The sequence below is a fragment of the Camellia sinensis genome, chromosome 13 (assembly GCF_055761805.1).
Source record: "Camellia sinensis isolate YWXY chromosome 13, ASM5576180v1, whole genome shotgun sequence".
NCBI lineage: Eukaryota > Viridiplantae > Streptophyta > Magnoliopsida > Ericales > Theaceae > Camellia > Camellia sinensis.
In genome coordinates this window covers 4,501,880-4,636,147 of record NC_138973.1, presented here as the reverse complement: position 1 = coordinate 4,636,147, position 134,268 = coordinate 4,501,880, and the positions used below count along the sequence as shown (strand labels likewise).

At 40.2% G+C, this 134,268-nt stretch overlaps 3 protein-coding genes across 7 annotated transcripts; all 3 read right to left on the bottom strand.

Annotated features, from left to right (window-relative positions):
* Positions 1-44,562: 44,562 nt before the first annotated feature.
* On the bottom strand, positions 44,563-85,739 carry LOC145805896 (uncharacterized). 4 transcript variants are annotated; one of them, XM_082901276.1, is made up of 8 exons: positions 85,619-85,739; positions 84,777-84,942; positions 51,295-51,352; positions 50,430-50,480; positions 50,034-50,127; positions 48,914-49,067; positions 47,047-47,486; positions 44,563-45,836 (listed from the first exon to the last, which is right to left on the bottom strand). In XM_082901276.1, exons 7-8 carry the CDS (start codon positions 47,473-47,475, stop codon positions 44,886-44,888), a joined length of 1,380 nt encoding a protein of 459 aa, XP_082757402.1. In that variant the 5' UTR covers positions 47,476-47,486; positions 48,914-49,067; positions 50,034-50,127; positions 50,430-50,480; positions 51,295-51,352; positions 84,777-84,942; positions 85,619-85,739; the 3' UTR covers positions 44,563-44,885. The 4 variants fall into 4 exon arrangements, with proteins under 4 accessions (XP_082757402.1, XP_082757404.1, XP_082757403.1 ...); XM_082901278.1 differs by lacking the exon at positions 84,777-84,942 and having other exon boundaries at positions 85,619-85,715; XM_082901277.1 differs by lacking the exon at positions 85,619-85,739 and having other exon boundaries at positions 84,835-84,948.
* On the bottom strand, positions 80,364-83,006 carry LOC114304142 (uncharacterized). 2 transcript variants are annotated; one of them, XM_028249303.2, is made up of 3 exons: positions 82,326-83,006; positions 81,435-82,241; positions 80,364-81,353 (listed from the first exon to the last, which is right to left on the bottom strand). In XM_028249303.2, exons 1-3 carry the CDS (start codon positions 82,858-82,860, stop codon positions 81,313-81,315), a joined length of 1,383 nt encoding a protein of 460 aa, XP_028105104.2. In that variant the 5' UTR covers positions 82,861-83,006; the 3' UTR covers positions 80,364-81,312. The 2 variants fall into 2 exon arrangements, with proteins under 2 accessions (XP_028105104.2, XP_082757401.1); XM_082901275.1 differs by having other exon boundaries at positions 81,269-82,241.
* LOC114308431 (uncharacterized) lies at positions 85,510-119,580 on the bottom strand. Its single transcript, XM_082900238.1, has 8 exons — positions 118,693-119,580; positions 117,951-118,609; positions 117,519-117,874; positions 91,419-91,476; positions 87,395-87,466; positions 86,010-86,039; positions 85,677-85,739; positions 85,510-85,551 (listed from the first exon to the last, which is right to left on the bottom strand). The coding sequence occupies exons 1-8, from the start codon at positions 119,207-119,209 to the stop codon at positions 85,510-85,512; spliced, it is 1,797 nt and encodes a 598-aa protein (XP_082756364.1). The 5' UTR covers positions 119,210-119,580.
* Between the last annotated feature and the right edge of the window lie 14,688 nt (positions 119,581-134,268).

Below are 134,268 nucleotides of genomic sequence, written 5' to 3'. Positions count from 1 at the left end.
GGTTCTTCGTGCCAGTTAATGGGGGGATGGGGGTGCGTACCATCTGGAAGGTGCCAACCCGGTCGATGGAGTCGAGACTGGGGGCGGTGGCGGAAGAGAGGGTGAAGAGAGTGAAGGAGTGGAAAGAGAAAGAGAAGGCCAAATGGGATGATCTTGTCCAGCCGTCTGCACTGTTTGAGGCGGGGCTGGGACCGCAGCCGAATGGTGGAGACCTCGGCCGGGCGGAGTTGGAGGAGAGGAGAAGAGCACAGGAGGTAGAGGATCGAGCCGTGATGGCCAAGGCCGCGAAGTTGATAGAGGCGCAGAAGGACCGACCGCCTCAACCAATCTCGCGGGAGAGGATCCGACCGCGCCCCAGGCCGTTGGGGGAAAAAGACTCAAGCAGCTTTGAGCCGCGGCCGCCGCCTGTAGACCCTGTAAAAGAGAAGGCCAGAGAGGTGGTGGCGGCTCTGAAAAAAAAGAAGGAGAAGAAGAAGAGAGGTGCCCCAGAGGAAGCTGTGGAGGAGTCTGGGGCCAAGAGGGCGAAGGTGGCCCCAACGGAGGTGGAGGTCCCTGCGGCAAAGGACGCCTCAGAGGTGGTGGAGATCATCCCAACGGTGGAGGTTGTAGAGATTGCTCCACCAGTACAAGTGGAGGCTAGGGTGGGTGAGGCGGCGCCGAGCGGGAGGGAACAGGTCCAGAGGAGGCCTGACCCCCAGGAAGGAGGGGTTCGTGTGGCTACGGCGATTTATCATGCGCGCGCGGTAGCTGGAAGGTTGAAGGGAGAAGAAGGCCTAGCTAGGGCGGGGGCAGACCGCCTAGTGAAGATTGTGGATGAGGGAGCTCTGCGCGCGGCATCTGGGTATAGTGAGGCCGACCTGCTGAGGGGGTTATGCTTCGCCCAAATGGAGGTAACTACCTTAGCGGGGGCCCTTCTCAGGAAGGCTGGGGCTGCCAAGTTGAAGGCTGAGGAGGCCAGGGCCCAGTTGGCCAAATTAAGCAAGGACAGTGCCAACTGGAAGACTGCTCATGCCGATCTGCCAGCAGTCAAGTTGGAACTAGAGGACGCACGCCGTAAGGTTGTGTCGCTCGAGTTCCAACTGGCTGGTGAACAGAAAAAGTTGGAAGAGTCTGAGAGGGCCTGCGCTGTGGCAATCGAGCGGTATGAAGAGGCCATGACCAGCAATGAAGAGCTGGTCAGGCAAAAGGATGAGGCGGACTCCAGAATTGGAGATCTGCTGAAGGAGTTGGGGGAGGAGCGCGCCAGGGCAGAGGAGGAGAGGGGGAGGCTTCTGAGGGAGTGGGAGATGGAGAAGACGAAGGCGGCGGCGGAGCTGGAGAATCTGAGGAAGGGGGTGGAAGAGGAGAGGGCGGCGGCGGCGGCGGCGGCTGGAAGGGGGGCCCTGCAAATGGAGCTGGACGAGGAGAGGGCGAAGGCGGCGTCTGAAAAGGCGGCCTACCCTGACCTATGCGTCGCAGCAGTGGAGTAATATAAAGGGTCCCCCGAATTCCAGATGGTGGTGGACGCTGCTGTCGCCAGGAGTCTGGCTGGTCAAGAGTCTGGGGGGGTGGGCCCATCAAGGAAGACTGCTGGAGGCAGGACAGAGGCAGAGGTGATTGAAAGCTTCCAGCGGTCAGACTTCTATAAGCACGAAATGGCTGAGTTCTGGGACAGTGGTTGGAAAATGTTCAAGCGCAGAGCTGAAGAGCTGTTCCCACACTTGGACCTTAGTAGTGTGACAATAGGCGAAGATGATGTGGCCCAGACCCCCCTGGACGAAGGCGTTGAAGAAGAGGATCTAGCATCTAGCGAGGAGGAGTAGCCAGTGAGGAGAAAAACTGGGCGTGCTCTGTGTGTTTTTTTTTTTTTTTTTTTTTTAAAAAAAAAAACTTGTAAACACATTGTAAAGGAATGAGTAAATGAATGAAGGTATGGAGAGTTTTAACTGTAATGAAGTTGTGTACAAAGATTATTTAATTGTAATAGATGAATGTATAGCCAGTTGAATTTTGTTTATTTTGCTTATGTTGCCAGCATGGGTGAAATGTTGTGGTTAAGACTGGCCAGAAAGATTGGGTCAATAGAAATATCGTGTAATGTGAAAGTTAAACATCACGAATGAAATGTTTATTTTGCGGAGTGCGATCGGAGTTGTATGAAAATTGAAAAGATAATGGAAAAAGTGAAGTAGGAGGCAGGTTGTAAATTGTAACTAAATAGTTGGCAAATAATCTGATCATTAGATGAAATACGTGAGAGTATGTGGAGAATTTAACTAGGTAAAGACGTGATCCTGGAACTGTGAAGAAGCTTCAGAATGTGACTAAGTGTTGAAAATATGGTTCTGCTGGGCATTGAAGTGTTCAGTCAGGCTGAGGCTTTTGAGGTGCTCAGTCTGGCAGGGGCCTTCGAAGTGCTGGGTCTGGCCGAGGCTCTGAAGTGCTCGGTCTGGCCGAGGCTTTTGAAGTGCTCAGTCTGGCTGAGGCTTTTGAAGTGCTCAGTCTGGCTGAGGCTTTTGAAGTGCTCAGTCTGGCTGAGGCTTTTGAAGTGCTCGGTCTGGCCGAGGCTTTTGAAGTGCTCGGTCTGGCCGAGGCTTTTGAGGTGCTCGGTCTGGCCGAGGCTTTTGAAGTGCTCGGTCTGGCCGAGGCTTTTGAAGTGCTTGGTCTGGCAGAGGCCTTCGAAGTGCTCAGTCTGGTTGAGGTTTTTGAAGTGCTCAGTCTGGCTGAGGCTTTTGAAGTGCTCGGTCTGGCTGAGGCTTTTGAAGTGCTCGGTCTGGCCGAGGCTTTTGAGGTGCTCGGTCTAGCCGAGGCTTTTGAAGTGCTCCGTCTGGCCGAGGCTTTTGAAGTGCTCGGTCTGGCCGAGGCTTTTGAAGTGCTCGGTCTGGCAGAGGCCTTCGAAGTGCTCAGTCTGGCTGAGGCTTTTGAAGTGCTCAGTCTGGCTGAGACTTTTGAAGTGCTCAGTCTGGCAGAGGCCTTCGAAGTGCTCTGTCTGGCTGAGGCTTTTGAAGTGCTCAGTCTGGCTGAGGCTTTTGAAGTGCTGCAAGTGGAAAAGTGATTGGGGCCACATAGAAACAATTGAATTTCGAAAACCGAGGCCATCAGTCGGGATTTATATTATGTATGGAAAGGGGAATACAACAGTGTTGACAATACAAAAATATGAACTTATTGGTAGTAACGCTTCAAATGTTCTGCATTCCAGGGATGGGGCAGGTCTCGGCCTTCCATGTCTTGAAGTCGGTAAGTGCCTGGTCGTGGTCGGGCTTTCACAACGTAGGGCCCCTCCCATTTGGCTGCCAGTTTGCCCTCGGTTGGATTCTTTGTGGCAAGAGTCACTTCGCGCAAGACAAGGTCCCCCACGGAGAACTCTCGTGGTCGAACTCGGCGGTTGTAGTGTGTTCGCATTTTCTGCTGGTACGAAGCCAATCTGATAGCAGCGGTCTCTCTGAGCTCTTCGACGAGGTCCAAGTCTGTTCGGTGGAGTTCGTCGGCTGCGGCCAGATCTGGATGTAACGTCCTGGGAGTGGGCAAACCGACTTCTACTGGAATAACCGCCTCAGCGCCATATGTTAAGCGAAAAGGGGTTTCACCAGTGGGAGTGCGGGCAGTGGTTCGGTAAGCCCAGAGTACATTTGGCAGTTCCTTAGCCCAAAGGCCTTTAGCAGCTTCGAGCTTGGTTTTGATGATTTTCAGAAGGGAGCGGTTGGTGACCTCAACTTGGCCGTTTGCTTAGGGGTGACCGGGGGAGGAGAAGCACGGTTGGATCTGGAGATCTGCACAAAATTTTCTGTACTTCGCGTTATCGAATTGTTTGCCATTGTCAGAGATGATGGCTTGAGGGATGCCAAATCGGCAAATGATCGATTGCCAGATAAACCTGGTGGTGTTCCGCTCGGTGATTGTGGCAAGGGGTTCAGCCTCGACCCATTTGGTGAAGTAATCAATGGCAACGATCGTGAACTTGGTCTGACCTCGACCGGTGGGAAGCGGACCGACCAGGTCGATCCCCCACTTGGCAAACGGATAAGGGTTGTAGAGTGTGATCAACTCTGTAGGAGGAGCATGAGGGATGTTGGCGAAGCGTTGACATTTATCGCATTTGAGCACGAAGTCGGTCGCATCCTGATTGAGAGTTGGCCAAAAGTACCCAGTACGGAGTATCTTCTGGGCAAGGGACCTGCCTCCTGAGTGATTACCACAAATCCCCTCATGGATCTCCTGCATTACGTAAGTTGCTTGGGCTGGATTGAGGCACCGTAGATATGGCCGGGAGAAGCCGCGTTTGTACAATATATCGTCGATAATGACGTAATTGGACGCGCAGGATCGGACTTTGGAAGCCTGCAGCTGGTCATCTGGGAGTGCTCATGTGGTCAAGAATAGGAGGATATCGGACGCCCAAGGGATAGGTTCATTTTGAATGCACTGTATCGCTTGTAGATCGGGTGAAACGGCCGGGTGGTGCAGATATTCAACGCGGACATCGTGGCTGAGGGTGGGGTGGTCAGCAGAAGCCAATTGAGCCATCTCATCTGCTTTGGAGTTTTCTGCCCGAGGAATATGCCTGATGTGAAAGGTATTGAAGAGGCGAGCAAGGGGGAGTGCCAGGTCTCTGTAAGCTCGCATCGTATCGTCCTTGGCGTCAAAGTCCCCCGTCATCTGACCGACGACGAGTTGGGAGTCGCTGAAAACTCGGAGGTGGCTGACCCCTATGTCCTTGGCGAGGTGGAGTCCTGCTATCAATGCCTCGTACTCGGCTTCATTGTTGGTTGCTTCAAACAAGAAACGGAGGGCACATTTGAAGTGGCTGCCCTCAGGAGAGGTGAGGATGAGGCCGGCACCGCTTCCTTCTCTTCGGGATGACCCGTCAACATTGAGAGTCCAAGAATGAGGATCTTCTGGCTCTGTTGGAGTTGGTAGGGGCGGGGGTGTGGTGGTCGGGGTCGGCTTAGTGAACTCCATGATGAAATCAGCTATAGCTTGCCCTTTGATTGCTGTCCGAGGACAGTAAGAGATGTCAAACTGGCTGAGTTCTATGGACCACTGCATCAGTCTACCTGAGAGTTCTGGTTGCTGCATGACCTTCTTCAGGGGCTGGTCGGTGAGGACCACTATGGAGTGGGCTTGGAAGTATGGGCGGAGTCGTCTGGAGGCAATGACCAGGGCTAGGGACAGTTTTTCCAACAGGGGGTAGTTCTGCTCCGCGCCCCTGAGAGCCCGACTGATGTAATAGACCGGCCGTTGGATTGAGCCATCTTCTCTGAGGAGAGCTGCGCTGACTGCGGTTCCCGACACTGCTAGGTAGAGGAAGAGGGGTTCGCCCGTGATAGCTTGGGAGAGAAGGGGGGGTTTGGCCATGCATTGCTTTAACTGTTGGAAGGCCTCTTCAGATTCAGTTGTCCATTCAAAAGTCTGCCGAAGAACTTTGAAGAAGGGCAAGCACTTATCTGTCGCACGGGAGATGAAGCGGTTGAGGGCCGCCACCCGACCGGTGAGTCTCTGAACCTCTTTGACCGTCCGAGGCGACTGCATCTCAACCAAGGCTTTGATCTTCTCAGGGTTAGCTTCGATGCCGCGCTGGCTGACCATAAAGCCCAAAAATTTGCCAGACCCTACACCGAAGGCGCACTTCTCTGGGTTGAGCTTCATCTGGTACTTGCGCAAGGTGGCGAAGGTCTCTCGTAAATCAGTAAGGTGATCGGAGGAGTATTTGCTTTTGACTAGCATGTCGTCGACGTAAACTTCCATATTGCAGCCTATTTGGTGATGGAAAACGGTGTTAACCAGCCGCTGATAAGTGGCCCCAGCATTCTTCAATCCGAACAGCATTACACATTAGTGGTAGGTACCTCGGTCGGTAATAAATGATGTGTGCTCCTGGTCAGATGTGTGCATTAGGATTTGGTTGTACCCAGAGAAGGCATCCATGAAGCTGAGCATTTGATGACCGGCGGTGGCGTCGACCAGCAGATCTATGCGAGAAAGGGGGTAGCTGTCTTTGGGACAGGCTCGGTTCAAGTCAGAGTAGTCGACACAGAGCCGCCATTTGCCATTGTGTTTTCGGACGAGGACCACATTGGACATCCACCTAGGATAGTCCACATTTTTGATGAATTGGGCCTCTAGGAGTTTGTTAACTTCAGCGGCTATAAGGGTGTTGCGCTCCGGATGGAAAATGCGTTGCTTCTGGCGGTGGGGTCGAAAATGGGGTTCGATGCTGAGGCGATGGGTTATGAAGGAGGGGCCGATGCCTGGCATGTCAGAGTGGGTCCAGGCGAATACATCTCTGTGCTCGGTTAGGAGAGCAGTAAGGTCGGCCTTGGCTTGGGCAGGTAATTGACTGCCGATCTTGGCGGTTCTGATTGGGTTGGTGGGATCGATGTTGACTTCAACAAGTTCCTCTACAGGTTCACCTCTGACCAGCTCGTCCTCGTCTCGGACGTCGAGCCCGTCGATGATCATGGCCTCTTTTAGCTTGACTTCCTTGAGTGAGGCGACATAACACTCCCTTGCCACGGTTTGTTCTCCTTTGACAGTTCCGACACCGAGATCGGTAGGGAACTTTATGGCCAGATGATATGTGGATGTGATGGCTTGGAAGGCATTTAGGGCTGTGCAGCCAAGGATAATGTTGTAAGCGGAGGGGCAGTCGACCACAAGGAAGGTGAGCAACTTAGTGGTCTGCCGCGGGTGCTCGCCGATGGTGATAGGCAGATCGATGGAGTCGATGGAGGTCACTCGGTCGCCGGTGAAGCCGACCAGAGGGGTTTGGAGAGGGGACAAGCTCTCCTCCCCGATCTTGAGTTGGCGGAAGCAATTGAGGAAAGTGATGTCTGAGGAGCTGCCGTTGTCTATGAGGACTCGTCTGACTTTGTAGTTGGAGAGGATGGCGGAAATGACAAGGGGGTCATCATGTGGGTAACGGACTCCTGCACAGTCGGTGTCAGTGAAGGTGATGGGTTCGATCCATTGTTTTGACTGTTTGGGAGGTCGGTCCACCGTCGCCACAGCTTTGTCTGAGCCTTGCCTGATTTTTCTGAGTTCTGCCCTCTAAGCCGAGCGGGATGGCCCCCCGCAAGCAAGGCCCCCCGAAATGACTCTGATTTCTCCGACTGGTGGAGGGGGATTGCCCGGAGGCCGAGGCTGTGGTGGGGGGCGATCGTGGCCTTCGTTTGGTGGGGCTTGATGGCGGGGTAGTGTGCGTCGGCGATTGTTCCTGGGAAGGTCAGTTTTTTGCCTCTGTGGGGGGCGGGGGTCTGTGAATCGGCTGAGACGGCCTTGGCGTATGAAGGTCTCGATCTGGTCTTTGAGGTTAATGCACTCGTCGGTGGTATGACCATGGTCTTGGTGGAAGCGGCAGTATTTGGACTGATCTTTCCGGGTGGAAGGGTTTCGGGACGGTAGGGGCCATTTGAGGGGGTAGTCCCGCTGGATTTGATTGAGGACGTGCTCCATGGGGGAGTTGAGAGGGGTGTACCGCTCGAACCGACCGGGCGGTCGGGTCGGAGTCGACCGGTCAGTTCGGGGGGGGGCGGTCATTATAGTGGGGTGTTTGGCTATTATACTGGGCGGTTCTGGGCTCGGAGTCTTTCCTCTTTTCTCTGGGAGTCGGATTTTTAAGAGTCGGCTCTTGCCGAGCGGCCAGGGAATCTTCAGCATTCATGTATTTCTGGGCTTTGGACAGTAGAGCTGCCATGGTGGTCGGAGGGTTTTTGGAGAGGGAGAAAAGGAAGTCAGACGACTGCAGGCCGGCCATAAAGGCAGTGAGGATGACCTTGTCGTCATTCTCCGCTACTTGAAGGGCTTCGGTGTTGAAGCGGGTGACAAAGCTGCGGAGCGACTCCCCCTCGGTCTGACGAATATTAAGGAGCTGGGTGGCTGGGCGCCTCTGACGCTGGGCTCCAATAAAATGGCTCAGGAAGGAGTCACTGAGGTGTTGAAAGGTGGAGACGGAGTCTGCCGGTAGCTGGCTAAACCACAGCCGAGCTGATCCCTTTAGTGTCACTGGAAAAGCTCGGCACATGATCTCGTCAGGGAAGGCATGGAGGATCATGAGGGTGCGGTAGGCTTCCAGATGGTCGACTGGATCCGTCGTGCCGTCGAAGGAGTCTACGGCAGGCATCTTGAACTTGGCAGGCAATGGTTTGTCGCGGATAGAAGCAACAAAAGGCGAGTTGGTGGTGACTGAGGGCTTGTGCTGAATGTTCTGCATGACCCCTTGTAGTTGGAGTTTCATTGCTCGGATTTCAGCGTCCCAGAGGGGAATGTTGTCACCATGGTCGGTCAATGGGGGCTGGACACTGCTAGCTTCCCCCTCAGGAGCCAGTGCTGCGACTGGCGGGCGTGGAGGTGGAGGTGGTAGGTTTTCGTGTTGGGGGGGAAGGGGCTGCGAACCTTCTGGGTTAGGCGGAGGGGGTTGTGGAGCTGTATGGCCTGGGGTTGTTCCTTGGTTGGGTGGGGTATTTGGAGGTGGAACGGGGGGGTTTCTTTGGAGTAACGCATTGATCAGGGCCTGGTTTTGTTCGGCCATGCGGTTGATGCTGTTGGTGAGTTTGATGATGTATTGTGGTGGGTTGGTTGGGTGGGAAGGATCTGTTTGGTGATCGGCGGCGTTGTGGTGAGAAGCCATGGACCTAGTCGTGACCATACACCTGGACGGGCAAGAGGGGAAGGTGATGGTGAGAAGGGAGGGCTCCGGCGGTAGTGAACACAACTAGCGCACGAATAAACCACTACGTTCCCACAGACGACGCCAACTGATAAGGTTCTGCCTCCCAGGTGGATGGGTCGGACTGGTCCAGGCTCTTCGGACTCTGACTCAGGGTGATGACTCCGTCAAATGACCTTATTCTTGTCCTTCTATCCTTGCTTATATTCTTTGGTTATCATTTTTCCTGTCTCTTGTGACGTGCTTCCTTTCGCCGAAAGCCTGTGCCGTAGCTTACCTTGTTCAGGGTGATGGGGGCTCTATTCCGGCGGGGGGTGCTGTCGTAATAAATGTTGTGATGGGATGCATTAATGGTGATGTGTTGTGATAATAACTTTGTAGATCTTTGTCTGCTGATGTGGCCCGTGTCCCACCTGCCATGTGCCCAAATGCCATTGGCCCTCCATGTCTAGATGGCCTCCAGCTGTCCTGGGCTTTGCCAACCGGGTTATGTCATTGGTCCCAAGCGATGGGTTTGGGGTGGTTTACTGTGGGCCGTATGCCTTGTGGGCCTATCTATGTCAAACATTTTTGAAAAAGTATAAAAGCTAAGTTAGTGGGGAAAAAATAAGAATAAATAAGATAATAAAAAAAATAAGAATAATATTACTACTAAAAATTACAGTACATGCTAAAAAAATCAAATTAATATTAAAGCACCTATGTGCATGCTACCCTTCGAGCTAATATAATACGCAAGACTAAGCGTGAGGCGACGAGGCGAGATGATGGCTTACTAAAAAAGAAGGTTATATATTTTGAGATTTGATATTGTACCCGTCTATAAAACAAAGCCCAAATGTGTCTGAGACATGCCAAGAGCATCAGACGAGTGTAGGTGTCAAACAAATGTGTCACAATCACGATCATGCTACTTGAGGATAGTTGTGACTTAATTGCATAAGTGTACATATTAGGGAAATGAAATTTCACATACGGGATTATGAAACAATTCTGCAGTACAATATAATCACTGCAGATGTCTCATGACATTTTTATTTTGATGAAAATTATTGTAGATATCTCAAATAGTGAAAGGGTAGTTTATCACAATTTAATCACTAACTGTTTGGGCAAATTAATGAGACCCTCCCCCTTCTATAACCTTATATATAATGAATAATCTAAAAGGTTAAGAAAGGATGTAGAATATTTTAGATATTTTCCCCACCTCCTTAATTTAGGAGTGGTTGCCTGAGGTGGACTCGTTCCGTTTAGGCCCGTTTGGACTCAGGTCTGAGTCTAGCCCGAGCTCTTGAGCTATCATTTTGAAACCTAGCCCGACTTGTAGCCCAGTCCATCGGCCCGTTTATGGCCCATTCAAGGCCCGGCTCGACTAAGGCCCAGTGTTTTTTTTTAGTGGAAAAAAATAAAATTTTAGTAGAAAAAAAATTAAAAAAACAAAAAAAAAAATGGTTAAACCCGCCCAAGCCCGAGGCCAAGCCCAGCTCACCAGCCCGCCCAAGGCCTGAATACCCTTAGGCCTGGGCCTATGTTTTGGCTCGTGGCCCGACCCGATCCAAATTTTGGCGGGAGCCCATGAGGCCTAACAAGGGCCCGGGCTAGGCCAGATTTACACCCTTAAATTAGACTATTCTAGAATATATAAGAACCACTAAGACCTTCAAGTATTTTTTATAGTCTTTCAGCAAAGGGACGATACCCAAATTTGCAAGACATGATATAGTTGAATGTTTAATTTGATAAAATTTTTATAATATTTATATAATTTATAATTTATTTATTTATTTATTTTTCAATTTGTTTTTGTCTCAAATATCATAATAGGTCATAATTACGACATATGGTATACCTCTAAAACTTTCAAGTATTTTTTAGAGTCTTCCAGGGAGGGGACAACACCCAAATTTGACATGATATAGTTGAATGTTTGATTTGATAAAATTTATATAATTTATGTTTTATTGATTTATTTATTTTTCAACTTGTTTTCCGCTCAAATATCATAATAGATCATAATTAGGGCATATTGTACACTTTTTTTTGAAATGTGTATTATAAAATTTCCATTAACAAAAATTAATACCTTCGTTCAGTACACGCATTATGTTAAAAATGAAAAGGGTAGTAATAACTCTCACTTATCCACAATATCTGTCTCATGTTCCATTTGTTCTTTCTTTGGCCAATTTGACACACCTATGTCACTCCCAGTTCATAGACCTCATTTCCCGAAGGATGTCCTCCACAAATATTTTCAATTTATTGACAATACCCAATATAAAAAGAGTATCACGTTCAAATAGTGAGTGAAGTAATGGTTGCCCTCAGAATTATATTAACATTAGCCAAATAAATAAGAAAACAAATTGAAATCTTTTTAATTATTTATTTAAATTATTTTACTATTGAAATAGATACACTAATATAATGTGTACTACTGACAATTGCAAGCACATAGATACGATACAAGATTTGTGCATCTGTACATCAATACTAATACCAATTGGAATGGATTTTTTGTGGACGTCCAATGTACAATGCCTATGTAAAATATAATTCGACCAACAGAAGGCCAAGTATGTGAGGTACAACTTATAAGCAGAAAAAAGAAACAAAAACATACTTTGAAGTTCAACGTTTGAACGCATGAAGAACCTTGTGTGCCTTTTCGTGTTCGTCTTTTGTTGTGGTTTCTTTTCTTTTCGATTTTTTCAATTTCTTTGTCTTTTGTCCTGTTTCTGAAATTAAGTTCAAGCATCAGACAAGTTGTAGTCGTTTTTTTTTTTTATTTCGACACAACGTTGCTGCTTGTTAATTCACAATGGTTATTAGGGAAGTTGCAGTAATTCTACTAACACAGAACACAATAACCTAAAGGACATAGCAATATGAAGAGAGAGAGCGAGAGAACACCTCTTTGTGTAACTATCAACCCGCGAGAATGCCGATGAAGACATCGCAAACATCAGACATTTGTTTTTTAAATTTTGAGTATCGCACTGATCAGTTTTTGATGGTGTAGCCATCAATCCAAAAAGAAGAAACAAATTTTTTTTTTACGGTTTTACTAACAGTTCTTCGATGTATATACACAATACATGGTTGTTGCTTATCAAAAGTTGTGGCAATCTTTTTGATTTTGAAACAATCGTTGCTGGCCGTTCTTTTCGATTTCGAAACAATGTTTCTGCCCGTTATGTTACAACGGTTGTGTTATGTGAAAGGGTTTGCGGTCAAGTTGAACAGGCACATACCACCAGCAGTGGTGGTACCGTGGATAACCCCAAAGAGCAAGGCTCGAATTCCGGGGCATAAATTTCTTATGATAAATATACTAAATTTCGATTGTAATTCTGTCTCTTGTTATGGGGTGGATGAGATTCATTGTTACCCGGTAATGGTATCTTCTTATGAGTTAAGTCTGCCCATCAACTCACTAGTTGGGGACCAGGCCTACAGACACTACGATTTTCTAGGGAGTATTTTTTTTCTAGCTCGAAAAAAAAAAAGCTCAAAAGAAAAAAAAGAAAAAAAAAAGGGTTGAACAGGCATGTGGGTTTTCAGGAGATGGGCAAAACATGTCTTTCTATTGTCCAGTCAGAGGGCCGCCTTGGGGCAAAGCCCACAAAGCAGCCCTTTGGGCTCCTAAAAAATGTTTTTAAAAATGGTCCTAAAACTATAGTAAAATATTGTACCGACTCGGAAAAAAAGACCCATTTAAGTTAGAAAGATCTAAAATTTCTTATAAGAAGAGATCCAATTTGAATAAAAAGACCCAACATTTTGAGGCCCTCAATTTATATTTTAAATACATTTGAGATATAATTACAAACAAATAATAAAATCAAATAGTTTTTATCAATTGATTTTTGTCAGCAACAAGAATTAGAAGTATTCATTTAATTTTTTTTTTTTTAAACTAATTGAAGAACTATCATATTTCTTAGCTTTTTATGTATTGATTTTTTTTTTTATTTGTTCATCTATGGTGGAAAGTCTCAAATTTGTAATATAAAGTTAGGTTTCAAGCTACAAACTCTACATTAGAGATGAATTCTTATTTTTGTTTGATTAAATATTTATTTGATCATTGATTATATATATATTTTGTCTATTACGATTATATATTTTTATTATTTTTTTATGTTTTCTTTACTTTATTTTTTGATTTGTAATGATTGAGGATTAAGTTAATAATTTTTGATACTATATCAAACATGTCATTATTCCTGGAAAGTGTGATTTTGGACATGAAAAAAATAAATAAAAAAAATAAATAAAGAATATAAGACTTAATTTATTTTTTATTTGGTACTCCAAATTATATTTTAGCCTTTTTTATTATTGTAAACTTTGTTATATAATTAAATAAATTTTAATAGCCATTTTGTCAGCATTATTAAATGCAAAAATTTGATACATAATCTTTTGATCAATTTTCTTTTTTTAATATATATGAAAGATTCATTTTGCATCCTGAAAAAGTCAAAGCTGACCCTGCTAGTGAACGATCTTTTCAAAAACTAAATGTAGAAAATAATTTGGGTTCAATCTTTTTAAAGTAGTGTAGTAGATATAGTGGTTTGAATTTGCCCAAATTCTCAAACTGTTAAAAAAAAACTTTAATATAGCTTCAAAAGCCGAAGCCCGGGTTTGAGCATCCAAGGCCTATCCAAAGCCCATTCACATTCCTAATCATTAACATTCATTAATTAAGACATTTTTAACAACTTTATTAACAACATTAATTAAGAAAGAGTAATATTAGAGATCCTAAAAATTTTACCAAAATTTCTACCAAATATCTCACATGGGTGTGGGATCCGCACAATGTGAATCTCATACTTCTTGATAAAGTTTTTAGGATCTCTAACATTTTTGATTAAGAAAACTTCTTCTTTATTAACAACATTAATTAACTAACTTCTTCTTTTTTCTAGGGTGGGTGAGAGAAAATTATAAAATTATCCTAGTTCTATAAAATAAAATAAAAATCAACTCGCACTAAACTCACTTTTTTCATAATTATATACAACTCATAAATTTTAGTACACAAATCCTAAACGCTTTTTCTCAAAGAACTCCCTCTTGATCATTGATTTGACTGAGGTATTGATTTTGCGGTGTTTTGACAACTTGCTTAAAAAAAAAGAGTGCTGCTATTAGCACCTATTAAAATTCTTTGGACCCCCTATTTTATAATTTTTTTTATTACAATTATACCCTAAAGTAAAATTACATTAAACGACATTATTAAATGGAATACCCACCTATCAATAAGAACTAATACTCTATAATATTAGACACCCAGCCCCACCTCCACATCCACCTCCACCTCCACCTCCACCTCCACTTCCAACTCCAACTCCAACTATATGTATTCCATGTTTGTAAACTCTAAACCTATTTCTTTTCATAACTAACCAACATAAACCCTAAATCTATTATTTTTTATAATCATCTTAAATCCCTGAATGTGTCATCTTCATCACCATCATCAACGCTACTGAACTTGAAAGTTTTGTTTCAAGTATAACGTATACTTCATCACTTATTTCACTATGTAGAGCAATGGAGGACGAGGACAACAATTCTAGTGAGACCGGCGTTCCATTGGTAAGTTTATCTGTCTTGTATTAACATTCTTGATCGTTTTCGGTCGTTCTTGTTTCGTTCGAGTTGTTCGGTACTGGTTTGCTGACTGTTAGAATTATATTCGGTAATATAGTACTGAACATAATCCTTTCGTTCAATACATAGGTTCCGAACATTAATGCAGATAGTCAGTTATATAATTTTCTTTGTTAAACTAACTTAGAATGGAAAAGAGTGAATTGGAATGAATTTAAGTTATGTATTTTGAATGGATTTAATTTATGTTATTTTAAGTTGTGAATTGGAATGGATTCAAGTTACACAGTGATGAACAAATTTTTTTCGGACATATAGTGTTGACAGGATCATTATTGTTCGACAAAACAGTTCTGAACAAAATATATTTTTTCGGCTACACAGTGGTGAACAAATTGTTTTGGGCTACATTCAGAATTCTGATGGCGATTCAGACGATGATTCTGTTTTTCCTCATCTTACAAATGGTTATGCAAATCCCGTAGAAATTGGAGGATCTTCAATCGATCTCAGCGATGACGAAGATACAAAAAGCAACGAAGAAGATGATGATGAGAGGATGTTCGAGGTTACTGATTTGGCGATACGGAGAGCGTTCAGAGAAGATGAGAGTCGTCGGAATGCTCCATTGACGGCCGAGACGAAGGAGAGCGATGAAAAATTAAGTGGGTGTGCATTTCATTGTGAAAATATTATGAATATGGGTAGATTTGGTAATAAGTGAGATGTTCAAAAAAATATTATTAAAATTTAGGATTTAAGATTGGGGTCTAAAGAAATGGGGGGTCCAAAGAATTTTGATAGGTGCTAATAGCAGCACTAAAAAAAAAAGCAAGTCTTTTAGTTTTTTAACTTTTTTACATAAAAAAATCAATTTTTTTAGTTAAAAAAGTCATTAAATAGTTAAAAAAAATTAAAAAATCAATTTTTTACCAACTTTTTAAAGCACCACTGTGTAAGTTTCTAACACTTGCTAAAAGGCTGTAATAGGGGATTTGTATAGTCATCAATAGCCCCCACATGCAAATAATTTTAAATAGCCATTCCGTGTCATATAATGGATTGGGATTGGGATGAGAATAGGAATAGAGAATATGTATATGAATAATGCTATATGTATTAATTAATATTTTAATTAGTGTACTAATTGATAATATAATATAATTTAAGAGATTTTTAGTATTTATAATTTGTATAATGAGTGGGGTTAATAATAATATCGTAACTAGTGTTGATATACTAGTTAGTATACTAAAGCTTCGTTTGGGAAGCCAATCTTGAGATTTTTTTTTGCTATTTTAGTCACAAAAAATAAAATAGGTTTTTTAACTCAATAAGACAAAACATCACATCCAACCCATAATCATTATATTCATTCTCTCACAAAAAAGCCAAAAGTCAATCCCAAATTAGGCTTTTTAACCTCAGACTAAAATAGCTAAAAAAACGAAAAAATCAAAAAACCAACCCACTTCTCAAACGAAACCTAATTGGTGCATGTAACACCGCCATTTATATATTCATCAGTAGCCCCACATGCATATAATTTTAAATAGCCATCCCATGTCATAAAATAGATTAGGATGGAAATGGGAATGGGCATGGGATTTGAATGGGGATTTAAATGATGGTTGAAGCTAACTCAGGACGACTCCCCGATAATTCAAGGTGATATCTAATTGATGTGATATCAAATTAGGACACCCCAAATAAATTCGGCCAATATAATTTATTTCCGGAGTGATTCTTTACAAAAATACTATTTATTATTACCTCATCATTTTATTTCATTTCTATGTATATTCATACAATTAAAATTATATATATATATATATATATAACTTGTCATATTTAAAAAACAGTAATAAAATTTATCATACCACATAAAAGTAAAGAATTGTAATAAAATATTTTGAAAGATAAATACATCAACCCTCTTTTCGATGGAATATTTTTATGTGAGACTACTATTATAGTTTTAATTAATATATCGATTATTATGAATATGTGCGAGCATCTGTGCAAGTGCTGTTTTATTTATTGAACTCATGTGCAAATGCCATAGGATAGAGCAAGAGTTGTCTCGTCTCCTGACCCTGGATTTGGATTTTATGGTGCGATTTTTATTTTGTATTCATATTTTGAGTCTATCTTAATAATTTAAATAATTTATTTTGTAAAATTTATATTGAAGATTATCTATGTAATAAAATTAAAATATGATCCAATCAATTTAACTTTTACATGAACTATTCAAATTATCTAAATAAACCCACAAACTTAAATTGAATTGTCCAATCTAGTTTTATGAGCAAGAGAGAATCCTGGGTTCATAAAGTATTATGTTAAAATGATTTGAATACTATATAGATCAACAATGTTATAGGGTCACACTAGCGAGCTTTGCTCGATTCACGTGGAGGGACGTCTTGTGTAGATTACGTACCTGATCATAAAACTAAAAAAAACAAATATTATTAAAAATAATTTATCAACTTGACAATTTATCATATTATTAAGATAAATCTTGTTTCAATTCTAAATTTTAATACTACTGTTGGCTACATATTTTGTATAAGCCAGTTACAGTTCGACGCGTGGCGAGATAAGGGCAATACGGGAAGACAATTCAAATCTTCAATCATAATCACACACATGGCAGTCAACATTAGTTTATTATAAATCTGCGTAGCATTGAATCAGCAAAGAGATGCAAGATGACGTGATCTTAACGGTTACTCATATATTTAAATTCAAAATCAGGAGGGAAGCCTAACTGCAGATATTGGCATAGTGGAGCTAACTATAAGGCAACATGATCAGCGATCATGGAGGGGTGGCTCGACGGTTAGAAATGCAGTTTGACGGTTGTCATTGAGAAGTATAAATAGCAAAGAAGGCCCCAAAAAAAGCCCCAGACTCATATCAAAAAAATTAGTTTTATCTACTTTATTTTTCCTTCCAGTTTTTACATTTCTTGTTCTTTACATTTCTGTACTTCAAATTCCTGCACTGCATTTCGTTCGTAAGAGTAGTTTTCAAGTAGCTTGTTGCTGTAAACCTCTACGAGGCTGATTTGGATCTTTGTAAGTCTTTCATTTTACTTAATGAAATGCTACAATTGTTCTTCACTTAATCATTGTTTGCTTAATTCTCCTAAACAAAGCCACCAGTAAAAGTCATTTTCATTGAGGCTGAAAGAATTAAAACACAATCGTCTGATAATTGATTGGCAATTAATATTCTGTAAGGACTGATTGATCCTTGCTGGCACGCTCACAATTACAAAAATAACCTTCGAAAGCCAAAAAAGCCAACATATATTTTTGGCACGCCCAATGGGACTAATTGAAATAACTAGACGTAGGAGACAAGTAGAAAATGAACGCTTGGAAGAAGACGTGGAAGGAGAGGTATAAATGCCTAATCCAGAGGATAATGTGATAACACATCCTATGGAAGCACCTATTTTATCAGAACCTATGATCGAACAAACCAGTACTTCGGAACAAGTACCACATGTTCAAAATATTGGACGAGGCCAATGAATTAGACCATCCACTGTTGTATCTACTCAGCCAATGAATCCATGGAGTGGCCTAGTAGATGCCATGGGATAGCAGTTAAAGAACACAATGGAAAGGTGGCAACATCCTTTTTGGATCGAATGAATACTCATCAACCAACTAACGCAAGGCATATAGAAGAAAATTCAAATGTCCCTCAACAAAGATTGGTTAGAGATAAACAACCTATGCAGAGTAATGGACATACTAATGGTCAAACTAGTAACCAAAACCATGAAAGACCATCGCCTCAGTCTTGGTATGAGCCTCTTTCGAGGCCTAAGGAAAATCAAAAAGCCTCCTTACTTAACAGTGAAGCCATGCAAATTGGTGGATCTGGTCCAACATAAGAAAATAACGTAAAGATGTTCTCAAATCTCATGTTCGAGGCCATACCTGGTACGAGGGGGTTCACTAATCCTTTGTTCGAATTTATACCCGGGGGGCTGGAAGGGTTTCCTGCAACTGGAAGAGACACAACACCTGTTCCAGCATCTTTCGCAAGTCCTTTCGCAGGACAGGCTCAAAGGGGTCACCCATACCCTCAATAGCAGCCAGCACAACAGGGACAACCAGTCCCAAACATACCACCCTATGGACCAAGAGGACCCCAGGCACAAGGTTGTCCACCAAATCTTGTGTTTGTTCCTCCAGTAGTGGTTCAACAGGCACAAAATATGGTCCCTAGGGACCAAATTATTGATATTGTTAGAGAGATGTGTGGACCAATGGCTCGGGGGGTTCAGACTCTTGTGTACAGGAAACCATACCCAGAATGGGTAAATAGGGTACATGAATACCTAAGAGGTTTCAGGATACCAGACTTTACCCTTTTTTATAGGAATGGAAACCAGTCAACGGTTGAGCATATTGCTAGGTTTGCGACTCAGTGTGGTGAATTTACCAATAATGACTACATAAATTTAATATTGTTCCCAAATTCACTAACTGGGGCAGCCTTTGTATAGTATATTAACCTTACGCCTGGCTCTATCCAAACTTGACAACAAATAGAGGAGGCATTTCATGCCCAATTCTTCCAAACAGAGCCAGAAGTGTCTATGGCAGACTTGGCAAGATTGAGTCAAAGGCCTGATGAGAAGCAATGATTTTTTTTGTATTGAAAGCTAGGATTTTTCGGTTCTTAGAGATCTAATTCATTGAAATTCCATCCAATAAATTGGGTAGGTCGCTAGTATAGTTCCCTATCCACGATTATGCTATTTATATTTACTGGAATAATATAGGAGGAATCCAAGTCCACGGCCAAGTACTTATTACTTCTTGGGCTGTAATTGCTATTTTATTAGGTTCAGCCACTATAGCTGTTCGGAACCCACAAACTGTTCCGACTGGCGGTCAGAATTTCTTCGAATATGTTTACTCAGTTTATTGTCAGATTCAAAAGAGTACGAAACAAATGTAGAATCATCTTGCCAGAGCCTGAATTTATGAGGTTGGCTCAAAATGGTCTAGAGTTTAGGCTTCGAAAGAAGTTTGACTCAACTGAGTTTAGAGATTTAGTGGAACCAACCTATAAGGTGTCTAGGTATGAAGCATTACTAGAGGAAGAGCAAGATCGAAGTAATGCATCATACAAGACGTATTACAGAGATCCTAATTATGAGATTGATGCGGCAGAGATTGTGGGAAAAGAACCTGTGATCTGTGAAGCATTAATTCATAAAGACACAACAATAGACCAGAAGTTTAAAAAGAAAGACCTTCATAGAAAATACTCTTTTGATTTGACAAAGGCAGATGACATTTTTGATCATTTGCTTGTTGCGAACTTCCTGAAGTTACCAAAAGAAGTCAAAATTCCGTCTCCAGAGGAACTTAAAGGAAAAGTTTATTGTAAATGACATAATTCTTAGTCTTACTCAACTAACAACTGCATTGTTTTTCGAGACAAAATCCAAGAGCAGATTCGAAAAGGAAGTTTGAAATTCTCAGCTAAAGCAGAAAAGGCCATGGGGATTGACACTAATCCATTTCTAGAAATTGGAGAAGTGGCAGCCAATGTTATTGTGCTAGACTTCCAGAACTTGTCTATGAAAGAATTGGAAGAGGTCAATGTGCAAATGCATGTTGCCAGCTAAACTATTGTCTAGAAAGATGCTAAAAGTCTGTCAGCTAGTGGACAAGGTTTTCCAGACCAGAGGGAAGACTCTGATGAAGAAGCATTGGATGATGATTCTTTGGAGGTAGCGGTCATGCAAAGAATATGTCCCAGATGCAGGTTGAGCTACAAGCGGCTGAAAGGGCTTCCGATTGATGGGAAACAATATTATAAAGATGTGCAGAGGCGTCCTAAACTAACCAGTGCTTATAACAAAAGGCCATATCCAACCGGTATTAGGCAGCAGCCATTAATGGCTGAGCCAACAGCCACTAGAGTGCACTCTAAAGGCAAAAAACCTCTACATGAATCCAGACCACCTAATTATTACAGAATGAAGAGTAATCATCTTGAAAGGAGACCTGAAAGAGATTCAAGTTATAAGATCAAAGCCAGGGATTGGCCTCATAGACCAGCTTCTCACAGGATGAAAAGTGGCCACCTTCCTCGAAGGCCTGAATTGGGCCCAAAACAGAGAGTCAAGGCCAAGCAGTGGCCTTTACAGCCAGCTTTGAAGATGGTTTCGAAGGAAGAAAGAGACAATTCAACAACTGGGCCAGTAGGTTCGTGGGTGCCTGGAGTCCCAGATTAGTTTGTCATGCAGAACAAACCTAGAGAAATGTCTACCCAAAGAAATGTTATTAGAAACCAAGGTAGGATAGTCAAACCCCCTTTGGTAGCTCTAAATAATTGGGTGTTACTAAAACATCCAAAAACAAAGGAACCGGATATGGTTCCAGTGATCTCTAGATCCCAAAGGAGGAAGATTCAACGAAGGTACACTCAGTACCAGAATGATCAGAAAGAAAGTGGAGAAAGCTCTTCATTGGTCCAGCCAAAGGCCCAAGCAGAGGGAGAAAAAAATTTAAAGTTAGATCATAATCCAAAATCGACTCTTCAAGACAAAAGGAGTTGCAGCAGAGAGCAATTGGCCAAAGTTCATTCCGAATTGAAAGCCAAAGAGAGATCCAGTTTCGCAGGACTAGAAAAGGCTTTGATGGAAAGTGATAGTGAGACTGAGGAAGAAGTTGGCCTAGGCCAAAGGAAGGAGATGGTAGAGGAAGAAATGTTTGAAGCCTTCATGGCTGAGTAAACATTTTTGGTTAAAAAACCAATAGAAACAGATCATTCGAAGAAAGTTACTAGTACCGAAGTGCCAGAATGCAGCATGGAAGATGCTTCTGAAATAATTGAACAAGTTGGCCAGGAAGAGAAACAGGTACAGCCAGTCATCCAATTTGGCTCGTTTCCTCCAATATCAGTGAATATGGTACATATACTACCACAAGAATTCCAATCTGAAGATGAGAACCAAGAAGGTCAAGAAATTGACCCAATTCCAGTTTTTAGTGAAGACTCACAAGTGAGTATGGTGCAAGATGAATCCGAAGTGGCAATACCAATGGAAACTGGAGATGAGAGTGAGGAAGAGGTGAATATTAACCTCTTATACCCTTTTGAGTATCCCACGACATCCATGACACAACATGTCAAACCCTTGTATATCAAGGCCTTCTTCGATGAGATATAGATGAACCGAGTGTTGGTGGATAATGGGGCAGCAGTAAATCTGCTTCCGAAATCTTCTTTGAAGAAACTAGGAAAGAGGAACCCCAGACTAATCCCACCCAGTACAACCATTGCTGGTTTCGCTGAAGACAAACAGATAGTTCAAGGCATTTTGCCTATCAACCTGAGTGTGGAAACTATGGACTGTATGACTGCATTCTTCGTTATCGACAATAATGCTAAATACAATGCTCTACTTGGTAGGGATTGGATTCACACCAACAAGTGTGTGCCTTCCTCTCTACATCAGAAAATAATGATGGCCTTGGGCAGTGGAGAGACAGAGGAGATCAACGCAGATCCTCAACCCTTCATAGCTTGTGCAGATTTTGCAACGGTCAAATTGTATACTGAAGGAGTGGCACCACTCAGTGTATTAAGGAAACTTGATGGATCATCCAAAGTGACGGCTGATGAGGAATTAGCACACCTGAAGCACTTAGTCCAAGAAAGTGCTGATGAGGAATTTGTCGCCAAAGATGACAATGCTGCCTGGTTATAGGCAAAAAGATGGAACCCAGGAGGCCAGGTCTTTGGCTTTAATTAAGTTCTCAGTAGTGGACATAAAATCAATAGTCTAGAAGATGCAAGAGGAAGAGGAAGAAGCCATGGCAATTGGTTGTAAGCAGGAGCAGCAACAGGTCAGGGTTTTGGCCTTGGAAAAATACTGTGCATTGGACATTGAAACAAAAGTCCAGGAGATACAATAAGAAGAAGCCTTATAGACAAACTTTGTCTATGAGGAGGAGGGCAAAGATGTTGAATCAGTGAAACTGGGAGCAGGACAGAGCAAGGAGATTGCTTCGAAGATAAAAGAAATAAAAAAGAAGCATCAGTGAGTCCTCAAATGCAAGTGTGACAACCATCACCACTGATTACTGCTAAACTGTGACTGAACATGATAAGTAACTGATTAGGATGAAATCCTAAACTGATTACATGAATGTGTTATGTTAAATGCATTTCTATCTGTTTGTCATTGATTTATCTGTTCATGTTTTAAGTTTCGAACTGTAAATTGAAGGCCTTATCGGCGGCCGAATCCGAAACTGATTAGTGTTTTGTGTTAATTAGAATTAATGTGATTTTATGGTAAATTTAGTTGAAATTTGATTTGGTATGATTAAATTGGATTAAATAATGTTAAATTACATTAGTTGGCTTATTTACCAAATTGCCATTAAATGGACTTTGCTAGACCAATTGTTTAGTCTTGATTTATATGTGTTGGCATCACTTTTGTTCATCTCTGAGAGTCCAAAACCGACTAGAAAGAGAGAGAGCTAGGAGAGAATTGATTTCAACAAGCTTTGGCTAGGAAAATTAGAAGAATTGAAGAGTAGATTGCAAATTGAGCTTCTATTCTTGAAATTGAGGACCTAAGGTAGGAGAATCATCTTCTTGAGCTTGAATTCTAGTTTTATCTTGCATGGTCCATGAGTCTTTAGTGATCTAAGTCTAGAATTGGTTCTAACATGTTGAATTAAGGCTTAAATCATGCATGCATGTTTACATTCTTGAATTTTGAGGTTGTTTTCATAAAATCCTCACATGCATATCCATATTTGGGTTATAGTTCATGAATTCATCATGTTTTGGAAGGATTGGCTCATTTGTTCTTGTATTAAAAGCTTTGAAGTTGATTAAATTCATGCATGTTGCATGAACATCATGTTCTTGGAGTTTTGTTTGGAAATGGGTTCAATTGAACTACCTTTGGGCTTTGATTTTGCAAATTGATCTTTGAAACATGTCATATTATGAGTTTTAAAGTGTTTTCCAGAAAATTAGCCCAAAAGGATCGAATTTGGTGCTTTAAATGTTGAGTTTCATGCTTGGAGACAAATCTGGATATTTCAGATTTTGGATCCACGCTCGAGCGAGGAACTTCACGCTCGAGCGTACACTCTGAGTTCATGCAGTCCGCTCAAGCGAGTAAAGTAACGCTCGAGCGTGAAATGCGTGTATCCAGTACTTTGCATGTGTTTACAGTCCGCTCGAGCGAGGGAATGCACGCTCAAGCGAGGACTTGTGTCTCACGCTTGAGCGGGGGTCGAGCGCCCGTCGAGCGTGAATTTCCTGCATCCAGTACTTTTGCAGTCCACTCGAGCGAGGAAAGTCACGCTCGAGTGAAGCTCTTTTGTCTGCATGTTCGCTCGAGCGGAGAAAGCCACGCTCGAGCGAGACCCCTGTTTTCTGAAAATTCTGAAAAGTGTTTTAAAGTGCATCTTTGCATCCTCATTCCATCCTAGGCATTCCTAGGCCTAGTTTAAGGCATCTTAATGAGGATAATGCTATAGAACCACACCGAGTCAAGATAGGGACTAAGTTATTGTTTTCCAAACGTGTAACTTAGTGTGTATTCATCCTGTAACTGTGTAGAGTTGGCATCCGAGGACGCTCACTAGCCTATCTGTAGCCCAGAACTCTGTGAGTAATAATGTTGTAAAGATATATTCAATCATGAATATTTTCTGAATGATTACTATACTGCTCTCTTAAACGATATTTCTTACTGAATGAATGCTTGTCCTATTTGCGAACTGTATTCGTGACATCCATAGCAATTTACTGTTACTGTACTGTACTGCTACTGTCACAGAGATCTCTGTCGGTTCCCATGTTTGTAACCACTACTGTTTACTGATACGGTGGCCATCAACTGAATGCTCGGTCTGTTAAGACCTGCTGTACTGTTTTGCTATGGGATGTACCACATATGACTGCTATAACTGAATGACTGATATACTATTATAACTGACTGTTTTAAATACTGAAAGGACATTCATTCTTAACCTCTTTACGCATATGTTATTCACTGGGCTTTAGCTTACTGTTTATATATATATGTAGGTGTCCAGGCACCGGACCGGAGCTAGGAGCGTTGGGTTAAACTCTCTTTTTGTCAAGCCAACCAACGTGCCTCACTGCGAGGTTCCAAGTGTGTTCAAGCTTAGGCTTTTTGCGGTGTCTCAGTTCACCCTTTTGTCTCCGTTTTGTAATATTGTATAGACTTATACTGTACTGTTCTAATAGGGATTAGGTCCCTGTCCTGGATAATTGTATATGTATGTATATACTGTTTTGATTCTGAATGTGGATATGTATGAAAAGTATTTTTGCATACAGACTGTCACAGCTCATTGGACATCTTTTAATTACTGTTTTGGCTTCTGCCAGCCCCTATACTTTGTATTACTGACTCTACTGTTCAGCAAGCCTTCGGTAATCACAGATTACTGGCCGGTTACGGTGCTAAACCCATAGGGGCGGGTTTGGGTCGTGACAACAAGACCCTTTGAAAGAAGTGAACTTAGGGGAAGGTTCTATGCAGCATCCCACCTATATAAGTGCTTGGTTGAATGCTCTTAATAGGGACCAGTTGTTGGTGGTCTTGAAGAGATATAAAGATTGTTTTGCATGGTCTTATAATGAACTACCAGGATTGGATAGGTCATTAGTAAAACATAGGCTCCCTATGATGCCTAATTTCAAGCCCTACAAACAAAAACCAAGAAGAATAAGTCCTGAGGTGATTTAGAAGGTCAAGGAGGAAATTCTCAGGCTCCTCAAGGCAGACTTTATTAGGACAACCAGGTATGTTGAATGGCTATCAAATATTGTGCTTGTAGTTAAGAAGAATGGCAAAATAAGAGTATGCATTGATTTCAGAAATCTGAATTTAGCAACTTCAAAAGATGAGTACCCTATGCCCATAGTAGATGTATTGGTGGACAGTTCAGCAGGGCATCAAATTTTATCAATGATGGATGAGCACTCTGGTTATAACCAAATCTGTATTGCATAAGAGGATATCCAAAAAACAACATTCCGATGTCGTGGGAACATTGGCACCTTCGAATGGGTTAAAATGTCATTTGGTCTAAAGAATACTAGGGCTACATATCAAAGGGCTATGAACACTATCTTTTATGATCTCATTGGAGGATACTTAGAGTGCTACATTGATGATATTATAGTAAAATTCCAATCTATGGAGGAACATTTATTTCACTTGGAAGCAGCTTTTGAAAAAATGAGAAAGTTCAAGTTAAAACTTAATCCTCTCAAATGTGCTTTTGGTGTATCAGCTAGAAACTTCTTGGGCTATGTAGTACACAAGAAGGGAATACAGATTGATCAGAACAAAGCTAAAGCTATCATCGAAGCCAAACCTCTATCAAGTTGAAAGATGAAGAGGAATTTGTGTGGATAGCAGAGCATCAAACTGATTTTGAAGGAATCAAAGCCTATTTGGCCAACCCTCTAGTGCTGATGCCACCAAAGGGTGATAAGCCCTTGAAATTGTATATAGCTGCAGCAGAAGATTCATTAGGAGTTTTCGTAGCCCAAGACAATGAAGAAGGCAAGGAGCAATGTCACGACCCAAACCCGGCCCTATGGGTTTAGCACCGTAACCGGCCAGTAATCCGAGATTACCGAAGGCCTGCTTAACAGTAATACAGTAGAACAGAGTACAGGGCCTGGCAGAAGCCAAAACAGTAAATAAACAATGTCCGATGAGCTGTGACAGTCTGTATGCAAAAAGACTTTTATGTATATAAGTAGTCAGTAACAAACAGTATGTACAGTATTTACAATCATTCAGAACAGGGACTCAATCCCTTACAGAGTAGTACAGTACAGTGCTATCAGTCTATACAATCGAACAGAACAGATACAGAGATAGACGGGGAAATAAAAGACCCCTAAGCCATAGCATGGCAGACTCGGAACCTCGCAGTGAGGCACAGTGGTTGGCTTGACAAAACTGGAGTTAATCCCGACGCTTCTAGCCGCTGTCTGGTGCCTGAACACCTACATATATATATGAGCAGTGAGCTAAAGCCCAGTGAATAACACAATGCGTAAAGGGGTTAAGAATGAATGTCCTTACAGTAATGAAAACAGTTCATTAATTCAGTATTCCGGTCGTTCAGTCAGTACAGTCATATGTGGTACATCCATTAGCATAACAGTACAGTAAACAGTAGGTCTTAAAAGACTGAATAGTAAATGATGGCCATCAGTCAGTAATAGTGGTGGTTCCAACGAGGGAACCGACAGAGATCTCTGTAGCAGTATCAATAAACAGTAGGTGCTAAGGATGCCACAATACAGTTCAGAATATAGGACATACATTCATTCAGTTAACAGTAATCAGTTCAGAAAGCAGTACAGTTCAATTGTTCAGAAGATAATCATTTTGAACATATCTTTACACAGATGTTACTCACAGAGTTCTGGGCTACAGTAAGCTAGAGCGTCTCCTCAGAAAGCCAATCCTACACAGTTAATAGATTGAACACACACACTAAGCTACATAATCGGAAGAGATAATAACTTAATCCCTAATTGCCTCGGTGTGTTCTACATCTATATCCTCATTAAGATGCTTTAAACTAGGCCTAAGAATGCCTAGAATGAGATGAGGATGCAAAGATGCACTTTTAAAAGTATTTTCAAACTTTTCAGAAAACAGGGGTCACGCTCGAGCGTAGGTTACTCCGCTCGAGCGGACATGCAGACTAAGGTTTCCGCTCGAGCGTAGACTTACCCGCTCGAGCGTTCTGCAAAACAGTCAAAAGTGCTGGATAGGTGAAAATCACGCTCGATTGGGCGCTCGACACCCGCTTGAGCATGAGACACGATGTCCCGCTCGAGCGTCAATTATTCCGCTCGAGCGGGCTACAAAACAGAACAAAATGCTGGGAGCACGATTTCCACGCTCGAGCGCCAGTCACCCCACTCGAGCGTGAGTTCAAAATCTGGAAATTCCAGATTTGAACCTCAAGCTCGAAACCAAGTTTAAAACCAAAAATTTCGATCCTCTTGGGCCAATTTTCCAGAAAACACACTCAAAACTCATACTTAATATGATTCAAAGCTCAATTTGTAAAATCAAAGCCCAAGGGTGTTTCAAATAAATCCAATTCAAACCAATTCCATGAATAAGAAGAACATGCAAACATGCATGAATTCAATCCAATTCAAAGCTTCAATTTCATGCTCTAGTGAGCCAAATCTTTCAAAAACATGATGAGTTCATGGTCTCTTGTAAAAATATGAGCATGCATGTACAATTTTATGAAAGACAACTTCAAAACTTCAAAATAAAGGCATGCATGCATGAACTAGGCTCGAATTCAACATACATGGACCAATTCAAGGCTCAAATCACTAGAGGCTCAAGAACTAAGCATGAACAAGTTCAAATACATTACTAGAAGGTTAAATTCCCTTACCTAAGTCTTGAAAGGCAAGTCTAGAGCTACAATTATGCAAGAGTCCTTCCAATCTACTCAATTTCCAAGCAAACCAAGCCAAATGAGATGAAACTAACTCTCTCTCTTATCTCTCTCTCTCTCTCAAGTCGGCAAAGCAAGGAGAATGGACTGATGGCATGTTTGATTCAATGTGAATTCAAGTCTCAAATGTGCAAAGTAGTGGCCACTAAGTGGCCTAATTGTAAATAAGTCCAATTCATGTGATTTGGTACCATTTAATCTAATTTAATCATACCTAATCAGTTTTCAGGTAATTACGCCATAAAATCACGTAAATTACGATGATCATAAAACACTAATCGGTTTCCGGTTCGGCCGCCGATAAGGCCTTCAATTTGCAATTTAAACATCAAAACACGAACAGATAATCAAATAATTGAACAGATAGAATTACAATTGAACAGATATACTCAGTCAATTCAGTTTCAATTTCAGTCGGTCAGTTCAGTAGCTTATTCAGTTCAATTATCAGTCATAATCAGTTTCAGTTTAGCAGTAATCGGTAGCTAATCAGTAGACAGTGACGAGGGTTGTTACAAGCAAGCTGATTATTACCTTAGTAAGTTCCTAAATTCTTGTGAATGTAAATATTCAGCTGTAGAAAAGCTGTGCCTTGCATTGTATTTCGCTGCAATGAAATTAAGATACTATATGTTGCCTACAACTGTCTTGGTAATTTCAACCACAGATTTGGCTACATATATGTTATCTAGACCTATGTTGAGGGGAAGAATTGGCAAATGGATATTAGTTTTATTAGAATTTTATCTAGAATATGTCCCCCAAAAGGCAGTAAAAGGACAAGTTTTAGCTAATTTTTTGGCAGACCATCCATGTCGAACAGAAAGCCAAGAGATAATGGAACTTGGTATAGTTAGTATTGAACCATGGCAAATGTGGTTGGATAGATCAAAAGCCAATGGTCTGACTGGAATTGGTGTGCTGATTAAGTCACCACAAGGGGTAGAAACCACACATGGTTTCAGAGTGGATGAAATTACTTGTTCCAATAATCAAGCTGAATACGAAGCTTTAATATTAGGACTGGAAATACTTATTGGATTACAAGCACATGCGGTTGACATATTTGGAGATTCTCAATAGGCGATTAACCAGGTGAAAGAGATTTTCAAATGTCAAAATGTAAGCATGTTGCCATACTATGTTGTTGGATTGCATTTGCTGTCTCAATTTTAGATAGCAAATATAACTTATGTCCCCAGATTCTTGAATAATAAAGCTAATGATGTGGCTTAGAAAGCTTCGAATTTCAAGAGAAGGGGTGAGACTCAAAGGAACATAAGACAAACAACATATCAGAAGGTAATACTACCTTTAAATAAAAGGAACATGGTCTTGTAAGTCAATCATAATGACTTACAAGAACAAGATTGGAGGCATCCAATAATGCAGTATCTAGCTGGCCCATCTTCAAAAGACAGCAGAAAAATCAAATTGCAGTCTATGCAATACATAATGTATGGTAATGTTCTCTACAAAAGGGGGGCAAATGGGTTATTATTGGAATGTTTAGGTCCAAAGGAAGCATTGACAGCCATGGTTGAGGTTCATGAAGGCATTTGTGGTGCTCATCAGCCTGGTGTGAAAATGAGATGGCTGTTTTGAAGGCATTCTTACTATTGGCCAACCATCCTTAAGGATTGCATAGAATATGTTAGAGGTTGCCAGGCATGTCAGAAGCAATAAGACATGTACCTATAACTGATCTACATGCAGTTGCGAAGCCTTGGTCATTTAGAGGATGGGCTATGGACATGATAGGGAAAATACACCCACCCTCTTCAAAGCATCATTGTTTCATCCTAGTAGCCATAGATTACTTCACTAAGTGGGTTGAAGCTAAACCGTATAAGGCTGTAGACCAGATTGAAGTTATTGGATTCATTAAAGATCTGATCCACATATTTGGCATCCCACAGACCATAACTGTTGATAATGGGACTGTATTTGATGAAAATATGGTAAAGTCTTTCGTGGCAGAATTTGGAATTAGTCTTGTTAATTCCACCCCCTATTATACACAAGCCAATGGCCAGGCAGAATCATCCAATAAATCCTTGAAGAAAGGAATACAGAAAGTTGTAGAAGATAATCCCAGGGATTGGTATAACTTACTATTGGATGTATTATGGGCCTATAGGACATCTCTAAGATCAAGTACATGAGTTACTCCTTATGCGTTAGTATATGGGCATGATGCAGTGCTACCTGTAGAAATTGACATCAAGTCTTTAAGGGTTGGAGGCCAGGATCAGTTAATTCCTGCGCAGTACCATCAGAGTATGTGCTTGGAATTAGAAAGCATGGATGTAGCTAGAATTCTGGCATTAAATAGTATTCTTTTCCAAAAAAAGAAAGCAGCCAAAAACTATAATAAGAAGGTCAAGCACATTAGCTTTGATGAAGGTGATTTGGTATGGAAGACAATACTCCCAATAGGAATTAAAAGCCACAAGTTTGGCAAATGGTCACCTAACTGAGAAGGGCCATATCAAATTCATAGAGTCTTGCCTTCGGGAGCATATCATTTGAAAATTTTGAATGGGTATGTACATCCCAAGAAGATTAATGGCAGATATTTGATGCCTTATTTTCCAACCATATGGGAAACACAAGGAATAGAATAAATGATAAGTAAGAAGAACATCAGGACACTCAAATGATAAATAAAAACTTTGTTTCATAAAGAGTTTAGTACATGTAGCCATAGATTGGCCCAAAAGTCAGTACAGTGTTTCAGTTGTTCTTTTACAATAGATGTTTTATTCTTGAGAGATGGGAACAACTAAATGGCTGTGGTCATCTTCTGCTTTCGATCAGCCAGCTCTTGATTGGTAATTTACAGCTTAGTGGCAGTTTGATCTAAAGCTTGGTTGACGGCTGATAACTCTTCTTCAAGTTAAGCTTTCTTCTCCAATAGTTGAGCTCGAAATTGGGAGACAGAGGAATGTTGTTCCTTCAGCTCTGACACTTCAGTATGTACTTTGGAAACAAAGCTCTGGTCTCTCAGCAATTTTTCTTCTACAGCCTCGGCAGCATGACAGATGTTGATGTAAAAATCAATGGTGGCTGCCGCCTGGGATAAATGACTTGAGATAGTCATGCCGGATTGCTCAACAATCTTGCAACACTAGAGGAAGCCATTTTTTATTATAGGCCTTTGTAAGGCTTCGAAAGGAATCCTTGAGAAGGATGTCAGTAGCTCTAGACAGCTGTCTAAGTCTATTGAAGGCAAGAAAGTCTTACCACTGGAGGAAGAGCTCTCAAAAATTTCCAACAGAGAATCAGCTAGAACTAATGGCTCGGTCTCATTGCTAGTCATTAGAGAGGTGGAAGGTATGTCAAAGAGACTAGCTAGCCTAGTTTCGAAGATGTCCACCTCATCCATGGACATGGAAGGTGTAGAAGGAGCTCTGGTAGAAGGAAGAAATGATTGCATAGGAATAAAAGAAGAAGGTGGAGTATCCTCAGCAGTCTCTATAGTTTTAGCTACTAGTAGGTCGAAGGAAGAAGGACTGGAGCTAGGCAAAGTTAATAGACAATGAGTTGGAGAGTTACCAGTACATTCTCTATAGGAATCAACTATCATTAAAAGGGAAGTAACACAGTTGGAATGTCCTTAGGAGGGGAAGGAGAAGCAAGGCTTGAAGGGAAATCAAATTGTGTAGAATTGAAAGATAAATGAGGGAAGTATAGAGTTAAGCCAAAAGAAAGAGATGCAGGGATATTTAGCCTCAAGAAAGGCATAGAAAATATGGGACCAAGAGGTGGAAGTATTGTTTGAATTGGCTTTACAACTCGAGGTCTTTCAACTTTAACTGAGATTGAAGGAGTCTTTATTGAAGAAGGCAGAATAGTTGTTGCTACAAAAGAAGAAATACAAAGTGATGTCAAGTCTCAAGACCAAGAATTTGAGAAAAGAAAATAGAGGCACAAAGGGAATTACTAATTTCAGAAGCGGTGGCTATGATTGGGGCATTGCGAAGAGTATAATGTCCAGTGGCTTGTTGTTTTCTTGCAACTTCTCTTTGGAATGCATCAGCGGCAGCAGCTTCATCTCTAAACATTTGTTGTTGTCTCCTCTTCTCAGCCCTTTGAAATACAATAAGCTCTTTGGAATGCTCTACTTGCACTGATTTAGCAGATGCTTCGTGGATGGGATCTCCAGTGAAATCAGCAAGAGAGACAGTCATCTTCTTCCTTCTTTTTAAGGGTGTCTCTTCCTCTTGTTCTGTCTCTTCTTTTTCTGCTTCTTCTTCTTCTGCTGCATGAACCCTAGGTGCCTCATCTTTAGGATCAAGTAAAAGCTTTCTTTTCTTCTATTGATATTGTTTGCTCCTGAGAAGGTTTAAAGCTTAGACCTTTTGGGAAGAATCTCCCTGTGAGGCACCCGCACCACCTACACCAAAGAAAGAACTAAAAGTAAGGCTAAGAGCATTATAAAGAAGAAGAAGAGAAAAGCAACAAGGGTACATACCTTTCTTCAAGGCAGCTCGAGTAACTCCAGGAGGAGTTGAGGCAGCAGGAATAGGCTTTGTGATGACAGGTGCAAGAACTGTAGTAGTAGGAGCAGTGGAAGAAGTAACAATTCCAGCCCTTTTCGATTTGGTTTAAGGTACGTCCAATACCATTAATAGGTCTTGGGGAGGAATGACCAAGTGTACCTCCATATTGGTCACCCACCAGTTCTAGCACCTTTTCAATATGTTACTTTGAGGAATGAAAGGGAAGTACTCAAAGTCAATAAAGTCCTGGATGAATTTACAAGTTGCTTCTTCTGATCTGGATCTTCGAACCTTTAAGTCCCTACTGGTAAGACTAAAATTGGTCTGGTTGCAAAGAGGTATTGGGACCCCTTGTGAGAAGCCAAATTGCCTAGCAAATTGGGCAGGACCATAGGGCTCAACAATGCGTTTGTAAGCTCTGGGGTTCATAGTCCCAATGAATAACTCTTTAGGGATTCGAATAGAGGCCCATATGTTCTTGTGTTGGGGTGAAGAACAGAACCTATCACTCAGAAAGGTCCTGAACCAGGATGGGCCAATGTTGGTAGGTTCGAAGGGACGGAAACTGTGGGAAGAAAGGGAAGCTGGGAGTTAGTGGAAGAAAGAAAAGTAAAAAGTGAAGGTGGAAGGATAGAGTGAAACATTGGCTAACCTCGTGCCATGAGTAGTAGGGTTTGGCTCCAAAAACTTTAGGCATTTAGATTGTAGCTCAGTAAAATATGCAAAAAGCCAAAGCTGAAGTATCCAAAATGGACCTTCTTGATTGGCATCCAAGGGTTTCTCATAAAAAATAGAACATGCTCTATAAACATGACCTAAGACATATGGAGCTAAGGCCACCTTTCTTTGTAAGACAAGGGCTTTGGCAAGAGGGGTGAATTCAGGCATGATCCTCTGAGAAGAGGTGCAGAAAAGAAACTTGCAAAGCCAATATAATATAAAAGAAAAGAATTCCCTATTAGTCATAGGGCCCTCTCTTTTATTCTCAACCTTGACAAAGTCACTATAAGATGAGTTAAGAGAGGGGAGAGAAAAAGGGGTTTTGAGGTCAGGATAATCTGGACCAATAGGGGTTCCAGTAGGGGACAATCCTCATAGATGGCAGATATCAAGAACAGTAGGGGACATCATCCCACATCTGAATTGAAAGAAATTAAAAGCAGAATTCCAAAAGCAAAGGGCAGCAGGTATTAAGAAAGGGTCCTCCGAAATGGTGAACTTAGATAATTGGAGGGCGTCAAAAAGGCAGAGCTCTTGAAGATCTAGAGTCCTATCAGGGACAACCCGATCATACCATTCTTGCCACTCTAGTCTCACCGTGGGCTAGCAGCGATGGTAGCGGTTCATCCTCCAGCTTCCCCAATCAAGACCACCTTCGTAAAAGAGACAATGGTCCTCTAGACGTGGATGTAGAGCTGGAAGCTCAGTAGGAATCTCCCTAAAGATGGGCCCAAGCACATACTCCTGCTGCTCATGACGACGAGGAATGAAGATGCGTTCGTCAATGGCACTTTTCTCACCGTCCTTGTACTTCTCACACTCTGCATCAATAATCCTTTTCAAGGTCACAGACAAACTCGCACGCTCCACGACCGGTATTTTCAAGGAAGAAGAAGCCATTGTTAAAGAGTTTTCTTAGAAGATGAAGTCGAGAAAGAGAGTAGAGGAAAAATGAAGGTCAGTAGAGATGAAGGGTTTATGTGATAGGCAAATAGGTGAATCCAAAGCACGAAATAAAAGGGTTTTAAAACTTTTGTGTCTGAAAAATTTACCCAGTCGTGTTGCGCGGACGGAATTCACAAAGAAGTACTAAAGTTACGGATGCGAAAAATTTCTTTCTATATTGATAATTATGGAGGGAAACACATCTCAAATACTGATGTCAGCTTTGAAATAAAATATTTGACTTCGAAGCCAAATTTTGGCGCCAAAATGAAATGACAAACGGCTTCGAAAGTAGGAAGCCGACTTCGAAGCCTATTCCACACTTAAGGATGCAAGAATGCTCAGGTATTTATTTATTTCAAAAGGATTAAAGACCTGTTTTAGGTTCCTTGATAAAAGTAAAATCCTTCGAAGCCAAACTTGAAATATCTTACGACTAGAAATTGTTTGTTCTAAGTTTCAAACTAGTAGTTGGGTTGATATTATACAAAAGAAATTACTTAAAACAGTGCAGTCCGTAAGAGAGGTTTCCATATTTTGGAAAATATAGACTGTTTGTTTGAAACAAAATTAGTTGATTTGAAATCATTTGTTTGTATTAACCATACGTTGGGAAATTGAATATGATCAAATCAAGCCTCGAAGGGCAAAATTGGTGAATTCGAAGCTCTGATTCTAAAAGGAAGCCAGCAAAAGTTGTCAATTACACTCCATAAGTTGAAAAATTTCACATCGGGTTTTCGGTGTTTCATTGTGTATGATTGAATCGAGATTCGAAGGATGAAATTGTCGATTTCGACGCCCTAAGTTTGTTTGACTTTGACAAATGGGGTAAAATCAGACCATGCCAAATAAAACAAAACATCTTAGTTTGTGAAACGTAACGTGACCCATACGTAAACACTAAATACAACAACGTCATAATACAAATTGAAAGACAAATACAACCGAATGTGACACGCACAAAACATGACAACATTGCAGATGTGGGTTAACATTATAACCTAAATGTAACGTCATTAGATTCTAATGAAAGTGTGTCAATGTATGGGTGTACCATTTTTAATAAACCATCAACATTTTCACATTCAATTAAAAAAATCAAAAATCCAGTAAGTTTGCGAAACGTAACGTGACACGTACGTAAACACTGAATACAACAACATCACAATACAAAATTCAAAGACAAATACAACCGAACGTAACACGTTCAAAGCATGACAACATTGCAGATGTGGGTTAATATTACAACCTAAATGTAACGTCATTGGAGACTAATGAAAGTGTGCCAATGTATGGCTGTACCATTTTCATAAACTAGTAACATTTTCACATTCTATTAAAAGAATTAAAAACCTAGTAAGTTTGCGAAACGTAACGTGACACGTATGTAAACACTGAATATAACAACGTCACAACACAAATTCAAAGACAAATACAACCGAACGTAACACACACAAAATATGACAACATTGCAGATGTGGATTAACATTACAACTTAAATGTTACGTCATTGGAGGCTAATTGTGCCAATGTATGGATGTACCATTTTTTATAAACTAACAACATTTTCACATTCAATTAAAGAATCAGTAAGTTTGCAAAATGTAATGTGACACGTATGTAAACACTTACTACAACAACGACATAGCACAAATCCAAAAACAAACACAACCGAACGTAACACACACAATACATAACTACATTGTAGATGTGGGTTAATATTGGATGGCTGTAACAGACTGTGAAAGCCATATTAGAAGCAAAAAACCTTACCTCATTCCCTCAAACACTTGGAGTCCAAATCGGCAAAAACAAACAACACAACCCTCAACCTTGATGATAACATCTCCCATATCTAGATCCAAACCAGCAACATTTTCAAAATCCACCAGAATTCGCGATCAATGCGACATTCACTCCCACGGACGACACGTACACATTGCACTTTCCTAAAGTTTCCAAAAGCTTAATAGGCTGAATGATAGAACAATTTATAATATGGAAACATATAAAGGGTATAATAGTACACTAATATCATTTAATCACAATTGATAGGACCTTGTGGAACACCTTCCAATCTAAATAGGACTTAAAACTTTATAAAAAACTACACAGGATTTCACATTATTTTTCCTCAATTTAAATACAAAAAAGAGAAATACAAATCATCCCATCTATTCAACTACAAAAAATACAAATCATTTTTTAATTATTTTCAAAATATATATCCAAACAAGTTTTTAAATTTTGCAAACTGTTTTAAAAAATTATTTTTCAGAACTATACCCTTATATTTATGCACATCAAGTTTCAATTGTTAAATTTTAGAACAAATTACTACGTGATTCATAATTTATCTCTTGAATCAATTTGATAAGTAAGAAAGTTTAACATAATTTTAAAAACAAAATCATTAAAAAAAAATTTAAAAATGTTAACTTTTTTAATTACAAAAAATATCACATCAATGGAGTGTGAAAAAAATAATTACAAATTAAGAAGAAATTTCATATATATTAATAATTAAATTTATAATTTTTTTCTTGAATTTAAATATTTTTTCCCTTAATACTACTGTCAAGTAATAACCCCTTTTAACTAACGAATAAAGTTTCCAAACACCCAAATATTAGGAGAGTATCTAATAATTTCTCTCTCATTCTATGGCCTCTTTTGGCAAGAGGTAAACTTTTTTGGCTTTTTAACCCCCTTTTTTCCTTTTTCTTTTTCTTTTTTTTTGAATCATATCATTTTTTTATTATTTTACATATTTTTTTTAAAAAAAAAAACTAAAAAAATTAACTTTTAACTTATTTTTCAAATCAACTCTATTACAGACAAAACCACCACTATATGAACATAAATTATTGAATAATTAATGGGGAATTACATCACAGCCATACAGAAAATTGGTTTTTATACGAACATAGCCCATAACTTTTTATCCACCCTTCATCACATAATTATTTATATCTCACATATTTTTATAACAATAATGCTACAAACACTTAAAAAAACACAATCTCTACACCGCTCACTCACTTGTAATTAGTTCAAGAAGAAAAGAAAAAAATAAAAAATAAAAACAAAAATACATAATTAATTCACATCATTTTGAAAGTCATGAAGTATTTTTGTTTTCCTAATTTTTTTTGTCCCACTCTCCTGCAATGCCCATAATTAATTACTCATGATCATTAATGATGATCATAATCATCAAATAATTCAGTAATGCTACAGGCCTTAAAGGGATAATCGAATAAATGACCAAATATTTAGCTGGGCTGCCACCTAAGGTTAGTGGTTTCCACCACTAAACAACTCTCATCTCCCTTTCACCTGGTAGAAAGATATTTTTGGGAAAAAATAGAATATAAAAGAAGCAAGAAAGAGAAAAAAATATATAAAAAATAAAATAAAGGCGCCAAAACCCCTTAGCGTCTTTCAATCCATTGAAAGCGGAATAGTGATTGAGAGGGAAAAATATGGTCTGGATTGGGCCATGGTAATACCAGGCAAATTGTGGGCCGAACACATTTGGGCCGTGGTATCCCAAGTCCACCCAGAAGTGATTTTTGCTCGGCAATGGCAAGGGCATGTGGAACCGGGCTACTTCACCTTGTTGGCACGGAGGCCAGTCAAGTAAGAGTTCCACGGTTTATGCGTTGCGCGGTTGGAAAGCACGCATCCATAACTCGGCGTGAAGGCTCATGCCTGAAGCTCGGCAGGAAGGACTTTGGTTGACCGGTATGACCAATCTCAAGCTTGGCTTCGCCGGAATGCAGTTGAGCATGGCTGGAAAGGAGCTCGGTTGTTGGGGGCAACTAGGCATGAAACGCAGCATGGCCGTTGACAGCCGAGATGCTACAGCCCGGCTGCCGAGCTCCCAATGCAGTGGGCTGGCAGTCGGGTTAGGTGATGTTCAGCAAGATTTGTGCTGACAGATGGGATAGCAGAACCACGTGTCGAGAGATCACTGGGAGTAGATTTGGGGCGCAGAAGGTATATAAACAAGTCTGCGCCTCCCATGCTGGGACACGAACATTTTGGTAAGAGAAATACTTACACTCAACCCAGTCCTCTCTCTCTATCCCCGTGTGTGTGTCTAACTTGATCGTCGGAGGGGTTTTCCGGTCACACACCGCCGGGTAGCTCACTGCTGTTGTGCACGCAGGTGATCGGATAGAAACAGAGCTTGGAAGAAAGGAGTGCGGGCTTGCCTGAATATTTGCTCCCCGCACAGTGATCACTAAAGAAAAGAAAAAATCATCGCCGAAGAAAAGTAGCTTACGTTGAAAGAAGAGGGATTTCTTTTTTTTTTTGAACTGAGAAAGAAGAGGGTTGATTAAGTAAGTTTTTAATTTGTGAGATCTGATTTTTTGTATGATCTAACTTGTTAAAATTATAAATTTTAATTTATTTTTAAATTTTTGAAAAGCTTTGTTTGTTTGTTTGTTTTTTTCTAATTTTTGCAAGGAATTATATATTTTTAGGTTTATTATTTTTTGATTGAATAATGAATTTTTTATTATTATTATTGAGAAATTCATACTCCAACATTGTGTTTGGTTCATAAATTTGAGTCAGATTTGAAAAAATATATATATCCCACCTTTTTTTCCCCTAATTTTGTAAGGAATTATATATTTTTAGGTTTATTATTTTTTGATTAAACAATGATTTTTTATTTTATTTTTAATTGAGAAATTCATACTCTTTGTGTTTGGTTTATAAATTTGAGTTAGATTTGAAAAGATAAATGTGTCTTAACTTTTTATTTTTCATTTTCAAATCTCTAATGATCTGGTTGGTTCTTAAATTTAGATAAAAATTTAGAAAAAAAATAATAATATGAATAAAACATAAATGAGATGTATTTATATTTCATCTATTTTTTATTTTATTTTTAAAATTTTTACTCAACTCTATAAATTTAACAAGCCTAAATATTTGTTAAAAGTCTTGAAAAAAAATAAACGGTTGAAATTAATAATTGAGATGTTGATTTTTGTGATTTTGTTAAAAAAAAAAAAAAAAATTGATTTAGAAGCTCCTGATTTACAAAAAGTGATTTTAATTCTTTTTTTTTTTTTTTTAGGTCACATGCCGTGTCTGATAAGAGAAGGAGAATTTAGTGGTGGGAGCCACCAATCTTAGATGGTAGTCCAACTAGGTGTGTAGTCATTCATTCGGACATTCCTTTGGTACTTGTAGCATTGCTGCAAATCATTTTTCACATATAACATTATGAATACCGGTTGAAATCACTAATAAGTGATAGCATTAATCTACTGTTACAGTATTATTATATTTTATTATTATTTTTTTTTTTTTTTTAGAGTGTGTGCCAACTTACTATCACACTAAAAGTGGTATGTATCGTTACCGTAACATTATTTATTTGCACATGACATGAGTTGCGAACTTGGGCCACTCTGATACCTCTCTCTTCTCGAACTTTTCTGATTTGGGATTCTCTCTGAAGGTTCAATGTAGTTCTATTGATCACCTCTGTATTTGTGAAGTTTTCTCTCTTCTTGTTTTTCCTTGATCTCTGGACTTGTTTGGTCTCTATATTATTGTTGTTTTCTTTTGATTTATTTTAAATTTATTTATTTATTTATTTATTTTTGGCATGATCATATCTATAATGGTAATCATTGATTGGTATTAAAAATTTTCCTCTTATACTAAAAGTTCTATTAGTTCTTGAAACTTCGGGTATTTATGTTTTGATTTTGGGCATGGTTATCAGAATCCCGATCCGGATCTTACGATCCTACGATCTTACGATCCATTTGAGTGCAATCGATCCGGATCGTGTAAAAAACTCCTTATAGGCAGGATGTTTCGATCCTGGTAGTGGGATCTTATAGGATCGTGGAATCCCGATCCGCATCCGATCCTATCCGATCCAATTTACAAGCCTTGTTTTGTATTGTATGACATATTTTGTTGTAAATTTTATATTTGTTGTCTAAATATCAATTTATGTTGTCAAAATAAATAATAAAAATTAAGTAGTATTGAATCAAATAGACTAAGAAAAACAAACTAGGAAACAAACATTCAAATATTACGGTAATTTAAGAAAATTAAATAGTCGGAAAAACAAACTTAGCTTTAGCAGAGTCTAAGAAGGGTAAGATGATTGTAACTTTATCCCAATTCTGGAGAAATTTTTTTTGTGACTCGAATCCGCTCCACCAGGGATGCTAACGACAAACCTTATCATTCGACTAAGTTACTCTTTTGAGTTCTTAATCTATTTTCATATCCAATTTTGTTAAATATTTTTTCTTCACTTTTTATGCATTATTGTACATTGTAAAGTATTTTGTTATAGAATTCTTCTTCTTCTTCACCTTCTTTTTTTGATAAAATACAGAATTTTTACCATCGAGTTTTCTATTGCATAATATTATATGTACATTTTACATGGAGTATTATATTTTTCACAATATCTTCACTTTTTTTTTAATAAAATATAGGTTCATTTTGTGTGTACTTTATAAGAAATATTTATTTAAATTAAATTATTATATAATTTGTCTTTTTCGGTAGGATCTTACGATCCTCGATCCGATTCTACGATCCGATCCTATAAACACCTCCAACGATCCAACGTAGGATCCCGATTTTAACAACCTTGATTTTGGGTTCATTTTATTATGTGATAGGTTCAAAATCTTTTTGTTGGGTTCTATTTCTAATGTATATATTTATGCCCCTTTGCGAAAAAAAAAAAAAAAATTTAAGCGCAAAAATCATTTGAATTTTTGTTTAGGGTTCTTTTTCACATTCTTTTTGAACTTTTTTTTTATGAATTTTTTTTTTTAAATTTAAAATATTTGTTTTCTAGTTTTGAGATATTTGTAGTCAAGAAGTATCTAAGAAATCAAAATAATTGAAAACTGAATATGATGTTGTATTGTTGTTGTTCATGTCTATGAACTTTAGTTTTTTGTTTGTGGTCAGACAATGGACTGAATATGATGTTTGGTTTAGACTTGGTTTGGAAGAATATTCTGTTAGATTTATGCATGAAAAAGTGCAGCAATGAATGCTTTAATTCCTGCTGGTTGCTTAATGGTATTTTTTTGCCCTATTTATTTATCTATTTTTTAAAATGAGCACAGAAACATCAATTTGCATTCACAACCTCAAAAGTGTTGTTGGGGTCGCTCATGCTAATGCTTCCGATTTTCAATCTACAATTGTTATGCAATCCCTATTCTCTTGTTGGTAAATTGACAATTTCCTCAGTTCAGATAACTTTTAAACCTATACATTTTCACATTGAAATTGCAATGAATTTTTCTGCTTGAGTATATGTTGAAGAAAGGCATTGGGTCAGTAGAATAAGATGGTGGCCAAATTGAATTCCTTTGATAATCGTTGTGTTTGTGTTTTGGGTCTTTCCTAATCTCCCATTGGGGTTACTAAAGTACTGATTTAGAAAAAAATTCTTGGCGCATATTCATCTAATAGAACAATAGAAAAACTGTCGATTGAGGTATGGAAGTAGAGCTGCCCAAACCCTAAAACATATGCTTATAAATCTAGCATTTTTGTTGCCTACCTTGTTTCCCCAATCTTCTCCTAGGAACCTGTACCTTATTAGATCGAGGTCTGCTTTGAATTCAATTTTTTTTTCTTTTTTCTTTTGAATAAAGAAAAATTAAGAAAAGTGGAAAGAAGTTTTAGGAATTGCTCATTTTAGTATACTGGAAGTTGCAACAGAGTTGTAACCTATTAGTAAAGAAGAATCCTAAAATGTAAATCACTGCGAGTCTTGGCAAATTTTGGCAACTCTTACTGATGTTCATATCTTACTTTTTCGTGCGTATACAAAGTCAAAGTTGCAATGAAGTCATACCCTACTTATAAACAAGATTTCCCAAATGTAAACCACTAGAGTGTAGGCATTTTTTGATAACTCCTACTGAAATTTCAATCTCAATCTCTCTCTCTCTCTTTCACACCCAGTCATACACATCATATTCTTTCATTTCTTTGTTTCGTGTCTTGAAAGTTCTTGTATGCATGAATAGCTTGTTTGTGATGTCAAAGCTCTCAGAGATGACGAAAACCCCAATTTCCAACGAGTTTTCATGTAGTAGTATTCTGTGTCATGTTTGTTCTTGGAGATGACAAACACTCTGGTGCATATCCTTAATATCCAATTCACTCTGGTGAAATTGTTTTCTTGAGTTAGTATCGTAGTTAGCCTTTTAAGTTAACATGGTGACACTTCTACAGTTACTTGCAGTTCTATGTAAATGTGGAAGCAATTCACTTGTTGTGCTGTGGGCTAGTGTAGTTGTTCTAATGGCACCTTCCGGCATAAATTTCCAATTCACTTGTAGTAGCTAGATTTCTGTCCATTGCAATCCTCAATTCATTGGATAGACAGATTTTTATTCCATTCCATCGGATTAAACAGAGATTCACCTTTGTATAGTAATCAACCTAGTTTTGTACTGTTTTCCTTAACTTAAAGATGGAAGCTTGGGTGAAGAGCCATGAACCACTAATAAAGTATTCTTGCTGCAAATTTAGGTCTAAACATGTCGACTATGACAATTTCTTCTCCTTGCATGTTCAAAAGTGCACCCACAACCAAATCCTGTGCATTGATTAAGAATCCCTAGTCTTTGTGTTCCTTTAAGAGTGTTTCTAAAGCATTTGGCTTGAAATCCTCATCCTTCTTCGGAGTATCGGCCATGGCAGTGTACAAAGCGAAGCTAATTGGACTGGATGGCCAAGAGAGTGAGTTTGAGGCTCCTGACGATGCATACAACCTTGACTCAGCTGAAAATGAAGGACTTGAGTTGCCATACTAGTGCAAGGCAGGGGTGTGCTGGGCTGATGGTTTCTGGATCGGTTGACCAATCGGATGGATAGTTCCTAGATGATAAACAGATGAAGAAGGGGTATGTGTTGACTTGTATCTCCTACCCAACTTCTGATTGTGTGATTCACACCCATAAGGAAACTGAGCTATGGGGAAATTTGTAGCTACATGGTTATATGTTGTTGGTTATTTAGGCAGAGGGCAATGTCTTTTATCAGCGTTTCTTTGTTTGGCATTAAACCCAATATTTGTCCAAATTTAAATGCTTTTGAGTATGAAGTGGTGGTTATAGTGGTGATTCCTCTCATGCTCTGCCTCTCTGGCAGAAACAATAAATTTAAAAAGGAAAAAATAAATAAAGAGAGTGCTTGATGCATTTGGGTTTTTTTTTTTTGCTTAAAATTCTATTTAACGAGGAACCTCTCTAAGAAAGGACTTTCGGACTGGCTTTTGTAGGATGAATTTTAGTCAAGGAATTCAAACAATGGTTGGTTGTGGTGTGGAGAGAAGTGAAACATAGTAGTAGGATGAATTTGAGTCCGGGAATTCGAACCACAGTCGGTTGTGGGGGAAGTGAAACAGTAGTAGGTGTGATATATGGTGTCAACTTAGGTTTAAATAATGGGTATCTAAATATGTATTGGTGTTGATGATACGGTTATAAAAGTACTTGTCTTTTAATTTAAACCGTTAATAGGCTTGATAGCGCATTTCAGTTTATAAATTACAAAAAAGTTATGTATTTATTTCTATTGACAAGGAATTATTTACGTATGAGCTAAACCATTGCCACAACCAACACCCTTTACCCATTCTCCAACCATTAAATGCCATCACCAACACCCTCCGCCCCTTCCACGACTCTTCCAACTGTCACCCCTACACTATAACCACCATCACCCTCTCCCCTAACCCCTCAACTGTCACCACCAACACCCTTCTCTCCCTCCCCCATCCCCTCTCCAACCCCCACCCCTCCGCTGCCACCACCAACACCCTCTTCCCTCTTCCCTCTTCCCCAACCTTGCCATTCCCACTCCTCTATTGCATCCACTAGTACCCTCTTTCTATGATGTATACAACGCAAAATGTGGGTTTGGGAGAAACAAATAAATGTCGTTTTGCAATATCTATTTGTGACAACCACATTTCCTATTGATTTGTTGTCGCTACAAATTTATTAAAAAATGTGTTAATAAGAAATTTTAAATAAAATTTGGTGGGATTTTCATTAATTGGTAATATTGTCACCTAATATTATCGTTCTATGTGTGCGTCTTATTCCTCAAGTTTGAAAATTTGTTTGTATGAAGGCCCATTTTGGCAACAAAAAAAGTCACCTCTTTTTTCACTTTTGTGTTTAGCAATTTCTTTTATATTTAAATTATGTCTAAATTTTTTACTTTTCCCGTCAGCCTTGTCGAGACAAATTTAAAAAGTACATTTTTTTTGAAAAATTTTAGATAAAAATCACTAAGGACAAAAATAAGACAAAAGATTGCTTATTTTGGCTTGTTTTTGTCCTCTTTGAATTTTTTTCTAAAAAAATTATAATTTTCCAATTCGTCTTGTCGAGCTAAATTTAGAAACTTAAAATTTTCTAATTTTTTTTTGAAAAGATTCATTAAAGACAAAAATAAGTCAAAAGAAAAAAGGCAAAAAATGCACTACCCAAAACATCCCTAATTGTGTTGCATTTGATTTTCATAACGATTATAATGAATTGGATTGATTGTAATATCATTAATTAATTAATGACAAATAAAAAAAGTTACTCTGTTGGATCACTATCACTAGACGTAAGTGATTTACTACTAGTAGTGAAATACAATAATTGAATGACAATGATTCTGAAGAGAGACTAAAATAGGTAACAAAGTGTATCCAATTCACTATAGTGATGGCAAAGTGGAATTCCAGTCAAACTGGTCCAAATCAAATAGATAATCATCAGCAGCATCTAGCTGTTGTATTACAGGAGTAGCTGCCAAAGTGGAATCCCAAACAAACTAGTCCCAATCAAAGTGGCCATTATCATCAGCTTGAGCTACCTCTTGTTGTATAACTGCTGCAGTAGGTCGCTCTTCTTGTTGTATAACTGGAGTAGCTGCCAAAGTGGGATCCCAGACAAACTGGTCCCAATCAAAGTGGCCATTATCATCAGCATGAGCTAGCTCTTGTCGTATAACTGCGGCAGTAGGTCGCTCTTCTTGTTGTATAACTGGAGTAGCTGCCAAAGTGGAATCCCAGACAAACTGGTCCGAATCAAAGTGACCATTATCATCAGCTTGAGCTAGCTCTTGTTGTATAAATGCTGCAGTAGGTCGCTCTTCTTGTTGTATAACTGGAGTAGCTGCCAAAGTGGAATCCCAGACAAACTGGTCCGAATCAAAGTGACCATTATCATCAGCTTGAGCTAGCTCTTGTTGTATAAATGCTGCAGTAGGTTGCTCTTCTTGTTGTATAACTGGAGTAGCTGCCAAAGTGGAATCCCAGACAAACTGGTCCGAATCAAAGTGGCCATTATCATCAGCTGGAGCTAGCTCTTGTTGTATAAATGCTGCAGTAGGTTGCTCTTGTTGTATAACTGGAGTAGCTGCCAAAGTAGAATCCCAAACAAACTGGTTCCAATCAAAGTGGCCATTATCATCAGCTTGAGCTTGCTCTTGTTGTATAAATGCTACAGTAGGTTGCTCTTCTTGTTGTATAACTGGAGTAGCTGCCAAAGTGGAATCCCAAACAAACTTGTCCCAATCAAAGTGGTCATCATCATCAGGTGGAGCTAGCTCTTGTTGTATAACTGCTGCAGTAGGTTGCTCTTCTTGTTGTATAACTGGAGCAGGTTGGTCGTCTTCGACCGAGTAATGATCAATGTCTGAATCATCAACTGGTTGCTCTTGTTGTTCGATTTCTGCCCTGCGACGCTTCATTTTGATCGCACATAGGACATAGTTTTTGTCCTGCAACCATAAATATAAGTGTTTAGTAATTATTTGTAATATGCAAAAATATGTAAATGACTTTTGAAAAAAAAAAAATTGAAATTTAACATGAAAGGTTAAACTAGCAAAGACAAATGTCATCACAAATGTAAATTACCCCAATTTTAGGCATGAAACAAAAATAAATATAAGAAAGATAACCAAATACTTGATTCAGAAGTTTAGATAGTGTTTTATAGTAACTCTGAGTACAGATAAAATCTTGCATTAAATCATGCTCAAAACCATTTTTTTTTTTTTTAAAAAAAGAAAAATTTAAACTAGAAAGATGGGAAGGATATGAGTTTTGCAAATGAGGGACAAAAAAACAAAGGAGGTGAAAAAAAATAAAAGGGTTCAGCAGCTGTAGAGTTGGGCTCTAAATTGCTGCCAACAAACGGAAACCATGTCTTGTCTATTTCTCAAATTTTCAAGATTTATTACTAAATTTAAAGTTGCTAAAGTTGTCTTTTAAGTTTTTTATAGTAAAAGTTACAAAGTTTTGAAACCACGCAAGTGTTGTATTCGTATATTATTCTTTTAGATTGTGTTTCGATTATAAATTTGAGTAAATAAAAAAAAGAAAAGAAAAAGATTAGTGAACCCCTTTTTGATTGAGTTTAATAATTAAAATAAACTTTTTCTGACAAATTTACTTATTGAAAATAGACAAATAATTTAAATTAAAAATAAATCAAAATATTATGATTTAAATTTTTTAAAAAAAATTAAAAATTAAGGGTTCATATTGTTACAAAATTCAAATTCTAATTTTTTTATTTTAAACAGTTGTGTGTGTGACATGCACCCATAACCGCTAAAAAATTTCATTAGAAAACAACAGTAAAAACATAAATCATCTAAACATGTGTGGATGATCTGTCTCTATGATCTGCACTATATCTTTGCTCTGTTATGTGATAAGACCTATATATCATGATCTGAACTATCTATCATGATCTGCACTCTTATCTTTATTTTATCATGTGATAAGACCTATATATCATGATCTGCACTATATCTTTGTTCTGTCATGTGATAAGTTGTATGTGTGAGTTTGATCTTGAAACTACCACATATCATATGGATGATGATCAAACCTCTTTCACTGAACAAAACAACAACACATGACAAATAAAATCAAAAAACAATAATTAATCAGAAACATAGAACTAGAGAGAGAACTCACTTTGATTAGTTGATCATCTTCCAGAGAAACACCTTCAAGACTGTACTCCTTCATGTCCCACACACTGTGTTCACTCGATTCTCTGTTGATAAAATCGAAACTTCGCTTGCGTCCAATAAGCCTTCCTTCATTGTCATGAATAGGCTTGCCTTTGTCGAGTCCCTTCCACGTACCCTTCCCCACCATGCGATCAATCCTTTTTCCTTTCCCATTCTTCTTCTTCAACTCCGTAAAATAATAATACAACTTCGATTTGGTTCTCATTTTGCTGAATATCTTCAACAGTTCTTGATCGTCGTAGAGATTGTATTCATTCACTAAACCCTCTACCGGTAATGGCTGTCCTTTGGCCTTTGCTCTCAGATAATGAAGAACAAGTTCCTTGTCCGTTGGTATAAATTTGTATCCTATTGCAATCTTGGCTGCCATTGCTGATTTTTCTTGAGAAAAAAAAAAAAAATAGTCAAAAAAAAGTAACAGAAAGACTAAAGATTATGGAAACATTATGAGAAAGTAAAGTGAGAAGAGAGTTATATATAGGGCTTTGAGACTCAGCCAACTATGTTTTTGAAGTCGGGTAGTCTTTGGTTTTAAATGAATTTCTTTCTTCAGTAATAATAAGTTTGCTTGCATTACAAATGCTATCTTCTGTGATAAATGAAAATAGGATTGATTTTATTACTATCAAATGCTATCTTCCATACATGCACTTTGTTTCCTATTTTAGTTTCTCTAAAAATCAATGCCATCCAATCATATGACAACTTGTAGTAAAATCATGTAACTGTCGAATCTTAGCTATCCAACCGTTTTTATTTTTTTATTAACTGTCGAATCTTAGCTATCCAACTATAGTAAATCATTTGATTGTAATTAATGACATTACAATCAAGAGAGATATGGTTAAGAATAACCATAAAAGGTTTTCCTTAAAAAATCTAACACATACCACTATCACCAAAATATAATTACTGAGTAATTTAATATTTTAAATTTTAAAATAATATAATTTTTTATTTAAATGTCAATTTTTTAAAATATTAATATTTCTAAAATTCTGTCATCATCATGACCTATCAAACAAGATCTATGTTGACTATGACATTCTTCAAAAACAATAATAAAAAAAAAATCATCGAAATTGATGTAAATAACACTACTAAAAAAAGTATTTTTTGCGACCGCTACAAACCGTCGCAAATAATAAAAATACAGTCGGCCCATGCGACGGCAAATGGGGGTCGCGAATGTGGGGGTGACATACTTTTTGCGACCGCAAAACAACAATCGCAAACTATTTGCGACCACCTAACCTACTCTTATGGCGACTGATGTTTTGCCGTCGCAAAAAAGTTTAAAAAAAAAAAAAAAAAAACCTACAATGTATTAGCGACCATCTAGTTATTGTTGCAAATAATTTTCAATAATATTTTATAAATAATACAATAATAGCTTCTAGCAACGAATATTTTGAAACAAATCTACCAAATAAGATCCTGCTGAAAATAATAGCACCTAACCATTTATTTGAGATAAATCTGGCAAAACCATCTTTAATTTTAGGCTTTAAAAAATGCTATTCAAGTTGCAATTCCTTGTAAAATTACATAATCCAAGAAGCTAGCTACAGAAAGTGTCAATAACCAATTGTCTTGCCAAATAATGAAATTTATAAAAATTTCCAACATTCACATGTTTCTTTCAGTGCATGTCACGGTGTCATGTGAGCAACATAAATTTCTTTAAGGCAGTTCAATTCAAATTAGCAGCAAGCACTGGAAATGTCAACTTAGGCTATTTGGAAGGGCCTTAGTATACATCTACACATAAACAAAATGAATATCAGGTAACATGTACAGAACTTTACCCTTATGTACTTCTGGAGAAAACCCAAAAACAGTCCCCACTCATTTTGCTGTTGAGAATTTTGAAAAGCAGGGAGTAGGATACATTGAGGTAATCCAGAAACAATACCATCTGGCTTTTGTTGAACTATATCAGATATGGTCCAAACAGGAGGCCTGCAAAATGTTTCATAGTTAGTGTGAGTAGAATTTCATGATCAAGAATGTAAAAGATCTTAAATGGACCAACCATAAAACTACAAGGGACAACCTATTTCCAGAAGTGTGAAAACAAGAATCCACATAAGGAAAGAGGTAAAAGATGTTGGAATAGCTACTTTAAGAATATCTAGAACGATATCCCATGATTAGGCAATCACGGATTCTATGCCTTGTTCAATGTAATCAGATTTATTTCCTTACTCGTCATCTGTCTACATATATACATGGCTGTACCTCATTATAGGTTAAGCTAAATTATACCAATCTTCTAAAGACACATAGTGTAAGCCTCAAAATTGTCAAAAAAGTAACATGTAAAGCACTAGGCCATATCACTTCGTAAAAAAAATATAAATATTCCTACAAAAACAAGATAACTAGATGTGGGAGATAAGCTGGTACTATAAAGAGATGCACAAGAACATAGGACTCATGCACAGTAATTGCACTAATCACAGGGAGTGCTCCATGGCCAGCAATGAGAAAATAATTCAATCTAATACCCAAACCTAATCACACAGGAGTTGTAACTGTCACTCAAAAACTTGAATAGCCATGGACATGTGTAACTTCAAATTTCATCACAACTTCTAGGGCTCTGGCCAACTAGAAGATGTAACTGCGTAAGAATTAGCATACACAATTCTAAAAGAAAATGGGACTAGTACCCTGCATGGAAACTGATACTGTATTGCATAAAATGAGAGACAGACTCTTGTAGTCTCTACAAAAGCGCACCAAAATACAAGTCAAAGATCAACCTAACACGCAAAGAACCAACCTAAAAATGGTAAATTCAGTATTGGATGTAAGAAACAAAAAAAGAAAAAATAACTTAGTTAAATAAATAGAATAAAGTTTGAAAAAGAAAGTCCAAAAAACAGCAAAACAAATACAAAATGTAAAGGACAGTACTCGTACATTTGAATAAGTGGATTAAGGCATTGTGTCCGACAAATGGTTTTACCATCTTTCTTCAGCAGAATATAAGATTCAAAACCAGTTGCAAAATTGCCTGCACATGATAAGGAAGATTCAGAATAAAATGGATATCAAGCCTGTGCAATTGTAGCACTCCAGTTTTACCATTTAATTTGTATCATATGCCATAGAGATCAACACTTTTCTGAAATTTCAATTTTTGGGATGTCATCAAATTAGACAACCTATATAGCATGCTAGATGTCAACAACCTTATTTGTCTGACTGGTGACTATGTCCTTATAACATTTATTGAAACAGCATAGTTGGTTTAGCAGTCAATAGTTAAACCGTCGCCCAGAAAAATGGAGTTGAAGAACCAGAAGAACAGCCCACCTTCATTTGGTTGCTCATTTAAGTTATACTGAGCATCTACCATTCTTAGACCTGCAAAAATGGGCCATATACCAAACATAAGAATACTGAAATAATATAAATAAATAAATTTGATGCAAAAACAAAAACGAATGAAAGAGGTCAGCCAACTACGTTGGTAAAAACTATAATGGAAGAACCACTGAAGCAGTCATCTTAGCCAGAGGTGGCAACTAGCAAGAAGAGAAATACCACTCTGAAGCCTAAAGTTCTAACTCAGAAGCACAGAATTTTCACTAAGGATATACCCATTTATCAAGATTTTCGTCAAGAAGAGAAATACCACTCTGAAAGCCTAATTGCTGAAACAAAGAAGTTTCTACGAAGTTAAATACCCCCAGTCATGTTCATGGGCGTGGAGAAAAATAATAACAGTGAAACACACTAAGATTATCTCCTTTAACATGGCTGCACAAGGCAATTCATAAATACATATAAGTAGTAAACATATGCCAAGCACGCTGACATGTTAAGTTGAAACCATCTAGCAGATATTTCCACACATTAACATTCTAGAACATAAATTGATCAATGTCTTAGATGCCTGATAAATAGCGCATTTGGGCCCATTCAAAGTCTGAAACCAGATCAAAGTAATACATTCACACACCCTCCTAGGAAATACTTAAGGATCATCAACAATTTGGATGAAATTTATTTAAATACATCAACAATCATTTAGCTGTTGGACTATGATCTAGGACAGCTCAATGTTACATCAGTTTGTCAAGTGAAAGAAAAATAGATTGGTTCATAAAATAAAATAAAATAACTGCTGAAGTTTTAAAAAACCAAGAGGTTGAGTATTTGAAACATCAACAATCACCTGCGAAAGATGTCTCATATGGTATGCCAGTTTGTGCTCCTTCCAGACAATGGATCACCTGCTCCAAACAATTACAAAGGTAAATATTAAAGAGAGAAACAATAATGAAAATGGCACAGACAATTAAGCAAGCAACCAAAATAATCAGATTTACTCATTTGATCAACCATTCCATTGTCAAATACTACGTGACGCAGTAGAATAAATCACACGAGGCTAGATATCGTTTTCTAGCGGACGAACAAAATCCTTGAATCCAAAAGGAAGAAGAAAAAAAATTTCAAGAACTGAATTATATTGCATCAAAGATGATTTGTCCTAAGGCATACATGCGTATTTATAATAAACTGAACCAAAATTAAATAAGGAAACAAGGAATTAATTCCTTGCTAAACACGAAAATAAACAGAAAATTACCAAAAATAGAAAATATGATTTAAGCCCAAATCTACATACTAAGAAACAATAGAAACGCGCCAAAACAGACGGTGCCAAAAACGGACTTCCCAAAATAAAGTTATTCCCAAAATGAAACTTTTTTAAAACGGCAAAATCGCTAATTTGAAACAAAGAAATTTGGCTAAAATCCACCATTCATCATCGCCGAGGACGGCAATGACTTTGATTTAAAATGCCGTTTCCGATTACACTACGAAATTTGAGACAATTTCGAGCTCGTCAATTTCGAGCTCGTCCCAAAAGTGTCACTATTGCTCTCAATTTGGTTTCTTTCTTGCCTTTTGGCGGTCCAATTTTTCCAAGTCTTCGGCTACTTGTTCTACATCACTATGACTGCCTCATTTATAAATTAGTTAAGCAGTTGAGATCTTATTATTACTTCTTTTGGTTACTTGCCATGAAGTAAATTGAATTATTTTCCTGGTTAAATTAATAAGAAAAGGCCTTCCATCTAGGCTTCAAACCTCGAACATGGGCTCTTAAGCACTACACTCAATTCAAAAGTGTTAGATTAATTACCACAGTGCATTATGCCATCAATTCACAGGTTAGAAATGCCATCAATTAGTGATAGTGCACAATGTACTCAACTGCATTGATGAACATAGCACCAATTAAAGCACATAAGAGAATATCAAACTTCAACAAGGACATACATATTTTTTCACATGGTAGTTGTGGCTAAATCATATGCCCTAGCATCCTTTGTGCCTCCTAAAAGGAACCTAGGTTCTTAAATTACATATCTGATATATCATATGCCTTTTCCAAATTATATCCATAAAAAGCTAACTGGACTTACATGTAGAAGAGCAGTTGCAATCATAGGCTTCAATACATTAAGCTCAAAATGGAAATTTCATCCACCCATTGTAGTGACAACATGTTTTCTCACTACTGAGTTCTCCAATTAATGTTTATCATCAAAGTAAACCAGAATAAGACAGTAAACCTTACCTGAGTGCAAACCATAGTAAGGGCCTCTCATCTTAATTTTCATTCTAAGGGACTAATAACAGAGCTAAAGAATAAAACTCAATTTCTTCAATTCTAGTTTCTGACAATTTCTAAGTAGATAAACAGAGGCAAATGGAGAAATATGATCAGACAAAACGAAAACATGCTGAATTTTCAAGCTTAGGAAGCAACAAAAAAAAAAATGAAGAAATAAAATTGAATTGCATTCATCGAATAATTGAAATCATCAAATTTGAATATTGCACAGGTCATCCGTCGATCCAAACCCTAGGAGCATATTCAAATTGCAAAATAAGAAGAAATGAAGGAAGATAGAAACAGAGAGAAAAACTTCCGAGAGAGAGTACTTTGAACTCGATCAAAACCCTAGATGTAGATTCAAATCCAAAAAGAAGAAGAAACAGAGAAAGAAACTTGAGAGAGAGAGTGTGTGCCTTCAATGATTGAGTTCGAAAGAATCAGGAAAAGCTGATTGTGTTTTTAGAATATAAGAAACAGAGAGAGCACAAGATTGAGAAGAACATTAAGAAGAGAGAGAATGAGATTGAGGGACACAGAGAGAGTGAGATCGAGAGAGAGAGAGAGAGAGAGATTCATACCAATGTCAAACCGAGAGAAAGACAGAGCGAGAATGCATGCGAGAAAAGAACGATCATTGTGAAGGACTAGGGCAAATATAAGGCAAAAGGGGAAAATAAATAGAAGAAAATAAACAATAAATTAGTTATTTGCGACTGATTATCAAGTGGTTGCAAATTATAGGGTAGCAAAAGGCCTTTTTCTAGTAGTGTAATAGCATGTTACTCTGTCTTACTCTAATTCACAGTAACATTTTACTGTTACAAAAAATAAAATACATATTAGATGAACCAACCAAAAATACACATACAAAATATTTTTAAACTTGTATAAAATAAAATAAAAATGGTCCTCGTCAAAAGAGTTCTATGATATATATATATATATGCATGGGCAATATTGTCTAAGAAAAAAAAATTTACTACGTTCGTACTCAATTATGCGCCTCCTCCTTGGAGAGTTTATGAAGCAAAATAAATTGAATTATCCTTTTTACCAAATATGGATCCAATTAATAGTAAAGGGACTTATGTATAGGTCCTAATGGTGGATTTATCGTTCAATAGGTCCTATGATAATTAATAACATTTTTCATCATACACTATTAAAAAAGTCACTAATTGTTAATTTTTCGTGACAATTTGAAAATTTTATCACAAAAAATGTTACTAATTATAAGTTTTAACGACAGTTTAAAAAAATCGTCACAACAAAAGTCACTAATTTTCAACTTTCAGTGACAGGTTGAAAAACTCTTCACCAAAACGTCATTAATTGTAAGTTTTAACGATAATTTATAAAAATCGTGATAAAAAAAAAGTTACTCATTGTCAATTTTTAACCACGTGCAAAAAAATCGTCACAAAAAATTATTTTTAGCAACGATTTTACTACGACTTATTTTTAATAGGACATGATATGAATTAAATCCATCTACTAGAACCTATTGATAATTTACCCTTAATAATAATCATTATGCCTGAGAGGGTGATTTATGATCCGGTGTTGGGCCGAGGTATAGACCGAGCAAGTTGAGGGCCCAGCAGAGCATTGGGCCGAGATGATCGACTGTTCACCCGGAGATGGGCTACCAGAACTTGGGCCGGGCAGAGTTTGGACTGAGTGTGTGCTGCCCCGGACCGTGCAGAAGCTGCTCGGCCAGGAAGTGACCGGTCAGACCAGGATGCTCGGTCCGAGGATGGTCGAAACCAGACAGACCGAGAGACCGGCGCTCGGAAAGGCGCGGTCAGCCGAGGTAGTTGATTGACCGGCGAGAAGGCCGACCAAAGGAGGAGCCCGGGCTAGGCTTTGCCGAGATGCCGCCTAGCCCGGTCCTTCATTTCTTTATCCGGTTAGGCGCTTAAGGTATGAAGCATGGTACGACCGAGGTAGGGCAGCTCGGCTGCCGAGCTCCGGCTGTGCTGACAGGCAGTTGAGAGCAGGTGATGAATGGCATGGTTTATGCTGACAGATGGGATAGCAGAGCCACGTGTCAGGAGATGACAGGGAGTGGATATGGGGCTCAGAAGGTATATAAGCATGTCTGCGCCCCCCATACGCGACAGACGAACATCTCTGTAAGAAAATCCTTACACCAAAACACTCTCTCCCTTCTCTCTATTCCCTCTAAGGTGTGTGCTAATTTGACCGTCGGAGGGTGTTTCCGGCCACACACCGCCGGGTAGCTCACCGTTATTTGCTCGCAGGTGATCGGATATCGACGGAGCTAGGAAGAAAGGAATACGGGCACGCCGGAATATTTGCTCCCCGTACAATTGGCGCCATCTGTAGGAATCTTGACAGACAAAACCTTGTCTTCCAGGTTCATCTGATCGCCATCCATGGCGAACAACGACGAGTTCCCGTTGTCCGCCATCGATGGAGCCACCCCGGAGTATACCCGAAGGAGAGAGGGACCACCTGCCGTCCATCCAATGGCTGACTTGGGGACGCCCACTGGAGGACAGTCAGGTGACGCGCGGGATAAGCGCGGAAGGAGTCATGGGCATTCACGGAGTCCAGACGGTCACCGGCGGAGAGACTCACACGCCAGGCGATTGGAAAGCAAGTTAAGGGACCAAGACGCTGTCATCAGGCGAATGGCGGCGGAGATGGAGGATCTTAAGCGGCATGTCAAAGGGAAAGGTGTAGCTGGGGTGGGAGACCACAGTGAGCGCACCCCATCCCGCCGGTCAGGCGATCAGAGTCAGCGACGTACTCAGTCCATTTCCATCACCAGGAGTTACCAGGTTGGTGATTCCGACATGCGTGCAGAAAAGTCTAGCGCGCAAGACAGCACTTACAAACCCTCACGTCCGGCGACGACGTCGAGGTACTCTTATTCTGCTCAGTCAGAGGATCTACGGGCAGTGTTAAGGGAGCGGGCTCGCCGGCGCGAAGCTCAGAGAATACCTGCTTTCCAGCGGCTCTCCTACGGGGTTCACGGCAGCGAGGAGGTCGGAATGCCTCCACCCCGCCCAGCAATGCCAATATTCGAAGATACAGACTTGGCAAGGCTGAGTGCCACTCCTTTTTCCCTGGAAATAGAAACAACGCCGCTTCCGGCAGGCTTCCACCAGCCTAAGTTCACACTTTACGACGGAAAAACCGATCCGTACATGCATGTGAGCCACTTCCGACAGGTTATGGCCGGACATCGGCGCAATGACGGACTTATGTGCCTAATCTTCCCGTCAAGTTTAGGCGAGCTGGGCCTAAAGTGGTTCGAGAGGTTGCCGGAAGAGAGCATACAAAGGTGGCATCAGTTGGCCGAGGCGTTTGTTACGCGCTTCAAAACCAACACAAAAACACCAAAGGAAGTCGATCACTTGCTAAGTGTCAAGATGGAACCGTGCGACACACTGAAGGCGTACAATTCAAGGTATTGGGAAACCTTCAACGAGATCTTAGACTGCCCGGTCAACCTTGCTATCACGCAATATAAGCGCGGTCTCCCGGTCGGACATAGACTGCGGGACTCGCTTACCATGCACCAACCGACCTCCATGGGCCAGCTCATGCAGCGCATCAATGAGCACATCCGAGTAGAGGATGATGCGTCGGCTTCCACCGTGAAGGCCACTCCGGTCGGAACAGACAAGAAGACAGCAGGCAAGGTGCACGCAGTTGGGCAAGAGTCCAACCGCTCAAATGACCGAGCAGAGGAATCAGACCGAGGTTCAAATCGAAAAAACCGGGGTAGAGGACGTCGGAATGACCGGGATGATTATCCCCGAGATGACGTTGAGGACGCAAACAGAAGAATGAAGGCAAGGACTGGCATAACCACGGTCTTCAAGATTCCAATCTATCGCATACTTAGTGAAATCCGAGACGAGGAGTATGTCCGGTTTCCTGCTAAATTGGGCGATGGACAAAAGGGCTACAATCCGCGGTATCGTTGTACGTTTCACCGGGAGAGGGGCCACCGGACTGAGGATTGTTTGCCTCTGCGACAACACTTGGAAGAACTGGTTGCGGCCGGGCATCTGGACCTTTACATTGATGGCGGAGTGAAACCGAATCAGGCTCCGGTCGATCCCAGGGGACAGGACGACCGAGATGCACCACCACAGGGAGTAATTAATGTCATCCACGGAATCGTGGAACCGGAGCGTGTTTGCGAACTCCGGGGCATGATTAAGAAGGCAGAGCATATGAGGGAGGTTTTGTCAGTACAGCCTGCCATCAAGAGGGGGAAGACAGAGGAGAAAGACGTGATCAGTTTCACCTCAAGGGATTTAGAGCGTATCCAGACGCCGCACAACGATGCTCTTGTCGTAACACTACGCGTCAAAGAATTTGATGTTAGACGGATCTTGATCGATCAGGGAAGCTCGGTCGAGATCATGTATTATGATGCGTTCAAACAGCTCAAACTTCGTGAGACAGACTTGGCACCGGCCACTTCGCCACTGGTTGGATTTAACTCGCAGCCGGAGTGGCCATTGGGAAAGATTATCCTGCCGGTCAAAGCGGGATCCGTGGTCAAGCAAGTGGAGTTTTGGGTGCTACAAGTGCCTTCAACATACAACCTTATCCTTGGAAGAGGATGGCTTCACGCCATGCAAGCCGTAGCATCGACCTACCACCAGGTGATGAGATTCCCCTCGGCTATGGGGGCAATCGAGGAGATTTGGGGTGATCAGGTCATGTCCAAGCAGTGCTTCGTGGCGGTCAACGGGAGCCGGGCTGCCAAAGGATTCGTTCAAATGATCGAGGGACCGGAGGACCTGAGTGTCTTGGATGATGTTGGCACCAAAGCAGAAGACAAGGCAGTTGAAGAATTGGTTGAGGTGCGGATTGATGCCGAGCAGCCGGACAGATTCTTCTTGCTCGGTTCAAGTCTCTCGGCCATGGAGAGAACCGAGATGATTGAGTTTTTAATGGCGAACATCGAAGTCTTTGCATGGTCGCCCTATGACATGCCTGGTCTTGACCCAAGCTTTATCTGCCATCACCTCAATGTCTTCCCTGGAGCAAAGCCAGTCATCCAGCGAACAAGGAGATCGGCGCTGCATCACGCCGAGGTAGTAGCAGAGGAGGTAAAGAACTTGCTTGAGGCACGAGCAATACAGGAAGTGCACTACCCTCGGTGGATTTCCAACACGGTAGTGGTGCCCAAGAAAAATGGAAAGTGGCGAGTTTGTGTCGACTACAAGACAGTCAACCGAGCTTGTCCAAAAGACAGCTTCCCTTTGCCGCGCATTGACCAGCTAGTGGATTTGACGGCTGGACACAATCGGCTCAGTTTCTTGGATGCGTACCGCGGCTATCACCAGATTGCCATGCATGGGCCTGACCAAGAAATCACCTCTTTTACGACTCCAAGGGGACTCTTCTGCTATCGAGTTATGCCCTTTGGTTTGAAAAACGCCGGGGCAACCTTTCAGAGGATGGTGACCAAAATGTTCGCTCCTTTGCTCGGCCGGACAATGGAGGCTTACATCGATGATATGGTGGTAAAGAGCCGACATGAGGCACACCATTTGTCCGACTTAGCCGAGATGTTCGCCATTCTTAAGAAGCACAAGCTGCGCTTGAACGCCTCGAAGTGTGCCTTTGGCGTGGGATCCGGGAAATTTTTGGGATTCTTAGTCACGAACCGAGGCATCGAAGCAGACCCTACTCAGATCAGAGCTGTGCAAGAATTGAAACAACCCAGCTCGGCTAAGGACGTGCAGCATCTGGCCGGGATGGCCGCCGCGCTTAATCGATTTATAAGCCGGTCATCAGATCGCTGCCGCCCTTTCTTTCAAGCATTGAAGTCAAAGTTCTCATGGGATGACGAGTGTGACCGAGCTTTGGCCGAGCTCAAAGATTATTTGTTTTCTCCGCCGCTGTTGGTTACACCAGAGCCCGGTGAGGAACTCTACCTTTACCTTGCCGTCTCCCAGCACGCAGTAAGTGCGGTGTTAGTCCGGGCTGAAGGAATTAAGCACCTCCCAATTTTTTACGTAAGACCCTTCTGCCGGCTGAGACGAGGTACTTGCCGCTGGAAAAGCTTGCATTGGCACTGATGATGGCTTCGAGGAAATTGGCACATTATTTTCACGCCCATACCATCGTCGTACTGACCGAGTTCCCCCTCAAGGCCTTGTTTGAGCGCGCAGACTTTTCCAGCCGAATATTAAAATGGGCGGTCAAGTTGGGACAGTTCGATGTGAAGTTCCAGCCGCGCACCGCAATCAAAGCCCAAACCTTGGCCGATTTTGTTGCCGAGTTCTCACCTGGCACTCATCCGGTATGCCCGGTCGACATTGCCGGGGCAGATGATGAGACGCCCACAATGCCAACCGAGGAACCACCAGCTGCAGAAGGTCGCGCCGCGGAGTTAGCGCGCACCATCGAAATTCCCTCAGTTTGCACGGTAATACCTCCCGGTGCTGCGATGACGGAGTTGTGTATCACCAACCCATCCACTCTGTCCGGTACCGCATCACCAAGGGGGGAAGGAATGGTTCCACACAGCTCAGAACTTGATGATTCGCCTACGGACTTGGGCATTCTGAACCAACTTGCTGGGTCCGGTGCCGAATCCTCAAGGGGGGAAGGAATGGTTCCGCACAGCTCAGAACTTGATGATTCGCCTACGAACTTGGGCATTCTGAACCAACTTGCTGAGTCCGGTGCCGAATCCTCAAGGGGGGAAGGAATGGTTCCAGGCAGCTCAGAACCTGCGGCCGGCTTCACACCGCAACCTGGTGTTTCGCCTACGGACTTGGGCATTACGGACCAACTTGCTGAGTCCGGTGTCGAATCACCAAGGGGCACTGACTTTGAACCGGTCAACACCAAACTTGACACCGCACAGCCGAGCAGTTGTGATCCCATTGCCCTTCGCAACTCTCAGGACCCATCTGACTGCTGAAAGCTTTTCGTGGGGGACATGTGGAAGCTTTTTGTTGATGGAGCGTCCAACCGTCATGGTGCCGGCCTTGGTATCGTTCTTATATCCCCGGACGGCCTAACCATTGAGCATTCTATCACACTCGGCTTGCCGGCGTCTAACAACGAGGCTGAGTACGAGGCGCTTCTTGCTGGGCTCAAGAGCGCAATCCAAATGAAGGCTGCCGAGCTTCTGGTATATAGTGATTCTCAGCTTGTGGTTAACCAAGTTTCAGGGATTTATGAAGCGAAGGACGACAGGATGGCGAAGTACCAAGCTCTGGTCAGGGACCATATCAAGCAGTTTGAGGCAATCAGAGTCCAGCAGATTGGCCGGGAAGAAAACAGCCGAGCTGATGAACTCGCCGGCCTCGCTTCCATGGTAGATAGCACATCTCCAAACCCCCTGTTGATTGACTTTCTTCCGCGGCCAAGCATTGAAAACGCCGGGCAGACGGATGTACTCTGCGCCGAGCTAGGTCCTTCATGGATGGACCCCTTGATCTCGTTCCTCAGAGACCGGACTCTTCCAGCGGACAAGAAAGAAGCACACAAAATCCGGGTGAAGTCAGAGCGATTTTGGCTCTCTCCATCAGGCGCGTTGTATAAGAAGTCCTTCACCGGTCCGTATCTCAAGTGCGTGCACCCGAACAGTGTGGAGGCCTTCTTGTTTGAAATTCATGAAGGCATTTGTGGCAGCCACATCGGGGGCAGGTCCTTGGCCTACCGAGCTATTTCGCAGGGGTACTGGTGGCCGTGCATGCAGGCCGACGCACAAAAATATGTCCGCAGGTGCGAGAAATGCCAGAAATTCGCCCATCAGATCCATCAGCCTACCAGGGAACTTCTTCCCCTCACCAGTCCTTGGCCTTTCGCCATGTAGGGGCTAGATATAGTGGGACCATTGCCAACAGCACCGGGCAACCGGAAATTCTTCATCGCGGCCACAGATTACTTCACAAAGTGGGTTGAAGCTGAGCCCTTGGCAACCATCAAAGAGAAAGACGTGAAGCGATTTGTCTGGCAGAACGTTGTCACACGGTTTGGTGTCCCCAAGATTTTGATCTCTGACAACGGCACCCAGTTTGACGGTCGCCTATTCAGAGGATTTTGTGAAGATCTGAAGATAGAATTCTACAACTCCACCCCGGCCTACCCGCAGTCCAATGGTCAAGCCGAAGCATCAAACAAGACTATACTGGATGGGTTGAAGAAACGGCTGGAAAAGGCTAAGGGCAAGTGGGCTGAAGAATTACCGAGTGTCCTTTGGGCATACCGAACAACCCCGCGACGTTCGACCAGGGAAACTCCATTTGCTTTGGCTTATGGCATGGAGGCGGTCATACCTTTGGAAGTTGAAATGCCCACCCTCAGAACTGAGAGTTTTGAGCCCGAACTAAATGCCGAGGCTATTGCCTTGGAGTTGGACCTAGCGGAAGAGCGCCGGGAGAAAGCCCTCATCCATGTGGCCGCCTACCAACAAGAGCTCTCCAAGAAGTATAACAAGACAGTGCACCCCAGACCGTTCAAAGTTGGGGATTGGGTTTTGAGGAAGATTATGGGCAACACCCTGGTGCCAGGAGAAGGCAAACTAGGGGCAAATTGGGAAGGACCCTACAAGATCACTGGTCTGGATGGCAAGGGGGCTTACCACTTGGAGGATCTAGAGGGAAGAGCCATACCCCGGCCATGGAATGCGGCCAACTTGAAATTGTATTATTTTTAAGCTTTTTACTTTCCTCTTTTTGTAAAGCAATTTTTTGGCTTGCAAAGCAGAATGTAATTCTTTTTGTCAAATTATAGAAGTCATTTTGCTTTAGCACTTGGATTATTGTTTTAATGTTACGAACCGAGATGGTGTACTCCGGTTGGAAGAGTTGGTGTTCTGTCCAACTTTGGATTCCCAACCGAGATGGTGTACTCCGGTTGGAAGAGTTGGTGTTCTGTCCAACTTTGGATTCCCAACCGAGATGATGTACTCCGGTTGGAAGAGTTGGCGTCTTGCCCAACTTTGGATTCCCAACCGAGATGGTGTACTCCGGTTGGAAGAGTTGGTGTCTTGGCCAACTTTGGATTCCCAACCGAGATGGTGTACTCCGGTTGGAAGAGTTGGTGTCTTGGCCAACTTTGGCTTCCCAACCGAGATGGTGTACTCCGGTTGGAAGAGTTGGTGTCTTGTCCAACTTTGGCTTCCCAACCGAGATGGTGTACTCCGGTTGGAAGAGTTGGTGTCTTGTCCAACTTTGGATTCCCAACCGAGATGATGTACTCCGGTTGGAAGTGTTGGTTTGTTCAACTTAGTTACAGCCGAAGTGGCTATTTCGGTTCATGAATTTGTCTCGTTCTGCTAAAGTACTTAGACCGTGTTATGTATTCCGGTTCGATGAGTTATACCGAGATGTTTTGCTGAAGACAGAATTGATTACAACCGTGTGTACACTTGCAAAAATTCAAAATCTTTCATTGATAAAGAAATTCATTACATCAAAAGTATTGAAAGCAAAAATACAAAGAAAAGAAAACTAAACCAAGGGGGATAGATTGGTGAATTCATCCTCGGCAGCCTCAAGGTTGACGGTTGGGCTCGCTTCTTGGGCACCGGGCTCAACTTGACCGGGCTGCACTTCCACTTCGGCGTCCTCAGCCTCCGAATCTGTCTCATCACTTCCTTCTTCAAGCCCCTCCTCGGCCTCCGCTTGAAGCGCACTGAATACATCATTTGCGTAAGGCACGAGGTAGACCGGTAGCTTGGCGGGAGGAGGATTAGTAAATACATCGGTGTCGGAGCCCTGGCCGAGGTGCTAGCAGGCGGACTTCCAGCCAGCCTTGAAAAAGATGTCTTGTGTTGCAAAGACTTGCTTCTTGTAGTTCTTCTCGGCTTCGTTAAACCCGGCATTGTTGGCAGCCCGGCAAGCTCTCCTCTTCGTCTTCTTAAAAGCGTCCACCTCAATCTGGAGATCACTTTGTTTTTTCTCGGCCGCCTCCAGCTGACCGAGCAGTCTGTTGTTGTCAGCATTGGCTATCTGGAGGGAAGCCTTAGCCCGGCCCAGCTCGGCTTGAAGGCTCTCAACCTGGCTGGCTGTGTCATTTGCCTTTTGCCTAAGCCGGTGGATGCGCTCCAAAACCAGATGTTGTTTTTGAATGGCCTGCAAAAAACAAAGTTGATGAGAAACGGAACCGGGCAAACACTTAGGAAAATTTTCAGAGCTGCATTGGCTTACCCTGGCCATGGACTTTACTGATGACTTGACTAACCGAGTGTCAGGGACGTGGTCGCTGCCAACCACGTCGCTCGGTAGTAGGAATGCTTTGGACAGATCAAAGGCGAGCAGATGCTCTTTGTCAGCCTTGATCGAAGCCGTCGCCGGGATGTCCTGACCCCGGTGCTTCAGATGTGGGCGCCAGGCTGGCACTGGGGCGGGGGCGTCCGTGGGGTGCTCGGTGGCGAGCTCGGTGACTAGCTCGGCGGACGGATCTGCCCGAGCTCTTTTCCCGGCCCGCCGCGCAGAAGGTTCTCGGCTGGATTGCCCGGTGGATGGAGTGGCTAGGGCGACCACGGCGCCACTGGATTGACCGGCGGTTGGCGACCGGGTTACCACGCTCGGCACCTCGGCAGATGTGGCGGTGAGCAGGTTCTTGATTCGACTTCTCTTGGCCATTTCTTGCTCGTCTGTTAACCGGATTAACGGGACGTCGGGAAGGGTTGGATCTGGCGGTGGCGAAGGAGCTCTGAGGAAGTCGGTTACTTTACTCCGGCGGGGAGCGGAATATTGTTAGAATTTCCCATCTTTACCTTCACCTACTCCACTACACACTCCACTTCACCTACCTCCACTTCACCACACACTCCACTTCACCTAACCCACTATCACCTCCACTACACCCACTACCACATTTTCTTCTATATATAGATTGTATAGGAATTGTAAACAATAATCTTGTAATCAATCTTGTAATACATCAATCAATAATACAAGAGTTTTAACATGGTATCAGAGCAAGGTTAAGAACCTAATATTTTCGTTCCACCGGCGGGCGGCAATCTCGTCTTGGCTGCCCGCCGGACAAACCCACAGCAGCCAATTAAGCCGCCATCACCATTACCCCTTCCCACCACCAAAATACAGAAGGCAACCAAAGTAACAAACAAGGCAAACAACAATCATACCAGCAGAAAAAGACTGAACTTCTCAAACCATCACTACTGAAGATCATAGCTTCTTGTTTTCTCCGAGTTAGAGAATCTCTTCACTTCCCAATGTTCTGCTGGTAATCAAGAAACCAACTGCGAATTGCACAGTAAATTGATAACCAAAGATCATTTCACCTTTCTTGATCTCAAACGCTGCATCGTGGCTGTGCACCACCATATCTACCTTGGCCTTACCGTACTGGAACGGTACCGGCGGTTCAATCCCCTCAGCGCCCCTGTGCCCAGATTCGCCTACCACGTCGGCGCCGTCGGCTTAGGATCCGACGGTCGGATCTTCGTCAGCGTCAACCTTGAGTTCCCTGATCTTCGTCTTCTCTCTCCGCCTTCCCGTCGCCGACTCGATGCGAAGGAACTGCCCGATTGTCATGAATACTAAGTTGCCTGGTGAGCTTTGAAAGAAGAGAAGATTGTTTCTGACAACGCTCCCTCTTGCGCTTTACATTTTGGTCCTCCATCCGCAACTCTTCCATCCTTGCCATACTTTGAGAGCTGACTGAACTGTACAACTTATTAAGCATGTCTTCCTTGGCTTTCTCCACTTGGCAAAGAACCACTGCTTTTGGGACATTGGCAGCAAGGCTGTTCAGACCTTGAGCCTAAACTTCCTCGTCACAGGGAATGTGCACTTTCAGAACACAAGTCTGGATCTTCAAAATTAATGGGGTTTTACACAACCCATGATGATGGCTAATGGTCCGCATATGCCTAAAATGATGATAATACTTCTTTTCACACACTGATGTTCCCCACTAAACTTCCTTTTCTTTTCTTTTTTTTTATTTTAATCCCTTTTTTTAAAAAGACAACGCAACACACGATTTGCACACCCATGTTTTCCTTCATATATTCTTGTTATTCTTATTATTATTATTATTTTAATCAAAAAAAAAAACAAAAAAAAAAAACAAAAAAAAAAAACAAAAAAAAACAAAAAAAAAAAATGGGCCAAGCACCCACGTGAATATTTCCCCTATCTTTCATTTTGATTTCCAAGTTATTCTTATTATTTCTTTCTTTATTTTTCTTTTACATTATTTTTTACTCTTTTTTAAATTTCATTCATACCATATCGCTTTGCACACCAAACCATCTTTATTTTTCTTTTACATTATTTTTTACTCTTTTTTAAATTTCATTCATACCATATCGCTTTGCACACCAAACCATCTTTTATTCATATCGGGATCAACCCCGATTCACATTTTACACAAAAAAAAAATAAAAAATAAAAAATAAAAAAATACACAACACATCACAACAACAACAGCTTTGTTTTCTTTTCTGCAGACGGCCACCCACCGACCTACTCTGCCGCCGGTCTCTTTTTTTTGCCTCCGTCCTGGGCGGTCCTTGACGGTGTTGCCTCCGTGTTTCCCACTCCACTGGGCACGATCACTCCCCCATACTCCTCCACTGCAGCATATGGCGGACCTCCAAATCGGAACATCACGGTGGCCTTCCGCTTCAGCTCCTTGTTTTCTGCCCTTAGCACGCTTATCTCTGCTCGCGCATCCTTATACATGCGTTGGAGCAGAGACAGCTGGGAGTTTAAATGCTGCACTTCATTTGTCCTACTCTGCAGCCGGTTCGACAAATTTGTGACCGCCGTCATGCTTTCCACACATGCCTTCAAAGTATACTGATTAGCCTCAATATCAGTTTGCATCGCCATTTTTTGCTCCACCGACTGCATCGGAAAGTTCAATGGAGCAAAACCAGAGGTGTTTGGTTGAGGTTCACTGGCCACCGCACCAGTTATTTCTCTTGTGGGCTCGTTCAGTTCTGGAAAGAGCGTGAGCAGGTTCTGGGTAGCTGGACGGGAAGAAGAGGCCATGTTTTTGGATTGCTAAGTGTTTCAGCGAAATAGCAATTTCAGACTGGTAATGTTCGGAAGGGTTGGTGACAGAATGGCAACAAAGAGTTCCACAGTTTCTCTCTCCGCAGAGGCAGAGTTTTTTCAGCGAAGGGTTGGTTTCAGAGGTTTCAGAATGGTATGCCTCAGCCTCAGCCTTCGTCTTGGTTAAATAGCTGAGGCAGCCACGCGCATCGCGCGCCTCTTGCCGCCCGACAAACTGGCACGCCTTTTTATGGCACACCTTTTGATAAATTGAGCACGCCTTTTGATGGCACGCTTTTTGAAAAATTGGGCACACCTTTTGAGGGTGCAACTTTTACAAGGGTCCGACAAGACTCTATAAACTGTCCCGACATTTGATACCGGTTAGCTTTTTTAAGGGTCCGACAAGACTCTGTAAACTGTCCCGACATTGATTCCGGTTAGCTCCTTTTAAGGGTCCGACAAGACTCTGTAAACTGTCCCGACATTGATTCCGGTTAGTTTCTACAAGGGTCCAGCAAGACTCCGTAAACTGTCACAACATTGTCTTCTACAACGGTCCGACATGACCCCATAAACTGTCTTCTACATCGGTCTGACACCACCATACAGTGTCCTCTACAACGTTATGACACCCCATACAGTGTCTTCACCAACGGTTTGACACAACCATACAGTGTCTCCTATCTTTTTTTATTTTTATGTATTTTCTTGTTTTGCTCCTCTCTCCAAACTCAAGTTGGTTAGTTTCTATCCTCCTTGAGTTTGCGGGGGGCTGTTAGAATTTCCCATCTTTACCTTCACCTACTCCACTACACACTCCACTTCACCTACCTCCACTTCACCACACACTCCACTTCACCTAACCCACTATCACCTCCACTACACCCACTACCACATTTTCTTCTATATATAGATTGTATAGGAATTGTAAACAATAATCTTGTAATCAATCTTGTAATACATCAATCAATAATACAAGAGTTTACCTTCACCTACTCCACTACACACTCCACTTCACCTACCTCCACTTCACCACACACTCCACTTCACCTAACCCACTATCACCTCCACTACACCCACTACCACATTTTCTTCTATATATAGATTGTATAGGAATTGTAAACAATAATCTTGTAATCAATCTTGTAATACATCAATCAATAATACAAGAGTTTTAACAAATATCTATATGTAGGACTGTAGCCGAGTAGTTGGTTACAGTCACGATCCCGGTAGCGAAGCGCGGTCCTGATCGCCTCTACGTTGGGGAAGTTGTAGTTGGCTTGCAAGGCTTGGATGGCTGCAAAAGAAACAAGGGAATGATTAAACTGCGAAAAACATAAGTATGTAAACCGAGATTATTTGCGCAGCTTACATGTGCTCCCAAAACTTTTGCTAATCATCCAGCCCGGTGTCTCGGCTGTTTCATAGTTACCAGACACCTAGAAGAAATCATCGTCATGAAGATCCTTGTCTGGTGTACCGGTTACGATTTTTTCTCGGCCCGGTCGAATCTTCAAGTAATAGGCGAGACCGTCGCCGGTGTGGCCAAGTGTGTATTGGCGTAGGATCTCGGCTAAACCTAGGCTTATGCCTAACCGGTTATTTAACTCATGCACGCCATTTATTATCCTGTATGTGTTGGTGGACACTTGGGTTGGCGCTAGCCCGGTTCGGCGTAAGAACTCGGTAATCAGCGGGTTAAGAGGGAAACGAAGGCCCCCTTCGACAATGGACAGCACGGTGAAGGGGCATTCCTCCCTACCCCAAGGCGTGGTTTCTTCTTCGGCCAGCTCGAGATGGACGTCGGCCGGGACGCCGTAATCCTCTCTGAAAGCGGCTAGCGCGGCCGGAGTGTCCACTAGGAAGCGGAATTTCCCCATTCGAGGCCGACTTACTATAGCCCGGTTGATGGGTTGGGCACGGTGGTAATTGGCTGCAGCTCGGTCCTGAGAGGTTCAGGAATGGCAGTGGTCCCCTTGGACTCTGCAGGAAAAGGATGGCAAGTGTAAGTGAGCGCGGTTTCACATTAGGAGCTAGACTTCAGCTCGGTCGGTAAGGGTGCCAAACCACCTCGGTTGACTAATTAAGGAGCTCGGTCGCCCAAGCAGACCTAATTTTAGCCCGGTTAAGCGATCGAGTAATTGGGTTATCTCGGTTTGTGCCGTGGTTATTACAAACATGTTGTTTGCCCGGTTTGGTTGGTTTTTTGGATCAAAAGAAGGCCCAGAGCCCGGTTCACCCCAGTTCTTTAGCGTTCTTCAGGGAGACGAAGAACGCCAAGAACAGTGGGAGGTTTGTGACGTTTTCAATGATCAATGCCCTAAAAGCTACGTTTTTGTGCCCTAATGTGTGTAAAATAAAAGAAAATAGCAACGTAAGAGGGATTGAGTATCTTACCTGTGAAGGGCTGAGGGTGTTCTTCCAAAACACGAAGGATGGCAGAATGGCAGAAGATTTGAATACGAGAGTGCTGGGGCTCTGAGGTTGGATATCGAAATGGCAGTAGGGATTGGAGTTTGGGGGAGGTCTCGTATGTATAAGCAAGGGGGAGTCCGCCCAAATTCAAATTCTGACAAAAACGGCGGGTTGGCTGCCCGATGCCCAATGGCAGGCCGCCACGTGTCCCCATTTATGGCTACGTCGGGGCTGAAGCGACGGGTTGAAAAGACGAAGAGCCAACCGAGCTACTTTCGACGAGAACAGGTCGGCCGAGGAATATAACCGGTCAAATCTGCAGACAATGACGTCAACTAGCTCGGTCAAGGCTTGGCAACTTGACGACCGGAGAAATGTTATCTCGGTCGAAGTGAATAATCCCAGTCACGCTTTCGCGGACGGGATTAAGGGGCAATTGAGAGGGTGATTTATGATCCGGTGTTGGGCCGAGGTATAGACCGAGCAAGTTGAGGGCCCAGCAGAGCATTGGGCCGAGATGATCGACTGTTCACCCGGAGATGGGCTACCAGAACTTGGGCCGGGCAGAGTTTGGACTGAGTGTGTGCTGCCCCGGACCGTGCAGAAGCTGCTCGGCCAGGAAGTGACCGGTCAGACCAGGATGCTCGGTCCGAGGATGGTCGAAACCAGACAGACCGAGAGACCGGCGCTCGGAAAGGCGCAGTCAGCCGAGGTAGTTGATTGACCGGCGAGAAGGCCGACCAAAGGAGGAGCCCGGGCTAGGCTTTGCCGAGATGCCGCCTAGCCCGGTCCTTCATTTCTTTATCCGGTTAGGCGCTTAAGGTATGAAGCATGGTACGACCGAGGTAGGGCAGCTCGGCTGCCGAGCTCCGGCTGTGCTGACAGGCAGTTGAGAGCAGGTGATGAATGGCATGGTTTATGCTGACAGATGGGATAGCAGAGCCACGTGTCAGGAGATGACAGGGAGTGGATATGGGGCTCAGAAGGTATATAAGCATGTCTGCGCCCCCCATACGCGACAGACGAACATCTCTGTAAGAAAATCCTTACACAAAAACACTCTCTCCCTTCTCTCTATTCCCTCTAAGGTGTGTGCTAATTTGACCGTCGGAGGGTGTTTCCGGCCACACACCGCCGGGTAGCTCACCGTTATTTGCTCGCAGGTGATCGGATATCGACGGAGCTCGGAAGAAAGGAATACGGGCACGCCGGAATATTTGCTCCCCGTACAATGCCTATCTAAGAAAAAAAATCATTATGAAAATCAAACACAATACAATTAATACAAATAAACTTCCAAACTTGAGGAATAAGACACACGTACACTAAACAAAAAAAAAAAATTTAGTTGCCAAAAGTCAATATTTAGTCACTGAAAGCTTTAGTAACCTGAAACCTAAACTAACACTGCCCAATATTTTTGTCTTCTATTGTAGCATATTTGGTGACTAAATATTTTTTTAGTCGTCAATAATTAATATACCTTGATTAAAAAAAATTAGTAGTAAAATTCTGAACAACACTGACCAATTTAATTTTTTGTTGTCTACTATACAACTTTCAGCTAAATTTCTTTTAATCGCCAATTTTGATCGCCAAAAGTGTAAATTGTTGTGGTGTGAGAAGATTCGAATCATGAACCTCCTAATGAGGTGTAAGAGCATCTCCACCTGATATGTCAATTTCAACATGGCAGTCCAACAGTTCTATTTTGGCTGCAAGAATGAACTCAACCCGATATGTCAAAAGCTGACATGGCTTTGGCATCATCCCCTCATGTCAATTTTGATATGTTCCCCACTTCAGGTCTTTTCTTTTTTCTTTTCTTTTCTTTTCTTTTTTTTTTCAAATAAAAGAAGACCAACAATGCACAATTTGTGGTTATCAGTTCCCCAAGTCATGCAGGGTTTTTTTTTTAACCAACGGTTAATATTACTTGAAAACCAACCTGCCTTGTCATGTACAGTAATTACTGTTGTAAATAAAATATTTTTTAATTACTTTTCATTTTATTTTATCATCTATAAATTTGGAGCTGAGCAAAATATTTTTTGAATCATTCAGGGGCAACGCATGTGATTTATAATAATATTTATGTATTGTCAATTTTTTTTAAATATGTATTGTAATTTTTCTTTTTTCATCAAATTAAAAAAAAAATGTTTAAGTAGCAATGAATAGAAATTTTGAATTTTGTTAAAAAATTATTTTATAAATATAGAATTTTAAAAAAAAAATACTATTTAAATGGCATCAAACCTCTTTTAAAAATAAATTTATCTTAATTAGTAAAACAAAAGAATTCAAATTTTAAAAATAATAGAATAATAAATTTAACATACTAGGTACAGAGCTTCCATGTCAAATTGCCACCTAAGGCTAAGTTTGGCAAGTTGCCAAAAAGTCAAAAAGCCAAAAAGTTACTTAAAAAGTTAAAAAGTTATCACTATTCACCAAAAGTCAAAAATTACGGCTGCACAACTCCTAATCCTAATTTTCCCCTACACACTAATTTATATAATTTTTTAATACACATTTTTCCATAAAAAGTCAAAAAGTTAATCCAAACATCCATATTTTTTTCCTCAATTTTTTAGTCCAAAAAAACAAAAAGTACACTTATTTAGGACACCCCAAACAACCCCTTAAGTCTTTAAAAAAATTTGACATCTCTAAGATTGAAGGTTTGAGTGGAAATGCTCTAAGGATTTTAGCCAACAAATTAACCCCGATTGGTTAATACAAGTAAATATTGAATATAAGATAATATTAGGCAATAATATTATCAATTAGTGAATCTCATAGTATATTATTGTAGCAATATAACTAACTAATTAAAAAAAATTCCCATATCGCAATAGTGAGACTACATAGTTGAGTTTGTACAATTACTTACTAAATTCATTTACAATTATTTACTAACTGATGAAATCTTAAAGGTTGTTTGGAAAGTACTAAATAAATATATTTTAAAATTTTTTATAAAAAAATAAGTAAAAAAATATAGAGATGATGTGATTCACATAAGTTAAAAAAATAAAATATACATATATGTACTTTTTTAGTATATGTCACCATCAAATAGTTAAAAGGCTTTTTTTTTTTTTTGGGCAAAAAAATCCCTGACATAATTGTGGAATATGGGAAAGGTTGTTGTCACAAATAGATCTTGACGTCATTTTGTTTTTTCCAATCTACATTTTATCCCTTTCTTTATTTTCCACAACTCTCCTAGTGACGAGACATGTCCCATATCAAAAGTTTGTAGAGCTGAAGTTGGGTATATAAAGCACCATTAGTGAATTTTCCCTTGTTTCTTTCAACCAAACCTCTCAATCAAGTAACATATGGGTCTATTAATATGATCCAAAAGTTTAAATTTATGTTGTTAAAATTACCTGTGGGGATATATTTTATGAGTACCAACACGTGACATGGCGACGCCGACGTGTCAGCCGAGGTGCCACGTGTCCTGGTTGTGACGCCGAGGTTATCTCGGCGAGGCCGAGGTTATCTCCGAAAATATCGGAATCCGAGATAAATGGATAAAAGATAAGGGACAGGAGTCTTAGAATAAAGAGAAAACTTTGCTAAGATAAGGATAAAGCTCTTATGGAGTTTATCTTTATCTTTTGAGGAATCCAAAGTAAGTACTAAATTGGAGTCCATAGAAGTCAGGCTTCTAGTAGAACTGGGATTGAGTTGGCTATAAAAGAGAGGCACCCTCATGGGTCTAAGGTATGTCTTTTTATGCTGAAGCTAGTGAGTTTAGCACTTTATTATCTTTGAGAGATATCCTGACTTGATCGTCGGAGTGCCCCCGGGTGGAAGAGCCACCGCCGGAGCCTTTTTCTTTCTGTTACAAGTTTGCTAAAGCCATCTATTCTGCCGGTGCTCTCCAGCTGATTACTAGGCGGGCAGTGTGGTCAGATTTTCACCCACACAATTTGGCGCCGTCTGTGGGAATCTTAAAAGAATAGATGGCCAGTAACGGACAGAGGGAAAACATTAGGGGCGACACTCCTGTTAGGAGTGGCAGACCAATTGACCTTGACGTTGAAGGAGACAACCACAGTACAGAAAATCATGACCAGGGCCACGGAGAAAAAGACATCGACTAGGAGGGCGACACTTCGAAGAGGACAGACCAAAGCAAGTATTATAATGAAGATAACCTTCAGGTATGGAGGGATAGGTGCCTACGGAGAGATGAGGAAGTAAAAGACTTGGCAAACAAGTTGACAGACCTACAGTCAGTGGTCAACTTCATGATGCAAAACAATATTATGCTGCCACCATACCCGCTGCAAGATACGCCGATGCCAGCAATTAATACCCAGAAGGGAGGAAGGAAAGCAATCCCCGAAGCCCCTCAGCACACCAGGAGTGGAAGGCACTCTCACCGACCTTCCAGGGAAGTCGGACGAGAGGAGCCGAGGCAAGAAGAGTCCCGAAGGACACATCACATGAAGGATCCAGGGCCCAAAGAACATCGGCATGTTCAAGGGCAAGCACTCTGCTTTGACACAACCCATGGAGAAAGATCGAAACGGGCCCACCACGAGGCCGAAAGTAGTGTGCCAAAAAGATTGAAGTCCAGAGATAGCCGAGCTCCAGGTAGGAGTAAAGAAGACTTGAGGGATTACCTCAAAAGGAGGCAGCAGAATGTTAAAGCCGAGGTGACTTCCCCAATTAAGCCGAGAACACCATTCTCGGTGGAACTGGACAAATTTGAAGCACCAAAGAGATTCAGTATGCCGAGGTTCCAAATTTATGATGGTAAGTCAGATCCCAACTTTCATGTTGGACTATACCTGAACTCAATGGCATTATACAGTGGGAACGAGCCGTTGCTCTGCAAAGTATTTCCCTCATCCTTTGGGGAAATTGCATCCGATTGGTTCCATAAACTACCGAAGGGAAGCGTAAAGACGTGGGAAGGCCTAGCCGAGATGTTTGTAGCCAGATTTGTGACGAACAAACTACAGCCCTTGAGGGTCGACGCCCTGATGGCTTTAAGAATCACCAAGGAAGAAGGCCTTAGGGCCTACGCAAAGAGGTACTACGAGGTGTTCAATCGAATACCCGAATGCAACCAAGAAGTGGCGGTCGTGTCTTTCAAGAACGGCCTGAAAGATGACTGCCCACTACGGAAGTCTTTGGCAAAAACACTGCCAAAAAGCATGGAAGAACTCATGGCAAGAATCGAGAAGTATGCCAGAGCCGAGGAAGATACATCGGGAAACAAAGAGATAAAACAGGAGAAAGGAAACGGCTCGCCGAAGCGAGGCCGAGGTAACAACGGACCGACCAAACAAGAAACGGAATTGAAGGGTAAACAGGCAGTGACGACGGTATTCCGAATCCCTATCCATAAAGTCTTTGATCAAATACGAAACCAACCCTATTTCAGAACTCCAACAAGAGCACCAGGGGAATTCATGGGAAGAAACGTTGGTAGGCGTTATGCTTACCACCAGTGTTTTTAAAGGCTCAAGGCGCACTAAGGCGCCGAAGGTCTCTTGGAGCCTAGGCGCAAGGCGCAAGGCGAGGCGCGGGCTTTATTGAAGTAAGGCGCACAGTATTCGTAAAAAATAGAAAAATTAATATAGACTAATCATTCATAGTAGTAAGACAATTTTTTAAAAAATAAAAAGTAATCAAGATTCAAGACAAAATATAGAATAATTCTTAAAGCCATAAAAGTGCATATTACATAACATTCCAATTTTCAAAGATCAAATAATCCACATTCAATAAAATAAAAACATAAACACTAAACATCCAAAACATAAATATCCAACAAATATTAATATATGTCTTAACTTAACACTTAAAAACATCAATATCAAAAGAAAGGGTAGGTTAGGTCGGTGTCAGTCAATCATCATCCTCAACATCAATGGCAAGCAAACTATCATCTTCTTCTCCATCAGTTGATTTGTATCCCTCAACATCTTCCTCCTCTGTGTCATCTGAGCCCGCTTCCTCTTCATCTATTAATTGAAGTGGAGTCAATGTTGATGGTTTAGATATCCTCGGTTGTGCCTTTGAGCGTGAACTTGTTGCTCTACTTGCATGGCTACTTTCTTCTACTCCAGAAGCTCTAGCAACAGTAGCCCACGTCAAGCCATCATCATCATCAAACACAGGCTCATTATCTTCATCTGATTCTCCATCCATCCTCCCAAGCAACCACTCATTACTTTGAAGACCTGGTAAGTTACCACAATGAAGAAGGGCACCCAACTCAGGGTTGCAGAGCCCTAAAAGCACACTTAGAAGACCTGGTAAGACAAGACCTTCTGAGGGACCTGGTTGATGAAGCCAGGACAAGGGAAGAACAAGCAAGATTGCCTCAAGCACCAGCAGCTCCACCACCTCCAGCACAGCAACCACAGGCAGGAGGACCACGGGTGGTTAATGTGATCCACTCAAGGGTTAACGAAAACGAAGTCAGAGGAGAGACCCAAAGGGTAAGGCAATTACAGCATGTCTACCAAGTCGGGGAAAAAAGACATCGGCCAGAAGAATGCCAAGGGCCGGTGATAGCCTTTACTGAAGCCGACCTGGAGTTGGTCCAACATCCGCATAATGATGCCTTGGTAGTATCCCTCCAGGTTGGGGAATGCCAAGTGAAACGCATCCTGATAGATCAAGGCAGCTCTTGTGACATCATGTATGGTAGATGTTACAAGGAGTTGGGCCTTCACCCAGACGACATGGAGCAATCGAATGGCCCGATGGTCGGCTTCAACGGAACGCCGACGTGGCCACTTGGCGCAACAAGCTTGGAAGTTCAAGCCAGCACGAATAAAATCAAGACGAGATTCATTGTGATTAATACACCCTCACCGTACAATATCATCCTGGGAAGGCCATGGTTGCATGCAATAGGGGGCAGTTCCCTCAACGTTGCATCAACTGCTACGGTTCCCAACAGAACAGGGGATTGAAGAAGTCAGAGGAGATCAACTGTAGGCAAAGAATTGCTCCATGGCAGCAATGAAGTCCACCTGCAGCATACGAGAACCAGAGAAGGCAGAAATTGAAGATGAGGACGTAGAAGTCCTAGAAGACGTCGGCAAAGAACCAGCCGAGAAGAGCGAAGAGACGCTAAAGAAAATCCTCGTCCAAGATGGGGATGAAGAACGGTTCTTTCTTCTCGGCTCAGGCCTAGCCGAAGAAGAGGAGAAAGAGTTGGAAACTTTTCTAAGAACCAACATTAAGGTGTTCGCCTGGACACCCTACGAAATGCCTGGCATTGACCCCGAGGTCACTTGCCACAGACTGAATGTCAACAGGTCGGCAAAACCTATAATTCAACGAGCCAGAAGACCGACGTTGATGCACGTGGAAGCAGTAGAAGAAGAGGTAGACAGACTTCTGGAGGCCAAGGCCATCCGAGAAGTTCACTACCCGACATGGCTGTCCAACATAGTAGTGGTGAAGAAGAAGAACGGCAAATGGAGGGTCTGTGTAGACTTTACCAGTCTCAACAAAGCCTGGCCAAAAGACAGCTTTCCTCTGCCCAAGATTGACCAACTAGTAGATGCTACTTCAGGGCATGAAAGGATGAGTTTTCTGGATGCATACAGGGGGTACCACCAGATTGCCATGTACCCTCCAGACGAGGAGAAGACCGCGTTCATCACCCCTAAAGGCCTGTACTGTTACAAGGTAATGCCTTTTGGGTTGAAAAACGCAGGAGCAACTTACCAAAGGTTATCAACAAAGATGTTCAAGCACCTGATTGGCAAAACGGTAGAAGTCTACATCGATGACATGGTCGTGAAGACCAAGGAATCTAAGGGTCATCTTGCCGACCTTAAAGAGGTCTTTGATGTACTCAAAACATACCGGCTCCGACTCAACGCATCAGAGTGCGCGTTTGGAGTTGGATCAGGTAAGTTTTTAGGGTATCTGGTAACAAGAAAGGGCATTGAAGCCAGCCCAAACCAAATCAAGGCCATCCTAGAGCTGAAGAGCCCGACGTCGGCAAAACAGGTTCAGATGCTTACTGGAAGGGCCGCAGCCCTAAACAAATTCATCAGCAGAAGCTCAGATAAGTGCAGACCCTTCTTCAACTTGGTGAAAAAAGCCACAGACTTTCTGTGGACAGAAGAATGCGAAGCCGCTTTAACCGACCTGAAGAAGTACTTGACCACAACTCCGGTTCTTTCCAATCCAGAACTAGAGAAAGAACTGTTTTTGTACTTGGCAATTTCAGAACACGCAGTCAGTGCAGTACTAATCCGAGAAGAAAAATGGGAGCAAAAGGCTGTTTATTATGTACACTACACCAAAACAGGGCATTAACGGCGGTTTTTTTAACGGCGGTAACGAAAACCGCCGTTAATACCGCCGTTAATGTATCATTAACGGCAGTTTCGTTACTGCCGTTAAAAAACCGCCACTAAAAGTTTCTTTAACGACGGTAATGAAACCCACTTTTAACGGCGGTAACGAAACCGCCGTTAATGCCCACTTTTAACGACGGTAACAAAACCGCCGCTAATGCCCAATCATTACCGCCGTTAATGACGGCGGTCTTTGCCGGCGTAGCTCCGGCGAAACTCCGGCGTGCTCCGGCGAAACCATCTACAATAAAGTAAAAGTAATGTTTAAATATTTATTTAGGGAATATATTTCATGAAGAGTGGCTATGGCAGAGTGGTTGGTGTTGGTGGATGAGAGGTCTTGGGTTCAAAACTTGGGGAGTGCAAGAAGAAAGAATTATTTTTTGAAAAATTTGAACCTATTTACGGCGGTAAAAAACTGCCGTTTTTGGTCGACTTTTAACAACGGTAATTTGCCTTTTTACGACGGTTTCACTTTTTCCGACACACGCATAAACGGCGGTAACGAAACCGCCGTTAATACCGCCGTTAAAGGCTTTAACGGCGGTAAAAAACCGCCGCTAAAGCCCAATTTTGACGTAGTGGTAAGTAAAACCTTGGCCGATGCAGAAACAAGGTATCTACCACTGGAGAAATTAATGCTAGCCTTAGTAATGGCTTCAAAAAAGTTGAACCATTACTTTCAGGCGCACAAGATTGTGGTCCTAACAGAGCACCCATTGAAGTCCTTGTTGCAACAAGGAGACTTAACAGGAAGGATAGCAAGATGGGCAGTAGCCCTAGGCCAGTATGACCTGGAGTTCAGGCCGAGAACAGCAATTAAAGGCCGAGTTTTGGCTGACTTCGTAGCAGAATTCGCACCCGAAACCATCGAACATCGGGCTCCGTTGAGCCAGGATGAGCATTGTCCCAGCAAGCAAAGAGAATCCCAGCCTAGGGCAAAAGAGCAAAAGAAAGAAAAACTCAGACCCTGCAGCATCTACATCGGCGATTCATTCAGACTGTTCGTCAATGGAAGTTCGAACCGACAAGGAGCGGGGGCAGGAGTACTGCTGATATCTCCAGATGGAGAAATAATAGAACAGTCCATCCGTTTGGGGTTCAAGGCCTCAAACAATGAAGCGGAATACGAAGCATTAATTGCAGGGCTAAAACTGGCAGCAGCAGCAGCAGCAGAAGCAGATGAGGTAATAGTTTTTTGTGATTCACAACTTATTGTTAACCAGTCAACAGGTGAATTTGCAGCCAGGGACGAAAGGATGTCGGCATATGCAAAAGAGGTCATCAGATTGGCAGCCCTATTTCAGAACTGCCGACTACTCCAAGTTAGCCGAGATGACAACACCCACGCCGACGCGTTGGCTAACCTGGCAAGTTCAATGCAGACTGGAAAAACAAGGACAATTATGATCGACTATATGTCGGGCTCGAGCATAGAACCACAGAGCACAGAGCAAGAAGCAATGTGCGTGGACTTGGGACCGAGCTGGATGGATGCAATCATTGCATTTCTAAAAGAGGGAAAGCTGCCAGAAGACCATAAGGAAGACATAAAATCAAATTGAAGTCGGCCAGATTCAGTCTGACAGCAGAGGGCCACCTCTACAGAAGGTCCTTCACTAGACCCCTTTTAAAGTGCGTACACCCTTTGCAGGTTGAAGATTTTCTATACGAGATTCATGAAGGGATTTGTGAAAGCCACGCTGGGGGCAGATCATTGGCCAACAGGGCCATTACCCAGGGGTATTGGTGGCCCTACATGCAAAAGGATGCTGAAGCCTACGTGAAGAAGTGTGAATAATGCCAAAGGTTTGCACCTTTGATACATCAGCCAGCTGCTGACTTGAACCCAATATCCAGCCCTTGGCCGTTTGCCCAATGGGGGATGGATCTTGTTGGGCAACTTCCCCAGGCAACTGGGCAGAGAAAATACTTGCTGGTAGCAACAAATTACTTTACGAAGTGGATAGAGGCAGAACCTCTTGCCAAGATCCGAGATGTGGACGTCAAGAACTTTATATGGAGAAACATCATCACCAGATTTGGGATTCCAAGAGCAATAGTTGCCGACAACGGAACACAGTTTGACAGCAAACTCATCAAGAACTTTTGTGCGAAATTCAAGATCAAGAATTACTTTTCAACACCAAGTTTTCCCCAAAGTAATGGCCAAGCAGAAGCATCCAACAAAGTAATTTTGGAGGGAATAAAGAAGAGGCTGCAGGCAGCGAAAGGAAAGTGGGTAGACGAGTTACCCAACGTACTTTGGGCATATCGAACTACGCCGAGAAGATCAACAGGGGAATCCCACTTTGCCATGGCTTATGGCACAGAAGCAGTCATCCCATTGAAGATCGGCATCCCAAGGATCAGAACCCAGAGAGTAGAGAATGGCACCAATGACATACTCTTAGCCCGAGATCTGGATCTTTTGGAAGAACGAAGAGAGAAAGCTGCAATTCAACTCGCAGTATCCAACAACAGCTTGCCAGAGCTTACAACAAGAAGGTCAATCCAAGAAACTTTCAAGTCGGCGACCTAGTCCTGAGAAAAGTCGTCGGCAACAAGAAAGATCCCAGAGAGGGCAAGCTTGGCCCAAACTGGGAAGGACCCCACAGAATTACTTCGGTATTAGGCAATGGAGCTTATCGGCTTGAAGATAACGAGGGCAAAGCACTGCCAAGACCTTGAAATACTTGTAATTTGAAATTCTTCTATCATTAGATGTGCATTATTTTTTGCCGATGTCATCAATAAAATCTTTTCCCTTTTCTTTAAAACACATATGATTGATAAAGTTACATATTGGTGTTTTTGGAGACATGAATAATGAGAACCCAAGTAGAACTCAGGTTCACATTGGGGGCAGAGAGAAGACAGAGACACTTAATCCACTTGTTGAAATTTGTAGCAATTTACAAGTTGGAGTTAAGCTGATTCCTTATCTTCACTTGTTGAAATTTGTAGCAATTTACAAGTCGAAGTTAAGTCGATATTATTCCTTAATCCACTTGTTGAAATTTGTAGCAATTTACAAGTTGGAGTTAAGCTGATTCCTTATCTTCACTTGTTAAAATTTGTAGCAATTTACAAGTCGAAGTTAAGCCGAGATTATTCCTTAATCTACTTATTGAAATTTGTAGCAATTTACAAGTTGGAGTTAAGCCGATTCCTTATCTTCACTTGTTGAAATTTGTAGCAATTTACAAGTTGAAGTTAAGTTGATTCCTTATCTTCACTTGTTGAAATTTGTAACAATTTACAAGTTGAAGTTAAGCTGAGATGGTTCCTTATCTTCACTTGTTAAAATTTGTAGCAATTTACAAGTCGAAGTGAAGCCGAGGTTATAGTTTGCACACTTATAGCAATCTACAGGTTAGTCCAACCAAGGAAGATGCTTAACACTTGCTGAAATTTACAAGATAATGTTAAGCCGACATGTGATCATCTGTTGAAATTTGCAGCAATTTGCAGGTTGAAGTAAAAGCTAAGTATATTGTTTAAACACTTGTTGAAATTTGTAACAATTTACAAGTAGATCATTGTTATAACTTGAGAAAAATTTACAGTGTATGTTAACACTTGTTGAAATTTGTAGCAATTTACAAGTAGGTTAGACCGAGATCACTGTTTAAATACTTACTTGAGAAAAAGTTTGCAAAAATTAAACATCGAGTAGTATATGTTTCATACTTGTTAAAATTTATGAAAAGTTTGCAGGTCAGTATCTGGCCGAAGTAAAAGTTTTGTAGTTATTATACCCAAGGTATGTAACCCCGAAAAGATTGCACAAGGAAGGAAGAAGTATGTAAAGCATGCAAAATATTCTAAAATATAGAAACCATGCAGAAGCAATCAAGAGAAATTGAAGATAAAAGCATTCAACAAAAACAGGAGGAACATCGGCCATGTAAAAAAGCTTATATTGTCCAGAAACAAAAAAAAAAAGTACAAAAGACAAGAAAAGAGAGACATCAAAGTTGTGGTTCCTCAGCCTCAGGAGCAACTTTGGTTTGGACCTCTGCAGATTCTTGAAGAGCTACTTCGGCCGCCTTCTCCATTGCAAGTTCTGCATCAATCTCGGCAAGAGTTTCATCAATACTCTTGTCAATTTGAGAAACGTCGGACGAAGCGTACTCTGGAGTGGTTTCCTTGGCAACCCCTTCACCTACATCATCTTGAGTTAAGTTCATGATTTGCGAACTTGAAGGAAGGGATTTGGTCCCAGCAGCATCCTTAGGTTTCCTTACCAAAATTTCAGCCTCATCCTCGTCCTCACCTCCATCTTCATCCTCAAATTCAGAAGCATCTTCAGGTTGACTTGGAGGTGGAGGTAGAGGTGGTGGGAAGGGAAAAGGGATAGCATCGGCATTGCGGAAGGGTGAATCAGCAGGAAGATCAAGTTTCTTTATCAGGGACATCCACCCAAGGGAGAAGCCCCTGTTGCATGCCTGCCTGACCTGAAGTTTGTATTCTTCAGTAACGTCAGCCATACCCTGGGCGTATGCCTTTTCATCGGCCTCCTTAATTTCGATATCCTTGGTGGCCAGGGCCTCCTGCAGTTCCTTTTCGGCTTGGGCCTTTCTGTCCTCGGCCTCTATCTTCTCGGCTTCAGCAACCTTCCTTATGGCCTCGGTGATTCAGCTTTTTCCTCGGCTATCTGTTGGGCCTTAGTTGCAGCCTCGGCCTGCTCTTCCAGCTTTTTCATTTTTAGTTGAAGACCTTTGTTGGTCTTCTGCAGGGCAGAAAACTCCTTCTTCATCTCGGTCATTCTTTCCCGATTCTTAAAAGATTGCATTGAAAACGAATGGGCATGCTGGATGGCCTGAAAGAAAATAGAAGTGTTGGAAAATATTTTAAGTATGAAACAGAAAGAAAGTCAAAAGTTCAAAGTAGGAGCATTTACTTTGAACAGAATGCTGGAGCATTAAAGCGTAGTTCTCATACTCACTGTACTCAGCATTTCGCTCCAGGTCCCCTGGAAGGAGAAGAGCGGTGCTAAGGGCGACGCCGACATTAATGTCATCGGTGCTTTCACTAGACATGATTGGCCTGTCCTCCAAAGTAATCTTTGGGGCCCAGGGGACGTCGGGTTTTTTTGACCCCGAAGCCGTTGCAGAGGACGACCTCGCTTTCTTTGACTTTGAAGATTCTGCTGGCTGTGTTTCAGCCGACCTTTTTGTGGGAATAGAAACAGTCTTCTCACTCCCAGCCAATTGTGAAATTGGCAGAGCATCTTCATTCTCAACAACAGTGGCTTTGGCCTTTGGCTGAGCCTTTTTGGTTCTTTTTGGCTTTGGTGGGGGCATGGATTGGGTTGGTTTAGCATCAGCATCAACTGGGAGGTCGGCTAGGAGATCTTGGGCAACAGGCTTCAGGCGACCCATCTCAACAGTTTTAACAAGTCTTCGCCGACGTTTTCTTTCGGATATTGGGACCAAGTATGGAGCTGAAGTTGATGGTTGATCGGCTGGATCAGAGGTTGACCCTTGGTCAGCCCGAGATGTTAATGCAGTTTGTAAAGTGGTAGCAGAGGGAGGAGATAAGCTCTTCTTCTTTCTTTTTGGGACGTCGAGCAGTGTAGACTTGTACGTCGGAATAAAATTCAGTACCAGTGGAGCCTTACGCTTTTGGATTGGCAGATTTAGGAGCCTCTTTAAGTCTTTGCTGAGAACGTAGGATTGGCGAAAGTCTTTTGGTAACTTACGAACGTCTGCAAGAAGAAACAAACATTAGGAACAAATAAAATATTGAAAGCTTGAACAGAAACAACTAAGTATTGACACTGGGCTCTTACCCTTGCCCTCTTTAACTGATCGGGGAAGAGGGTAGAGATGGGCGTCCTCGTCTGCGCCAAACTCCCAATTTCCCGAAGCAATAACATAGTCATCTCCAGTCCCCTTGTTGGAGTCTGGGAGGTCGGCTACGATTTTGAATTCAGTGGACCTCGGCTTAAGATAATAGACGAAGCCTTTTTCCTTCAGGTTAAGGGGGCACATAGTATAACAGTACTGGATGTCGGCAAGGGTGATCCTTGCATTCTCCTGCCTAGCTAAAACTATGATGCCATTGATCACTCGATAAGAGTTTATGGCAAGTTGCATAGGGTTCAACTTGTAAAAGTGAAGAATTTCGCGAAAGAGAATGTTAAGTGGGAGCCGAAGTCCGCACTCAGTAAAAGCTACTATGGGAAAGGGCATTGATTCATCTGTGGGCATGATGGAGTCGTTATCTTCAGCCAGCCTCAGATGGACATCAGCAGGAATAGAGAACTCTTGCCTAAAATACTCAAGTTTGGTCGGGGTATCTACCCTATGTCTCCACATACCCATAACGTCCGCCTAAAGACAGAAGGCTAGGTTTCAGAAAGAAGGTGCTCTTAAGGGGTTATCGGGACCTCGGCGAAACCCTAGGTATATACTGGTAAGGATTGTTTCAGTTTTCCCTAAAAATTGAAGGTTCTATAGACAAAACCCAAACCTAAATCTATGAAGGCAAAGATTGAAAGCAAAAATTAAAGGCAGAAATCTGGAAAACAAGAAACAAAGAACGACGTTTCAAAATCAAAGAACAGAGGTATGGTTCTCAGAAGCGAAAGAAATACAGAAGTAAAAGGTCAAGAACAGTGGCAAGAAAAGTGTTGAAACAGTGCAAGTGTTCAAAATATGAGCGAAATCATGGAATAGACGCATCCAGATGAATAGTTCAGCAAATCAAAGGTTTGAACAGAGCAATAATGACAGTAAGTAAACGAAAGCACATAGAAGAAATTGGGAGTGAGAGGAACAGAGGCTTACCAGAACAAATGAAGCCGGAATGAAAGTCGCCGAGATAAGGCAACGGTTACAGACACGACGGAACGGCAAAACCCTTGCAGAGCTTGAAGCTAGAATAATGGCGAATTTGAGAAAGTTTAAGAGAGAGAGAGAAAGCCAGAAAATCGAGTGCAAACGTAAAGAAGTGAGGGAAAAAAAAGTTTTATCAAAAAACTTGAAGCGGCGGCAAAACACGGCATTTATTGCGCCTGGAGGAACGCATGCGTCAGACGGCGCAGACAGATGAAAGACGGCTTATAAGCGCGTCACAGACACGGGCCAATGAAGATAGAACACATAAGGGAAACGGTTGAGAAGAGGTGCATGACAGCTCATGCGCGTGGGGGAGTTCATTTGAGTTCTTGTTCTCTGATGAAGGCATGTCGGCCTAAAATGAATGATCTCGGCTGAAAAGCTCCTACGCCGACGCACTAGAAAGAGGAACGATATAGGTTCCATCACCTCAGAATGCCGAGGTAATAGAACCTAAGAGGCAGTTGTGGGGATATATTTTCTGAGTACCAACACGTGGCATGGCGACGTCGACGTGTCATCCGAGGTGCCACGTGTCCTGGTTGTGACGCCGAGGTTATCTCGGCGAGGCCGAGGTTATCTCCGAAGATATCAGAATCCGAGATAAATAGATAAAAGATAAGGGACAGGAGTCCTAGAGTAAAGAGAAGACTTTGCTAAGATAAGGATAAAGCTCTTAGGGAGTTTATCTTTATCTCTTGAGGAATCCAAAGCAAGTACTAAATTGGAATCCATAGAAGTCAGGCTTCTAGTAGGACTGGGATTGAGTTGGCTATAAAAGAGAGGCACCCCCAAGGGTCTAAGGTATGTCTTTTTATGCTGAAGCTAATGAGTTTAGCACTTTATTATCTTTGAGAGATATACTGACTTGATCGTCGGAGTACCCCCGGGTGGAAGAGCCACCGCCGGAGCCTTTTTCTTTCTGTTACAGGTTTGCTAAAGCCATCTATTCTACCGGTGCTCTCCAGCTGATTACTAGGCGGGCAGTGTGGTCAGATTTTCACCCACACATTACCCATACAAACTTTTGATGTGAGACAAGTTAAAATAGTGACCCATATGATTGGGTGCATAAGTTAACTCTGATATCATTTTGTAATACCCACCATTTACTTGTCCAAATAATTTGTGAATCTACCAACATGATCGAACAATTTAAATCTAAATTTACTAATTAACAAGTTAATAGAACCTTATATTAACTTGTTAATAAATAACTTGAATTTAATAGAACCTTATATAGCCAGAATAATTTTATGTACCCACACCCATCTATTCTGAATTTATCCCAAATGAAATTGTGTGATTGTGATTGAATTTGTGTACTGTGATTTCTATGTAAACTACAAAATAATAATTCTGAATAAATTCAGATAATAAGAATGAATTTATAATATTACTTGTATATCCAAGATCACTCATGCAAAAATCTGACAAGTGACTATTGCCTCGACAAACCTTCACCAGCAATCCACATGTTTGCAGCAACCACCACCTGTCACCAATTCATTCTCCATCATCATTGGTAAGTCCTTTCCTCTGCTTCTCTTTGCCTCTCTATATCACCTATTCATATGTACACACAGACTCATTTCTGATGTACCAAAAAAAATATAAATATATATATATATACATAGGCATTATTTTTAAATTTTGTCTTTGTTTTCTCAAACTAAAATTTCTGTCCAAATCCTGCTATTGACTTTCTACCTTGAATTTTATATTTGAATTTTTTTTAATTGAAGTGGTTGATTATTTGTTAATTGACGTGGCAGAGGGGTTGGGGGAGCGGGATGAGGAATGATGGTTGTAATAGAGGAGTGGGAATGGCGGGGTTGGGGAAGAGGCCGTTGGTGGGTGGTGGCAGCAGAGGGGTGGAGTTGGAGGGGTTGGGAGAGGAAGAGAAGGGTATTGGTGGTGGCAGTTGAGGGGTTTGGGGAGAGGATGCTGGTGGACACAACAACTCATCTAGTTGTCAAGCCATTCTCAACTTCTAGATTTGTTTCAAATTGATAACACATTGGCGGCGCCAATAGATCCATCCAAACACACAACCAAAGACAATACAAAAAAATAGCCACACATTGAAATCAGCAAAGCAGATAAGTCAAACACTTATAGATTCATAGCATTTCAGTTGATGAAGTCAAAAATGTAGAAATCCAACAAGGTTAACTGCCAAACAAAAATTAAGAAAAAATTATCATAGGTTTCCTTTGATAATATGGAAAGTGAGAAAAACCTGTCTACTGAGTATTAGTGGCCCTAGTGTAGATCGGCTGGCTCGCATGAGTAGACACCATCCTAATGGAACCTCTTGCCATCAAATCCTTGATTGCCTTGCGTGCTAGGGATCCATTAATCTGAAAGTGGGGCAAAGAAAAATTATCAATAAAAACTCACTATTGACTCAGACATATAAATCCAGTGTGCACACAATCTTTGCATCTAACGGTGCACGCCAATTATAATGGTCTAGAAGCACTAGAATTTACAACTACAGATAAAGAAGGAAGAATTCAAGCATACCCTCAATCTGTCAGACAGGATCGATGGAGTGACAAGCTTGTGCTTTGAAGCTTCTGAAAGAAGCTTATCATATGTTGCCTTGCGAAAAGGACCATGTTGTTTACCTTCTCCTTTTGCTTGCCTTTACTCCATTTCTGTACAAAAATCAGTTAAATCAGAATTAGAATACTAAGAGATTGCTAAGCTATTGAACTCGGTAAACCCATAAAGACAACCAGCATTTAAATGATTTTTGAAGCGCATAATAATTGTTATATAAAAGGCATAGTATCATAGTAATTATGAGAATTTCACTACTTGGTGCAGAGTAAATGTAAAATGCAAATAAAGCCATATAGCACTTGAGCAAAAACAATAATCACAACCAACAAACATATGTAAAAGATAATTGATTATGAATATTAGATAAATGATCACAAATTCACAATATATAGCATGCATAAACTAATTCAGACAGCTAATTTCTCATAAAAAGATAATTGATTATGAATAATAAAAAAAACATAAACAAACCCTAATCAATATGTAAACTGAACACAGCCATCATAAAGAGGGTCTGAATCAACGAGTTTGACAACCATAAACACCCAATTCAATGCCATTAAGCCCTAAATAATACAAAAAGTGTACTTCAATTAGTAGTCATTTCATACTCCCAATAGGTACATCAAGCAAACCCTCACCATTGATTCATCACATCACATCACAAACTAGGTTCCAAGTTTCTCAGATTTGCTAAGAATAACACCAGAAAACCCAAAAGAAAAAACCTTGACACTGTGTTTGGATCGAGTGATTTGGAGAGAAAAGAAAAGAAATAGAGAGAAATGTATTTCTCTTCCTTGTTTGGTTATCTTAAGTGGAGAGAAATGGGAAGAAATAGAGAGAAATGGAGAGAAACTCATTTCTCTCATAACCCTTATTTTCAATCTTCCCAAAAGTGGAGAGATTGGGAGAGAAAAGAAATCCACAAATGTTTATATTTTTATAATACCAATTTTACCCCTATAAAAATAAAAGAAATAAAATGATTGAAAATATAAAAAGGTTATTTTGGTAATATAACATAAAATAATTTCTTTTCTTTTCTCTTAATGAAATCTAACCAAACAAGAAGGAGAGAAATCACAATCATTTCTTTTCTTTTATTTCTTACTTATCCAAACAAAAAGGAGAGAAATTACAATCATTTCTTTTCTTTTCTTTTCTCTTATTACTTAAGTAATCATTTCTTTTCTTTTCTCTCCTAAGTTACCAAACATAGCGTAAATAAATCAGAAATCAATGATTCCAAAGAAGCAAATTTCTTACAACAACTGATTCTATTTCAGCAATGTATTATTAAACGCAATCTGACACATAATGAAAAACCCAACAACATTCACAAGTAAAACCTCAACAATCAGCAATGAAGCAACAAATCAAGCTCTCAAATTTAACACAAATGGAACTTCATAAACCCTAACCCCAACAAACCCATGATTCTTACCTTCTTTTTCCGCTTTACTCCGCCGGATTTCGCCGGCTTCGACGACGGCGGAGCCTTTTCCTTCTTCGGGCCCTAATAACAACACATAAACAAAGTGCTTTGCTTTCTCAAATTAAAAACACAAAAATAGAGAACACAAGACGAACATTAAAGAGTTATGATTTGTTTGTTATACCATGACGATTTTTCTAGGGTTTTTGGCGGAGATTTTTTTGGGTGAAGCTGCTGCTGCTGGGATTTAGAGCGCCGTGAAGGGTTCAGATAGGGCAACAAACAGAGTATATATCTGTATGTGTAAATGCGTATACTATACCTGATTGATATTGATAAGAAAAAAAATTAGGGTTTTGTGAAATATGATTATTTTACGCAAAAACTCTAAAACTCAAATATCATTTTGACCTTTTAAATTAGAAATTTTTATTGATAAGTTTAATTTAGAAGTGTTTTAACCCAAGAAGTTTATGAAGAAATTTTTTAACCCATTTAGTTCATGTATAGTTTTATTCCATAAAGTCAATTTTCTTGATTTACACTATTTTCTTGGACACTTATGCCCTTCTATTCAATTTTGATACCTTTATAAATATTTTTTGAACGATTAGCAATTTAATGATGTGAATATTCATATTTTAAAATTCACATTGGTAGGAATGTAAAATTGGCCCGTGGGCGGCCCGAAACCCATCCGCGAGCCGGGGCAGGCCTGGCCCGTTGACAATGTGAATATTCACATTGACATATTAACATTCACATTAATAGGAGTGTAAAATTGGCCCGCGTCCCGTGGCGGCGCGAAACCCGCTCGCGGCCCATGGGTGGCCCGGGCGGGCCCGATCCGGCCCATTGACAATGTGAATATTCACATTGACATGTTAACATTCACATTGATAAGAGTATAAAATTGGCCTGCGGCCCATGGGCGGCCAAAAGCCCGCCTGCGGCCCGGGGAGGGTCCGGCCCGGCCCGTTGACAATGTGAATATTCACATTGACATGTTAACATTCATATTGATAGGAGTGTAAAATTAGCTCGCGCCTCGTGGCTGCCCGAAACCCGCCCACGGCCCGTAGGCGGCCCGGGGCGAGCCCGGCCCGGCCTGTTGACAATGTGAATATTCACATTGACATGTTAACATTCACATTGATAAGAGTATAAAATTGGCCAGCAGTCCAGGGCGAGCCCGACCCGGCCCGGCCCGTTGACAATGTGAATATTCACATTGGCATGTTAACATTCACATTAATGGGAGTGTAAAATTAGCCCCCGTCCCATGGCGGCGCGAAAACCGCCCGCGGCCCATGGGCGGCCCGGGGCGGGCCCAGTTCGGCCTGTTGACAATGTGAATATTCACATTGACATGTTAACATTCACATTGATAAGAGTATAAAATTGGCCTGCAGCCCGTGGGCGACCAAAAGCCCGCCCGAGGCTCGGGGTAGGCCCGGCCCGTTGACAATGTGAATATTCACATTGACATGTTAACATTCACATTGATAAGAGTGTAAAATTGGCCCGCAGCCCGTGGGCGGCCCGAAGCCCGACTGAAGCCCGAGGCGGGCTTGGCCCGACCCGTGACAATGTGAATATTCACATTGACATGTTAACATTCACATTGATAGGAGTGTAAAATTAGCCCGCGCCCTGTGGCTGCCCGAAACCCGCCCACGGCCCGTGGGCGCCCCAGGGCGGGCCCAGCCTATTGACAATGTGAATACTCACATTGACATGTTAATATTTACATTGATAAGAGTGTAAAATTGGGTCGTGACCCGTCGGCAGCCTGAAGCCCGACCACGGACCGGGGCGGGCCCGGCCCGTTGGCAATGTGAATATTCACATTGACATGTTAACATTCACATTGATAGGAGTGTAAAATTGGCCCGCAGCCCGTGGGCGGCCCGAAGTTAGATTGCAGCCTGAGGCGGGCTTGGCTCGACCCGTGACAATGTGAATATTCACATTGACATGTTAACATTAACATTGATAGGAGTGTAAAATTGGTCCGCTGCCCGCAGCTCGCCGGCGGCCCGGGGTAGGCCCGGTCCCAAACCCAGGCCGCCCCGAGCCGTCCATGGGACGCGATTCAATTTTACACTCTTATCAATGTGAATGTTAGCATGTCAATGTGAATATTCACATTGTCAACAGGCCGGGCCGGACCCGTCTCGAGCCGCCCACCGGCCGTGGACGGGTTTTGGGCAGCCATGGGGCACGGGTTAATGTTATACTTTTATCAACATGAATGTTAACATGTCAATGTGAATATTCACGTTGTCAACGGGCAGGGCCCGCCCCGGCCCGGAGCCGGGCTTCGGGCTGCCCACGGATCACGGGCCAATTTTATACTGTTATTAATGTTAATGTTAATATGTCAATGTGAATATTCACATTGTCAACGGGCCGGGCCGGGCCCGCGCCACGGGCCACGGGCCAATTTTACACTCCTATCAATGTGAATGTTAATATGTTAATGTGAATATTCACATTGTCAACGGGCCGGGCCGGGCTCGCCCCGGGCCGCCCACGGGCTTCGGGCTGCCCATGGGACGCGAGTCAATTTTACACTCTTATTAATGTGAATATTAACATGTCAATGTGAATATTCACATTGTCAACAGGCCGGGTCGGGCACGCCCGGGGCCGCCCACGCGACATGGGCTGGTTTCGGGCAGTCACGGGGCGCGGGCTAATTTTATACTCTTATCAATGTGAATGTTAACATGTCAATGTGAATATTCACATTATCAACGGGTCGGGTCGGCCCCGCCCACGAGCCAATGGCGGGTTTCGGGCCGGCCACAAGCCGCGGGCTAATTTTACACTCCTATCAATGTGAATATTAACATGTCAATGTGAATATTCACATTGTCAACGGGCCGGGCCCGAGGCTGAGCCCAGGCTTCGGGCTGCCCACGGGTCACGGGCTAATTTTACACTCTTATCAATGTTAATATTAATATGTCAATGTGAATATTCACATTATAAACGGGCCGGCCCGGGCGCGCCCCGGGCCGCCCAGCTGGCCACGGGCCACCCACGGGCCACGGGCCAATTTTACACTCCTATCAATATGAATGTTAACTTGTCAATGTGAATATTCACATTATCAACGAGCCGGGTCGGGCCTATTTTTTTGGCCTGTGGGCCGGCCCAGCCCGACTCGAATTTTTTCGGGCACCCACGAGGATCGACATGGGCCGTGCCCCTACACATTGACGATATGAACATTCACATTGACGGTGTGAACATTCACATTAGGGGTATTTTGGTAATTATGTTACCCATATGACTTATTGAAATATAAGAAAATAATGTGAACTAAATGGAACATAAGTAGATGAAAAGGGTATTTTGGTCTTCTTATCTCAAATTGGACCTAATGGAATAGTCAAAAAGAATATGGGTTTGATGGAATAAAGCTCTTAGAAAATGGATTTATCAAAAAAGCTCCCTTTAAATTATACTCTTAAATTATTAAAATTTATTATTTTATCCCTTAAATTATTGAAAAGTATCACATTGTCCTCTAACGAAATAGGACAAAGTGAAACACGCCAATAATTTAAGAGATTTATTTATATGTTTTTATAGCTTAGGAAGCAAAGTAATACTTCTCAATAGGTTATGGATTCTATTTGCACGGATTTAAGTCATGTGTTGTTTGGCTCCATAAGTGGTTGGATTGGACTATCAATTCTGTAGGTCCTACATAGCCCATGTTTGGTTGACAAAAATTAAAGGGGATTAGTAGTGCCATGAGACTATAAATGCCCTCATATAAGGGGGATTAGCTTAGTTGGATTTTTGGTAAGATTAGGAAAATAGTGAAGGGATTGAGTATATTTTATATATATTTTTTTTTACCAGGTGCAACTGTTTGTTTTAATAGTTGTTCTAATTTTTTTAATATAGAAATAATTTATTTATTTATTTTATATAAAATAATTTAACAATCTCATCACTAATCATCTCTCATACTATTATCAAAACAAACACACTTTTACTTAATCTCCTCACTAACAATCTCAATATTAACAATTTCTTCACTAACAATCATTTCCCTAACAATCTCATCCAACCTAATCTGCCAAACAAACGTAGTTTAGGAGTCAAAGTGATACTTTTTAATAGTTTAAAAAAAAATTGTGTAAATAATCCTATGAAATGTGGTACGAAATTATTTTGGAAAAATTATTTGTAAGTCCTATTATGAAAATTTGTTTAGTGTGAAATCTTGTGAAACTTTTTTATAGAGTCTAAAGTCCTATTTAAATAGGAATGTATTCCGTGAGATCCTATATAGTGTAAATCAATTGTAGTAGTGAATTATTATATCCGTATTTTGTTCCATTATTGTACGTTATATTCTCTCTCATATATGACATTTGGTTTGGCATGATACATAAGAATGGTCATTTTTTCCCACCCCGCACCCGCACCCGCATCCACACCCACACCCACATCCCCCACCTCATTCTGCACGGATTTTTTCCACCCCGATTAAGAAATGGGGTGGGGATGAATTTTGCTTCCCCCGAATCCCGTCCCGATTGTATTTACTATTAAATATATTTATATGTATCTAATATATATAATTTATTTATTCTTCATTATAATAAATTTAAAACAGTAAAATATTATACTTAAAATTAATTTTTATTCATTTATTTTCTATCTTGTATAATATAATTTTCATTAAGTATAAATTATTATTCATAATATACTATATTATCAATCACTTTTATTAATATTTTTATTTTTTAACTTAAAAAAATAACTCGGCTCCTTTCTCGCACCCATCTCGCTTCTATCACCCTCCCGATTTACCCCACCCCCGATATGATACAGGGTGGGGGTAGATTTCTATTTATCCGCCTCAAACATGACCTGTGAGTATCCCTACATGTTACTAGGGGTGCAACTCGGGCGTGTTCCGGCGGGTTGGAATGTTGTCAAAGCCCAGCTCAAGTTGTGCTGAGACCTGCCCAAGCCCGCCCAAACCCGAATTGTAGCCCGAGATTTTTTTGCCAAGCACGACCCGAGTTAAACCCGAGTTGCTTGAGTTGCCTGAATTGTAAATGAATTTCAAATTTTTTTTTTTGCAGCTACATTATTAAATTATTAAAATATGACTCTATTTACCATTTTTTTAATAGAAAATCATTAATATCATCAAAATAAAAAATTTATATAATGTAAGAGAGATGCTACTATAGTAGTCCTTACAATTTATGAGTGAAAATAAAAAGAAAAAAAGGTAAGATTTTATGTTATTTATATATATAATATATATTAAATATGATTTAATAATATAAATTACTTTAATATCATGTAATGGCTAATAATTCATATGTATATTTAATATTTTTATATATCAATATATGTATAATTCGGACTTCGGGTTGCTCGGGTTGTGTGACGTCTTTGCCCAAGCCCGTCCAAATTTAATTCAGCTTCTGAATTTTTGCCCAAGCCTGTACCGAATTTGAAAATATTTTGTCTAAACCCTAAAAAAATTCGGGCTGGGCTCGGGTTGCTCAGGTTGAGCCCACCCAAGTTGCACCCCTACATGTTACATTTAGAAGGTTACAGCTGTTAATTGAAAATTTAAAATGCAAACAACAGTGGAATATGAGAATGTCATGTTGGGTTTGAGATATTATATGTTACATTTAAGAGATTACATTATTCATAATTCAACAGTGAAGTATTGGAATTACACGTTGGGCATTACCCAAAATTTAATTCATATAATACTTAATTATCTTTTATTAAAAATTCATTAGTTATATGATAAAAATAAAAAAATTACGTTGTCATCTTTTTTATATTTAAATATATATTTTATTTTATTTTAATTTTTTTGTGTTTTCATAATATTTTTATTAATTTAATTTTAATCTTAATAAAATAAGATTGGTATAATTATGTCAAAATTATTATAATGTCATGAAACTACTACTATATTGTTTGATTATTTGTTACATGGACTTTGTTAACGTGTATATGAGAAAAAATAATGAGTTCCCCTTATATTTGTTGATATGAACACTATTGTTTTGTATTTAACAATAAAATAAACAAATAAAAGATTCATTTATATAATTTTACTCTAAAACTTTTAGGCTCAGTTTAGTTTAATTTTTGAAGCATGATTTGAGTTTTGAATTATATTTTAAGTTTTGAGTTTTTGATAAAAGAAAATTTATTTGATTATGAGTTTTGAAAAGAGTTTTGAATTGTATTTTGAATTTTTTTGATTTTTTCTAAATATTTAAAAAATTTCTTAAAATTTCTTTTTTAGGATAAATATTTTTTATTGTAAATATTTTTTTTAATGTGCGATGTATTTACTATATTTGTGCACTGTATTTTTTAAAAAAATTTAAAAAATTTAAAAATTAAGATTTTTTATTTTGTAATATTTAAAATTTTATTTTCATTTTAAATGTTTTTTATTTTAAATATAAATATTTTATTTATTTATTTTAAATATTTTAATTTATTTGAATATTTTTTTATTTCTTTTTTAAATATTTAATTTTTTAAAAATTTTAAAAAATTTTGGATCGCCCATATACATTTAAATCATAACAATTATTTGGCCAATACTTAAAAAAATAACAAAATATTTTTTTTGACAAAAATAAAATATATTTTTTCCCAAAATAAAAATAAAAATAATTGATTTTTTAAAAATAAATAAATTAATTAAAGAGCAATATAAAAAAAAATTGATTTTTTTTCTTAAAAAACAAATTGAGTTTTGAAAAGAATTTAGTTATAAGTTTTGAAAAAAGTTTTTGAATTGAATTTTGAAAAATTTGCTTAGTTATAAATTTTTAAAAGAATTTTGAATTTTTTTGATATAAATCATGATTCTAATATATAACCCTTGTATGTGTATATATCTTTCCTTTCTATAACACGAATTGTCTTAGAGTATCTCTAATAAATTCTCCAAAAACTCATTGAAGTAAAATATATGACAGTTAATGATATTTTGTATTTTATTTTTTGTTTCCAATGCACGTTCCTTCTTGTTAATTACTTTTGTTGTTAAAATAGTTGCTAACTATGACTACTGAAAGAGGAAAAGTGGCGATTTCTATAGTTTTTTTTTTTTTTTTGTAAATTGCCAAATTTTTTTTTTTTTTGCTCTTTAATTAAACCACACTCATACATAAAAACTTTAAGCACATTACACCGTTGGAACACCTATTTACTTCTTAAATTAACAAATATTTTTATTTATTTCTAGATAGGGGAACAAAGGATCTATTAGGCAAAACATCTAGAAGAACAATATATTGAATAAAAGTTAAAACAGCTGACACAAAATTATGTACTTTAACACGCAAATTTAATTCACTACGATTGCCTTTATAAATCTATAAAGTACTTAGATATTGCCGTCCCTGTGACTATAATGTAGAGTGAAAATAAAAATTAAATCAAGTCTTAAGTCTCATCAAATGATATAGAGCGGAGATAATTTTTTAAACTTTATTTTATTTGCAATTTTTTCCTTGGGTGCAAAAGTCCAATAACAACTACTATAGAGCGGAGATAATTTTTTAAATTTTATTTTATTTGCAATTTTTTCCTTGGGTGCAAAAGTCCAATAACAACTACTAGTAATGATATTGAGGGAAGAATTACAGCATTAACTAAATAGAAATATCACAGTAACTGTCACGTGACATAAGAAATATATTATTATATTGATATTTGAGTTTGTTTCAAGTGTATAAGTTATACATAATAAAATATTTTTATATCACCTGTCACTATATTATTTTCTACCTAATTTTAGACATAAGGCTTAATTTGGCATGTCCAAAAAAAGACAAAAAATCAAAAAGTTACTTAAAAAGTTGAAAAGATATAACTATTCACAAAAAAAAAAAAAATTAAAAAATTAATTTTACATACAAAATTATAAGACAGATCTGACAGGTTCAAATCAGTGCCTGCATTTTTTAAGAAAAATAGGACAGTTGTGGTGCAATTTTAACACATTGTTGTTCGGCCCGTGGGCACCCATCACGGGTCCTGTTTTGATAATCTGAATCGTCAATGTGTAGAACTCGTCGAGTACTATATGTCTGTAAAAAATCACATTGATCGGATATTGCTAACTACATGATCAAATTAGTTTTGTACAAAAAAAATAGATGGTGTTATAGTTAACGGTTAAAAAAAAACTAATCTGATTAGATAGCTATCAATATCCGATCGACGTGATTTTTAACAGGCTTATAGTACTCGACGAGTTTTACACATTGAACAGTTCAGATTATCAAAACAGGACCCGTGATGGCCCCAATGGGCCAAATAGCACCGTCCCGTGCAATATCCGAAAAGTAGCCAATCATTTCTTAGCATCAATTTAGCTGCGCAGGTAGTACGGCTGTACACCTTACACTCCTAATCTTTTCCTACACACTAATTTATACAATTTTTTAATATACATTTTTTCATAAAAATTCAAAAAGTTAACTAAAACAACTATCTTTTTTTTCCTCAACTTTTTAATTCAAAAAGTTAAAAAACACACTTATTTAAGACACCCCAAAAAATCTCAAAGGTAGCAAGCAAATTTTGTTGGAGCATTAATTATTAACCCACAGTAGTGTCAACCTTCAACCCAATGCCCAAATCTTGAAGTAATAATAAACTCAAATGTAAAATATATTTATGTGATGCTTCTCAAAAACCAACTGATTTCTCCACTTGTCTTGTCTATTCATTATCAATCCCTTTTAAACATTATTGTACACTAGTTGAGGTAATAATAACAACTTGTATCTCTACAGGATGACCATATATCGTTATCTACATCTAAAAGTAATTATAAAAATAAGACGTAAAAAATTTATAGCAAAATAGTTTAGTTATTGAATTTTTTTTTAAATAATATGACATAATTGATTAATATTATGAATGTTGAATAACAATGGAAATAATCAGTTGTGCTATATAACTCGAATCTTTCCTTTTTTTTTTTTTTTTTTTTTTCAGAAGAAGAAAATCAAAAAAGAATAAGGAAGAAAAAGAGGAAGAGAGAGAGAGAGAGACCAAGACCCAACCATTCATCTTCATCATCAACCATCAGATCCAGAAAAAAATCAAACCCACAAAAATCAAACAAAATCAAAATCAAACACAAAAACCAAAATCAAAATCAAACACAAAAAGCAAACCCACAAATCACCACCATCATCATCATCAAAAAAAAAACAAGATTAAAGAACTCAGTTTCTCTAGACCGCGCTGCACGGCATACCTGTTGGAAAATGATTTTATATAGGCATAATTTTGAGCCCATTTTGGGTGGGCCCCAAACATCTTTTGGAGTAGATCCGAAGAGGTGACGTGTTCCTTGCCGCGTGGCAAGTCACACGGTGAAGACGGAACGTCAAAACCATTTTTGAGTGAATGGGAAGTTGATGTCGTTTTCGGGTTTAACATTAATTTCTTTGATAAAATTCATTTGAATTTTTTCAATAAAAATTATTGTGGGAATTTAATTTAATTCTAAATTCAAATTTTGGATTCCTAAGTGGTTTCCTAAGATTTGTAATTTTGGGAGTTTAATTTAATTCTGAATTCAAATTTTTAATTCCTAATTGGTTTCGGAAAAATTTGATTAAACTATTTAAATAGTTTAATAAAGTTATTTCATTCAAGTGAAAGGTTTTATTGAATTAACTATTCTAATAGTTTAATTATAAAGTTTCAAACAGTTTGCCCAACTGTTGCACCTATACGGATCACTATTCAAATTATATGAAAGTGTGTTCAACGGCTCTTTGAATTCAAATTCAAAGGTTGACCAAGGTGTGCACCTTTTCACTTTGAAATTAAACCTTTTCGGGGTGAGTTCCTTGTGCCTATATATACTAATTTTCTAGCAGTGGGTTGGCATCCGAGATAGAAAAAAAAAAATCAGAAACTCTTTCATTTTGTTGTCCAAATTTATCTATTTGCATTATTTCTTCATATTAGTTTTAGAAATAATTTCAGAGAGTATTAGAACACAGGTTTGGTTCGCCGTACAAATTTATTTGGTGTGCTACAACAATTTTGTGAAGATCATTGTATCCTGGGAGATAGACGCCACTCAACCGTAAGCACCGTAGCGGGGCGAATCTGTCTTAAGGACAGAGTGTCACACACTCGACTTGGTCTTAAATTATTTATTCGGTTTAATAAATAAATTCGGTACGTTATTTATTTATTTGTTTGGATTTATTTCTATTTATTTTATTTACACAGAAGATTGTTCCAACAATCTTAAGACATACTCGAATTATTCTGTTTACAGAATTTTTCGTTTGTTTTCCTTTTTCTTTCTTCGTAAATAATTTCGGAAGAAAATTATTTTCTGTGAATTTACAAAATAATATTCTGGTTGGAAAAACAAATAGTGATTATATGCTATTTGACAGATAGTAGTAATATACTGTCTCTTTTCTTTGACAACAACTAGTAGTACGATACTGGTGTCATTAACAATTCAGAATATATTTTTGTGGAATTTTTTCAGAAATTAATTTTGGGTTTTAGAAATTATTTTCTAAGTTTTCATTAATTAAAATTCTGTTTCAGTATTTTAATTATTGAAGTGTTCTGAAATTAATTTTCTTGTGTGGAATTAATTTGGTTGAATAAAATTTTATTTTATTTCCAAATTAATTGATAAATAAAAGTTATAGTTTTTATTTCTTTTATTTTACAGAATTTAATTTTCTGTGTGGAATTAATTTGTTTAAATAAAATTTTATTTTATTTTCAAATTAATTGGAAAATAAAAGTTACATTCTTGTTTCTTTTATTTTTACGGAATTTAATTCTGTGAATTTGGTTTAATTTTCTGTGTAGTGTAAATTCTAATTATAATTTTGTTTTATATATTAGAATTGATGGCTACTGAAACAAATGCCCAAACAAGTACTACTGTGGTGGCTGCAATGACGCCAACCCCCCTCCTGTTGTAACAGTACCGGTAAATCACGGTGAAAAGTCAGAGAAGTTCTTAGGAATTGACTTTAAAAGATGGCAACAGAAAATGTTGTTCTATCTTACAACTCTGAACCTGGCTCGTTTCCTCCGTGAAGATGCTCCTATCCTGAAAGAGGATGAAACCGACCGGCAAGTGGTTGCTGCGGTTGATGCCTGGAAACATGCCAATTTCCTTTGCCGGAATTACGTCTTGAACGGACTTGACAACATATTATATAACGTCTACAGTCCAATCAAGACTGCAAAGGAACTTTGGGAATCGTTGGAGAAAAAGTACAAAACGGAAGATGCCGGCTCAAAGAAATTTGTGGTTGGCAGATTCTTGGATTTTGTAATGGTTGATTCAAAAACTGTGATCAGCCAAGCTCAAGATTTCCAACTCATTCTGCATGACATTCACGCAGAAGGTATGTTTCTCAGTGGATCCTTTCAAGTTGCAGCCTTAATTGAAAAATTACCAAAAGGCTGGAAGGAATTCAAGAACTACCTTAAACATAAGCGCAAAGAAATTTCTATGGACGAGTTAATTGTGCGTTTGAGGATTGAGGAGGACAACCACAATTCTGAAAAGCGGGCTGGTAAGCATCCTATGGAGTCTAAGGCAAATGTGGTGGAACATACTTCAAAAACCAAGAAACGAAAGTCTTCTGCAGAAAGTTCATCACAAGGCTCTAAAGGGGGGGATAATAAAAAGTACAAGTTTAATGGCAAATGTTACATCTGTGATAAAGAGGGACATCGGGCCAAAGATTGCCGTAGCAAAGGCAAAAATAAAAGAAGAACAAGCAAGAAGCATGCTCAAACCCACATGACTGAAGTGGACAATATTTCCAATGGTGTCGATGACATCAATCTTTCTGCAGTTGTTTCCGAGGCAAATCTTGTCGGAAATCCTAAAGAATGGTGGGTGGACACTGGTGCTACTCGCCATATCTGTGCCGACAAAAAGATGTTCACATCTTATTCTACAGTGGACAATGGTGAACAACTCTTTATGGGCAACTCCTCAACTTCCAAAGTTGAAGGACAAGGAAAGATTGTACTCAAGATGACATCTGGAAAGGAACTCACTCTTAACAATGTGCTGCATGTACCGGACATTCGCAAGAATCTTGTTTCCGGATCTTTGTTAAGTAAGAATGGGTTTAGGCTAGTTTTTGAAAGTGACAAGTTTGTACTTACCAAAAACGGGATGTATGTAGGAAAAGGTTACATGTCTGATGGCCTTTTCAAGTTAAATGTAATAACCGTTGTACCCTCAGTTATTAATAATACTACATCTTCTTCTTACTTGCTTGAGTCTTCAAATTTATGGCATGGTAGACTAGGACATGTTAATTATGGATCTTTGCGTAGATTAATTAATATGGAATGTTTACCTAAATTTAATATTGTTTCAAATCATAAATGTGAAGTATGCGTTGAGGCAAAATTATCTAAAACTCCTTTTCATTCAATTGAAAGAAGTACGGAACCACTTGAATTAATTCATAGTGACATTTGTGATTTTAAATCAATTCAAACTAGAGGTGGGAAAAAATATTTTATCACTTTTATAGATGACTATACTAGATATAGTTATGTTTATTTAATTCGAACCAAGGATGAAGCTTTGGAAACTTTCATTCAATATAAGAATGAAGTTGAAAATCAACTTGGTAAGAAAATCAAGAAACTTAGAAGTGATAGAGGTGGTGAATATGAATCACCTTTTGGTGAGTTTTGTAAAGAACATGGAATAATTCATCAAACCACCGCTCCTTACTTACCTCAGCAAAATGGAATTGCTGAAAGGAAAAATAGGACTTTAAAAGAAATGATGAATGCCATGTTAATAAGTTCTGGATTACCTCAGAACTTGTGGGGGGAAGCAATACTTTCTGCTAATTATATTTTAAATAAAGTACCCCGAAAGAAAATAAATCAAACACCTTATGAATTGTGGCATGGAAGAGTACCATCCTACAAATACTTAAAAGTGTGGGGGTGTTTGGCTAAAGTGGCTATTCCTAGTCCTAAAAAGACTAAGATAGGTCCTAAGACCATTGATTGCATTTTCATTGGTTATGCCAAGAATAGTAGTGCATATCGGTTTTTGATTCATAAATCAGAACATTCCGAAATACATGTAAATACTATTATTGAATCTCGGAATGCATCGTTCTTTGAACATGTATTTTCGAATAAGATTGGACAAGAGACTAGTAATAAGAAAAGATCTTTTGATGCTATTACTAGTAATGATAAAAAACATGATCAAAAACAAGAGTTAGATCAAAATGAAGAAGAGGAACCTAGGCGTAGTAAACGTGCTAGAACCTCAAAATCTTTTGGTCCAGATTTTCTAACATATATGATAGAAAATGAGCCTTTAACTTTTAAAGAGGCTATGTCCAGTCCTGAAACTCCTTTATGGAAAGAAGCTGTCAACAGTGAAGTTGAATCCATCTTGCAAAATCACACTTGGGAATTAGTGGACTTGCCACCAGGTTGTAAACCTCTTGGGTACAAGTGGATTTTCAAAAGAAAATTGAAAGCGGATGGATCAATAGATAAATACAAGGCAAGACTTGTAGTCAAAGGTTTTAGACAGAAAGAAGGTCTAGATTACTTTGACACATACTCACCGGTTACTAGAATCACATCCATTAGAATGCTAATTGCCATTGCATCTCTATACAATCTAGAAATTCATCAAATGGATGTTAAAACCGCTTTCTTAAATGGTGAGTTAAATGAAGAAATTTACATGGAACAACCAGAAGGGTTTTCTGTTCCAGGGAAAGAAAAGAAAGTGTGTAAATTGGTTAAATCATTATATGGTTTAAAACAAGCGCCAAAGCAATGGCATGAGAAATTTGACAAGGCAATGATGTCAGATGGATTTAAAATTAATGAGTGTGACAAATGTGTTTATATTAAAAACACAGATAAAGGTTATGTTATTGTATGTCTTTATGTAGATGATATGCTCATCATAGGTAGTAATAATGATATGATTAAAACTACCAAGAAAATGTTGAATAAACATTTTGACATGAAGGACATGGGCATTGCTGATGTAATTCTTGGTATGAAAATTACCAAAACATCAGAAGGATATGCTTTGTCACAATCTCATTACATTGAGAAAATACTTGACAAAATCAGCAAAGATGATGATCATCTTGCTAGAACTCCTGTAGATGTTAATTTGTATCTTTCTAAAAATGTACAGGAAAGTATTTCTCAATTAGAGTATACCCAAATTATTAGAAGCTTAATGTACTTGATGAACTGCACCCGCCCAGATATAGCTTATGCAGTAAGTAAATTAAGTAGATATACGAGTAATCCGGGAGTAGAACACTGGAAAGCAATTATAAGGGTTCTAAGATATCTTCGATTTACTCGTAACATTGGGCTTAACTATACTAGATATCCAGCAGTACTTGAAGGATACTGTGATGCAAATTGGATATCAGATACTAGAGACTCGAAGTCCACCAGTGGGTATGTCTTTACTCTTGGTGGGGCGGCTGTATCTTGGAAATCTTCCAAACAGACTTGTATTGCTAGGTCTACTATGGAATCTGAATTCATAGCTTTAGACAAAGCAGGGGAAGAGGCAGAATGGCTTCGCCACTTCCTTGAAGATATTCCAATATGGCCAAAACCGGTGCCTGCTATATGCATACATTGTGATAGTCAATCAGCAATTGGTAGAGCACAGAGTCATTTGTATAACGGTAAGTCACGACACATTCGTCGTCGACATAACACCGTACGATAACTACTCTCTAATGGAATTATTTCCATAGAATATGTTAAGTCTAAAGACAACATAGCGGATCCACTAACCAAAGGGTTAGCAAGAGAGTTAGTTGAGAATTCATCGAGGGGAATGGGACTAAAGCCTATTAAATAAGAGTTACCACAACGGCAACCCAACCTAGTTGACTGGAGATCCCAAGATCTAGGTTCAAAGGGACAACCGAGTTGTGATTGACTCAGAAGGATCACTGTGGAGTCCAACTCCTACCCATTTCTATGATAAAATAAGTGATGTCTGCAGCGTTTGAGGTTAAGTAAAATTTTAATGATTCTTATATCTAGGTAAACCTAGTGGAGTATGGCAGGATACTTTTCGTAAGAATCACCTATATGAGTGTGAACTGGACCGGTTCTATAAGATTTGTGAAGGGCTACAAGTCTTTAGAGCACTCATGAAAGACCAGGTTGTTCAGGGCCAAAATGAACACAATAGTGAGAACTAAACTGTGTCTGGGAATATACTGTGTGAGTTCTATTGTCTTGGTTTACACAAACGGCTGAACAGTTCAAGACATCACGTTCACTGGTTAGCTAGTAAATCCGATAGTGTCTCACAAGGGAAGGTTCAAAGCCAAAAGCTACCTATCCTTTGCAGAATATTTTCAATTTCTGTACTCTCTGTAATTAGATCATGTTGTTGCATTTTCTCTCCGTCAAATTCCATTCATGTGGGGGATTGTTGGAAAATGGTTTTATATAGGCATAATTTTGAGCCCATTTTGGGTGGGCCCCAAACATCTTTTGGGGTGGGTCCGAAGAGGTGACGTGTTCCTTGCCGCGTGGCAAGTCATACGGTGAAGACGGAACGTCAAAACCATTTTTGAGTGAATGGGAAGTTGATGTCGTTTTCGGGTTTAACATTAATTTCTTTGATAAAATTCATTTGAATTTTTTCAATAAAAATTATTGTGGGAATTTAATTTAATTCTAAATTCAAATTTTGGGTTCCTAAGTGGTTTCCTAAGGTTTGTAATTTTGGGAGTTTAATTTAATTCTGAATTCAAATTTTTAATTCCTAATTGGTTTCGGAAAAATTTGATTAAACTATTTAAATAGTTTAATAAAGTTATTTCATTCAAGTGAAAGGTTTTATTGAATTAACTATTCTAATAGTTTAATTATAAAGTTTCAAACAGTTTGCCTAACTGTTGCACCTATACGGATCACTATTCAAATTATATGAAAGTGTGTTCAACGGCTCTTTGAATTCAAATTCAAAGGTTGACCAAGGTGTGCACCTTTTCACTTTGAAATTAAACCTTTTCGGGGTGAGTTCCTTGTGCCTATATATACTAATTTTCTAGCAGTGGGTTGGCATCCGAGATAGAAAAAAAAAATCAGAAACTCTTTCATTTTGCTGTCCAAATTTATCTATTTGCATTATTTCTTCATATTAGTTTTAGAAATAATTTCAGAGAGTATTAGAACACAGGTTTGGTTCGCCGTACAAATTTATTTGGTGTGCTACAACAATTTTGTGAAGATCATTGTATCCTGGGAGATAGACGCCACTCAACCGTAAGCACCGTAGCGGGGCGAATCTGTCTTAAGGACAGAGTGTCACACACTCGACTTGGTCTTAAATTATTTATTCGGTTTAATAAATAAATTCGGTACGTTATTTATTTATTTGTTTGGATTTATTTCTATTTATTTTATTTACACAGAAGATTGTTCCGACAATACCTTAATGAACCATTCGCCGAGCTCCTGTACAATCGAACTCGACTGCATTCCGGCAAGCTGAGCTCGAGGTAGGTCGAGCCGGTTAGCCGTCGGTCTTCCTGCCGAGCTAACGCATGAACCGTGGAACCCATGGAGACAGGCAGACATCTCGGCCAAACTCCCAATAGACCGGCTTCCGCACCAACAAACCAAGTAGCTCGGTCCCACATGCCCTGTGTCTTAACCAAGCAAAACCCTTGCGAATAGGCCCAAGATACCACGGCCCAATTGTGTTCGGCCCACAATCTGCCCGGCTATTACCACGGCCCAATTCAGCTCATAAATCTCCCTCTCAGTAGCTATTTTACATATTAGTTAACTGAATTATGAATCAATGGATTTTTAGTATTTGTAATACTTTTTTGAAATTATTGAGTTGATTGAATTTTTTAAAAGTTATTCTTGGCTTTTGCCTTGCTTCAATGAATCCATTATCTTTCCTCGTCGCCTCACATTTAGGCTTGCGTATTATATTAACTAAAAGGGTGGCAATAAATTTCAAATAAATTATCCAATATTCTACACAATAGTCAAACTAATTCATTTGGAGACTTTAACATCATTGAAAAAGTATCAAAGCTAAGTTAGTGGGGAAAAAATAAGAATAAATAAGATTAAAGAAAAACAATAAGAATAATATTACTACTAAAAATTACTATACATACTAAAAAAATATCAAATTAATATTAAAGCACTTATGTGCGTGCTACCCCTTCTAGCTAATATAACATGCAAGGCTAAGCGTGAGGCGAGATGATGGCTTACTAAAAAAGAAGGTTATATATTTTGAGATTTGATTTTATACCCGTCTATAAAACAAAGCCCAAATGTGTCCGAGACACGCCAAGAGCATCAGATGAGTGTAGGTGTCAAACAAGTGTATCACAATCACGATCATGATACTTGAGGATAGTTGTGACTTAATTGCATAAGTGTACATATTATAGGGAAATGAAGTTTCACATACAGGATTATGAAACAATTCTGTAGTATAATATAATCACTGCATATATCTCATGACATTTTTATTTTGATGAAAATTATTATAGATATCTCAAATAGTGAAAGGGTAGTTTATCACAATTTAATCACTAACCGTTTGGGCAAATTAATGAGACCCTCCCCTTTTTATAACCTTATATATAATGAATAATCTAAAAGGTTAAGAAAGGATGGAGAATATTTTAGATATTTTCCCCACCTCCTTAATTTAGGAGTGGTTGCCTGAGGTGGACTCGTTCCGTTTAGGCCCGTTTGGACTCAGGTCTGAGTCCAGCCCGAGCTCTTGAGCTATCATTTTGAAACCTAGCCCGACTTGTAGCCCAGTCCATCGGCCCGTTTATGGCCCATTCAAGGCCCGGCTCGACTAAGGCCCAGTGTTTTTTTTTAGTGGAAAAAAATAAAATTTTGGTAGAAAAAAAATTTAAAAAAAAAAAAAAATGGTTAAGCCCGCCCAAGCCCGAGGCCAAGCCCGGCCCACCAGCCCGCCCAAGGCCTGAATACCCTTAGGCCTGGGCCTATGTTTTGGCTCGTGGCCCGACCCGATCCAAATTTTAGCGGGAGCCCATGAGGCCTAACAAGGGCCCGGGCTAGGCCAGATTTACACCCTTAAATTAGACTATTCTAGAATATATAAGAACCACTAAGACCTTCAAGTATTTTTTATAGTCTTTCAGCAAAGGGACGATACCCAAATTTGCAAGACATGATATAGTTGAATGTTTAATTTGATAAAATTTTTATAATATTTATATAATTTATAATTTATTTATTTATTTATTTTTCAATTTGTTTTTGTCTCAAATATCATAATAGGTCATAATTACGACATATGGTATACCTCTAAAACTTTCAAGTATTTTTTAGAGTCTTCCAGGGAGGGGACAACACCCAAATTTGACATGATATAGTTGAATGTTTGATTTGATAAAATTTATATAATTTATGTTTTATTGATTTATTTATTTTTCAACTTGTTTTCCGCTCAAATATCATAATAGATCATAATTAGGGCATATTGTACACTTTTTTTTGAAATGTGTATTATAAAATTTCCATTAACAAAAATTAATACCTTCGTTCAGTACACGCATTATGTTAAAAATGAAAAGGGTAGTAATAACTCTCACTTATCCACAATATCTGTCTCATGTTCCATTTGTTCTTTCTTTGGCCAATTTGACACACCTATGTCACTCCTAGTTCATAGACCTCATTTCCCGAAGGATGTCCTCCACAAATATTTTCAATTTATTGACAATACCCAATATAAAAAGAGTATCACGTTCAAATAGTGAGTGAAGTAATGGTTGCCCTCAGAATTATATTAACATTAGCCAAATAAATAAGAAAACAAATTGAAATCTTTTTAATTATTTATTTAAATTATTTTACTATTGAAATAGATACACTAATATAATGTGTACTACTGACAATTGCAAGCACATAGATACGATACAAGATTTGTGCATCTGTACATCAATACTAATACCAATTGGAATGGATTTTTTGTGGACGTCCAATGTACAATGCCTATGTAAAATATAATTCGACCAACAGAAGGCCAAGTATGTGAGGTACAACTTATAAGCAGAAAAAAGAAACAAAAACATACTTTGAAGTTCAACGTTTGAACGCATGAAGAACCTTGTGTGCCTTTTCGTGTTCGTCTTTTGTTGTGGTTTCTTTTCTTTTCGATTTTTTCAATTTCTTTGTCTTTTGTCCTGTTTCTGAAATTAAGTTCAAGCATCAGACAAGTTGTAGTCGTTTTTTTTTTTATTTCGACACAACGTTGCTGCTTGTTAATTCACAATGGTTATTAGGGAAGTTGCAGTAATTCTACTAACACAGAACACAATAACCTAAAGGACATAGCAATATGAAGAGAGAGAGCGAGAGAACACCTCTTTGTGTAACTATCAACCCGCGAGAATGCCGATGAAGACATCGCAAACATCAGACATTTGTTTTTTAAATTTTGAGTATCGCACTGATCAGTTTTTGATGGTGTAGCCATCAATCCAAAAAGAAGAAACAAATTTTTTTTTTACGGTTTTACTAACAGTTCTTCGATGTATATACACAATACATGGTTGTTGCTTATCAAAAGTTGTGGCAATCTTTTTGATTTTGAAACAATCGTTGCTGGCCGTTCTTTTCGATTTCGAAACAATGTTTCTGCCCATTATGTTACAACGGTTGTGTTATGTGAAAGGGTTTGCGGTCAAGTTGAACAGGCACATACCACCAGCAGTGGTGGTACCGTGGATAACCCCAAAGAGCAAGGCTCGAATTCCGGGGCATAAATTTCTTATGATAAATATACTAAATTTCGATTGTAATTCTGTCTCTTGTTATGGGGTGGATGAGATTCATTGTTACCCGGTAATGGTATCTTCTTATGAGTTAAGTCTGCCCATCAACTCACTAGTTGGGGACCAGGCCTACAGACACTACGATTTTCTAGGGAGTATTTTTTTTCTAGCTCGAAAAAAAAAAAGCTCAAAAGAAAAAAAAGAAAAAAAAAGGGTTGAACAGGCATGTGGGTTTTCAGGAGATGGGCAAAACATGTCTTTCTATTGTCCAGTCAGAGGGCCGCCTTGGGGCAAAGCCCACAAAGCAGCCCTTTGGGCTCCTAAAAAATGTTTTTAAAAATGGTCCTAAAACTATAGTAAAATATTGTACCGACTCGGAAAAAAAGACCCATTTAAGTTAGAAAGATCTAAAATTTCTTATAAGAAGAGATCCAATTTGAATAAAAAGACCCAACATTTTGAGGCCCTCAATTTATATTTTAAATACATTTGAGATATAATTACAAACAAATAATAAAATCAAATAGTTTTTATCAATTGATTTTTGTCAGCAACAAGAATTAGAAGTATTCATTTAATTTTTTTTTTTTTAAACTAATTGAAGAACTATCATATTTCTTAGCTTTTTATGTATTGATTTTTTTTTTATTTGTTCATCTATGGTGGAAAGTCTCAAATTTGTAATATAAAGTTAGGTTTCAAGCTACAAACTCTACATTAGAGATGAATTCTTATTTTTGTTTGATTAAATATTTATTTGATCATTGATTATATATATATTTTGTCTATTACGATTATATATTTTTATTATTTTTTTATGTTTTCTTTACTTTATTTTTTGATTTGTAATGATTGAGGATTAAGTTAATAATTTTTGATACTATATCAAACATGTCATTATTCCTGGAAAGTGTGATTTTGGACATGAAAAAAATAAATAAAAAAAATAAATAAAGAATATAAGACTTAATTTATTTTTTATTTGGTACTCCAAATTATATTTTAGCCTTTTTTATTATTGTAAACTTTGTTATATAATTAAATAAATTTTAATAGCCATTTTGTGAGCATTATTAAATGCAAAAATTTGATACATAATCTTTTGATCAATTTTCTTTTTTTAATATATATGAAAGATTCATTTTGCATCCTGAAAAAGTCAAAGCTGACCCTGCTAGTGAACGATCTTTTCAAAAACTAAATGTAGAAAATAATTTGGGTTCAGTCTTTTTAAAGTAGTGTAGTAGATATAGTGGTTTGAATTTGCCCAAATTCTCAAACTGTTAAAAAAAAACTTTAATATAGCTTCAAAAGCCGAAGCCCGGGTTTGAGCATCCAAGGCCTATCCAAAGCCCATTCACATTCCTAATCATTAACATTCATTAATTAAGACATTTTTAACAACTTTATTAACAACATTAATTAAGAAAGAGTAATATTAGAGATCCTAAAAATTTTACCAAAATTTCTACCAAATATCTCACATGGGTGTGGGATCCGCACAATGTGAATCTCATACTTCTTGATAAAGTTTTTAGGATCTCTAACATTTTTGATTAAGAAAACTTCTTCTTTATTAACAACATTAATTAACTAACTTCTTCTTTTTTCTAGGGTGGGTGAGAGAAAATTATAAAATTATACTAGTTCTATAAAATAAAATAAAAATCAACTCGCACTAAACTCACTTTTTTCATAATTATATACAACTCATAAATTTTAGTACACAAATCCTAAACGCTTTTTCTCAAAGAACTCCCTCTTGATCATTGATTTGACTTAGGTATTGATTTTGCGGTGTTTTGACAACTTGCTAAAAAAAAAAAGTGCTGCTATTAGCACTTATTAAAATTCTTTGGACCCCCTATTTTATAATTTTTTTTATTACAATTATACCCTAAAGTAAAATTACATTAAACGACATTATTAAATGGAATACCCACCTATCAATGAGAACTAATACTCTATAATATTAGACACCCACCCCCACCTCCACCTCCACCTCCACCTCCACCTCCAACTCCAACTATATGTATTCCATGTTTGTAAACTCTAAACCTATTACTTTTCATAACTAACCAACATAAACTCTAAATCTATTATTTTTTATAATCATCTTAAATCCTGAATGTGTCATCTTCATCACCATCATCAACGCTACTAAACTTGAAAGTTTTGCTTCAAGTATAACGTATACTTCATCACTTATTTCACTATGTAGAGCAATGGAGGACGAGGACAACAATTCTAGCAAGACCGACGTTCCATTGGTAAGTTTATCTGTCTTGTATTAACATTCTTGGTCGTTTTCGGTCGTTCTTGTTTCGTTCGAGCTATTCGGTACTGGTTTGCTAACTGTTAGAATTATATTCGGTAATATAGTACTGAACATAATCCTTTCGTTCAATACATAGGTTCCGAACATTAATGCAGATAGTCAGTTATATAATTTTCTTTGTTAAACTAACTTAGAATGGAAAAGAGTGAATTGGAATGGATTTAAGTTATATATTTTGAATGGATTTAATTCATGTTATTTTAAGTTGTGAATTGGAATGGATTCAAGTTACACAGTAATGAACAAATTTTTTTCGGACATACAGTGCTGACAGGATCATTATTGTTCGACAAAACAGTTCTGAACAAAATACATTTTTTCGGCTATATAGTGGTGAACAAATTGTTTTGGGTTACATTCAGAATTCTGATGGCGATTCAAACGATGATTCTGTTTTTCGTCATCTTACAAACGGTTATACAAATCCCGTAGAAATTGGAGGATCTTCGACCGATCTCAGCGATGACGAAGATATAAAAAGCAACGAAGAAGATGATGATGAGAGGATGTTCAAGGTTATTGATTCGGCGATATGGAGAGCGTTCAGAGAAGATGAGAGTTGTCAGAATGCTCCATTGACGGCCGAGACGAATGAGAGGGATGAAAAATAAGGTGGGTGTGTATTTCATTGTGAAAATATTATGAATATGGATAAATTTGGTAATAAGTGGGGTGTCCAAAAAAATATTATTAAAATTTAGGATTTAGGGTTGGGGTCCAAAGAAATGGGGGGTCCAAAGAATTTTGGTAGGTGCTAATAGCAGCACTAAAAAAAAAGCAAGTCTTTTAGCTTTTTAACTTTTTTACATAAAAAAAATCAATTTTTTTAGTTAAAAAAGTCATTAAATAGTTAAAAAAAATTAAAAAATCAATTTTTTACCAACTTTTTAAAATACCACTTTGTAGGCTTCTAACACTTGCTAAAAGCCTCTAATAAGGGATTTGTATAGTCATCAATAGCCCCACATGCAAATAATTTTAAATAGTCATCCCATGTCATATAATGGATTGGGATTGGGATGAGAATAGGAATAGAGAATATGTATATGAATAATGCTATATGTATTAATTAATGTACTAATTAGTGTACTAATTGATAATATAATATAATTTAATTTTTTTTTAATATTTATAATTTGTATAATGAGTGGGGTCAATAATAATGTCATAACTAGTGTTGATATACTAGTTAGTATACTAAAGTTTCGTTTGGGAAGCCAATCTTGAGGTTTTTTTTGGCTATTTTAGCCACAAAAAAATAAAATAGGCTTTTTAGCTCTATAAGACAAAACATCACATCCAACCTATAATCATTACATTCATTCTCTCACAAAAAAGCCAAAAAAGTCAAAAGTCCTTCTCAAATCAGACTTTTTAACCCCAGGTTAAAATAGTCAAAAAAATCAAAAAATCAAAAAGCCAACCCACTTCTCAAACAAAACCTAATTGGTGGATGTAACTAGGGCTGGGCAACAAACCCACCCGCCCGCACAAACCGCCCGACCCTACCCTACCCGCGGTGCTTTGGGCGGTTTCGATGTAGGTAGGCGGGCGGGTGCGGGTCAAGAAATTGGCAAGAGATCGGGTTCGGGTCGAACCCGACCCGCCCGCAACCCGCATCTTTTTTTTTTTTTTTTTTTTTTCTTAAAGAAAAAATAACTAGTTATTATTATTATTTTTTGCATTTTGGATGGATGGAGATAACTAGTTATTATTTTTATTTTTACATTTTGGATGAAAGTAAAATTTATTATATGGGCACTTATATACATTATCATGATCTAATGATATTTAAATTAGTGTTATTAGTTTGACTTTTATTTATATATATAAAAAAAAATATCTTTATATTCTATTAGTCTAGTAGACACAGTTAAATATGATATTTTGAATTGTCATTCTATTATTACATTATTGCATATTAAAAACTAAACAGTGAAGATTAATCCACTATTAAAATTAGTGTTACTAGTTTGACTTTTAAGGGTTCGTTTTTACATATTTAAATTAGTGTTACTAGTTTGACTTTTAAGGGTTTATTTTTGCAAGCGAAGGAGGAAGATTAATTACTATCCTCAAGCATAGTTCCATATCATCTTATCTAACATGTGGACTATTTATTATGATCATGAATTGTATATCTTGTAATTTAATTTATAACTCTTCTAAAAAAAAAAAATTGTTTAGAAAGTAACAAAAAATGTCAAATTTACTTAAGTTTAAAAAAAAAAAAAAAAAAAAAAAAAAACACTAAACCGCAAACCGAACCGCACCCGCCCGCACAAACCGCGAACCGCATCGCGGGCGGTTGCGGGTCCATTTTTCCCCAACCGCATAAGTGCGGGTCGGGTCGGTTTTGACCCGCACCCGGCCAAAACCGACCCGCGAGCAGCCCTAGATGTAACACTGCCATTTATATATTCATCAGTAGCCCCACATGCATATAATTTTAAATGGCCATCCCATGTCATAAAATAGATTAGGATGGAAATGGGAATGGGCATGGGATTTGAATGGGGATTTAAATGATGGTTGAAGCTAACTCAGGACGACTCCCCGATAATTCAAGGTGATATCTAATTGATGTGATATCAAATTAGGACACCCCAAATAAATTCGGCCAATATAATTTATTTCCGGAGTGATTCTTTACAAAAATACTATTTATTATTACCTCATCATTTTTATTTCACTTCTATGTATATTCATACAATTAAAATTATATATATTGAGAGGGTAATTTTTGGGAAAAATTGGGCCGAGCTCCGAGTTTGGCTTCGAGGCCCAAAACGCGAAGGACTAAGTAAAAAGGCCGTAATGGCTACTTCGGCCTAGGGGCAAGGTTACTCCGGCCTTAAGGAGACAAAGTTACTTCGGCCCGAGGAGGTGAGATTACTCCGGTCCAAGGAAGAGTAAAGCCACTCCGGTCCGGAGACAACTCGGAGTTAGGCCGGTCTCAGAGTTAGTCCGGCCGCAGTATGTTCTGGGAAGACCGGTTTCAGAATTAGTCCGGTCGTGACATACAGCGGTTGGGACGGTCAGAACTTGCTACTTGGAAGTTTGAACTAAGCACATCAAGGTCAAACAGGGCAGCCGAAGTAATCAATTGGAGGAGCAGACCGAGCTAAGTGTAGTTCGGCCCTCTGTGGCTCGGTATAGCCAATTTTACTTCGGTCATGTGGAAGTTCGGTCATATAAAAAACCATCCCACTTGGTTTAAGCAGTGGGGGAGGGTGCAAAAGGATAAGCATTATCCTTAGGAGAATGAATCCTAGGAGGACTCTGCATGGAGAAGTACAAGTCCTACTAGGATTGTGCCACGGGAAACTTATAAAAGCCTACAAACATCACCTTGGAGGAGGTAATTGAACACAATCTTTCTGAGAACTTAGAGCTTTGTCTATTTGTCAAGTTTTCTGACTTAGGCATCGGAGAGGTTTCCGGCACACACCCGCCGGCTAGCTCACGTTTGTGTTTTCAGGTGACAAAGCGACGTCGTACGGAGAAGCGTGGACTTGGTCAACAGGATTATACGAGGAGAATTATTTCCTCCCCGTACAATTGGCGCCGTCTGTGGGAAGAACGGACAAGAACAAAAACCTCTTGGCTAAGCTTCTCCTTTTTCTCAAATCAATGGCACACATTGAAGAACTACCACAGTCCGCCGTCGACGGACTAACTCCAGAAGGGGGCGCAAGGCGTGAAGGATTACCTGCTGTCCCTCCCATGGCGGATCTGGAGCCCCAACAACTTAACTCCAGGAGGAGTGGCAGGGGAAGGCGAAATAGCAGCCCTCGTCACTCTCAAAGTCCTGACAGGCAAAGGAGGAGGATTGATCCTCAAGCCCTGGAAGATCGCGTAAAGGAACAAGATGAACTAATTCGAAGGATGGCGGCGGACATGGAGGCTTTAAAACGCCAGATGAAGACTAAAGATGTGGCGACAGGAGAGGGGCGCAAGCACAAGACGCCCCCTCGCCACTCAGAGAGTCGTAGTAGGAATACTACGCCCTCCCAAGGAGAGAGCAGAAGCCTCAGGACAGGCGACACTCACTCCTTATCTTCAAGAACTCGTCACTCCAGGTCTGAGAGGACGAGATCCGAAAGATCATGTACTGAAGGAAGCACGTATTGGCCTTCACATTCACACCAAACCAGATCCAGACAAACCGAGCTACCCAGGTCATCCGACTTACGAACCGTGCTAGAAGAAAAAGCACGATGCAAGGAGGATGCCAGGGCAAGGGATCCACACCGAGTTTCGGCCTTACAACGGTTGGCTCCTCGGACGCACGGAAGCGTCGAGGTTGGAATGCCAATGCCACGACCGGCCTACGAACTAAGGGACAAGGCATTGGCAAGACTACAGACTTCGCCGTTTGTCCCAGCGATCGAAAACGCGCCCCTACCATCAGGCTTCCTTCAACCGAAGTTCAATACATATGAAGGGAAGACGGACCCGTATTCACACTTGAGCCACTTTCGCCAAGTCATGGCCGTGTACAGGCGAAACGAGGCCTTAATGTGCATACTTTTCCCATCAAGTCTGGGCGACCTGGGCTTGACTTGGTTCGAAAAGCTCCCAGAAGGTAGCATAGCCTCCTGGGCCCAATTGGCAGAAGCATTCGTAACAAGGTTTCGGACAAATACTAAAACACCGGTGGAGATAGACCAGCTACTCTCCATCGACATGGGTGAGAAAGAAACCCTCAGATCTTACAACAGTCGCTACTGGGAGACATTCAACCAGATTGGAGACTGCCCCACCAATCTAGCCATTGCGCAATATAAAAGAGGCCTACCAGTAGGGAACCGACTAAGGGATTCAATTACCATGACACCACCCCTCACCATGGAAGCCCTGATGGAGAGAGTGCATCAGCACATCAGGGTAGAAGAAGATGGCGCACGTTCCAAAGCCAAATCAAGTACGACCGCAGCACCAGAAAAGAAAACCCCTGCCAAGGTCAACACGGTTGACCGAAATAACAAGAACGGACGTGGCAGACGAGATAACGGAGAAGACCCAGATAAAAAATGGTTGAGAATCCGCACTGCCATAACAACGGTGTTCAAGAAACCAATATATCGGATCCTGAGCGAAATAAGAGATGAGCCTTTCATCAAGTGGCCAGCCAAGCTAGGAGAAGCCCAGAAAGACTACGACGGCAGATCACGGTGCACCTTCCACCAAGAAAAGGGGCACCGAACTGAGAATTGCACGCCACTGAGACAGCACTTGGAGGAATTGGTGGCAGCAGGACACTTGGATAAGTACATTGAAGGAGGGACGCAGCCAGCCCCCCAGGACCATAATAACCACCCCAATGGAATGCCAATAGACGCCCCGCCTCAAGGCGTCATCAATGTCATACATGGAGTCTTTGAACCTGAGCGTGTATGCGAGCTCAGGGGATCGATCAAAAAGGCAGAACACTTTAGAGAAGTACTAAGTGCCCAACCAGCCATCAAGAAGGGGAAGACAGAGGCAACAAACGTCATGACTTTTTCCGACAAAGACTTGGAACGAATTTGCTGCCCCCACAATGATGCCCTGGTCGTCACTCTCCGAGTCAAGGATTTTGACGTCAAGCGGATTCTGATTGACCAGGGTAGTTCATGTGAAATCATGTACTACGAGACATTCAAGCAATTGAAGCTGCAAGACAAAGACTTGGCACCTGCCGTATCTCCCCTAATTGGGTTCAACTCCATGTCAGAATGGCCCGTCGGCAAAATCATTCTTCCAGTCAGAGCAGGAACCGTGACAAAACAAGTGGAGTTCTGGGTATTGAAGGTCCCCTCCACTTACAACATCATCTTGGGCAGAACATGGCTGCATGCCATGCGATCAGTGGCGTCATCCTACCACCAAGTAATGCGGTTCCCCAACAACACCGGCATAATTGAAGAAGTCTATGGAGATCAGATCATGTCAAAGCAATGCTTCGTCACGGCGAATGGCAGCCGCGCTGCCAAAGGATATGTTCATTCGGTGGAAGAACCGGAGAGTAATGAGCTATTCACAGATGTCGACAAAGCGGCGGACCGGAAAGCAGTGGAGGACCAGGAGATGGCAAGTTAAGGCCAAACTGGGAAGGTCCTCACAAAGTGGTTTGGTTAACAGACAAAGGGGCATACCGCCAAGACAAGGACGACAAAGCAATCCCTAGGCCATGGAACACCGCCAACCTCAAGTTATTTTACTTTTAGTTTTTTTCTTTCTAGCACGTGTAATTTTTTCTTTCTTCAATAAAACAAGCGATTCTTTTCAGCATGAGTTGTTCTCTGTAAAAGTTAGCTTTAGTGAAGATTAGGTACATAGCAAGCATTTTACTCTAAGTTAGCTGGAAAAACTAACTTAGAGGTTGGCTGGAATAAACCAACACCCCTCCTAAGCCCAGGATAAAGGATCCAGGCTGCAGGACGTTTGGTCGGAATAAGCAAACTTTATTCTAAGTTAGCTGGAAAAACTAACTTAGAGGTTGGCTGGAATAAACCAACACCCCTCCTAAGCCCAGGATAAGGATCCAGGTTGCAGGACGTTTGGTCGGAATAACCAAACTTTATTCTAAGTTAGCTGGAAAAACTAACTTAGAGGTTGGCTGGATTAAACCAACACCCTTCCTAAGCCCAGGATAAGGATCCAGGCTGCAGGACATTTGGTCGGAATAACCAAATACTAGAAGTTAGCTGGAAAAACTAACTTCAATAGTTGGCTGGAATAAACCAACACTTGTTACTCTTCAGCCGAAGTAAGTGTATGGCTGAAGAGTGGTTGGCTGGAATAAACCAACTCTTGTTATTCTTCAGCCGAAGTAAGTGTATGGCTGAAGAGTGGTTGGCTGGAATAAACCAACTCTTGATACTCTTCAGCCGAAGTAAGTGCAAGGCTGAAGAGAAGTTGGCTGGAATAAACCAAACTTGTTACTCTTCAGCCGAAGTAAGGGTATGGCTGAAGAGTGGTTGGCTGGAATAAACCAACTCTTGTTACTCTTCAGCCGAAGTAAGTGTATGGCTGAAGAGTGGTTGGCTGGAATAAACCAACTCTTGTTACTCTTCAGCCGAAGTAAGTGTATGGCTGAAGAGTGGTTGGCTGGAATAAACCAACTCTTGATACTCTTCAGCCGAAGTAAGTGCAAGGCTGAAGAGTGGTTGGCTGGAATAAACCAACTCTTGTTACTCTTCAGCCGAAGTAAGTGCAAGGATGAAGAGTGGTTGGCTGGAATAAACCAACTCTTGTTACTCTTCAGCCGAAGTAAGTGTATGGCTGAAGAATGGTTGGCTGGAATAAACCAACTCTTGTACTCCTCAGCCGAAGTAAGCGTATCGGCTAAGGAGTGGTTGGCTGGTAAGCGTAGTTTAAAAGCCAAAACCGAAGTAGAAATTAGTGTAATAGAAGACATTACAAATGCAAGCATACACACAAAGACCGGAGTAAGAGTTGCGCCAAATTTCCATTCATTAAAAAGGTAAGTACAAGAGGGGCATAGCCCGGTTACAAAGACGAAATAACAAAAGAAAAAGTACAGAGTCAAGAAAAAAGATCTTCAATCTCGGCATCAAAGGCAGCATCGGCGTCAACCTGAAGACCGGTTTCTGGCGCAGGGACGTTTTCTGAAGGTAGAATAGTTTCGGCCGGAGCCACGGTTTCACTTGGTTGATCAATAGTTAGATCTTCCACCATGGGCTCCGACCGAACTACCTGACCTGCATTCACAACCGAAGTATCCTCAGGGGCAGTGTCTTCATCAGAATCTTCATCGTCAGAGCCCTCAAGGAACTGCTGTTGCATGGCCTTGGCATACTCCATCAGGGAGTTCGGTATAAAGTAGGCTGGAGGGTTGAAAACCTCGGTCTGAGGATCATGACCGAGCGTCTCAACGGCCCCCCTCCAGCCGCACTTGAAGAACAGCTCCTTGGCAGCATCGCATTGTTTGGCGTAAGCATCCTCTGCCCTCTTGAAGCCTTGTTTGTCAGCCTCCTTCACCTTCTCCTTTATTTCGGCATCCTTCTTTCTTTCGAGCTTCACCAGCTCACGCAAGTACTTGTCCTTCAGAGCAATGGCAGTCTTTTGCTTTTCGGCCTCGGCCGAACTAACCATTCCGGTCAGACGACCGACCTCACCTCGGAGTTCGGCCATTTCCTTTCTGGCCTCCTCTAGTTCGGCCGATTTCGCCTCCGCCTCTGCCGCAGCTTGCCTTGTCACTTTCCTCAGCTCCAGCACCTTCCTATGGGTGATTTGATTTTTCTGGATAGCCTGACAAAGCAACAACTTCAATTTAGCCGAAGAAAAAGAAAAGTAGAAAAACAGAAATACGACCGAAGTTACTTACCAGAATCATTGATTTCGTGGCTGACCGGATGGACTTCAGCTCGGTGGTTAACTGTTTGTGGTGATGTTCCATGTCTTTAGGCAGACACACACTCTTGGCCAAATTGATGGCCAACAGGTGGTCCTTCTCAGCAACAACCGAGTCTGTTTCCAGAATGTCTCGGTCGTTGAAAGATAGCTTCGGTGCCCAGCAACTGATGGTCCGGTCGGAAGACTCCGGTCGAGGGCTTGGTGGTAAGCTCGGCTGAATGACTGGTTCTTCATCAACCAAAACTCGTTCGGGTTCGGCAGTCCGGGGACGTTTGGTCCGGCGGGAAGAGGATGGCTGTTGGGAAGGGAGGGCGACAACGGCAGGCTGCGATTGACTGGGAGGCGTTACTTCGGGCCTAGCCGTTTCGGTAAGAAGGGCCCTAACTCTGCTCCTTTTCGCCATCTCTTCTTCTGCTGTTAGAGGGACAAGTCTTATCTCGGGCAGAGTTGGGTCCGGCTCCGGTGCTTCCTCGAGAAGAAAATCAGTTACCTTTGCTTTGCGGCGACCGCTATACCGGTAGGTCGGCTCAAAATTTAGAAGCTTTGACCAACTTCTTTCTTTAACCCGTAGTGCGGCTCGCAGAACCCCAAGGTTGGGATAACTGTACAGGGAACGGAGATGGGCGAAATCTGCAATAAAGAGAAGTGTTAGTTCGGCTAATAAACTAAACAACCGAGATAACAAACAAGACAGAAGACCGAAGCAAAATTACCAGGCTCTCCCATTTTCCAATTTATAGGTCGGCCAGGAATTTGAGCTTGAAAATCCTCAAAATTCCCAGAGACCCAAAGGAAATCATCATCGTTAAGATCTTTGTCCGGAGTATGCTTAATTATCTTCTCTCGGCGGCGGCGAATTCTGAGGTAGTAGACCCACCCAGCATTCTTTGAGCCGATGGAATACTGATGGAATATTTCGGCTAGACCAAGATTTAGTCCGGTTTGGTGGTTTAATGCGTCTATTCCCATTATAATACGGTAAGTATTGGTGGACAGTTGGGTAGGACATAACCTAGTCTGTCTAAGAAATTCGCAGATGAGCGGTTGGACAGGAAACCGTAGTCCGGTTTCAATTATTGACTGAAGGGTAAAAGGGACGGAGCCTTCATTGTCCCAGGGAGTAGCATCTTTCTTGGCCAACTCCAGTTGGACATCATCAGGAATCTGGTAGTCCTGCCTGAATTCGGCCATGCCACCAGGGGTTTCGACTAAATATCTATACTTACCCATTTGTTGAATAAGTTACGAATAAATTATTTCGGTACGAAAATTTGGCTCAGTAGCCCGGTTGAGCACACGTAGGAGTGCCTGGGCAACCTAAGTCTGCAAGGTAGAAAACAAAGGGGTTAAGCACAGATCGTGGGACCGCGCTACAAATTATAAGCAAGATATACAAATCCTACTTCGGCTCAGTGGGCTGGTTCTACCTCGGCTCATCAGAAGGTTTGTTAACTCGGTTTTGAGCAGGTTAGACCGGTTTTAACGTCTAGGGGCAGCTTTCTGAGTTCGGTCTAAAAAACTCAGAAAGCTGGTTTAGTCCCAAGGCCTAAATCGGTTGCAGTTTGAGGAAAGTTACTTCGGTCGAAGCCCCTAGGGGCGGCTTTCTGAGTTCGGTTTAAAAACTAAGAAAGCCGGCTGGGCCCCGAAAGCCTTAGCTCGGTTATTGACCGAAGTACCTAGTTCGGTACGTGCACGTTTTTCCGGTGAGTTTATCTTGGCTAGAGTGGTTGAGAAGAAACTACTGCTATTCCTTTGAGTCCTAGTTCGGTTGTTCTCTGAAATCTATCTACATACACAACACAAACAGTATCCTGGTTCGGTTGGGATGTGATTCTGGATCGAAATCGAGTTTTCTCTAGGGTATATGACATATACTCTTGGGTTCTATGGTTTCTTCATCAAAGTACGAAGAGCAAAGCAGACAAATGAAGAAAAATGTTTGCAAAAAGCATACAAAGCAAAAACAGATGGAAAAACAAGTAACAAAAGCGAGAAGGGTAGACCTGCTTACCAGATTGAAGAAGAAGAAGCTGAAGATGGAGCAGTAGCAGCAACAGAAGCACGAACACAGTAAGCTCAGAACTCGAGCAGCAAGAGAACAGAGAGAGAAGACGAAGGAATAGCAAAAGTGTAGAGACCCTAGCCTCAGGAATTACTTTTGTTAGAAAGCCCAAAATTTGGGCGGGAACCGTTTCAAGATCACAAAGCACGAAGACGGCGTGACAGCCGTCCTTAACCAATCAGAGCCTGCCACGTGTCATTGGAATGAGAAGCGTTACAGTCGCTGTGATTGAAGAGACGTTTTTGACCGGACATAGTGATATCCGAGGTAAAGTTAGATCGGCTAGAGAGGCTAAAGGGTTCTTAGATCGGCTGAAAAAGCCTAATGAAACTCTAGCTCGGCCAGTAGACTGGTAATCCCAATCTTGTTGCACAGATGGAATTAAGGGGCAATTGAGAGGGTAATTTTTGGGAAAAATTGGGCCGAGCTCCGAGTTTGGCTTCGAGGCCCAAAACGCGAAGGACTAAGTAAAAAGGCCGTAATGGCTACTTCGGCCTAGGGGCAAGGTTACTCCGGCCTTAAGGAGACAAAGTTACTTCGGCCCGAGGAGGTGAGATTACTCCGGTCCAAGGAAGAGTAAAGCCACTCCGGTCCGGAGACAACTCGGAGTTAGGCCGGTCTCAGAGTTAGTCCGGCCGCAGTATGTTCTGGGAAGACCGGTTTCAGAATTAGTCCGGTCGTGACATACAGCGGTTGGGACGGTCAGAACTTGCTACTTGGAAGTTTGAACTAAGCACATCAAGGTCAAACAGGGCAGCCGAAGTAATCAATTGGAGGAGCAGACCGAGCTAAGTGTAGTTCGGCCCTCTGTGGCTCGGTATAGCCAATTTTACTTCGGTCATGTGGAAGTTCGGTCATATAAAAAACCATCCCACTTGGTTTAAGCAGTGGGGGAGGGTGCAAAAGGATAAGCATTATCCTTAGGAGAATGAATCCTAGGAGGACTCTGCATGGAGAAGTACAAGTCCTACTAGGATTGTGCCACGGGAAACTTATAAAAGCCTACAAACATCACCTTGGAGGAGGTAATTGAACACAATCTTTCTGAGAACTTAGAGCTTTGTCTATTTGTCAAGTTTTCTGACTTAGGCATCGGAGAGGTTTCCGGCACACACCCGCCGGCTAGCTCACGTTTGTGTTTTCAGGTGACAAAGCGACGTCGTACGGAGAAGCGTGGACTTGGTCAACAGGATTATACGAGGAGAATTATTTCCTCCCCGTACATATATATATATAACTTGTCATATTTAAAAAACAGTAATAAAATTTATCATACCACATAAAAGTAAAGAATTGTAATAAAATATTCAATAATGATTAAGACCCCCTTTTTTTGGAGACCCCCACAACCCCCTTTGGATTTCAACCATTGATGGTGTGGGCCCACACATACATGAGTGGGTCCCACACATACATCAATGGTTGAGATCCAAAGGGGGTTGTGGGGGTCCCAAAAAAAGGGGGTCTCAAGCATTATTCTAAAATATTTGGAAAGATAAATACATCAACCCTCTTTTCGATGGAATATTTTTATGTGAGACTAGGGGTGTGCGCGGTGCGGGTTGGTGCGGTTTGAGAGAAAAATAGAAACCGTATGGCGGGTGGCGGATTGATAAATCCTTATCAAAAACTGGCGATTCGGTTGGCAAATAATGGCGGATTTGCCTTGGCGGTTCGGGCGGATTGGCGGTTTATAAAAAATATAATTCAAATTACAAAACTTAAATCAAAGAGTAAAAAAAAGACGAGAGATACCGTGATGTTAAGCATCTTGCAAAGCTTTCTTCTGATGCAGCAAGTGTAGCAACAACATGATAATATCAACGACAATGCTATCAATTCATTACAAGCATCTGTGGAAGCTACAATGATCAAATACAATACATAAAATTAATATCATTCGGGGTTTACAATATATTGAAAATGTTTACTGTTGAAAAGTATTTAGATTGAAAAGTGAGCTGATGCAAGTTTGTGTCACGACCCAAACCCGGCCCTATGGGTTTAGCACCGTAACCGGCCAGTCCCAAAAAGCTTCGGACTTCAGTCACATTGGTCGGTCTAGGCCAGTTCACTACAGCTTCAATTTTCTGCGGATCAACAGAAATTCCATTTTTGCTAACAACATGCCCCAAAAACATAACATGGTCAAGCCAAAATTCGCATTTAGACAGTTTAGCATACAGTTTCTGTTCTCTTAAGGTTTGCAGGGCAAGTCTCAGATGATGTTCATGTTCTTCTATACTCTTGGAGTAAATCAATATGTCATCGATAAATACAACAATAAAGTCATCAAGGTATGGTTTAAAAATTCTGTTCATGAGGTCCATGAAAGCAGCTGGTGCATTCGTGACTCCAAAAGGCATAACTAAAAATTCATAATGGCCATACCTTGTTCTAAAAGCAGTTTTATCAATGTCTTCCGGTTTAACCTTCAGTTGATGATACCCCGATCTGAGATCAATCTTAGAAAACACTTGTGCACCCTGTAACTGATCAAATAAGTCATCAATACGTGGCAAAGGGTATTTATTTTTCACAGTTACCTTGTTCAGTTCACGGTAGTCTATACACAACCTCAACGAGCCATCTTTCTTCTTGACAAACAAAACTGGTGCACCCCATGGTGAGGTACTGGGTCTGATGAACTTTTTGTCTAACAGTTCTTGCAGTTGCACTTTCAGTTCTTTCAGTTCAGTTGGGGCCATTCGGTAAGGGGCTTTAGAAACTGGTTGTGTTCCGGGAATCACATCAACGGTAAATTCAATCTCCCTGTCAGTCAAATCTCCTGGAAGATTATCTGGAAAAACATCTGGAAATTCTCTGACTATAGGAATACAATTCACGTCAGTTTTAATACTATCATCAGTAGACACAGTCAGTACAGAACACAGATATCCTTTACAGCCCTTTCTAATCAGTTTAACAGCCTTCACAGATGAAATCAAATACGGAGGAGGTACTACTCCACTCCCATTAAACACAAATTCAGGCAAACCAGGTGGACGGAAAACAACTTGCTTGGTCACACAGTCAATAGTGGCATGATATTTTTGTAACCAATCCATCCCCAATATTACGTCAAAATGATCAATGTTCAATGGCAGTAAATCAATAAATAGATGCATATCCCCAACAATAATTTCACATGCGGGGTACATATAAGCACATGTCATGGATCCCCCTACGGGTGATGATACGGCTAGTAGATAGTTCATGGGTTCTAAGGGTCTATTCAATTTCCGTGAGAAAGCATGCGATACATAAGAATGTGTAGACCCCGAATCAATCAGTACATATGCATTTTGAGTACAGATAGAGAGAATACCTGACACAACGGTCTCGGTATTCTGCACATCTCCCGGTACTAGTGCGAACACTCGGCCTTGCCTCATAGACTCTTTCCCGGTAGCTTTAGGGTTCGGTTTTAGTGGAGCATTTGATGCTGCGCCGCTAGCTGCAGCTTTGCTATTGCCTTGAGGAGCAGAAGGGCAATCTTTAACCATGTGGCCCACCTTACCACACCTGTAACAGGCTCCAGATAATTTGTGACAAACCCCTTTGTGCCTGTTGCCACATACAGAGCAGGGTGGAATGAACCCACTCCCTTGGCTGGGGCTAGTCATTGATCCCGTGTTCTGTTTCTTATTGGCTGGGTTGTGCTTGCCTTTCTTGAATTTGAAACCCTGCCTTTTTCCATGCCATTCAGTTGTTGGTGTTTCAGATTGTTTCACTGCTGCAATGTTCGACTCGGCCATCAATGCCCGGTCGAGAACACCCACAAAGGTCGGTAATTTCAAAACATTTATCCGGTCAAGTATTGCCACATTAAGGCCACCTTCAAATTTCCTGGCCTTCTTATATTCAGTATCCACCATATGCGGTGCATATCGGGCAAGTTCAGTAAATTTCGTCTCATATTCTGCAACGGACATTGTGCCCTGCTTCAGCTGTTCAAATTCAGTCACTTTTCTATCCCTAACACACTGAGGGAAATACTTTTCAAAGAAGGACTCCTTGAACTGAGCCCAAGTCATAACAGCATTTGTATCACGGATCAACATCCACCACCTTCTAGCTTCTTCTTGTAAGGTGAAGGTAGCTAACAGTACTTTATTCGCTTCTGAGCACAGAAACACTTCGAATAATTTTTCTGTTTCCAAAACCCAAGCTTCAGCTTTTAACGGTTCAAGGCCTCCCTGAAAGGATGGCGGTTTCATTTTGCTGAACTTCTGGGTCAGAGCAATAATATCCCCATCATTCACATTCACATTAGGTTCCGGCTGAACCGGAGGAGGAGGAGGAGGTGGTGGGGGCGGTTGGTTCTGTTGTTGTTCAAGTCTAGCAGTTATCAGTTCTATCATTCTTTCCATTCTTTCCATTCTTGCCTCAGTAGATGAGGACTCAGGTTCATTTGCATTGTCCATTTCACTATAAGCAGTTATAACAGTTTTAAACATAAGCAGTCATTTGTTTACCAGTTTAACACATTAACAGATATTCAGTCATAACATAACCACACACTTATCATGCTCATGAGATGCCCTAATAACTTTTCTAGGACACCCTATAACTCATTTGGACACGTGTGTGCGGTATAACTCGTGGTAAGTATCGCTCTGATACCACTCTGTCACGACCCAAACCCGGCCCTATGGGTTTAGCACCGTAACCGGCCAGTAATCCGAGATTACCGAAGGCCTGCAGAACAGTAATACAGTAAAACAGAGTACAGGGCCTAGCGGAAGCCAATACAGTAAATAAATAGTGTCCATTGAGCTGTGACATTCTGTATGCAAAAGGACTTTTCACACATTTATATATAAACAGTGCAGAACAGTATACACAATATTTACAATCATTCAGACTAGGGACTCAACCCTATATAACAGTACAGTAACACTCGGTCTATACAGAACAGTAAAACAGTACAGAAGGGGGAATTGTAAAAGACCCCTAAGCCTTAACAGATAGGCTCGGAACCTCGCAGTGAGGCACAAAGGCTGGCTTGACAAAACTGGAGTTACCCTGACGCCTCTAGCTGCGGTCTGGTGCCTGTACACCTACATATATATATGAGCAGTGAGCTAAAGCCCAGTGAATAACATAAAGCGTAAAGGGGTTTAGGATGAATGTCCTTACAGTAATGAAAACAGTTCAATTCAATCAGTATTTCAGTTGTTCAGTACAGTAAACAGTCATATGTGGTACATCCATTAGTATAACAGTAACAGTAGGTCTTAAAAGACCGAACAGTAATGATGGCCATCAGTCAGTAAACAGTAGTGGTTCCACGAGGGAACCGACAGAGAATTCTGTCGCAGTAACAGTAACAGTAAACAGTAGGTACTAAGGATGCCACAGTATAGTTCAGAAATAAAGGACATACATTCATTCAGTAAATAATACCAGTTCAGTAAACAGTTTAGTTCAGTATTCAAAAGATAATCAGTTGAACATATCTTTACACAATTGTTACTCACAGAGTTCTGGGCTACAGTATGCTAGAGCGCGTCTCCCCAGTTGCCAACCCTACACAGTTAACAGGTTGAACACACTAAGCTACACAGTTGGGAAATCTCATAACTTAATCCCTAATGCCTCGGTGTGTTTTACATCTATGTCCTCAACAAGATGCCTTAAACTAGGCCTAAGAATGCCTAGAACGGGATGAGGATGCAAAGATGCACATTTAAAAGCATTTTCAGAAAAACAGAGTCCCGCTCGAGCGCACGTTTCCCCGCTCGAGCGGTCATGCAACAAAGGTACACGCTCGAGCGTAAACTTTCCCGCTCGAGCGTACCGTAAAAGTACTGGATGGGTGAAATCCCCGCTCGACGCCCGCTCGAGCTTGAGACATGACTCCGCTCGAGCGCCCAATCTTCCGCTCGAGCGGACTGTAAAACAGTGCAAGATGCTGGAAGCTCGATTTTCCCGCTCGAGCGGCACTTCCCCCCCGCTCGAGCGGACGACTGAAATCTGGAAATCCCAGATTCGAGCTCCAGGTCCAAAACCAAGCTCAAAAGCATCAAAACCAATCCTCTTGGGCCCATTTTCTGGAAAACATTTATAAACACATAGAATAACATGAATCAAGGCTCAATTTGAGAAATCAAAGCTCAAGGGTGTTTTATTCAAACCCAATTTCAAACCATTTTCCAAGAACAATCCTCAAACATGACATGCATGATCATAAATCATTTTCAAAGCTTCAATGCTGTTTCAAAAGAGCTCAAACCTTCAAAACAAGATGAACTCATGGAGTATGACCAAAAGATGGACATGCATGTGAGGCATTATGAACTACAACCTCAAAACTTCAATATATGTACATGCATGCAACAATTAAGCTACAATTCGCCATCTAAACCATGTTTGGCTCTACACTCCTTCAATATGACATAAATCATGCAAGATTCAACTTAAAACATGAATAAGAAGACAATGGAGCTACCTTAAGTCTTGTATTTCAAGAAGGGAGCTCAAATATGCAATCACTTCAACAATTTCTTCAATTACCAAGTAATTTACAAGCAAAATTGAGATGAACTCCACTCCTCTAGTTTTTTCTCTCTCTAAGGTCGGCAATGAGAGGGGAAATGGCTGAGGAAATATTGTCTTTGGCTGAAGTGTATGAGTGTATACAGGGCATAAAGATGTGTGAGATAGTGGCCCACTCAAGGGCAAAACGGTAATTAAGTCCAACTCCTCAATTAGCTTATTTCAATCTAATTTAATCATGCCTAATCAGCCGTCGATAAGGCCTTCAATTAGCAGTTTAAACATATAAGCATGAACAGATAATCATACAATCAAACAGATAGAATGCAATTTAACTAACATATACTCAATCAATTCGGTTTCCAATTTCAGTCAGTCAGTTCAGTACTTTAATCAGTTCAATTATCAGTCAGTTATCAGTCATTATCAGTTCCGTTTAGCAGTAATCGGTGATTATCGGTAATCAATCAGTCCCTAATCAGTAAACAGTATGAGGGTTGTTACAGTTTGCAACATGGCCGGAAAAAAAAAAAAAAAAGATTGAAAAGTGAATTGGAATCCAACTTTATTTTGGATTACTGACATCTTGAATTTCCCCCGAGCAGTAATGTAATATTATATTCTAAGGTATAGAACAACAAACAAACTTAAGTAAAAAAGAATTTTTAGAATCTTATCAAACATGATTTAATAGCGGTGCGGGTCGGTGCGGTTTGGAAGAAAAATAGAAACCGGCGGATTGATAAAAGTGTCACTAGAATTTGTCATTTTTCTTACCAAAAACCGGCGGTTCGATTGGCAAATAATAACGAATTTGCCTTGGCGGTGCGATTCGGTGCGGTTTCGACAGTTTCAACGGTATTATGCAAACCCCTATCTGAGACTACTATTATAGTTTTAATTAATATATCGATTATTATGAATATGTGCGAGCATCTGTGCAAGTGCTGTTTCATTTATTGAACTCGTGTGCAAATGTCATAGGATAGAGCAAGGGCTATCTCGTCTCCTGACCCTGGATTTGGATTTTATGGTGCGATTTTTATTTTGTATTCATATTTTGAGCCTATCTTAATAATTTAAATAATTTATTTTGTAAAATTTATATTGAAGATTATCTATGTAATAAAATTAAAATATGATCTAATCAATTTAACTTTTACATGAACTATTCAAATTATCTAAATAAACCCACAAACTTAAATTGAATTGTCCAATCTAGTTTTATGAACAAGAGAGAATCCTGGGTTCATAAAGTATTATGTTAAAATGATTCGAATACTATATAGATCAACAATGTTATAGGGTCACACTGGCGAGCTTTGCTCGATTCACGTGGAGGGACGTTTTGTGTAAATTACGTACCTGATCATAAAACTAAAAAAAAGCAAATATTATTAAAAATAATTTATTAACTTGACAATTTATCATATTATTAAGATAAATCTTGTTTCAATTCTAAATTTCAATACTACTATTGGCTACATATTTTATATAAGCCAGCTACAGTTCGACACGTGGCGAGATAGGGTAATACGGGAAGACAATTCAAATCTTCAATCATAATCACACACATGGCAGTCAACATTGGTTTATTATAAATCTACGTAGCATTGAATCAGCAAAGAGATGCAAGATGACGTGGTCTTAACGGTTACTCATATATTTAAATTCAAAATTAGGAGGGAAGCCTAACTGCAGATATTGGCATAGTGGAGCTAACTATAAGGCAACATGATCAGTGATCATGGAGGGGTGGTTCGACGGTTAGAAATGCATTTGACGGTTGTTATTGAGAAGTATAAATAGCAGAAAATGCCCCAAAAAGAGCCCCAGACTCAAATCCAAAAAACTAGTTTTATCTACTTTATTTTTCCTTCCAGTTTTTACATTTATTGTTCTTTACATTTTTGTACTTCAAATTCCTGCACTGCATTTTGTTCATAGGAGTAGTTTTCAAGTAGCTTGTTGCTGTAAACCTCTACGAGGCTGATTTGGATCTTTGTAAGTCTTTCATTTTACTTAATGAAATGCTACAATTGTTCTTCATTTAATCATTGTTTGCTTAATTCTCCTAAACAAAGCCACCAGTAAAAGTCATTTTCATTGAGACTGAAAGAATTAAAACACAATCGTCTGATAATTGATTGGCAATTAATATTCTGTAAGGATTGATTGATCCTTGCTGGCACGCTCACAATTACAAAAATAACCTTCGAAAGCCAAAAAAGCCAACATATATTTTTGGCACGCCCAATGGGACTAATTGAAATGGCTAGACGTAGGAGACGAGTAAAAAATGAACGCTTGGATGAAGGCGTGGAAGGAGAGGTAGAAATGCCTAATCCAGAGGATAATGTGATAACACATCCTATGGAAGCACCGATTTTATCAGAACCTATGATCGAACAAACCAGTACTTCGGAACAAATACCACATGTTTAAAATATTGGACGAGGCCAATGAATTAGACCATCCACTGTTGCATCTACTCAGCCAATGAATCCATGGGGTGGCCTAGTAGATACCATGAGATAGTAGTTAAAGAACACAATGGAAAGGCGGGCAACATCCTTTTTGGATCGAATGAATACTCATCAACCAACTAACGCAAGGCATATAGAAGAAAATTCAAATGTCCCTCAACAAAGATTGGTTAGAGATAAACAACCTATGCAGAGTAATGGACATACTAATGGTCAAACTAGTAACCAAAATAATAAAAGACCATCGCCTCAGTCTTGGTATGAGCCTCTTTCGAGGCCTATGGAAAATCAAAAAGCCTCCTTACTTAACAGTGAAGCCATGCAAGTTGGTAGATCTGGTCCAACACAAAAAAATAACGTAAAGATGTTTTCAAATCCCATGTTCGAAGCCATACCTGGTACGAGGGGGTTCATTAATCCTTTGTTCGAATTTATACCCGGGAGGTTGGAAGGGTTTCCTGCAACTGGAAGAGACACAACACCTGTTCCAACATCTTTCGCAAGTCCTTTCGCAGGACAAGCTCCAAGGGGTCACCCATACCCTCAATAGCAGCCAGCACCACAGGGACAACCAGTCCCAAACATACCACCCTATGGACCAAGAGGACCCCAGGCACAAGGTTGTCCACCAAATCCTGTGTTTGTTCCTCTAGTAGTGGTTCAACAGGCACAAAATATGGTCCCTAGGGACCAAATTGTTGATATTGTTAGAGAGATGTGTGGACCAATGGCTCGGGGGATTCAGACTCCTGTGTACAGGAAACCATACCCAGAATGGGTAAATAGGGTACATGAATACCTAAGAGGTTTCAGGATACCAGACTTTGCCCTTTTTATGGGAATGGAAACCAGTCAATGGTTGAGCATATTGCTAGGTTCGCGGCTCAGTGTGGTGAATTTACCAATAATGACTACATAAAGTTAATATTGTTCCCAAATTCTCTAACTGGGGCAGCCTTTGTATGGTATATTAACCTTACACCTGGCTCTATCCAAACTTGACAACAAATAGAGGAGGCATTTCATGCCCAATTCTTCCAAACAGAGCCAGAAGTGTCTATGGCAGACTTGGCAAGATTGAGTCACAGGCTTGATGAGAAGGCTACTCAGTTTATTGCCAGATTCAAAAGAGTACGAAACAAATGTCAGATCATCTTACTGGAGCCTAAATTTATGAGGTTGGCTCAAAATGGTCTAGAGTTTAGGTTTCGAAAGAAGTTTGACTCAACTGAGTTTAGAGATTTAGTGGAACTAACCTATAAGGTGTCTAGGTATGAAGCATTACTAGAGGAAGAGCAAGATCGAAGTAATGCATCATACAAGACGTATTATAGAGATCCTAATTATGAGATTGATGCGGCAGAGATTGTGGGAAAAGAACCTGTGATCTGTGAAGCATTAATTTATAAAGACACAACAATAGACCAGTAGTTTAAAAAAAAAGACCTTCATAGGAAATACTCTTTTGATTTGACCAGCATTGTTTTTCGAGATAGGATCCAAGAGCAGATTCGAAAAGGAAGTTTGAAATTCTCAGCTAAAGCAGAAAAGGCCGTGGGGATTGACACTAATCCATTTCCAGAAATTGGAGAAGTGGCATCCAATGTTATTGTGCCAGACTTCCAGAACTTGTCTATGAAAGAATTGGAAGAGTTCAATGTGCAAATGCATGTTGCTAGCCAAACTATTGTCCAGAAAGATGCTAGAAGTCTGTCAGCTAGTGGACAAGGTTTTCCAGACCAGAGGGAAGACTCTGATGAAGAAGCACTGGATGATGATTCTTTGGAGATAGCAGTCATGCAAAGAATATGTCCCAGATGCAGGTTGAGCTACAAGTGGCTGAAAGGGCTTCCGATTGATGGGAAGCAATATTACAAAGATGTGCAGAGGCGTCCTAAACCGACCAGTGCTTATAACAAAAGGCCATATCCAACTGGTATTAGGCAGTAGCCATTAATGGCTGAGCCAACAGCGACTAGAGTGCACTCTAAAGCCAAGAAACCTCTACATGAATCCAGGCCGCCTAATTATTACAGAATGAAGAGTAATCATCCTGAAAGGAGACCTGAAAGAGATTCTAGTTATGAGATCAAAGCCAGGGATTGGCCTCATAGACCAGCTTCTCACAGGATGGAAAATGGCCACCCTCCTCGAAGGCCTGAATTGGGCCCAAAACAGAGAGTCAAGGCCAAGCAATGGCCTTCACAGCCGGCTTAGAAGATGGTTTCGAAGGAAGAAAGAGACAGTTCAACAACTGGGCTAGTAGGTTCGTGGGTGCCTGGAGTCCCAGATTGGTTTGTCATGCAGAACAAACCTAGGGAAATGTCTACCCAAAGAAATGTTATTGGAAACCAAGGTAGGATAGTCAAACCCCCTTTGGTAGCTCCAAATAATTGGGTGTTACTAAAGCATCCAAAAACAAAGGAACCGGATATGGTTCCAATGATCTCTAGATCCCAAAGAAGGAAGATTCAACGAAGGTACACTCAGTACCAGAATGATCAGAAAGAAAGTGGAGAAAGCTCTTCATTGGTCCAACCAAAGGCCCAAGCAGAGGGAGAACAAAGGTTAAAGTTAGATCATAATCCAAAATTGACTCTTCAAGACAAGAGGAGTTGCAGCAGAGAGCAATTCGCCAAAGTTCATTCAGAATTGAAAGCCGAAGAGAGATCCAGTTTGGCAGGACTAGAAAAGGCTTTGATGGAAAGTGATAGTGAGACTGAGGAAGAAGTTGGCCTAGGCCAAAGGAAGGAGATGGTAGAGGAAGAAATGTTTGAAGCCTTCATGGCTGAGCAAACATTTTTGGTTGAAAAACCAATAGAAACAGATCATTCGAAGAAAGTTACTAGTACCGAAGTGCCAGAATGCAGCATGGAAGATGCTTCTGAAATAATTGAACAAGTTGACCAGGAAGAGAAACAGGTACAACCAGTCATCTAATTTGGCTCGTTTCCTCCAATATCAGTGAATATGGTACATATACTACCACAAGAATTCCAAGCTGAAGATGAGAACCAAGAAGGTCAAGAAATTGACCCAATTCTAGTTTTCAGTGAAGACTCACAAGTGAGTATGGTGCAAGATGAATCCGAAGTGGCAATACCAATGGAAACTGGAGATGAGAGTGAGGAAGAGGTGAATATTAACCTCTCATACCCTTTTGAGTATCCCACGACATCCATGACACAGCATGTTAAACCCTTGTATATCAAGGCCTTCTTCGATGGAATACAGATGAACCGAGTGTTGGTGGATAATAGGGCAGCAGTAAATCTGCTTCCGAAATCTTCTTTGAAGAAACTAGGAAAGAGGAACCCCAGACTAATCCCAACCAGTATAACCATTGCTGGTTTCGCTGAAGACAAACAGATGGCTCAAGGCATTTTGCCCATCAACCTGAGTGTGGGAACCAGGGACTGTATGACTGCATTCTTCGTTATCGACAGTAATGCTAAATACAATGCTCTACTTGGTAGGGATTGAATTCACACCAACAAGTGTGTGCCTTCCTCTCTACATTAGAAAATAATGATGGCCCTGGATAGTGGAGAGACAGAGGAGATCAATGCAGATCCTCAACCCTTCATAGCTTGTGTAGATTTTGCAGAGGTCAAATTGTATACTGAAGGAGTGGCACCACTCAGTGTATTGAGGAAACTTGATGGATCAGCCAAAGTGACGACTGATGAGGAATTAGCACACCTAAAGCACTTAGTCCAAGAAAGTGCTGATGAGGAATTTGTCGCCAAAGATGACAATGATGCTTGGTTGTAGGCAAAAAGATGGAACCCAGGAGGTCAGGTCTTTGGCTTTAATTAAGTTCTCAGTATTGGACATAAAATCAATAGTCTAGAAGATGCAAGAGCAAGAGGAAGAAGCCATGGCAATTGGTTGTAAGCAGGAACAACAACAAGTTAAGGTTTTGGCCTTGGGAAAATACTATCCATTGGACATTGAAACAAAAGTCTAGGAGATACAAGAAGAAGAAGCCTTATGGACAGACTTTGTCTATGAGGAGGAGGGCAAAGATGTTGAATCAGTGAAACTGGGAGCAGGACAGAGCAATGAGATTGCTTCAAAGATAAAAGAAATCAAAAAAGAAGCATCAGTGAGTTCTCAGATACAAGTAAGACAACCCTCACCACTGATTACTGCTAAACTGTGACTGAACATGATAAGTAACTGATTATGATGAAATCCTAAACTGATTGCATGAATGCGTTATGTTAAATGCATTTCTATCTGTTTGTCATTGATTTATCTGTTCATGTTTTAAGTTTCGAACTGTAAATTGAAGGCCTTATCGGCGGCCGAATCCCGAACTGATTGGTGTTTTGTGTTAATTAGAATTAGTGTGATTTTATGATAAATTTAGTTGAAATTTGATTTGGTATGATTAAATTGGATTAAATAATGTTAAATTACATTAGTTGGCTTATTTACCAAATTGCCATTAAGTGGACTTTGCTAGACCAATTGTTTTGTCTTGATTTATATGTGTTGGCATCACTTTTGTTCATCTCTGAGAGTCCAAAACCGACTAGAGAGAGAGAAAGCTAGAAGAGAATTGATTTCAACAAGCTTTGGCTAGGAAAATTAGAAGAATTGAAGAGTAGATTGCAAATTGAGCTTCCATTCTTGAAATTGAGGACCTAAGGCAGGAGAATCATCTTCTTGAGCTTGAATTCTAGTTGTATCTTGCATGGTCCATGAGTCTTTAGTGATCTAAGTCTAGAATTGGTCCTAACATGTTGAATTAAGGCTTAAATCATGCGTGCATGTTTACATTCTTGAATTTTGAGGTTGTTTTCATAGAATCCTCACATGCATGTCCATATTTGGATTATAGTTCATGAATTCATCATGTTTTGGAAGGATTGGCTCATTTGTTCTTGTATTAGAAGCTTTGAAGTTGATTAAATTCATGCATGTTGAATGTACATCATGTTCTTGCAGTTTTGTTTGGAAATGGGTTCAATTGAACTACCTTTGGGCTTTGATTTTGCAAATTGATCTTTGAAACATGTCATATTATGAGTTTTAAAGTGTGTTCCAGAAAATTAGCCCAAAAGGATCGAATTTGATGCTTTAAATGTTGAGTTTCATGCTTGGAGACAAATCTGGAAATTTCAGATTTTGGATCCACGCTCGAGCGAGGAACTTCACGCTCGAGCGTACACTCTAAGTTCATGCAGTCCGCTCGAGCGAGTAAAGTAACGCTCGAGCATGAAATGCGTGTA

Excerpts from the sequence above, each read along its gene's own strand:
- LOC114308431 (XM_082900238.1), bottom strand. The coding sequence starts at position 119,209 with ATGGGTAAGTATAGATATTTAGTCGAAACCCCTGGTGGCATGGCCGAA. Across the intron at positions 118,610-118,692 it reads TTGGAAAATGGGAGAGCCTG|ATTTCGCCCATCTCCGTTCC; the intron begins GTAATTTTGCTT and ends TCTTTATTGCAG. Across the intron at positions 117,875-117,950 it reads CCACGAAATCAATGATTCTG|GCTATCCAGAAAAATCAAAT; the intron begins GTAAGTAACTTC and ends TTGCTTTGTCAG.
- LOC114304142 (XM_082901275.1), bottom strand. The coding sequence starts at position 82,860 with ATGGGTATGTGGAGACATAGGGTAGATACCCCGACCAAACTTGAGTAT. Across the intron at positions 82,242-82,325 it reads ATCAGTTAAAGAGGGCAAGG|ACGTTCGTAAGTTACCAAAA; the intron begins GTAAGAGCCCAG and ends TTCTTCTTGCAG.
- LOC145805896 (XM_082901276.1), bottom strand. The coding sequence starts at position 47,475 with ATGGCAGCCAAGATTGCAATAGGATACAAATTTATACCAACGGACAAG. Across the intron at positions 45,837-47,046 it reads AAGATGATCAACTAATCAAA|GACAAAAACTATGTCCTATG; the intron begins GTGAGTTCTCTC and ends TTATGGTTGCAG.